Here is a 144,179-nt window from a genome sequence, read left to right on the forward strand (position 1 = left end):
TGAAGGCAGCTAGTTAACAAATGCTGTTTTTTAGTGACAGTACACTAGCATAATGCTTGTAGTATATTTGAAGGAACATCAGTATATGCCATACACATACTGTGCATAGTACTATGCCCATTTTCAGTATAGATTTTATACCTGGATGACATACTGTATACATATGCCAAAATCTGAAATACTGTTTCCTACAAGCCAGTGCATCTTTCTCTGACCTTCCATTTCAGCTTTTAAAACATTGGGGACATCTGGGGATGCGGCAGCAGTTTGCGGGTAACAATAATATTTAATTTCATAAATTATTTAAAAAACGTATTACAGTATTTACTTAAATTGAAGACAACTACTATTTTTAGCTGGATGTTGTTACTGTGAGTGCATTTTAAACACCAAGCTTAGCGATAATTCTTTCTCAACCTTACACAAGGGAAAGATCACTTCATCCTCAAGTGTTTTATGCTCATTTCTAAAATCAAATGATGTTTTTAAATCTGTTAATGGGCTTTACTTTGAAAGAAACTAAATTTGATAGCCCATTTATATTTTTTTAGTAGACAAGACACAATAATAATGTTTTAGTTGCTTTTACGCAGTTCTTGTTAAATGGCAGTCTTTATTTAAACAATTGTGAAATCGATTATTTAAATACCAATATCGATTTTATTTTATTATTAACTTAAAGTTCAGTTTTGGTTGTGTTGATTATTATATCTGTTAAATAAATGGCAATTGAACTGCATAGTTTGGGTCATGTTGTTATTTTTTAAGTGTTCACGTCAAAACCAAAGTATACTTTGGGATTTATTGTTCACTACTTAGGACATGACCATTTCCATCCAATAAATGTATGTTTAAAATAATGACTCAAACAGAACAGAAGACTAATCCAATAACTTTATCATGGATTAGTTATTGTTCAAGTGAGATCACATCAGATCTAAGAGAAGTGATTGGTTCTCAACAAACAAAGCTTTTTAAAAAAAGCCAACTAGTGTGCACACAACTTCTCCAGATCAAGTAAATATTAATGCACTTTTTGGTTTCTCATTTAAGATAGGGAAAGTATTTTGTGCAGTTTGTGAAGTGTTGCAGCTCTTTTGATCATTTGGGATGAAACTTCAAGCATTGATGTCTCTCAGCTGCACAATAGCGTCAAACGTTCACAGGCTTTGGACCATCAAACACCATGAATCTACAAAATATCCGGCAGTAGATCATAATTAATGAAACTGAGTAGAATATATAGAACTGATTGAATATTTCTGACATGAATGCTTGATAAGATATTTTTTTTAAAACCTGTCTGTTATTGACAAAGTTAAATAATAAATGATTGGAGGCCTGGGTATCTCAGAGATTATTGACTCTTGACTATCACCCCTGGAGTCACGAGTTTGAATCCAGGGTGTGCTGAGTGACTGCAACCAGGTCTCCTAAGCAACCAAATTGTCCCGGTTGCTAGGGATGTTAGAGTCACATGAGGTAACCACTTCGTGGTCGTGATTAGTGGTTCTCGCTATTAGTGGGTGCATGGTCATTTGTGCGTGGATCGTGGAGAGTAGCATGAGGCTCCACAAGCTGTGCGTCTCCATGCACAGCGAGCCACGTGATAAGACACACGGATTGACTGACTCAGAAGCGGAGGCAACTGAGACTTGTCCTCTGCCACCCGGATTGAGGCGAGTAACCGCGCCACCATGAGGACCTACTAAGTAGTGGGAATTCGGCATTCCAAAATTGGGGAGAAAAGGGGGATACATTTTTTTTACAGAATTTACACATTAGCCCATACATTACTGCCTTTGATCAACAAAATATCAAAGAACCAAATCCTAACCCTCTAGTTAGGGACAGAATTATACTATACCCCTTAAAAAGATCATTAGTTGATTGCCAATTTACATACATTGCACCCTAGCCACATACATTATATTACTAACTTGTTAAAATAATATTCCGGGACTAATACAAGTACAAACGACAGCGTTTGTGGCATAATGTTGACTACCACAAAAATGTATTTCCACTCGTCCCTGCTTTTCTTTAAAAAGCAAAATCGAGGTTACAGTGAAACACTTACAATGGAAATGAATGTGGCCAATTTTTGCAGCATTTAAATACATTTTTTTTTCAAAAGTATAGCGACAAGATGTAAACAATATGCATATAAACATGATTTTAGTGTAATAAAATAACTTACAAACCACAAAAATTATGATTTCAACAATTTTAGAGCTCAAATAATACACAGTTTTAACAGATTAATTAATGTAAGTGCTTTTACAAAATTATACGCTTCATGTTTCTGCCTTTAAACCCTCCAAAAATTGGCCCCATTCACTTCCATTGTAAGAGTCTCACTGTAACCACCGAAATGATTTATAATGGTGATCAACATTTTGTCATAAATCCTTTCAATTGATCTTAACTTGCATTGAACTTGCAATATTCCTTTAGACAAAGGAACTATTTAATCCTTCATAGGTACTTGATTTATGATCACACTGATACAGTACACATGCAAACTCTCTCTCTCTCTCTCTCTCTCTCTCATACACAAGCACGAACACATACGATTCCGAAAGACTGCAAGAAGCCGAACCTCTCCAGTCCAACAGACACATTAAAACTAGACTGAAGCTCAGCAGAGCCTCTTTCGATCCTGTCTATCCGAAAATAAACCGCAACATTGATTGATTAATGAAGAAGAACCCGATGCAGCTGAATGTGAAAGTGCTGTTGTGGTTGTCCAGAGTTAACTAGAACAGTAAGAGGCTAGAGGTTCACTTTTTTCCTTTGACCACGTCAATCATCGTGCTCGTCCGTGTCTGTCCGCTTGTCTTTGTGACAGCTGAAGATGTGTCGCATCTCCTCCTCATACCTGATGAAGTTCTCGCCGAAGCGCGCCCAGGCTTTCAGAGGCACGGTGATGGTGTTCCTGTAGGGCTGTCGGACCTCACTGATCTTCAGAAACACGCCGAACCTGTTCGAGCCCACGTCGAAGTAAAAGCGCTTATTGTCGACGCGAAACGACGCGGCCTCGGGCAGCTCAGGTGACTCGTCGCGGTTCTGCGCGGCCCGGTCGGGCTCGTCGTCGCCGTAATCGTCGATGAGTTGAGACAGCGCGTCCCTGAACTCGATGAGCCCTTGAGCGGGCAGCACGATCGTCTGCTCGATGCCTTGACCGTAGTAGCCCATGGTACCGTGTCCTCTGGTGACGGTCTGTCTGATGCGCAGGAACCGACCGCGCTGGTTCTCCTTAAGGTCCAGATAGTATTTTCTATTGTCTCTCTCGATGAACTCGCTCTTCAACACCCGGTGGATCTGCTCCTCGGACGCGGCGGAGCCGGTGGATGATGCCGGCTGATCCGGCACTGCTCTCCTGCGGGAGTCCATCACGCGGCCCTGGCCGTTACTCTGCTCCTCCGGCCGCGGCGCCTGCTGGCATCCTCGGAGCCCGATGTGCGCGTAATAATCGATGAAATCCCCCAAGCAGAAGCGCAAATCGGGTGCCATGGACATGGAGAGGGTGAGCTTGCTCTTCCTTATGTTGTCGTGCCGGCCTCGGCCGATCCACACCTCGGCGATCTTCAGGAAGCGACCCCTGGTGCTCTGCTTGACGTCCAGGTAGAAGCGCTTCTTCTGGATGTCCACGCGTTTGGACGCGAGCTCCTGTATGTCTGACGCTTTGTTGCTCACATACTGCTGCTGCGAGTATCCTGATGGCATCCTGCCTCTGCCTCTGTCCATCCCCCTCCGGTGACTATCGGCCATAATCATTCACAGCGATCCGCGCTTCATCGCCGCTCTCCATACACCGTGTGCTGCTGTATTATTCCGTTAACTGAGTTTCCTCGACTGACCTGAAAATGGCAGCGTCGGCTCATCGATTCTCTTTGTCCTGAAGAAAGGTCAAGCGTGGCGCGGAGGCACGTACATTTTGCACATTATTTTAAAAGATCTAGTTTTGCGTTTCACCATCCATCTGATGACACTTTTCTCCTGCCAATTGGAGAGAGATAGAGCGGGTCTCTATGGAGGGCGCTGCTGCTCTAATGCGAATGAGAGACGAATGAACTCGATGACCCATCAACCCCCCTCCCTCCACAGAGCTGCAGCTCAACGCTGCGTACTAAAACACATGGTACAGTACTACTTTAAAGTGTCCTGAAAGTCAGTCGACCAGAATCGTAAAATCATTCATTTAAAATAAAAAAAGAGTTATTATGCTTATCATGCTCAATAAATAAACGTAGAGACAAATCCACATTTTACTTCAGTATATTAAATGTATTACATGTTTTCATACATTCATCTGCTAAATGATGACATGCAATGTTTTAACTCAAACTTGCATCCGATGCTATTCTAATAAGCTGTTCTGAATTAATATGCGCAATATATCAGAGGGAATGAAAGAAAATTTTATATATATGCAAATAGCAAAAAAAAAAAAAAAAAAAAGGAAAAAAAAAAACGTGTATATATATATATATATATGTACGTGCATTTGTGCATGGAACTACATTCTTACACGACCGATCAGAATCTGCTGTTGCTGGTTCAAAACAAATGATGCATCTAAGCATTCGTTAGTAATTCAAAAATGTCACTTCAGAAATAGTATCATGGCTTGTGCTGTTTCGAACAAGTTATTGGATAAACAAGAATGGATGGATATGTGTGTTTAAGATAGAGAGAGAGAGAGAGAGAGAGAGAGCCCGGCCCAGCCCGGCAGACCGAGCTACGCCCAAGCTGTCAGCGGAGGAGCAGACCGAGCTAACGATGAACTCCACAACATCCAACACATGCTGAGTATCATCTGCTCTCACCTACTAACACACAGTGGACAGTGGTAAAAAAAAAAATAAATATTAAAAAAAATATATATATATATATGTATATGTATATATATATATATATATAAATAAAAAACACACCTACCTAATCAATGGTATTAATGTACATTTAATATGGAATTGTTAATGTTTTGAGTTCCTGACATAACTTACTTCCATCATTCATTGTTTTAATTTAATATATTGTAATTTTGCATCATTTCTCTTTTCTCAAGATAGCAAACAAACCATACACATTATTTAAAAAATTTATGATGAAATCACTTAGTTTTTCTACGTGGAATATTCAAGGTCTTAACTCCTCAGTCTTTGGCCTAAAAAGTAGAAATTCTGATTTTATGAAAGAACTTCAAGACCTAGATGTCATTGTCTTACAGGAAACCTGGTGTAGAGGAGATGCGTTCACTGGCTGTCCCTCAGGATACAGAGAGATCATATTACCGTCAGTCAAACTCACATCAGTCACACAAGGGAGAGACTCGGGAGGGATGATAATATGGATCAAATCTGAACTGTCCATAGAATTAATCCAAAGAGAACAGCACCACCTGTGGCTAAAAATACAAAAAGGAATGATATCAGCATCTAAGCCTGTTTTCCTTTGTGCAATTTACATTCCACCCCTCGAGTCTCCGTATTTCCAAGAGGAAACGTTCCAAAACATAGAAAGAGAAATCAGCCATTTCCAGGCCCAGGGAAATGTGCTGCTTATGGGTGATTTAAACGCAAGAACAGGAGAAGAATTAGATTTCTTAGAATCGCACGGTACCAGATTCATCACAGGCAATAACGACCTGTACCCTTCTTACCCCAGCAGACATAACTGCGATGAAACCGTGAATGCTCACGGACGGCAGCTTCTGCAGCTCTGCCGAGGACTGGCTCTGTACATCGTCAACGGAAGACTGCGAGGAGACTCGCTCGGCCGATACACCTACAGCTCAGCTCTTGGTAACAGCACTGTAGACTATACCATCACAGATCTAGACCTTTCCTCTCTGAGAGCATTCACAGTCAAACCCCTAAAACCTTTCTCAGACCACAGCCAAATCATCCTCTATATAAAGCAATCTGAAACATCCCCCAAACCTATTAGGACCCCATATCAAATGAACAAAATAATGTCATTCAAATGGACTGAAAACAGTGCCAGTAATTACAGCACTGCTGTTGAATCTCCAGAAATACAATCCCTCATACATTCATTCCAAATACAGGAATACCCGAAAAATCAATTCGGCATCAATCAAGAAGTACAAGATTTAAACAACATATTCTACAAAACAGCACAAAAAAGTAATTTGTCAATTGTTAAACCAAAGAAAAAATATTTAGATACAGACAAATGGTTTGATTTGGACTGTAAGGCTTTGAGAAAAAACCTCCGAAATTTATCAAACCAAAAACACAGACAACCAGATAATTCGGACCTCCGCCTTCTTTATTGTGAGGCATTAAAACAATACAAAGCCACACTCCGGCGGAAAAAAGCACAGTTTTTGCAAAGCCAGTTTGAAGAAATTGAAAAATCTATAAACTCACACAAATTTTGGGATAAATGGAAATTGTTATACAAACCAAACCAAGAGGTTCTGGCAATTCAAGACGGGGAGAAGTGGAAAAACCACTTCCAAGAATTATACAGCCCAACTGAAATTCAAAATTATAAACAAAATGAAATAATTAATAAACTAGACAACTTGGAAAGATCAATTAAAGAAAATCAAAACCCTTTAGATTTCCCCATAACAATGAAAGAATTGGAAGAAAAATTAGGAGTCCTTGAGCACAAGAAAGCGTGTGGTGTAGACGGCATCCTGAACGAGATGCTGAAACACACAGACCAAAGCTTCAAACTGGCCATGCTGAAACTGTTCAATAATGTTCTGTGTGTAGGGTTCTTCCCTGAGATCTGGAACAAGGGCCTCATCAGCCCCATCCACAAGAACGGAGACAAATTAGACCCCAACAACTACCGAGGCATCTGTGTGAACAGTAACCTGGGGAAGGTTCTCTGCAGCGTCTTAAACTCCAGACTTTTACACTTCCTTATGAAGCACAATGCCTTGAGTAAATGCCAAATTGGCTTTCTTCCAAAATGCCGCACATCCGACCACATTTTTACATTACAAACACTAATTGACAAATACGTACATCAAAACAAAGAACACATTTTTGCTTGTTTCATTGATTTCAAAAAAGCATTTGATTCAATCTGGCACAAAGGATTATACCTGAAGCTTCTCGACAGTGGAATAGGGGGGAAATTCTATGATTTGATCAAATCGATGTACACAGCCAGCCAATGCGCTGTTAAAATTGGAAACCAAAGAACCGAATTTTTCCCCCAGGGGCGTGGAGTGAGACAGGGCTGCAGTTTAAGCCCCACCCTCTTCAACATTTACATCAACCAATTAGCCGATACATTAGAACATGCTCCCTCTCAAGGTCTCACTCTACACGACACCGAGATCAAGTGTCTTCTCTACGCAGATGACCTGGTTCTCCTGTCGCCCACTAAAGAGGGGCTTCAGGACAGCCTGGATCTGCTGGAGGATTACTGTCAGTCCTGGGCCCTGACCGTCAACCTCCAGAAAACTAGAGTCATGATGTTCCAGAAACGCTCCAGATCTCAGGGACCAAAACACACATTCACACTCTCACACAGAACCATTGAGAGCACAAACACATACACTTACCTCGGCCTGAAAATAACTCCAACTGGCAACTTTACTCTGGCTGTGAATGAACTCAAAGAGAAAGCTCAAAGGGCTTTCTATGCCATAAAAAGATCAATCAAAATTGACATCCCAATCCAAATTTGGCTCAAACTTTTCAAATCAATAATTGAACCAATTGTTTTATATGGCAGTGAAGTGTGGGGTCCACCTATCAAATTTGATTTTGCAAATTGGGAAAAACATCCCATTGAAACTCTACATTTAGATTTCTGTAAACGAATTCTCAAAGTCCAAAGAAAAACACCAAACAACGGATGCAGGGCAGAATTAGGCCAATACCCTCTCCTTCTAAACATCCAAAAAAGAGCCATCAAATTCTGGAAACACCTAAAAACAAGCGACCCCAACACATACCATTACAAAGCCCTTAAACACCAAGAGCTGAGCTGGGCGAGGAGTCACCTGTGCCAGCTGGTGCTGAGACTGACTGACCTCACTCCTGCAGAGATCAGCACACCTCAGCACACACACACACATTCGGCCCGCACAAATTATCAACACAGAACAAGACAAGTACATCACCCATTGGACAAACACCATTCAAAACCAACACAAACTGGAATGTTATTCGGCACTAAATCGAGAGTACACTGTTGCGAACTACCTGAGCACAGTGAGTGATGTGAACCTCAGGAAAACCCTGACGATGTACAGACTCAGCGAGCACAGTCTGGCCGTGGAGACGGGCCGGCGCAGACAGACCTGGCTCTCCCGTGAGGACAGGCTCTGCTCGCACTGCATCCTGGGAGTGACGGAGACCGAGCTGCACTTCCTCACAGAATGCCCAAAATATAAACATATCAGAGACCACTATTACCCCAAAATTAATCAAATATTTCCCCAATTTAACACCTGTAATCCGACCCAAAAACTCCGTTTCATTCTTGGCGAAGAAGCCAAATGCTCAAATATAGCTGCAAAATTTGTTGCATCTTGCCACATCCTGAGGGACGACCAGAGACCAGCAAACATCCCATAAACACACACTCACAGCCCAACACACTGCATCAGACCTACACACATGTATATAATGTATATAATGTTCAATTCCAAGTTCAGTGTTCCTTTGTGTTTTTTATATAGATTTCTAAATCCTTTTAATTTTATTTATTAATCTTTGTTTCTTTTATTATTATTGTTTTATGCTATCAGTATTATTATTTTGTGTACTAAATGTTCTAAATCATTTTCTATGTTGTTTTGATGCTTTGGCAATACAAAATGTATTTTTTTGTCATGCCAATAAAGCTTTCTGAATTGAATTGAATTGAATTGAGAGAGTGTGCAATCACCTGTTTGCCACACCCAAGCAGAGATGCTGTCAGCTTTCTGAAGATCAGCTTTCTCAGTGGAAAAATAGCATCCAAGGGGTAATTCTCCCTATTTCGTGGTAGCCGGTGCGCAAGAGTCTTTGTCTATAGAACCTGCAATGTCCTCCGCCATTGTAAACAGTGTGCCCACTCCAATGTGGAAAGTCCGATAAGAGCTAAGCGCCTTCAGTTTGTGTAATCAATCAGTCTGTTCTGTCTCTCAGCTGTGATGAGCCGTAATGGTGAAGTTCATGTAAAGCTATTTTCTAGCTTTAGTAGTAATACGAGCAATCACGGAGTGCTGTATGTAAACACTTCACCTAAATGGCTCATATTAAACAGAAAAATTATCTTTTGCCACCACCTGTTGGCTAACATATATAATGTAAAAAAATACATGTAAAAAAAAAAAAAAGACAAACAGTAGCTCTTAACACATATACACTGCTCTCACACTTTAGTTTAGAACGGGACAAACACAACCGGAGTGATACACACAGTGAAGCGTCCGAGAACTGATGGTGTCAGACCAGTGAGTGAAAGAGATAGTAAGTGATGAGTGAGTGAGTGAATGAGTGAGTGAGTGAAAGATATAGTGAGTGATGAGTGAGTGAAAGATATAGTAAGTGAGGAGTGAGTGAGTGAAACATATAGTGAGTGATGAGTGATTGAGTGAAAGATATAGTGAGAGAGAGTGAGTGAGTGAGTGAGTGAGTGACTGAAAGATATAGTGAGTGAGTGAAAGATATAGTGAGTGCATGAGTGAGTGAAAGATATAGTAAAGGATGAGTGAGTGAAAGATATAGTGAGTGATGAGTGAGTGAGTGAGTGAGTGAGTGAAAGATATAGTAAATGATGAGTGAGTGAGTGAGTGAGTGAGTGAAAGATATAGTAAATGATGAGTGAGTGAGTGAGTGAGTGAGTGACTGAAAGATATAGTGAGTGAGTGAAAGATATAGTGAGTGCATGAGTGAGTGAAAGATATAGTGAGTGAGCAAGTAGTGACTGAAAGAGATAGTAAGTGATGAGTGAGTGAGTGAAAGATATAGTAAGTGATGAGTGAGTGAGTGAGTGAAAGATATAGTAAGTGATGAGTGAGTGAGTGAGTGAAAGGTATTAAGTGATGAGTGACTGAAAGAGATAGTAAGTGATGAATGAGTGAAAGATATAGTGAGTGAAAGATGTAGTAAGTGATGAGTGAGTGAAAGATATAGTAAGTGATGAGTGAGTGAGTGAGTGAAAGGTAGTAAGTGATGAGTGACTGAAAGAGATAGTAAGTGATGAGTGAGTGAGTGAAAGATATAGTAAGTGATGAGTGAGTGAGTGAGTGAGTGAGTGAAAGATATAGTAAGTGATGAGTGAGTGAGTGAAAGATATAGTAAGTGATGAGTGAGTGAGTGAGTGAGTGAAAGATATAGTAAGTGATGAGTGAGTGAGTGAGTGAGTGAAAGGTATTAAGTGATGAGTGAGTGAAAGATATAGTAAGTGATGAATGAGTGAAAGATATAGTGAGTGAAAGATGTAGTAAGTGATGAGTGAGTGAAAGATATAGTAAGTGATGAGTGAGTGAAAGATATAGTAAGTGATGAGTGAGTGAGTGAGTGAAAGGTAGTAAGTGATGAGTGACTGAAAGAGATAGTAAGTGATGAGTGAGTGAGTGAAAGATATAGTAAGTGATGAGTGAGTGAGTGAGTGAGTGAGTGAGTGAGTGAGTGAAAGATATAGTAAGTGATGAGTGAGTGAGTGAGTGAAAGGTATTAAGTGATGAGTGAGTGAAAGATATAGTAAGTGATGAATGAGTGAAAGATATAGTGAGTGAAAGATGTAGTAAGTGATGAGTGAGTGAAAGATATAGTAAGTGATGAGTGAGTGAAAGATATAGTAAGTGATGAGCGAGTGAGTGAAAAATATAGTAAGTGATGAGTGAGTGAAAGATATAGTAAATGATGAGTGAGTGAGTGAAAGATATAGTTAGTGATGAGTGAGGGAAAGATATAGTAAGTGATGAGTGAGTGAGTGAAAGGTATTAAGTGATGAGTGATTGAAAGATATAGTAAGTGATGAGTGAAAGATATAGTGAGTGAGTGAGTGAAAGGTATTAAGTGATGAGTGAGTGAAAGATATAGTAAGTGATGAGTGAAAGATATAGTGAGAGAGTGAGTGAAAGGTATTAAGTGATGAGTGAGTGAAAGATATAGTAAGTGATGAGTGAAAGATATAGTGAGAGAGTGAGTGAGTGACTGAAAGATATAGTGAGTGAGTGAGTGAGTGAGTGAAAGATATAGTGAGTGCATGAGTGAGTGAAAGATATAGTGAGTGAGCAAGTAGTGACTGAAAGAGATAGTAAGTGATGAGTGAGTGAAAGATATAGTAAGTGATGAATGAGTGAAAGATATAGTAAGTGATGAGTGAAAGATATAGTAAGTGATGAGTGAAAGATATAGTGAGAGAGTGAGTGAGTGACTGAAAGATATAGTGAGTGAGTGAGTGAGTGAGTGAGTGACTGAAAGATATAGTGAGTGCATGAGTGAGTGAAAGATATAGTGAGTGAGCAAGTAGTGACTGAAAGAGATAGTAAGTGATGAGTGAGTGAAAGATATAGTAAGTGATGAATGAGTGAAAGATATAGTAAGTGATGAGTGAGTGAGTGAAAGATAAAGTAAGTGATGAGTGAGTGAGTGAGTGAAAGATATAGTAAGTGATGAGTGATTGAGTGAAAGATATAGTGAGTGATGAGTGAGTAAGTGAAAGATATAGTGAGTGATGAGTGAGTGAAAGATATAGTGAGTGATGAGTGAGTGAAAGATGTAGTGAGTGATGAGTGAGTGAGTGAGTGAAAGATATAGTAAATGATGAGTGAGTGAGTGAAAGATATAGTAAGTGATGAGTGAGTGAAAGATATAGTGAGGAGTGAGTGAGTGAAAGATATAGTAAGTGATGAGTGATTGAGTGAAAGATATAGTGAGAGAGTGAGTGAGTGAGTGAGTGACTGAAAGATATAGTGAGTGAGTGAAAGATATAGTGAGTGCATGAGTGAGTGAAAGATATAGTAAAGGATGAGTGAGTGAAAGATGTAGTGAGTGATGAGTGAGTGAGTGAGTGAAAGATATAGTAAATGATGAGTGAGTGAGTGAAAGATATAGTAAGTGATGAGTGATTGAGTGAAAGATATAGTGAGTGATGAGTGAGTGAAAGATATAGTAAGTGATGAGTGAGTGAGTGAAAAATATAGTGAGTGATGAGTGAGTGAAAGATATAGTAAGTGATGAGTGAGTGAAAGATATAGTAAGTGAGGAGTGAGTGAGTGAAAGATATAGTAAGTGATGAGTGATAGAGTGAAAGATATAGTGAGAGAGAGAGTGAGTGAGTGAGTGAGTGAGTGACTGAAAGATATAGTGAGTGAGTGAAAGATATAGTGAGTGCATGAGTGAGTGAAAGATATAGTAAAGGATGAGTGAGTGAAAGATATAGTGAGTGATGAGTGAGTGAGTGAGTGAGTGAAAGATATAGTAAATCAGGGGTCCCCAAACTTTTTTCTATGAGGGCCACATAATTTTTCCTTTCTATAATGGAGGGCCGTAGTCTAACAGAAAATGGCATGGGCCGGATTGATTTATTGTGGAGATTTTATTATGATTTTAAATGGATTTACAGTATTATGCCTCCTAATGCTAGATTAATTTATTATTTATGCACCATACATATCAAGTGATATATAGCCTATTAAAAGAGCATTATTACTATCGTAATGACATTTTTTCATATTCATTGCTATTGAAATCAAATTATTTACTTACTCATGCGTATTAGGCTAATCAGTGTGAACTATGGGCTTGTTTCTGGCTGGTGAGAAGTCCAATGTCAGGTTCCATTCCTGTCACAGCCAGTCTCAAAGACTGATGCAAATGTTCATCAGTGAGTCTTGATCTCATCGGATTTTTCATCAGTTTCATGCGTGAAAAGGTTTGCTCACAGATATACGTACTGCCAAAAAGTGTGGACATCTTCTTTGCATTCCTTCTGATGTTTGGGTAGGTCTCGTTAGGGAGGGCAGTATAGAATTCAATGAGACTGTTGGGCTTAAACGCGTCTTTCAGAACATCACAGTTCTGTAACTCAGCCAACTCAAGAAGGCAGGGCTTCGTCAATGTCAGCAGCAAAAGGGTTCTGAAAAAGGTGGATTTCTTTAGCGTGGACATGTAGCTCACGGAATCGCACATCAAACTCCGCCTTCAGCATTTCCAGCGCTTCCACTGACTTTTCAGCTGGGAATGGGACCACTGGTTTCTCAGCTGAGAGGCTTTGGGTAACAGGGGGATGGGTGAAGTCTTGCTTTTGCACTTGTCCCACAAGCAGTGCTAGTTTCACCTCAAATGCTTTTATGTGGGAATACATGTCACATATTAGTTTCCCCTTGCCTTGGAGCTGCACGTTGAGGCCATTCAACATTCAACACTTCAAAGTTTGAGCTAACTCCACGAAGAAAAATGAGCAGCTGTGCCGTGTCCTGCACGTCATTACTTTCATCCAGCGCTAATGCAAAAAAATCGAATTCTTTCACTTTTTCCTTCAGCTGGGCATATTATACCCCAGTTCTTCAATTCGTCTGGTGATTGTACTTGCGGACAGACTCACCGCATTTAAGACGTCTTTCTTATTGGGGCACACCTCCTCCGCAACAGCATTCATACAGTTCTTACTGAACTCACCATCACTGAATGGCCTACCGCGAGGTTGCAATCAGTTTAGCTACCTGAAAGCTAGCTCGAATGGATGACTGGTTCAACTGGGTTTGCCGTACAAACGTATTTTGCTGAGCAGATAGTCCACTTTTTAGCTTCGACACTTTTGTCTGCCCTCATTTGGCCTTGTAAACTCGCATACTTGTCTCTGTGGCGGGTTTCATAGTGTCGGCGCAGATTGTATTCTTTGAACACGGAGACTGTTTCTTGACAGATGAGGCAAACAGCAATTTCTTTGCATTGAACAAAAAAATAATCACTTGTCCACTTTTGTTTAAATACCCTGCATTCTGAATCAACTTTTCTCTTTCCCAACAATTTGGCCATTTTGTTGTCACTTTAAATTTTCTTGCTGGATCGCGTGCGGCGTGCACCCGCTCGATCACGATGGAACGTTAATCCGGGTGAATCTAACAAATAATTTGGCTACTTTAATAATTATAACTAAGGGAATTTTTTTTTTGAAAGCCAATATGTATTATCAAACACAAATATGATATGATTAAAACATATTTAAAATTAAATTGTAAAAATATTTCTCTGCATGGCATTGTTCAGAGGGCCGGTCCAAATGTGGGGGCGGGCCGTATTCGGCCCGCGGGCCGTAGTTTGGGGACCCCTGTAGTAAATGATGAGTGAGTGAGTGAAAGATATAGTAAGTGATGAGTGAAAGATATACTGAGAGAGTGAGTGAGTGAGTGAAAGATATAGTGAGTGACGAGTGAGTGAGTGAAAGGTATTAATTGATGAGTGAGTGAAAGATATAGTGAGTGATGAGTGAGTGAGTGAAAGGTATTAAGTGATGAGTGAGTTAAAGATATAGTAAGTGATGAGTGAAAGATATAGTGAGAGAGTGAGTGAGTGACTGAAAGATATAGTGAGTGATGAGTGAGTGAAAGGTATTAAGTGATGAGTGAGTGAAAGATATAGTGAGTGATGAGTGACTGAAAGATATAGTGAGTGATGAGTGAGTGAGTGAAAGAGATAGTGAGTGATGAGTGAGTGAGTGAGTGAAAGGTATTAAGTGATGAGTGAGTGAAAGATATAGTGAGAGAGTGAGTGAGTGACTGAAAGATATAGTGAGTGATGAGTGAGTGAGTGAGTGAAAGGTATTAAGTGATGAGTGAATGAGTGAAAGCTATAGTGAGTGATGAGTGAAAGGTATAGTGAGTGATGAGTGAGTGAAAGATATAGTGAGAGAGTGAGTGAGTGACTGAAAGATATAGTGAGTGATGAGTGAGTGAAAGGTATTAAGTGATGAGTGAGTGAAAGATATAGTGAGTGATGAGTGAGTGAAAGATATAGTGAGTGATGAGTGAAAGATATAGTGAGTGATGAGTGAGTGAGTGAAAGGTATTAAGTGATGAGTGAGTGAAAGATATAGTGAGTGATGAGTGAGTGAGTGAGTGAAAGATATAGTGAGTGATGAGTGAGTGAAAGATATAGTGAGAGTGAGTGAGTGAAAGATATAGTGAGTGATGAGTGAGTGAGTGAGTGAAAGATATAGTGAGTGAGTGAAAGGTATTAAGTGATGAGTGAGTGAAAGATATAGTGAGTGATGAGTGAGTGAAAGATATAGTGAGTGATGAGTGAGTGAAAGGTATTAAGTGATGATTGAGTGAAAGATATAGTGAGTGATGAGTGAAAGATATAGTGAGTGATGAGTGAGTGAAAGATATAGTGAGTGATGAGTGAGTGAAAGGTATTAAGTGATGAGTGAGTGAAAGATATAGTGAGTGATGAGTGAAAGATATAGTGAGTGATGAGTGAGTGAAAGATATAGTGAGTGATGAGTGAGTGAGTGAGTGAGTGAACCAAACAGGGATAAGTTAACAGAAAATAAATTGATTAGCCTATATTAGAATCCTTGATTTCACACATCCTCACATTCAAACGGAAAGCAGAACCACCCCATCACGTCACAATAAAACATGTGATGGGGTGGTAAATTTCATCCCAAAATGGCTGCAGATCTCACATGTGGTCAAGTTCCTCACATAGCATAAATGCATTCAATCTGAAATATAATTTTCTTTGCATTAATAATATACAAATGTTATAAAAAACAGTTTTCCTTATCTATTTTGCATGACGGGGGGGGGTTGGTTTGAGCTTGACGGACCCTGCCTAACATGAAAAAGCAACAAATAAACAAAGTAAAAGAATGTCAGTACTTGCCTGCTTTTGTTCGTGGTGGCTATAAGGCTCAAATTATGTCATTTCCACTTTGTGATGTCATTTAAAGCAACGGTACATTATTTATAGATAATACAAGTTAGTGTGACGGGGTGGTAAGTCAAACTGAGGGACACACACAAATCATAAAATATTTACAAAAAAATAAGGTTTATTTTGAATAAATATATCTCATAAATACAGGGACACACATAAAATAATGAAAAAAATAAAAGTTTGAAAAATATATATAAAACTTATATGGTGATATTTTAGATGCAAGTGTCATGTTGGTCAACACGGACATGTGCAATTGGCAATGTACCATTGAAAATTATTACAAATTTTATGTTACTCTTTAAGAAAAGTATTTTTAAGCTTTGGAAACACACTTTGGGACATTTTTTGTGCCTTATGCATCTCATCAAACGTTGCAGACACAAATGGCACCCGTCTCATAGAATGACTCATATACATATATACACACACTGTCATTTTAGTGCATGTGTTCATACATGGTTAAAGCTGTGGACTGCTGATCTTGTTACGAATGGCCATTTTAAATCTGTTACCTGAGAAAAAAGTGTGAAACTTGTACTTGAGCGTCTTCTACTGGGTTTCCGTCTTCACTACATTTAAGACATTTCATTACTTCCTATGATTTTTTTTGTGCTAATTGCAAAACTTTTAAACAGAAATAAATAACATTTTTGTGAAATGTTTAAAATGTTGAACGCTCAAAAAAAGTTTTTATTGTACATATGGTGGTGGGTGCACATCATAAGTGCCGGCATGTTGAGATCATGATCATTAGCCAATATTTGCTCTATCATAATCCCCTGTAATGGACCCTTTTCACACTTCAGGTTTTGGAATGTGAAAGTAAACAATTGCAGGGTAAACTTTGATAGTGGTGAATGGGAGACCATGACAAATAACATTTCTGCTTGCCCATTTGCTCCAGCATTAAAAGGAAAATGGCACTATTGCATTTCCACCACTTTCCAAATGAGAAAAAAAATAAAGAGGCCTGGTTTACAAATGTCAGAAGAGTGAAATGGCCCATTTACGGTCACACTCTCAGGAGATGTATTAGAAACCTCATTGCATCTGTGGTAAATCTTTTTTTTCCCAGGGTAATAAAATATGTTGTTACTGTATAATAAAAAATGGCAAAAATAAAAAAAGTTGCTAGATTTACACTGCTAAGTAAGGCAGAAACGTGTCATCACTGTCTATTAAAAGGGTCCGTTGGATGTTTTCACACGTGGAATAAACTAATCATGGCTGAATGCTAATAGTGCAGTCTACAGTGGCATTGGCAATCGATAATTAAGAATTTCTTTGACTTGTATTCAAACAAAAACAGAATAAAAGACATAGTACATCATGTTTTACGTAATCAGCAGCATTGCTTTTTGAAGATATAAGATTTTTTTGGTTTGTTTTTTTCTCTCTGAATTTGATACCTGTAACACACTGTTGTGAACAGAAGGCAGCGAAGGCAGACGAGGAGACTGGATCTATGCGCAAGCTTACTTTATTTAACAAAATCAAACAAACACAAAGGAAAACCCTCAATGGGGAAATAAACACAACACTGGGAAAACGGGCAGGGAAAACGGGCAGGGAAAACGGGCAGGGATAACACACCGGGCTAACAACATTCAACGAAAGACAAGGACTGAAACAAAAACCAGGATATAAATACATGAACACAGGAACAAGGGACCAATGAACAGACAGAACTCCAACAAGATGACCAGGGAATAAACAGAGGCAAAGGGCAAGTTAACGAGGGACAGGTGAAAACAATGACAGAGAACACCAACGCTGACAAGGAGACTATGGAACAAAACAAGGGACAAAAGTGAAAACTATGGAATGAAAAAAGGGACAAAAAAAGGTAAACAAAGGCAAGGTATATGTAACACACACTACAAAAAACCTTTACCCTTTTGTCTTCCTGTTTCTAATTACATTTTTTTAGCCACTCTGTAATTTTATAATGCCACCTGGTGAAAGTTCCCATTATCTTCTGGAAGTAGAAGACCTTGTAAAATAATTTCCAAAATAGCTACCTTCATATTTTGATGCACTCATTTTTATGTAAAATCTTTGCTGATTTTGATCAAGTAAAATTAACAATAACGTTAATTTTTTTTACTGATATTTCAAAAATTGTATTTATTGAATTCAAGCAACGTGCTTAACATTTATTTGAAAAAAAAAAATAGATATATAATTAAGCTTTTTGTTTTTTATATTAAGGGGCTGTTGAACAAAAAAATTTATTACACTATTCGTTGCTTTAACTGCATGGTTGCCCTACATTACAAAAAATAACTTGGTTTAGGTAGTTGGGAAAAATTTAATATTAATATTTTAATATTTGTGGTTTAAAAGTACTGATTAAACTAGATACAAACTATAGTTGACAACTGTTGGTCTGATAAAACCTTGTCTGAAAGTTTAAATAGTTTTAAATGCTTGAATTTAGAATATTTGTACAGGTTTAACAGTGAGGAAGAAAGAAAGAAAGAAAGAAAGAAAGAAAGAAAGAAAGAAAGAAAGAAAGAAAGAAGAGAGAATCTTAAAGCAGATTAAAGGGCTTGTGTGTAAGTTTTGACATATGAAGTTTGACATCACGAACATTCCAAAACAGACTCGTAGCACATTTCAATATTCTGTCAATGTAATGTATTCTAGGGGATTTTTGGACACTTTGAAAAGGCTTAAATAATGCCTTAGCAGGACTTTTCGATGGAAGAATAATAATGGTAGCCAAGCTGTACGATCAATCAACCTTTTATTGGATTACATGATTACAAATGAATCAGGCAAAGGCAGTAAATTGTTAATAATTTATTCATCTAAAAAAAAATTAATCACCCTCCCATTGATAGATTATTACCTAATAAATGCAATCCTTGAATTGATGTTACTGTTTAGTCATGTAATTGTAATCATTACTGGATTGCAATTCTGAAGTAAACTACCCAGCACTGCACATTATTACCCAACATTGGTTGAGTCAAATCTTTAAAATTGAAGAACACAACAGATTTATGCAGTGATGTGACACACTGGATGCATTTCCAAATGTGTCCTCCAATAGACATGGCTATGATATCCTTATAATTGTTATGAAATATTAGGGTTACATGCTAAATCATGGGCCTGCAATATGCACTATATATCATTAGTTGCATGATGCTCACATGTACCATCTTCTTTATATGGATCTGTGCCACTGGCATTAAACCACTCTGACAGTGAATGTCTGAAATTTTAATGAGCTCCATACTTAACCCTTGTGCGACCTTCGGGATTAACTGTGTTAATGCGAACGGCATACATTTTGACAAAAGTGTGTATTTTTGGGGGAATTTTGGAATTTCAACCATAGTTCCAATAATACATCTATAAAACACTGTGTACACAAAATAGATACACTCAGGACCTTAAGGATAAAAATGTCCCCATTGAAACCCATTCAAAAAAGCAATATTTGATCCCAGTGCCATTAAAGCATAAAATCATGAATTCTATGATATTATGCTTTCATTCTGGAGCCCTGGCTTCAAAATTGTAATTAATATTTTCCACCAGATGGCGCAATTTTTCTCGTGTTTAGCCTTTGGAGGAAATACAAGCTTTTTTCTTATTTTCTGTTTGCTGTATTAGAGCCTGGCATGCCAGTTGAATAAATTATGCAGCTAAATTTGTGTGGGTGTGTTGGTATGGATGTGTGTGTTTTTGATGTGTGCATTGACAAATGTGTGTGTATGTGTGTGTGTGTGTGTGTGTGTGTGTGGGCATGTTTATGTGGTTTACGAGGACAATTTTTTAGGTTACAAACTGGTAATTACAAGGGTATTATGTTATAAATGTTGTTTATGAGGACATTTCTAGTGTTCCCATAATTTAAATAGCTTAAAAAACATATTAAACGTGAAAATAAAAAAATTCGGTTTAGGTTTAGGGGTTGTGTTTTAGGGGATAGAATCTATAGTTTGCAAAGTATAAAAATCATTATGTCTATGGAAAGTCCTCATAATGGTAGGTAGACCAACATGTGTGTGTGTGTGTGTGTGTGTGTGTGTGTGTGTGTGTGTGTGTAAAAAAGTGGTATTATGTAAACATACTGGCATTTAAAGAGTTACAATCCTGATAATGAATTAATATTTGGTAGTTATGATCAGGACTGCTGATGATTAAATAAATTAACTAATTGAAAGTGGAAAATTATATTAATATATACTATTATTATGGCAGTTTTTTGACACGGATATTTTTGTCATCTAAGGACCTCTGAGTAACTTTTAAATTGACGCACAAGGGTTTAACAGCTTTTTTGGACATTAATGCGCATATTCAAAGGCATTTAGCTCGCTAGGTTCGTAAGACGCAGTGATCAAACTGATTTCACTCCAGTCGCACAGGTGGCGCTGTTTCATATAATCACAAACGAGCAAACAAACACAGCGGCGGGAGAGTTTGGCTACAGGAACTCGAGGATTCTCGTATAAATCCAAATGGATATCCAACACAAATAAACACAACGTGAGTTATTAAGCGTTCGGAGGAATATATACAGTGTGGAATAAAATGCAGGCGGCGGAATAATATACATTCACGCAGCGCTGTTAAATGTGGAGTCTGATATTACGGTGTGATTACTGTGTCATTGTAAGTATTAAACAGTATCAACATTATTAATGTTATCACTCCGAAACAACTACCATTTTGAACCGTACTGTTATTATGTTGCCGTACTAACTTGGCTGTTTGCTTTATTTGTAGAGTGAGATTAAATTAAGCTCTAATGGGTGACAGAACTCTACCTGACTGGATGAACAACCATCCCCATGAGGAAAAACACGTGAGCAAACTAAACAACACCAACAAAGACTCATAACAAACATGAACCTTTCACAGTGAACACAAACCTTACAGAAACATTTACCGCACATAAGCCATACATAAAAAAAACCCACACAAATCATACACCGAAAATATAAACCGCACAGTCAAACCTACCTGTTTGATCAAAGTCCTTTCTAATTCTTTCAAGCGCATGACGTCACAGTTGTCATGTTGTGTGCAGTATCTTATCCTCTTGTACCTGTGCTTTCACTAATGTGTGTGTTTTCCATTGGTTGAGGGAGTATAAGCAACTTATTTGCATTTTTTACTGAGGCACCTGCCGCATTATGCTCGTATTCAAATCAAACCAAAGCACTGTTTGCAGGCCAACAGTCAAGAAATACTTGTTTACGTATACCAGCTTATTAAAGATACATCATGTCATAGATGCAATCTTTTTGCCATGTGTTGTGTAGGACAGACATTTAGGAAGATTCAGTTAGGGTGAAAGTTAAGCAACTTTTATGATGTTTTAACATCGCCGCATGTAACTTGTACAGTTTTTGTGATACTTTCAATGTATAGATCAGGTTTGTATCTCGTGACCGAATCGTGCTATACTGATGGTGTGAAATTTGCATACTAGCTTTACCCCTGACAACTGACATACTCATGGTTCTTTGTCAAAGACAGCAAGCAGTCAATCATGGCTTTTGGGCCAGTAAATGTGTAGTTATTCTTTTGTCTAAATATAAATGTTAAGGATGCCCTTATTGAGAAGTATTGTGCAAATTGAAAAAATTACTTATTTTGCTAAGCCAGAAAACAAACTGTAAAATTAGAACATCTTGCACCTGAATGAAAAGCTCTTGGCAGTCCTCCATACCTTTTATGATTGCTTGTTCTGTTTTCCCATTCAACAGTTGCAGGGTCATATATCTGAGAGATAACATTGTCATTGTCACTCTTTAGTTATTATGTATGATTTAAGACTAATGTAAAAACATATTAAAAAAGTAGTTTTTCTAAAATCAATATTACTCAGATTTTCTTATTATTTAAAATATATTGTTTTGTGTTTCCACAGACATCAGGAACCTATAAGAAGAATGAACAGGAAGATCATCTTCCTTATCTGGAGTTTGGTGGAACAGTCATATACAGCCAGGAAAGACATGACTGCTCATTTCTGTCTGAAGATTTGAGGTGATAAATATGAGGAAATCTCAAATCTTTCTTTTTTTTTTTTTTTATATATACTGTATATCATTTTTTTTGTTTTTTTGCATAACGAAAATGAAGCCTGTTTTAAGACCATTGGGATTATTTAGGCTACGTTGTAATATTATTTTCCTAACAATTTAAGACTTCTCTTAATCTTCCCTCTTAAAGTTCTTCTCATCTTTTGAGTTTGCTTGTATATCCTATCAAGTCAAGTTGCGCTTTTTACAACACATATTTTTTCAAAGCAGTTTTACAGAAAATGATGCTGTAATGTCTTAAGTCCTCATTGTGCAGTTTAAATGTATAACTCGATTGAAAATCATGCCTTAAAAATGATTGTCTTTAGGCCCCCAATGAGCCAAAGGTGACTGTGGCAAGAAGCACAAAACTCCATAAGATGTTAGTTTATGGAGAAACACAATCTTGGGAGAAACCAGGCTTAGCTGGGGGAGCCAGATCCCCTCAGGCTGTATAGCATTAATACTGTATACTGTCAATATTAGTTATCCATGTGTATTACAAGTCTTGTTTTATGTTTGAAAACTGAGTAGATGTTGGTGGGTAATATTTAATACTAAATTATTGTGTATGAACTGTAAGATGATTAAGTGCATTCTATTATTCTTTATGGTTTCTTATTACCATTTTTTATTTATTTTAAAAAGCATAAATTAAAGGCAGGTCATTGAAACTGGTTTCATTTTCTTCATGCAAAATATTTGTTTTGCTTTTGCGGTGAATTATGACCTGCCTGGACATGTTTATGGCATGTTTCATAAGATCCTCTTTTACACCATCTCCTTTGACATGACTATCTGGCCTAATGCTGAAGGATCTGTACAGACAGTCCTGTGAGGGTTTGACCTAAATACACAGTAACTGAAGTACACTTTAGCACTTAAAGGAATAGTTAACCCCAAAATTAAAATTCTCTCATCATTTATTCATTATGCCATCCAAGATATGTTTGAGTTTCTTTATTCTTCTGAACACAAACTAATATGTTTAGAAGGATATCTCAGCTCTGTAGGTCCTCACAATGCAAATTAATGGGTACCAACATTTTAAAGCTACAAAAGCAAATTTTTTTTTTTGCCGATTTGTATTTTTTGTGTATATTGCCACCCACTAGGCAGGTAGGAGAATTTATATTAAAAAAGGACTTAAATATTGATGTTTATGATCCCCTTTGAGGTCCTTAAAATACTGAATGTCCCATCCATTTTGGAATAAAGGCTCTAAATAATAGTAACGTTTGGATTTAAAATGTAAATTTTTTAATAGTAAATTCAACATATATAAATGTATTTATATAAATAACAGGGATTGATCACACTTCACATATTCTTTGCCACAAATTAGATTTCTGTAGTGCCCAAAAAGGAAATCACCTAATAGCCTAAATATGACAAAAACGGAGAAATGTATGTATTGCAATAGAGAAATAAATCTGTTAATAACTAAAATGTTATTAATATTGTACACCCTAGATCAGTGGTTGCCAAACTCTGTAACCTCTTTTAGAATATCATTTATTGGGGGGGAGGGGGGCATATATGATTGTTAGGGTCCCCCTCAATGCCTATATTGGTTACGGCCCTGAGGGAAGGTATCTGATAACCCTCTCTCTTGTCTGTCACATACAGATGTTGTCTGGCGTCAGGCTCCGCAGTGGGGTTTGACCTGGAATGGCCGCCCAGTTTTATAAAAGGAAAGACAAAGAAAGTAGCTGTAGTGCAGCTGTGTGCGTCAGAGGAGAAATGCTATCTGTTCCACATCTCCTGTATGTCAGGTAGGCTACCTGTTCCACATCTCTCTGTTGGGTGGGATATCTGTTCCACATCTCTTTGTCAGGTGGGCTATCTGTTTCACATCTCTTTCAGGTGGGCTATCTGTTCCACAACTTTGTCTGGTGGGCTTTTTGTCCTACATATCTCTGTCAGGTGGGCTGTCCGTTACACATCTCTATGTCAGGTGTGCTATCTGTTCCACATATCTCTGTCAAGTGAGAAATATGTTCCATATCTCTGTCAAGTGAGCTGTCTGTTCCACATCTCTATGTCTGATGAGCTATCTGTTCCACATCTCTGTCAAGTGAGCTGTCTGTTCCACATCTCTATGTCAGGTGGGATGTCTGTTCCACATCTCTATGTCACGTGGGGTGTCTGTTCCACATCTCTCTGTCAGGTGGGATGTCTGTTCCACATCTCTATGTCAGGTGGGATGTCTGTTCCACATCTCTATGTCAGGTGGGATGTCTTTTCCACATCTCTATGTCAGGAGGGATGTCTGTCCCACATCTCTATGTCAGCTGGGCTATTTCTTCCACATCTCTTTGTCAGGTGGGATATCTGTTCCACATCTTTTTGTAAGGTGGGCTATATGTTACACCTCTCTTTGTCAGGTAGGCTATCTGTTCCACATCTCTTTGTCAGGTGGGCTATCTGTTTCACATCTCTTTCAGGTGGGCTATCTGTTCCACAACTTTGTCTGGTGGGCTTTTTGTCCTACATATCTCTGTCAGGTGGGCTGTCCGTTACACATCTCTATGTCAGGTGTGCTATCTGTTCCACATATCTCTGTCAAGTGAGAAATATGTTCCATATCTCTGTCAAGTGAGCTGTCTGTTACACATCTCTATGTCTGATGAGCTATCTGTTCCACATCTCTGTCAAGTGAGCTGTCTGTTCCACATCTCTATGTCAGGTGGGATGTCTGTTCCACATCTCTATGTCACGTGGGGTGTCTGTTCCACATCTCTATGTCAGGTGGGATGTCTGTTCCACATCTCTCTGTCAGGTGGGATGTCTGTTCCACATCTCTATGTCAGGTGGGATGTCTGTTCCACATCTCTATGTCAGGTGGGATGTCTGTTCCACATCTCTATGTCAGATGGGATGTCTTTTCCACATCTCTATGTCAGGTGGGATGTCTGTCCCACATCTCTATGTCAGCTGGGCTATTTCTTCCACATCTCTTTGTCAGGTGGGATATCTGTTCCACATCTTTTTGTAAGGTGGGCTATATGTTACACCTCTCTTTGTCAGGTAGGCTATCTGTTCCAGATCTCTTTGTCAGGTCGGATATCTGTTCCAGATCTCTTTGGCAGGTCGGATATCTGTTCCACATATCTCTGTCAGGTGGGCTATCTGTTTCACATCTCTGTCGGGTGGGCTATCTGTTCCACAGATCTCTGTCAGGTGGGCTATCTGTTCCACATATCTCTGTCAGGTGAGAAATATGTTCCACACCTCTGTCTGGTGTGCTCTCTGTTACACATCTCTATCTCAGGTGGGCTGTCTGTTCCACTTCTTTGTCAGGTAGGATATCTTTTCCACATCTTTACGTTAGGTGGGGTTTCTGTTCCACATCTCTTTGTCAGGTCGGATATCTGTTCCACATCTCTTTGTCAGGTCGATATCTGTTCCGGATCTTTGTCAGTTGGGCTATCCTGTTCCTTATATCTGTGTCAGATTGGCTATCTGTTCCACATCTCTTTGTCAGGTGGGCTATCTGTTCCATATCTCTGTCAGGTGGGCTATCTGTTCTACATCTCTATATCAGGTGGGCTATCTGTTCCATATCTTTCAGGTGGGATATCTGTTCCTGATCTTTCTATAAGGTGGGCTGTGTTTCACATCTCTCTGTCAGTGGGGATATCTGTTCCACATCTGTCAGGTGGGCTACAGTGGATATAAAAAGTCTACACACCCCTGTTAAAAGTCCAGGTTTTTGTGATATAAAAGAATGAGACAAAGATAAATCATGTCAGAACTTTTACCACTTTTAATGTGACCTATAATGTGAACAATTCAATTGAAAAACAAACTGAAATCTTCGTGGGGGAAAAATTGATGAAATGAAAAAACTTACAATAACCTGGTTGCATAAGTGTGCACACCCACTTATAACTGGGGATGTGGCTGTGTTCAGAATTAACCAATCACATTCAAACTCACCTGCCATCATTTAAAGTGACTCTGATTAATCACAAATAAAGTTCAGCTGTTCTAGTAGGATTTTCCTGACATTTTCTTAGTTGCATCTCAGAGCAAAAGCCATGGTCCGCAGAGAGCTTCCAAAGCATCAGAGGGATCTCATTGTTGAAAGATATCAGTCAGAAGAAGGGTACAAAAGAATTAAGCAAAGCATTAGATATACCATGGAACACAGTGAAGACTGTCATCATCAAGTGGAGAAAATATGGCACAACAGAGACATTACCAAGAACTGGACGTCCCTCCAAAATTGATGAAAAGACGAGAAGAAAACTGGTCAGGGAGGCTTCCAAGAGACCTACAGCAATATTAAAGGAACTGCAGGAATTTCTGGCATGTACTGACTGTGTGCTACATGTGACAACAATCTCCCGTATTCGTCATATGAATGGGCTATGGGGTAGGGTGGCAAGACGGATGCCTTTTCTTACAAAGAAAAACATCCAAGCCCGGCTGAAGTTTGCAAAAACAAATATCAAGTCTCCCAAAAGCATGTGGGAAAATGTGTTACGGTCTGATGAAACCAAGGTTGAACGTTTTGGCCATAATTCCAAAAGGTATGTTTGGCAACACTGCACATTACCCAAAGAACACCATACCCACAGTGAAGCATGGTGGTGGCAGCATCATGCTTTGGGGCTGTTTTTCTTCAGCTGGAACCTGGGCCTTAGTCAGGGTGGAGGTAATTATGAACAGTTCCAAATACCAGGCACTTTTGGCACAAAACCTTCAGGCGTCCATTAGAAAGCTGAAGATGAAGAGGAAGTTCATCTTTCAGCACAACAACCCAAAGCACACATCCAAATCCACTAAAGCATGGCTTCACCAGAAGAAGATTAACGTTTTGGAATGGCCCAGCCAGAGCCCAGACCTGAATCCAATTGAACATCTATGGGGTGATCTGAAGAGGGCTGTGCACAGGAGATGTCCTCGCAATCTGACAGATTTGGAGCGCTTTTGCAAAGAAGAGTGGGCAAATATTGCCACGTCAAGATGTGCCATGCTAATAGACTACTACCCAAAAAAAGAGTGCTGTAATAAAATCAAAAGGTGCTTTAACAAAGTATTAGTTTATGGGTGTGCACACTTATGCAACCAGGTTATTGTGATTATCTTTTGTATTTTTTTTTTCTCCCTCAAAGATTTCAGTTTGTTTTTCAATTGAATTGTTCACGTTATAGGTCACATTAAAGGTGGAAAAAGTTCTGACATGATTTATCTTTGTCTCATTCTTTTACATCACAAGAACCTGGCATTTTAACAGGGGTGTGTGCACTTTTTATATGCACTGTATATGTTCCAGATATCTCCGTCAGGTGGGCTACCTGTTCCACATCTCTCTTGTAAGGTGGGCTTTCTGGTCCACGTCTCCTCTCTGTTAGGTGAGCTCAAACACATGCAGTCTGTCTGTCACTAAGAATTCAGTTTTAAATCATTATCTGCTTGTGTGTCTCATCATGTCTCAGGATTTCCTCCTGGCCTGAAGATGTTTCTGGAAGATGAGAACATCATGAAAGTTGGTGTGGGGATCGAGGGAGACAAGTGGAAGCTTTTATCTGATTATGACATCAAACTTAAGAATATTGTTGAGCTGTCTGATCTGGCAAATGAAACGGTAAGTTATCTTAATATTTATAGATGTTTAATCACCAATAGTAATATGATACTGGTGTGTGACTCTTTTAGTAATAGTGTTTACTAGGGTTGTCACCATACCGTATTCTTATTGTATGATACTCTACCAGCTAAATTATCACAGTACCAAGTAGCATCACTCTAACACACTATAGTGTTAATTCTTAACACAGTTTGTCATAGTGGTTCTTAGAAACTAGTTATTCCACTTGTTGCTCTGGAAGTGGAGAAAAATATCTGATGGATGAACTGGGTGAAGGCTAAAATAGACAATCTTGTTACCAAATACAATGTTTGTTAGATGTAAAACAAAATAAAGAAAAAATTGCTGCATCAAAACAGCCAGTTCAAATGGTTTTATTTCATTATTTCTGTAATTATTTGAATGTTGGTAACAAAATTAAACTATTTGCAAAATAAAAATATTGTTATATTGAAAAGACTGTTTTTAGGAACTGTTTCATACAACCGCTTCATCCCTTCTCACCTAGTAAACAGCAGCGCTAATGCAGATTACACACACGCTGGTTTGATCGCTCTGTTTTCCTGGTCTCATCAGTCAAAATTCAAAATAATTCCAAATGTTATGTGAATTTAGTTTTTTCTAAATCTTCTCACTCTCCTATTTAAAAAAAAAATAAAATCCATATTATCCAATAGGAGACATGACCACTAAATTAACATGCTGGGATTCAGAAGTGTGTTTGAAGCATAGGTAAAACACACATTAAAAAACTAACAATACCATATAAGGGGCAAATTCTAAAGAGCATTTTGTTCTCTTAAAAGGGCACTGCGTGAAGGGGACGCCACTTGAAAAGACTACATTTATAGGCCTGATTCAACTGAAGGTTTTATGTTTGAACGGTACTACTGTTTAATACAATTCTGTGGAACCGGCAGTATTTTGAAGCTTAAGTATTGCAATACTACCGTAGCACCGATATTCCGTGCAACCCTGGTGTTTTCTAAACTGTTAATTTAACTAAAAAGGAAAATTCCATTAGCATTCACTCACTCATGATGTTTCCAATTCCGTATGAATATTACCCTCAGTCACTATTCACTTTCATAAATTTGTTCCATACCATGATGGAGAATGGTGACTGAAGCTAATATTCTGCCTAATCTCTCCTTTTGTGTTCTACGGAAGAAAGTAAGTCATGTGAGTTTGGAAGAACGTGAGGGTGAGTAATGATGTCTGAGATTAAATTTTTGGGTTAATAATTGAATTATTCCTTAAAGGGGTCATGACATTTTTTATTTGAATAATATGTTCCTTGAGGTTCACTTGTAATATAATATTAGTAAAGTCATATATTTGTAAAACATGATCATTTTCCACCCTCATTCTGACCCTCCGTCAGAAACGCCCTGTTTTTGCGCTTCTTCTCATTTAAGAGTGACAGTAAACGCCCACTGTTCTGATTGGCTCTCTGCTCTTGACTGACCTGCTCTTTCCTTGTGATCTCACTGCTACTGGGCTGGGCTAGGGAAAGAATATGGTAAATATGAGAGTCACGTGACGCCATGCGAGGATCGGATGTGTGAACTGCGAGTTCTGCGCACTTTGCTAGTTTTAACACTTTTAATGATATGAGAGAGATTTTGTGCACTCTGTTCCATAACTGTTCTAGGAGGAAAACATGTCAAAAGTATTCAAAATCCTCGGGCTTTGGAGACATTAAAAAACACTTGCGTGCTCAAGTTGGCGCCCCTGAACAGACGTGAGCCAGGGAGTTGATTTAGTTGGGGAAATGCGGCGATTTCGGCAATGCTGACGAAGGTCATTGCTGACTTGGAGGATCTTGCGGTGATACGTCGATTGATCTCTACCATGGAAGCAAAGTTCACTGAGATGGTTACAAATGTGGGTATGCTGAGAAACCGATTGATTATCTGGAGTGATCGGAGAGGGAAATATCTGCTAATCCGCTAGAGACCAAGTTGGATTTGGAGCATGTCTGGAGAAATTGGAGGACATGGAAAACTGTAGCCGGCAGAGTAACGTCCTTTTCCGTGGAATTCTTGAGGGCGTAGAAGGACAGGATATGGTGAAATTTCTAGATGGGCGTCTTCCAATTCTGCTCAACATAGCAGGCCATACGCTGGATATCGAGTAAGCTCACAGGGTTCTGCCTCGGAGATCGCAGAGGGAGGCAGGCCCTATCAATTCTGGCCAAATTTATGAGATAATCCATTTAAGATCTTGTGTTATGCGAGGCGTAAAGACATGATTTCTTGGAAAAATCACAGTATTTTCTTGTCCCGGACTTTGCGAATTTGACGAGGGAAACGTGATCGATTCAAGGAATGCAAGATAGTTTTTTTTTTTTTTTACTAATATTCCCGGCCAAATTGAGAATAGATGCTAAGTCATCTTGTGGTACTCACTTTGCTGCCGAGTGGACCGGCCCACTGAACATTTTTTCAGCCAGCTTGGCTGTTTGAAGAATATGTGCTCATTTTTTGTGCTGGTTCCGCCTACCGGCTGGAGCTTATTTTGTAGATTAACACACCTTCAGGTTTTATGGATTAATCTACACACTCTTTGTGTATATTCTGCCAATTGGCTGAAGTTTGTTTATAGATTGTCTTTTGCTGTGTGATTCTGTCTCACAAAATGTGTATAGAGACACCAGACTTGAGTAATTCAATGGTAAATTTGTTACAGGGGCTCTTGTAGGCGTGCGTTTTTCCAAAGGAAGCTGAAAAAATTGGAAAGATATGGGGTGGGCATTTTTTTTATAGTGCTGGCTCGAGCAAGAGCGGAGGAGTCATAAAACTGATAAGTAAACATCTATAATTCAAATGTCTCAAACAGAGTAAAGATAAATTAGGAATAGTCATTATTGTTTTAGCTGAAATTCAGGGGCAAAGTCTTATTCTGGTGAATATTTATGCACCTAACGTTTGTGATCAGGGCTTTTTTATAGATCGTGAAGGGATGTCGCAAGCCGCTGGCACCCCTCATGATATAATATTGGGAGACTTTAATCGTTTGATGGACTCAGTCCTTGATCATAGTGAAGCAAAAGTGTGCAAGCCCTCTAAAGCAACATTGACGATTCACAGGATGTGCAAAAATCTTGGTCTTACAGGTATTTGGAGACTTTTGAACCCATCTGGTAGGAACTATAATTTTTTTCATCAGTCCATAAGATTTACTCATAGAATAGATATCATTTTATATATCTAAGTCACTCATTTCATCTGTTGTTGATTGCTCAATTGGAAACATTTTATTCTCAGATCACGCCTTGGTGTTTTTAGAGGTGTTGACACATACAGAGAAAAATAAATCATATAGTTGCCGTTTTAATGTATCCCTTTGCAAAATCCTGATTTCCAACAAATGCTTGAAATCAATGTCTATATGGAGACCAACTGGCCTTCAGGATCCTCTGTGGGCGTGGCTTGGGAGGCACTTAAGGTGGTTCTTAGGGGTCGGATCATACATTATGCCTCATTCTCCAAAAAATCCAAAGCACAAGAACTCGTGGAAATGGAAGGGAATTTTAAAAGCGCATAGACAGAGCTGAATGTTGTCTAATGGCCTCAGGGAATTGACCCGATTGAAATACAGATATAATACTATTTTGTTGCGGAAGGTGGAGTTTTGGCTATTCAGGGCAAGACTCATACTTTGAGTTGGAGGACAAAGCAGGGAAGCTTCTGGCTAGATATATAAAACTTTCTACCATTCCCTCTGTAAAATCTGCTGATGGTGAGATATTTACCTCAGCCATTGATATTAATAATGCTTTTAAATAAATATATCTTGCTCTCTAGTTCCACGTCTTCGTCTACTGATGTGGATATTACAAAGCTGACGACTGAGCAAAGGAATTCTCTTGATTCTGAGATAAACTTGGAGGAACTTGGCGAGGTAATTAAGGCCGTGCCTACAGTCAAGTCTCCGGGGCCTGATGGCTTTGCTGCTGAGTTTTTTAGATTTTATGCTACAGAACTGACTCCACTTTTGCTAGAAGGTTGCTAGGGAGGTGTGGTGCATAAGCTTTTGGTTTACTCTGATTATATTTTATTATTTGTCTCCGACAAAAAGTTCTCAGGATACAGAGTGAATTGGTCTAAATCCGAAGCTTTGACTCTGACAGCATACTGCCTGGTGACGGCTTTTCCCAGAATACTTGACCCTTTTATAAAAAGGTTTTTGAGTGATGTGGGCAGGTAGGCTTCATTACATTTATCTACGATTTGGAAAGTTAATGTTATTAAAATGAATTGTATTCCAAAATTCAACTACCTGCTACAATCTCTCCCAATAGATGTTCCCCTCTCTTATTTCAAGCAATTTGATAGCATAGTGAAGTCCTTCATTTGGAAAGGTAAACATTGCAGATTACTTTTCAGTAAATTATATAGGCTGATTGACAAAGGTGGGCTAGGGCTACCCAAGATTTTGTTTTATAATTATGCATTCGGACTCAGACACTTGGCTCATTGGTCACTCTCACCTGAGGGAGCCCCTTTGCATCTGTTTTTTTCTTGAACAGGAAGTATTCCATCCATCCATCCATCTTCAACCGCTTATCCGAAGTCGGGTCGCGGGGGCAGCTGCTCCAGCAGGGGGCCCCAAACTTCCCTATCCCGAGCCACATTAACCAGCTCTGACTGGGCGACCCCGAGGCGTTCCCAGGCCAGTGTGGAGATGTAATCTCTCCACCTAGTCCTGGGTCTTCCCGAGGCCTCCTCCCAGCTGGACGTGCCTGAAACACCTCCCTAGGGAGGCGGCCAGGGGCATCCTTACCAGATGCCCAAACCACCTCAACTGACTCCTTTCAACGCAAAGGAGCAGCGGCTCTACTCCGAGCTCCTCACGGATGACTGAGCTCCTCACCCTATCTCTAAGGGAGAAGCCCGCCACCCTTCTGAGGAAGCCCATTTCGGCCGCTTGTACTCGCTGACCTAGTTCTTTCGGTCATGACCCAACCTTCATGACCATAGGTGAGGGTAGGAACGAAAATTGACCGGTAGATCGAGAGCTTTGCCTTCGGCTCAGCTCTCTTTTCGTGACAACGGTGCGATAGAGCGAGTGCAATACCGCCCCTGCTGCCCCGATTCTCCGGCCAACCTCCCGCTCCATTGTCCCCTCACTCGTGAACAAGACCCCGAGGTACTTGAACTCCTTCACTTGGGGCAAAACCTCATTCCCTACCTGGAGTACGCACTCCATCGGTTTCCTGCTGAGAACCATGGCCTCAGATTTAGAGGTGCTAATCCTCATCCCAGCTGCTTCACACTCGACTGCCAAGCTGATCCAGTGAGAGCTGAAGGTCACGGACCGATGATGACATGAAGACAACATCATCTGCAAAAAGCAGCGATGAGATCCCCAGCCCACCGAACTGCACACCTTCCCCACCCCGACTACGCCTCGATATCCTGTCCATGAATATCACAAACAGGATTGGTGACAAAGCGCAGCCTTGGCGGAGACCAACCCCACATGGAATGAACTCGACTTTGTGCCGAGGACCCGGACACAGCCCTCGCTTTGGACGTACAGGGATTGGATCGCCCTAAGAAGGACCCCCCACCCCGTACTCCAGCAGCACCTCCCACAGTCTCTCCCGGGGACCCGGTCATACGCCTTCTCCAGATCCACAAAACACATGTAGACCGGATGGGCATACTCCCAGGCCCCCTCCAGGATCCTTGCAGAGTAAAGATCTGGTCCTTCGTTCCACGACCAGGACCGAAAACCGCATTGTTCCTCTTCAATCTGAGGTTCGACAATCGGCCGAACCCTCCTCTCCAGCACCTTGGAGTAAACTTTACCAGGGAGGCTGAGAAGTGTGATACCCCTGTAGTTGGCACACACTCTCTGATCCCCCTTTTGAAGAGGGGAACCACCACCCCGTTCTGCCACTCCTTAGGTACTGTCCCAGATTTCCACGCCAATGTTGAAGAGGCGTGTCATCCATGACACCCCCTCCACATCCAGAGCTTTCAGCATTTCTGGTCGGATCTCATCAATTCCGGGGCTTTGCCACTGCGGAGTTGTTTGACTACCTCAGTGACCTCCCCAGGGAAATAGAATCTGATCCCCATCATCCTCCGGCTCTGCCTCTACCATAGAGGGCGTGTTGGGATTTAGGAGTTCTTCAAAGTGTTCCTTCCACCGCCCAATAACCTCCTCGGTTGAGGTCAACAGCGTCCCATCTTTGCTGTATACAGCTTGAATGGTTCCCCGCTTCCCCTCCTAAGGTGGCGGACGGTTTCCAGAAGCACTTTGGTGCGGACCGAAAGTCCTTCTCCATGGCTTCTCCGAACTTTTCCCACACCCACTGCTTTGCCTCCCTCACGGCCGAGGCCGCAGCACTTCGGGCCCTTCGGTACCTTGCAACTGCCTCCGGAGACCTCCGGGACAACAAATCCGGAAGGCCTCTTTCTTCAGTCGGACGGCTTCCTGACCACCAGTGTCCACCACGGTGTTCGAGGGTTACCACCCCTTGCGGCACCTAAAACCTTGAGGCCGCAGCTCTCCACCGCGGCTCGGCAATGGAAGCTTTGAACATTGCCCACTCCGGTTCAATGTCCCCAACCTCCGCAGGGATGCCTGAAAAGCTCCGCCGGAGGTGTGAGTTGAAGATCTCACGGACAGGGACCTCCTCCAAACGTTCCCAGTTCACCCGCACTACTCGCTTGGGCTTCCCAGGTCTGTGCAGAGTCTTTCCCCACCCCCTGACCCAACTCACCACCAGATGGTGATTGGTTGACAGCTCTGCCCCTCTCTTTACCCGAGTGTCCAAAACATATGGCCTCAGATCCGACGACACAATTACAAAATCGATCATCGACCTTCGGCCTAGGGTGCTCTGGTACCACGTACACTTATGAGCATCCTTATGTTCGAACATGGTGTTTGTTATAGATAATCCATGACTAGCACAGAAATCTAATAACAAACATCCACTTGAGTTCAGATCAGGGAGGCCGTTCCTCCCAATCACGCCTTTCCAGGTGTCCCTGTCATTTCCCACGTGTGTGTTGAAGTCACCCAGCATCACTATGGAGTCCCCTACTGGGGCCCTATTCAGGACTCCATTCAGGGTCTCCAAGAAGGCCGAATACTCTGAACTGCTGTTCGGTGCATATGCACAGACAACAGTCAGAGTTTTCCCCACAACCCGTGAGGCGTAGGGAGGCTGACCCTCTCATCCACCGGGGTAAACTCCAACGTAGTGGCTCAGCCGGGGACTCGTGAGTATCCCCACACCGCCCGTCGCCTCACACCCTGGGAAACTCCAGAGAAGAATAGAGTCCATCCCCTATCCAGGAGTACGGATCCAGAGCCAAAACTGTGCGTCGATGTAAGCCCCACCAGATCCAACTGGTAACGCTCCACCTCCCTCACTAGTTCCGGCTCCTTCCCCCAGTGAGGTGACATTCCACGTCCCCAGAGCAAGCCTTTGCTGCCCGGGTCTGGTCCGTCGAGGCCCACGGCCTTCACTGCCGCCCATATGGCAGCGCACCCGACTCCTGCGGTTCCTCCAATGGGTGGTGGGCCCAAGGGATGTAGAGGGGGTTCCACGTTGCTTCTTCGGGCTGTGCCCGGCCGGGCTCCGTGACAAACCCGGCCACCAGGCGCTCGCCGACGAGCCCTCCATCTGGGCCTGGCTCCAGACAGGGGCCCCGGGCTTCCTCCGGGCAGGGTAACTCCTCCTCTTGCTGTTTTTTCCATGAGTCATTTTTGAACCATTCTTAGTCTGGCCCCTCACCTGAGACCACTTTGCCTTGGGAGACCCTACCAGGAGCACATGGCTCCAGACAACACAACCCTCAGGATCATAAGGGCACACAAACCTCTCCACCACGATAAGGTGCTGGTTCCCGGAGAGGTACAGGAAGTACTTGTCCCTGTTTTGCCATTACAAAGCCTTTCTATCAAACTAACCGTAGAAGATAAGTTGCACCCCGTTATCTCGCATTTGCACTCTGTATAGACAAAAGTGTCCAGAGTGTTTAATTCAGACATTTATTTAAATGTTGCCTCGATCATATGGCTTCACCCAAAATTATGTATTAATAAGTCCCCTTTCTGCTGGACAGAGTGGCTTGTGAGGGAGGTTAATATGCTCAGTGACCTATATGAAAGTGGAGTGTTGAGATCCTTTGAAAATATGGTTCAACATTTTTGGATTCCCATGTCTCACTTCATTAGGTATTTCCAGCCATGCCACCTGCTCTGTTCTGTTTTTGGGAGTAGCATACACCCCCCTAAATCGGCCGATCCTCTGGGAGTGGTGATTACTGCTTTTGGAAAAGGTCACAAGGCATTAGTGTATTACTTCCTGCTAATTCATAGTCGGGGGTATGGAGCTTCGGCTTCTCAAGAGATTATAGGAGAACAATTTCAACTTGGTATTGGAGGAGGGAGTGTGGGCTAGGATTCTAAAAACGTCAAGTCTACATCTAGAGGATTTTACATTCATTCTATTGGATTGTAAAGGCTTGATCTTAAAGACACACCCACCTGCTGGCAATGCCAATCAGAAGATGTTTTTTGGTGGTGTGTTAAGATTCAAGTATTTTGGCTCAGAGTTATATGTGTGACGTATTGGGCACTCAAATTTAATTTGGCCCCAGACTCTGTATTTTAGGTGATTGGGCAGTCATTAATATAAGGGATAAGTTCATAAAGAATTGGGTCCTGGCCAGTGTTATGATCGGCAGTCGGGTTATTCTCAGGGGATGGAAGTCGGCTGGAGCACCCACATTTCGAGAGTGGTGCATGAAGTTTGGCAGGGTAGAGGCATTTGAGGATATGTTGTATAAAATGTTGGGCAATCTGGGGTTATTTGATAGGAAATGGGGCAGATATTTGGCCTTTTTGGAAGGCTCTTGGGGAGGGGTAAGGGAGAGGAATCTCTAGTTTTAAATGTGTGTGCAATTTGTTTAATGTTTCTATATATTTATGACTACTGTGGTGCATGTTTGTGTCGGGTGGGGGATGTTCGGGGGGAAGGGTTTAATTTTATATAATTTGATTCAACATTTTTGTTATGTTTATTTAATTTGTTGAATGGAATCAATAAAAATAGTTAATAATAGAAAAAATAAGGTGAAGTAGGTGTTTGAGGCAGTCAGATTCAAAAGTCTATCACCGTGTGACATCAAAATGTGGAGGAAGTAGAGAAAGAGTTATTTTGGCAGCTTCAGGGCTCCAGACTGCAAATATTACGAAGGCCTAAACTGAAACATTAAGGTGCGAAATGGCTGTTTTTATTCACCAAATCACAGAATTGCTTAATTTAGATAGAAAGCGGAAGAAACACAGTTGATAACCCATTAATCTGAGGTTTAATAAACAGTATACAGTATATATTTGAGAAGATAAGTTTGCATTCCCTTTTGTGTCATAAATGTTCACACCCCTTTCATAATGTATACAAATATAAGAGATAATACTGCTCTTCAGAATCTACTATACAGATAATTACATAGTGTAATAAGCACATAGTAGTTTTGTAACGATTTGGGTGAAGTGAGGAGAAGGCAGACGGGTGATGCGGATCCAAATGCGGTCTTTTATTGAAAAAACATCAATTAATTAACAAAACACAGGAACAAATGAAAAGTCCACGATGGGAATAAACTCAAACACAAAATAACACACAGTAGGTGGGACAAACAGCGAACAGCGAACATCCACGAAGGGCTGGGGAATCCTTGAATGAACTAGGGGAACAGAGAGAACAGCAAGAGGTCATAGAAATAAACGTGAACCGTGAAGACGGACAAGAAACGTCAACGATCGACGGGAAGGAGAAAACAGCGGGGTTTAAATGGACAGACACGGTGATAACGAAATGAAGAACAGGTGCGGACAATAAAGCTGTGACAGCGCCGGGAAAGACAGGAAGTGAAGTTTACACATGGACAGTGAGGCTCAGGGCGGACAACAGGGAAAACGTGACATGGAACGGGATCAGTGCTGGGTGAAACAGAAAACACGGTGCGGACGACACGAAACACGGTGCGCACGACACGAGACCGTGACATAATCGTGATTAGTGAAACAGACAGACCAGTGGGGAGAACAAGGGGCACAAAGACATTTCACGGGGGTGCAAGGGGTGCTGAGACAGGTCAAGGGGGTAATTAGGCAGCCCACGGGAGGCAGGCAGACCAGGGAGGCCGAGAGGGTAGACAGGCAGACCAGGGAGGCCGAGAGGGCAGGCAAGCAGTCTATGGGGGTGTGCGAAGGGGGCCGGGTCCGGTGGCCAGGGCGGACAACAGGGAAAACGTGACATGGAACGGGATCAGTGCTGGGTGAAACACGAAACACGGTGCGGACGACACGAAACACGGTGCGCACGACACGAGAACGTAACAAGTTTGTTGTCTTCTTGAGCATCAATTAATGTTTTCACCTTGTGTAATAGTTGTGAACAAGTCCCTCAGTTGTCCTAAGTGTCAAAGCTTGATCTCATATATATATATATATATATATATATATATAAGGGCTGTCAATCGATACAAGTTTTTAATCAAATTAATTACATGGTTTCCCTGATTAATTAATCGCATATACAAATATTTGCTGAGAAAGCCCCTCATATAACAATATTTAAATATATAATGATGAAATACTGATACATGGTTATCTTTAAATATAAAAAAAAATTAAATGCATTACATTCTTGTAGCAGAAGAGTTCATCATTGATAAGACAATACAAAAAGCTGCTTTAGAATACAATGTATTGTTTAATACCATATTATTGATCATAAGTCAATCATTGTCACACAGTTCACAGCACTCCATTTCACAAGTGAATTTGTCAATCAGTTGTAGATTTATTATGAGGGCTTGTTTAAGAGCCTGTCAATCTACACCTGTGTCAGACATGCTTGTGTAGCGTCTCGGGTGCGTCGCATCATAAACATAAAAATTTTGGGTCACTGTGTCAAGTTAAATATAGTTTAATACTTGGAACACATCTTGAGATCTCCTAGATCGGATTTGCGCTCCAAGTGTTTTGAACACAAGAACGTAATGCATGTCTGTGTTGTTCTGCTGCTGGATGATTGTTTTCTTCACTGTATAAACTGTGCGTTACCTCACAGCTGAAGTTTCACTTACTGCCCTCTGGAGTTAACAGGTGGTACTAAAAGCTTGCATTTCTCAGGAATCTTCCATATTACAATCCGGAGGCATTGCGATTAATTGCGTAAATTATTTTTATCGCGTTATTTTTAATACAATTATTCACACTGAATTAACGCATTAATTCGACTGCCCTAATAAATATATATATATATATATATATATATATCAGTATATAAATTGTTTTACAATATTGCCTTAGTCTTTTACTGTTACCAGATGGCCCAGACACAGACTACAAGAGTGCAAATTAAAATAAATCCCAAATGCAGTTTATTGTGCTACTCCAATCCCAGTCAATAATTACCAGGAGAAAAAAAAGTGGTACACAATACGGGACTTTTCATTGTAAAGAAGCCCGAAATACACATGGGACTCTTATTTTGAAATGTCTGCATGGCTGAGAAAGTTAATCTGATTCAAATTAATCTTAGCTCCTGAGTTCAAACCCTCAGTTCTTGTCAGGTTATTCATGAAAATGATCCGATTCAAAAGAGTAATTTGTTCACGACTCTCTCGCGCTGGTTGTGTTGCGTGCGGTGCAGCGAGCTGAGCTCATCAAAACAGAACGGGTGAAAAGAGGTGCGAGACACTGGTGCATGCTCAAAAGATGTATTCAATTACTCACAAGATGATAGCTGACGAAACCGCATATGAACGCACACAAACCGACTGTCGCCAAGGGTGACTAGAGTTTTAATTATTGTTGCAATAAATAATTTTTGGTACCATTTGCGACACCGTGCCCGTCCACTTTGTTTTTAGCCGTCTTAGTTCTGGAAGTGTTTTCCTCATTAATCTCTTCCATTAGGAATTGATCAAATCCTTCATAGAAAAGTTTTAAACAATGAACCAAAACTGCAAGCTCAGAGTTAAATCACAACCTAAAAGTTTAAATTTGAAGTAAAAATAGTGTTTGAAAATCAGACAAAAACACTAAGATACAAGACTGCATTTAACGTCTCTCATGAGGGAATGAACTACAATCCCATGAAGCATTGCGAATGACGTAAATGTAAGAACCTTCATGTAAGACAACAAACTTGATTCAGCAGTTATGAACAATGCTGTGTGTGAGGTGTGACGAATATTAAATGCTTGTTTATATGGTGTTTTACACACAACACTGCAAAGTTAAAGTGGCGCATCCTGTGAAGCTGCCTTTTTTTTTGACTGTGGCCTCTCGGTCTTCGCCGGGCATAGACATCATAATAATAATACAAATTACAAGATGAGGTATTATTCAAACATCTTTATTGAGAAACGCACAAGCAAACAGCATTAATAGTAGCGCATGTTCAGTCCCCAGACATGCTCTCACATGAGAGTGTGTGTTAACCACTGAGTGGTGGTGGCGTAGTGGCTAAAGCACATAGCTGTTAATCAGAAGGTCACAGGTTCTAACCCAGCCACCACCATTGTGTCCTTGAGCAAGGCACTTAACTCCAGGTTGTTCCAGGGGGATTGTCCCTGTAATAATTGCACTGTAAGTCGCTTTGGATAAAAGCGTCTGCCAAATGCATAAATGTAAATGTAAAATGTAAATGTGTTACCCGTAAAGCTCCAGCGGGAACAAGTGAAAGCTAACTTTCACTTGAAAACTAATATTACCAACATGTAACAAAATGTGAAGGCAGGGAGCATGTTTATAAATATGAACATTTATATAGCATATTTACATACTTCTGCTATAAGTTTAATTACACCAATGGGTTGTCAGTCTAACTTCAATTTGTCATTCTAATGAAGAGAATATTTAGTGTAAGTCATGTTATAACTTGTTTTTAAGGAATATTGAAAAACATAAAAAAATATATATTTTTGTGTTTTTTTTTTTGGAGTTTGAATTAACACGCCTACAGTATTTTTTCCAGCAAAAACAAGGCAACAGCTACGATATTACCAGCAGGAAAATGTAATTATCCGTGACAGTGAGCAGAAAGCTTACAAATGACCCATTATTATAGAGTTCCTGATAAAAAGGTTAAATGATCTGAATAGTTTTTGGCTGATCAAATGACAAAAATAAATAGATAATTCTGATTGATTGATACAAAATTCTGATAGGGGCATCCCTAATGGGTTGTGTAGTTCTTAGCCAGAAATTCTGTTAAGTTGAATTTTTGTGGACCGATGGTTTCAAGAGAAAAACATATACCATCCCTTAACAACTGTGGAGCTCACGGAAGGTCTGTCTTTATAGGTTAATTCGCTAAAGTTAAAATTAAATTCCCCTATAGATAGCATGAATGCGACTTCTGGCATTGTTGTTCTCTATTGCTCATAGTGATTTGAACAAACCTCTAACCCTAAGAATTACATTTAAGCATCCTGCGCCAATTGTGCTACAGACATGAATGATACCTCAATTTATGTGGGTTGTTGAGGAGAGGTGCGCTATATCACCATTTCTCTCTTACTGTTTCTAAAAGTTTTTTTAATTTCAGTTCAGATACTGCACTATATTTTTAATGCTTGTGTGAAATGTCATGAAACATTACATACAACTTGATTTAATGACCTTCCAAATAAAATCAATGTGGCAGCGGGGGCGTGGTCAAGCGCCCGTCCGGGAGAGAAAAGCGGTTAGGGCGCTCACACCTGAGCTAAATTATGTCTAACACCTGTCTCTAATTGCAGTAGCGTGAGGAGAGCGGATAAAAAGCCAGCAGCCACAGAGCATGGGGAGAGAGCCTGACACAAAGCAAAGAATAGTTGTAAACTAAATTAAGTAAATTAACTGTAATAATAAAGCTTACCCCTTAAGCTGACATCTGTTTCCGTCCCTTCCTTGGTCCACTTCACACTGGTGCCGAAACCGGGACTAGAAGGAACATCTTTTTCCCAAGTTATGGAGCAGAGTCAGCCCCATAGAGTCCTCCCAGCTGGCGGAAGTCCTCCAGTCCCTTGCTACTCTCCATCAGGGACACCAACAGGCTCTGGTGGAGCTCCGACAGGACCAGGATCGCCGGTTCTTTGAAATAATCGCGGGCTCAAGCAGAAGACCGGCTTGCCATCCGGAGCCTCCTCAGCCAGGAGGCTGCTCCAGACGCAGCCGCGACCCCGGACCCCAGCGCCACACTGCCCCCACCCTCGCTACAGAATATGGGGCCGGCAGATGATCCAGAGGCGTTCCTGGACCTCTTTGAGCGCACGGCGGAAATTTGGGGTTGGCCACGCGACCAGTGGGCAGCCCGCCTCGTCCCTCTCTTGTCCGGGGAAGCACAGCTCGCGGCTCAACAGCTTCCGGCAGCAAGCCTCCTGGCTTATACCGACCTGAGGAGAGCCATCCTGCAACGGGTTGGTCGGAGTCCGGAAGAAAGTCGCCAGCTCTTCCGGGCCTTGAAACTGGATAAATCCGACCGCCCGTTTGCGTTCGCCCAGCGGCTCCAAGATGCCTGTCGGAGGTGGCTGTTTGCGGAGGACCGCGACGTCGAGGAGCTGGTCGATCAGGTGGTACTGGAGCAGTTTGTCCAGCGCTTGCCCCGGAAAACGGCGGAGTGGGTCCAGTGCCACCGCCCGGCGTCGCTGGAGGAAGCCGTACGGCTCGCGGAGGACCACATGGCGGCGATTCCCAGGGCGGATGAGCCCTCTCTCTCTCTCTCCCCTTCCCCTGTGTCTTCCCCTGTTTTTCTTCCCTCCCCTCTTCCCTCTCGTTCTGCTCTCTCCCCAGGGTCCGTTCCTGCCCCCCGCAGGCGCTGAGGATTCACGAGACCAGCTTCCCGGCCGTGGGAAAACCCGCCTACCCCTTCCCGTCCTTCAGCCGCTCTCCTCCTCAGGTGGGAGCCCGCCAGCTGCAGGTGCGGCCGTGGCGCCTGGGCGGTCTGCTTGAGGTGCGGAGACCCGGACCACTTCCGGGATCAGTGTCCGCTGATGGAAATAGGGGCGGTGGTGCGGTCTCCGACTTCCCGCAGGCTGCCCCGATCGGGCTGGAGCGTGCCGTGTTCGGTAAGGATCCAGGGGGTACATACCAAGCATTGTTGGATACCGGCTGTAACCAGACCACCATCCACCAACGCTTGGTTCAACCCGAGGCTTTGGGTGTAGCTAAACTGGTGAGGGTGAGGTGTGTGCATGGGGATGTTCACAAGTATCCCATGGTGACCTTGGCGATTAAATTCAGGGAAAAACCATAGTGTGGAGGCAGCGGTTAGTCCTCGCCTCACCCATCCGCTAATCTTGGGTACCGATTGGCGAATTTTAAAGATATTTTAGAGGGTATTTGTGCGGATGGGTCCTGCATAAAGAGGTGTCGCGGTGTCGCGATGCTTTGGCAGGGGAGGCGGAGCGGGGCCGTCCTCGGCTGCTCTGAATGACGAGGGAAGAGGCGAGGTGGCGCCCCTCCTCTCAGGGAATTCCCTGAGGGGACTTTCCTCTGGAGCAGTCGCGGGACCGAATCCCTTAAACATGCTCTTGACCAAGTGAGAGTAATTGATGGTCAACAGCTCTGGCCGGGCATCGCCATTTCATACCCATATTTTGCCATGATTAGAGATCGGTTATATAGAGTGGCGCAGTGCAGCTCAAACAAAGGAGGAAATAACGCAATTGTTGATTCCACGGAGCCGCCGGAAATGGTCTTCCAGGCGGCTCACTATAATCCTATGGCCGGTCACCTAGGGGAGCGGAAAACACTTCTTCGTCTAATAGCCCGTTTCTATTGGCCGGGCATTGGTGGTGGCGTCCGCAGGTGGTGTGCGGCGTGCCGTGAATGTCAGCTGGTAAACCCACCGGCCACCCCAAAAGCGCCATTGCGCCCTCTACCATTAATCGAGGTCCCCTTCGAAAGAATTGGGATGGACCTCGTCGGGCCATTAGAGCGGTCAGCACGCGGACATCAGCTTTGTGTTAGTCCTAGTGGATTACGCGACGCGATATCCGGAAGCAGTGCCTCTGAGCAACATCTCAGCACGTAGTGTTGCAGGGGCACTCTTCAAGATAATCTCCGGTGGGGATTCTGAAAGAAATCCTCACCGATCAAGGCACGACTTTTATGTCCACGAACACTTCGCGAACTTTACGAGCTCTTGGGCATTAAATCGATTCAGCACTAGCGTTTACCACCCGCAGACTGATGGCCTAGTGGAGCGATTTAATAAAGCGCTCAAGAACATGATTCAGTAAATTGCGTACACGATGATGCTAGAAATTGGGATAAGTGGCTAGACCCCTGTTGTTTGCGATGCGAGAGGTCCCACAAGCCTCCACAGGGTTCTCCCCGTTTGAGCTACTGTACGGGCGGCGCCCGCGGTGTACTTGACGTCATCCACGAGCGTGGGAGGAGGGACCTTCTAATAGCAAAAATGAAATTCAGTTAGTTCTCAATCTTAGAGCAAAACTCCACACACTGGGGCTGACTAACACAGGAGAATTTGCTCCAAGCTCAAGAACGCCAACGCCGGCTGTATGACAGGGGTGCTCGGCTATGGGAATTTGCACCGGAGATAAGGTACTCGTATTACTCCCAACATCGAGCTCTAAATTACTACGCCAAGTGGCAAGGACCCTTTGAGGTCACACGACGGGTAGGGGATCTCGATTATGAAGTTAAGCGTACCGATAGAGGGGGCGCACGTCAAATTTATCACCTCAACCTCCTGAAATTATGGAGGAGGCGGCCTCTGTGACGTTGGCCACGGTAGTTCCGGAGAGGGCGGAGCTCGGACAGGAGGTAAACAAAAACTACAATCTTAACACTCCGGTTACTTGTGGAGACCAACTCTCACCGCGGCAACTCACAGAGGTTTCTGGATTACAAAAGGAATTTGCGGATGTGTTTTCCCCTCTACCGGGCCGTATAACCATCATACAGCACCACATCGAGACCGAGCCGGACGCGGTGGTGCGTTGCCGCCTTTCAGCTATCCGAACATAAAAAGAAAATAGTACGGGAGGAATTAGATGCAATGCTTGATATGGGCGTAATAGAGGAATCCCACAGTGATTGGTCCAGCCCGGTTGTTCTTGTTCCCAAGAGTGATGGGTCTGTTCGATTCTGTGTGGATTACAGAAAAGTCAACGCGGTGTCTAAATTTGACGCGTACCCAATGCCCCGTGTTGATGAACTGCTTGATCGGTTAGGTACTGCTCGATTTTATTCGACCTTGGATTTAACAAAGGGTTATTGGCAGATCCCCTTGACACCAATGTCCCGTGAGAAAACAGAATTCACTACGCCGTTTGGATTACACCAATTTGTGACGCTTCCTTTCGGTTTGTTTGGGGCCCGGCCACGCTTTCAGCGACTCATGGATCGAATCCTCAGACCGCGACACCGCGTACGCCGCTGCCTATTTGGATGATATTATCATTTATAGCAATGATTGGCAGCGGCACATGCAACATCTGAGGGCCGTCCTGAGATCGCTGCGTGCGGCGGGCTCACAGCAAACCCTAAGAAGTCGCTGATTGGCGTGTGGAGGTACGGTATCTGGGGTTCCACTTGGGTCATGGCCAGGTGCGTCCCCAAATTGATAAGACCGCGGCGATTGCGACTTGCCCTAGACCTAAGACCAAAAAGGGGGTGAGGCAGTTCCTGGGGCTGGCTGGCTATTACAGAAGATTTGTGCCTAATTATTCGGACGTCACCAGACCGCTGACTGACCTCACTAAAAAGGGGGCTCCAGATCCGGTCCAATGGTCAGAGCAGTGCCAACAGGCGTTTACACAGATTAAAGCTGCACTTTGTGGGGGGCCGCTTTTGCATGCACCTGACTTCTCTCTCCCTTTTGTTTTGCAGACGGATGCTTCAGACAGAGGGCTGGGGGCCGTACTCGCAGGTGGTGGAGGGAGAGGAGCCCGGTGCTGTACATTAGCCGGAAGCTCTCCTTAAGGGAGACTAAGTACAGCACCGTAGAGAAGGAGTGTCTGGCCATCAAGTGGGCGGTCCTCACCCTCCGATACTACCTGCTGGGGCGGGCCTTCACCCTCTGCTCGGATCATGCCCCACTGCAGTGGCTCCACCGCATGAAAGATACGAACGCCTGAATCACCCGTTGGTATCTGGCCCTCCAGCCTTTTAAGTTCAAGGTGGTCCACAGACCGGGGGTGCAGATGGCTGCCGCTGACTTCCTCTCCAGAAATGGGGGGGGAGTGGTAGGCAGGCCGGATGACGCCCTGGCCTGAGTCGGGCGGTGGGGGTATGTGTCAGCGGGGGCGTGGTCAAGCGCCCGTCCGGGAGAGAAAAGCGGTAAGGGCGCTCACACCTGAGCTAAATTATGTCTAACACCTGTCTCTAATTGCGGTAGCGTGAGGAGAGCGGATAAAAAGCCAGCAGCCACAGAGCATGGGGAGAGAGCCTGACACGAAGCAAAGAATAGTTGTAAACTAAATTAAGTAAATTAACTGTAATAATAAAGCTTACCCCTTAAGCTGACATCTGTTTCCGTCCCTTCCTTGGTCCACTTCACACTCAAATATTTGCTTCCTTTATGATTAGTCAGTGATGCACATCATCCTCAAATATTCAAACAAATAAAATAAAAAAACTAACGTTTTTTTTTAAGCACGGTCTGAAACGTCTTACCCTATTAGAGTTCTAATGATAAAATCCCATTCTACAAACATGTAATGTGACCATTTGGATCATGTTTGTGTTCTCAGCTGAGATGTAGTGAGAAGTGGAGTTTGGATGGACTGGTGAAGAACTTGTTAAAGAAGCAGCTGTTTAAAGACAAACTCGTGCGCTGCAGTAACTGGGAGGAGTTTAATTTGACAGAAGAGCAGAAGAGATATGCTGCCACAGATGCTTACGTGAGTCTAAATAAAAGATTTCACATATCAGGACATTATCTATGTTTGCTACATTCAGATATTCCATTATATTTCCTAACAGGCTGGAATGCTCATTTATCAGAAACTACAGGAAATCATGATGTCTGGTGAGATCAGTTATTTTCTTGTTTGCATGGTTTATTGTTCTGGTAGTGGAATTTACTTATGTTTATACCACGGGTCTGTCGAATGCTTGATTCTTATTGATTTAAACTTTCATCTTTTTGCTGCCAGGTCCAGGTCCATTCACAGAACATGATTGCTAACTTTATTGTATGTAACAAGAAAAAAATAAAAACATCTGTGTGAAATGTTATATTTTAACCTCAGTGGATCCATCCATTGGTTTAAAGAACTTGTAATAAGTACTCTATCCAGTACTGGTGATGATTTTGAGTAATCTCAATGATACAATCCTTTTAATCTGTGGACCAAAAAGATTTGTTCAAATTTGTTCATTGATTCGTTCATTGTACATTTTTGCAAATTATGCTTTTGTGCCAATAGATGGTCCCGAATGACCATTTTGTACGCATTGAACGAGGAAAAAGCGATCAGAATAAGTCTATCATTTATTAAAATTTGCGTCTCAACAATTCTACTAAGAGACTTGAGCAGTGTTTAAACATCATAAGCATTTCCCCACAAATGTCAACAAAGCATATCTATTGCACTGAACTGCTGAGCATGACTTTTTATCAATCTATTCAAAAATAGGCAATACTAGCTTAAAAAAATAATTCTGAGTTCCAATAAAGTCTGTATGCCATTGTAATAACTTATTTATCACTCCATTTAATTCATAATTTATCCTGTCCATTTTCTTGTTGAACGAGATTGGCAAATTAAACAAACGACTTGCCTTCCCTTGTTTAGTTTTTCAGCTGATATTAATGATGACTGATTCATGCTTTTGTTCATGAACAAGTGTACCAGTGCATTCTGTTCCTTCATGAATGATAAGTCTCATCTCATTCAGACTCAAACACAGACTCTTACTTTAGTGAAGGTGCGTATTTGTTCAGCGGGTGAAGCCAATGATATGCTCCTTAACAGCCTGCACTGGAATGCTATTGGCTCACAGGCATGAACAGCCACCGAAGCAGTCTCGGGCTTCCAGTGCGAGCTGGTCAAATCATGTGACAGGCATGGTTCCATGGGCCATATTATTGTGCAATAATTTTCCAGTAAATGCACGGCTATGAAGTAGTTCCAGGTCTTGACCTCTTAATGGTTCCATGTAACTTTGCCAAATTATTTCTGTTATATCATAGAGCTGTATAGGTTACCACTGCAAAAAAATGAAGTAAAACAAAGACATTGACATGAAGAATGACAAACACTGTCTTTAATATCCTACATTTATTTCAATTTTGGCTTAAAAGTGCCTTTACTAAATAGCATCAAAAATACCCCAGTACTTTCCTAAACAGCCGTTTGTCACTATACACTGGAAAATGTTCCTGTTCTATGAGATCTTTGCATGTAATGTCTAAAGGCCGAAACATAATACATGCAAGTATGCAGACGCGAGCTCTTGGCTCATTTCCAACGCTGTAAAGCAGTTCAATGGAAAGGAGGAGGCAAGAACCAGCCTGGCGATATAAACAGTACTTTAATGATTAACTTAAACACACACATGATGGACATGTCCGTAAACAATCTCTCTCGTTGCACCACTGTCCGCAATCGGCCTTTATCCCTCTCGGAGGCTTAATGAGCCTGATAAGGGACCGGGTGTGTATAATCACGACCCGGCCCCGCCCTCCGCCCTGTCACAAACGCGTAGTCCCATTGTACATACATTACTTGTACATAGCAATGTGTTTCTGTGTTCACGTAATTGCGTAGAGTATGTTTGGGCCTTAAAGTTTGATTTTGTTTTTTTTAGATGTTGAATATTGATGTTGCTAATGAATATCCTGGAAATTATCACATTTATTTTGAGACGAAATACTTATTTATTATTTTCAGTTTTGTTTAAGGTAATTCAGTTACTGTCAATAACTGTCCAGTAAGTGAAAGGATAGTATTTGGGCTAAAGGCCCCTATTAAACACATTGCTTTTCTTAAGTGGGGGGGAACAGATTTGTTCTGAAGAATGTTCAAAGTGACTCATCCAATCATAATAGAGATTAGTTTGTTTATAGAATTCTTGAGATGTAATAAAATGCCAAATGTGTTTGAAATTAACAGGAAATGGTTGAATTTCTCTGAATTAATTATTTAGAGTAAGCATTATCTTCATTTGTTACTCAAAAAAGCATCTTGTCTCGAAATTATTTATATTAGTTGACAGTGAGGGTATTCAATCAAATATATTCAATATTCAATAAATATATATATATTTCTTACCTCGATACATTTTGTGACCAGAAAAAAGCTCAATTTCCTTAAGGGTTGCCTTTAGCCACATTGTACCCAATAATTAAATTACTTCTTGGCAATTTGAAGTGATGTTACTGCTGATGAGCGCTGCATCAAATACATGTAATCAGTCAGTTTCTCTCGCTCGCAAACACACACGCACACAACATTGTTACTCCAGTAAGTGCTTCAGTAATACAGCGCAATCCTCCGTTGCTAGTTCTAAAGTGACGTTTTCGAAGTAGCAATGAAAGCTCGGACTGTATCAAAGCAAGATGCTGAATCTGTGGCAAAAGAAAGTATTTGGACTCACAAGAGCTTTTAAGGGACTAAAAAGCTCTTGTGAGTCCAAATACTTCATTATTTCTTACGTGAAATGGTCAAATCATGTTTTGGCACTTTTTAACTGCTTGACTACTTCTGTTTTTATATCTGTTGCTGTCTCTGATATTATGTTATATATTATATGTTATTTGTTTGTAGGTCGCTCAGGATGCTCAGCACGTGATTTGAAGCAGAGAGTCTTTCAGATTGCTGGTGATCTTAAAGAACTTGCTAATGGTATTCATGATGAACTCCGCTGCACAGACAGGTCAGTGATTCAGTGTCAGTTAAATGTTTTACACTAGTTAGTGAATGTCACAGTGGACTTACCGTTCAGCTCACATTATTTAATCTGGGTCTTATTTTTTTATAGTCAAATTCCCCTGAAGTGATGTTGATGAAGGGTATCTTTTGCGCAAAACCAGTCATTTAGTTTTTTCATGACCATTTTCCACCCACCCTGAACCTTATAATTAGTTTACTGACCATTTTTTGCTGATGTGCCTTTAAAGGGTTAGCTCACCCCAAAATGAAAATTCTCTCATCATTTACTCACCCTCATGCCATCCCAGATGTGTATGACTTTTTCTTCTGCAGAACACAAATTGTGATTTTTAGAAGAATATTTCTGCTCTGTAGGTCAATACAATGCAAGTGAATGCTGATGAGATGAGAGAATTTTTATTTTTGGGTGAACTATTCCTTTAAGACTTCAATGTAAATGCCCTCTTCACATGTGCAATGAGTAACATTGCTTAGATGTGCTGTGGGTTTGCTGTCAAGCCCAATATAGTTGGCCATGCATATAACTTTTATTGTTAGGATGTGTATATACAGTACTGTGCAAAAGTTGTTGACATAAATAGTTTTCATTTATCACTTAACATCATACAAAATCCTGTAAACATATAAAAAGCTAAATCAATATTTGGTGTGACCACCTTTGCCTTTAAAACATCACCAATTACTCTAGGTGCACCTGGATGTCCCAAGTTTCTTGAAAAATTCACCACAGTTCTTCTATCTATTTAGGATGTCTCAATTGCTTCTGTCTTTATATGTAATCCCAGACTGACTCGATGTACAGTGGGGGACTCTGAGGGGGCAATGTCATCTGTTGCAGGGCTCACTGTTCTTCTATTTTCAAAAGGGATGTTTGGGAGTCAAAAATGTATATTTCCTTTTGACACTCTAAAGCTGAAGATATAAATAACCATCTTGAGACAAAAATAATGTGAAACATCTTAAGTGCCTAAAACTTTTGCACAGTACTGTGTGTGTGTGTATTCTGCTCAGGTGTCTAAAGGTTTTGCCCAATAGAAATAGGATTTGCTCAGCAAGAACAAAGGTTAGAGGGGTATTTGGATGTGACCCATTTAACGTATTTGCTTAATGTTGATGCAAAAAAAGTTGTCAATTCAATATTACAAAGCTTATGGTTTAATTTCACAAATCTACATTCAGTGGTAGATCATTCCCTCAATGCATGATTCGTTTAAATAATAATGTAAGTTGTGTTGAATTCTAAATTGATTTTGTCTTTTGCAGTGTTGTGAATCTTGTAGATGATCTGTCTCACACTCTTGCATCTCTAAGATGCTTGTTGTTGAACCGTAACAAAACAGCTGAAATATCAATAGAAGAACAGCCATCTTTAAAGCACAACCTCCAGGATACTAAAACCAAGAGAGATCATGAAGCACTTTCCACATCATCTGAGAAGCAGTGTGTGGAAGACTCCAGCAAACACACTGATGTCCATCCTGAGTGCCTGATGTCTCTGGATATCTCTGAGTATGAGCTGCAGATGATGGAGCAGCAGGCCAGACAGGAGCAGCTGGAGGAGGAGTGCATTCTCGCTTTCCAGGTGGACATCACTTACATATGGCACTTTCCATTAATGGGGTAAAAAATAGGTCATTTTTTTCCGATTTGGAAGGTCGATCGATTTGGGCTTTTTAATAGCCAAAGTCAATATCTAGAGAGCGGGGTGGCTGATATATTATATCACACAATATAATATTATAGGAATTGACATGTATTAAATTAACTATTATTTGGTCTTTACATTAGAAAAAAAAAGTAAAAAATCTTTAAAAATAAACAATTATTATTCTATTGTTTTTAGGGATTTTTTAGTTTAGCTCCTAGTAGCTTCTCCTGTTTTAGTAATTTGTTTGTATGTGGAAAAAAGTTCAACATTAATAAAATTTAAAAAGAACGGTAGACACAGGAGTCCAGTAACAACAAACAAATTAAACTAATTTAGCATAAACTGCACAATCATTATGACATTAATAGTAGGGATGCACCGTTCCGATACCTGGATCGGTATCGGCTCCGATACTACTGAAGCTTTAGATGGATCGGTTATATGTTCGTTACTGTCAAGCTCCAAAAATTATATTAAAAAAACAACATAAAAACACAATTAAAATAGTTCATATGACTCATGCATTTTATTCAAAGCCACTTAAAGACGTGTGATAGCTCTGTGAATCACATAAGGCTGTGTTTAATATGTAAATATATAGTATGCGTAGCACCAGCGCGTCAGTGAATGGCGCTGCTCTGTTGACACAAACTCACGCACAGGCTGGTGATGCACACGTGGCTATTTTTAGCCTTCACAGCGGCGCACAATATTTGAGTGCTACTCAAGAACAGCATCTCAGATGTAGATGCTCATAGTTTGATTCACTTATAATATGCAATTAGAACCGAACATTTGACCAGTATTTGAACAAGCAAATAAACTACTGTGATCTCACCTACATACACTTAAATACCACTTACAGGACTTCCTGGAGAGTTCAGAATGTAACAATAAAAGCCCAAAGGTTTTAAAGTTAAAGGTGCATGATTGAATATATTACTGTTGTATTTGAAATTCTAAGTCAATGATGATAATAATAATGTATTGTTATAATCATTAATATTGGTTTACAAATTATAACAATATTTAAGTTGAATGGGTTCCAAAAAATAACTATGGACATGAAAAGTGAACTGATATCTTACAACTAAATTAAACAAAAAACTGATCTGAATCCTTTAAAGTCTAAATACAAGTTGAAAAATGTTTCCAAAGAATACTGGCTTCTTTTCTACTGAAGACATAGCCTGGAATTCCTGTTAACTACTACATTATCCAGTAAACTAGTTAACAATAAAGGGTTTCTTAATATGTTACTGCATGCGTTTATGTTGAAATAAATAAATAAAGTGTAGTTTGAGGTTTGTGTTTCTTTTCATATTACAGAGTATCTCCAATTAGTTCACACAATAATGCAAAGATATTCCAAACTGATTATGCAAAAAGAAAACAACAACAACACTGTTTTAATTAATAGTAGGCAATTGCACACAGAGCACCTGAAGCACTTTGAAATGAAAGTTCTTCTCTTGTGCGAATACATCGTCCGAACAGTAAATGAAAAAAATAATTTCTAACACATGGTCAGTGAGGTGCTAAACCTTCACAAAATGTGATCGTCAAGCTCTTGAGGTCAAACTAAGCATTTTATGAGCTGTTTTATTTTACTTATATTAAACTTAAGGTTTAGAAATGTGCAACCATGTCAACAAAATTTGGGGCATGTCATTTTAAACCCCTAAATGAAACTGTTGGGGAATACAGCATACCCAGTAAAGAGACCACTATGAACACTGACCCAGAGTCGAGGTTATAATCAATTGACTGAGTTTACTGCAGCCAACGTTTTTTCCATTCTCCACAATTCCAGTGCCAACCAACAGAAAGACAGGTTACAGATGAGTTCAGGGAGCGAACTAACCTAAAATACAGAAATAAGGATTTATATGCAAATGCAAAATTGGTTTAATGGGTATGGACTCAATGCACGAACTGTAGCCTACAGATATCCGGTAAAATCACAGGGCCATAACGAATTTCTGGTATCGTATTCAACTAATGTGAAATTGTTGAGTTGAAGCTAAAGTTAGCATTATTTAACAACAGCAAAAGCTCCGTGTCTCAATGTGCAATGGATAATTGTCCAAGGTCATCTGCAGAAACTCGTGAAAAGTAATTTTCTCCAAAGTCATCTTGACAGCGTAGAGAAATAGTGTTCGGCACTGCGCCGGAAGTAAGTGATATGCCATTCTTAAAAGCGATTCAAAGCCATCATTAACTAAGGTTATTGATTAGATGGAGCTGGGATCAATTTTAGAGTTAGGAGCAACAGAAATACACAAAAGCATCAGTAGTTGGTATCTTTCCAAACATTTCTAATCCTAATAAAAGTATCATAAATTAGGCTTTTTTAAAGATACATTACAGTAGCTGTCATTTCAAAATGTTGTAAAATGATAACCTGTAATTGTTATCTTACTTAAGGACCTATTTCTACTTGATTAAACCCTTAATATTTGTTTTCTGTTTTAGCCTAATGTAATCAGTTTTATTCAGTGATGTTAAATCATATTTTTGACTTGAATAAAACCGTTCATTTAGATGTTACCACAAAGCACATTTTCTAAGTTAACATTTTTTTATTCAGGGAGGATTATGGGGTGGCCTGGATGAGACTCCTGGCCTGAAATTTTACCCCAGTCTGGCCCAGGCTACAGTAGAGAAAACAAGATTTATTTTTAATGGGGGAAAATCAAGCAATAACGGTGTTCCACGGAAAAATGTCAGACACCACTAAATGTGATGTTTTTTGTTTTTTCTACAATTAATTTGATAGCAGTTCAATTGTATGTTTTTGTTTTTATTATTTATATTGGAGACAGTGGAGAAGGTCAAGACCACACAATTGTTAGGGTTGAAAGGATACAGATATTCGAGGTGATCAAAACGGGCTACTTTTCGTGATGTGTTAATTGTATGTTAAGTAATAGTTTGAGATCTATTCAGTTTTACAACAAAAAACATGAGCTCAAAATGTAATGGGACACCAAAATGAATTGGATTTGTAGAAGGTGCCATCTGTTTCCCGCTCTTGTGTGATTTACTGATGTTTTTATGATTGTCCTGGTTTCATCAGACACAGGAGAACTCTCATGATGTTCAGAGTGATGAGGATCTTGATGATGAAATGATGAAGGTGAGCGCAACATTTATTTCACAGTTGATGATAAAGCCAGTTCCTATAAAACACATTTGATAGTTTTAGCCTTGAGAAGCAAAAGTCTCCCATTACATCTGTTTAAAAATATACTGCAGCTAAATTGTACAGATTATATTAGCATTCCCATTTCTGCAATCGTGTTGTCATATTGTCTCTGTGTTAAGAAGACACAAATGATGTTACTTGTTTGAATTCAATAATCTTGACTCTTGTCATGTTTTCAGTTGGCTGATGATGTAGAGAGATTAAAGGATGGAGATGATCATGAGAAACGTGTCCCTCGGACTGCTACTGAAGATGAAGATGAGGAGGTTGCGGAAGATGAGGATGAGGAGTTTGGTAAGTGTTTTGTTCATTTTAGATTAACTAACTGTGTGCCATAAACATGAGTAGTCTTCTCAGAGTCATGTGCAGTATTTTAAAATACAGTAATATAGTTTTGTGATCACACAGTCATCTTTGACTGATTCCTGTTCATGATTCCTATTCAATGTATTCAAATAAACATGATACATCATGTTGTTAATAAGTCAGGTTTCATGTTGTATTTAAGCAGCAGTGGTGAATTTGAACAAACTCTTTTGCACCTTTTGCACCATGCATAGATTCAAGTCTCCCGCAACCAACTCCTGAACAAATTAAATATCTGAAAATGTATTTTGGACATCACAGCTTCAAACCGTAAGTTTTCAAACACAAGCAGTAGTTGGTATTGTGCTGTTTCACTGTTGACCTGATGTCTATTTCTGACACCGGTTTAAGTGCTTGTTTTATGTGTGATCTGTCATATGATGCTCATGACTCTGTTTTCAGGGTTCAGTGGAAAGTGATTCAATCTGTTCTTGCTGAGAGGAGGGATAACCTGGTTGTCATGGCAACTGGTATACATTCTCTCCTTTATAGTATAGTAATACGCTTATAGTGTTTATATTTAATTTTCACACCTTTGTGTAACTGAGGGCATTTTCACAGCTAGTAACGTGTATATGTGAACAACTCATGTGGTCTCAGACCCCCAAACCCCCCCACAAAGGACCCAGAAGCGAAACCTTCTGGAGGTGGTTTAAATATAGTTGGATCGTTTGATTTGTGCGATGCGAAAGCGAAGATGTACCAGTCTGCTTTGCATTTAATAATACAAGTGCCTCTTGGATACAAGTGAGGATTTTTATAGTTTAATTAAAATTTTATCAATAGCAAATGTTCTTGGCTCATACATACAATGTAAATGACACACACAGGAGGAGACGCTTGCTTGCTCCATTACTATTTTCCCTTTTACTCTTTTACAAGGTAAAAGGGAAAGGAGGCTGCGAGAACTGGCTTAACAACATAAATAATCATTTAATGATCAGCTTTAACAAAAAGACAAACACATGCCACCTCCAGTCACCTTTATCCCTCCCGTGGGCTTGATTAGCCTGATTAGGGGCCGGGTGTGGACCCGCCCTCCTCCCTGCCACACTCCTGCCTCCTTTCCTTCAGGCTGGGGAGCCCCCGGCATAAGATACCCCACCCCTCCCCACCCCTTTCCGGCCAAATTTCATAATCGTGAAAGCCCTATCCGCAATGGGGTCTGAGTTCTTAAGGAGCTGTTGTGTGAACAACAAGGGGTCTGAGACCCCATTAATGTGAAGAGGACCAAAAAAGAAACTGGGTCCTCTTTTAGGCCCACTTACATTGTGAACACCAAAAGCACTGAGGTCATTTGCCTATGGTTCCCTTTGTGGTTCACTTAAACCGAACTGGGTTTAGTTCACTTAAAAGGTTCTATATGTGAAACCACCCTGAATCAATTTCAAATGTGGTTTAAATGCACAAGTGCCATAGAGTTCAGTCAGTGCATTTATTTACACAACCATTAGAGTATAGATTAAATAATTAATCACAAAAAGAATATGGATTGGATGAATTCAACTTGTAATTACGATTGCTTTTAATTGTGCTAAATCTTCCTGCATTTTAAATCAGAACATTAATACTGTAAAGGTATTTACCCATGCATTTATGTGATAAATAATTGAATCTCAGAATTGAATGCATGTTTGTGTTGTCAGGTTACGGGAAGAGTTTGTGTTTTCAGTTTCCTCCAGTGTACTGTCAGAACATCAGTGTGGTCATCTCGCCTCTCATTGCTCTGATGGAGGATCAGGTGCTGCAGCTACAGTACGTCAGTGGCATCAGTTTGACTTAAATGATCATCTTCAGCACATTATTAGCATTATTATTATTTTATTACAATTTAAATTCAAATGTGCCCATTATCCAGTCTTTATCCTTCTGTAATCAGTAATCAGGATGTAAATGTAAAAATTTCACCTAATGAGAACTCAATACCTTTCTTTCTGTCCGCGTTACAGGATGTCAAACATTACTGCTTGTTTTCTTGGATCTGCTCAGACCAGAAATCTGTTTGAGGAGGTGAAGAGGTGAGGAGAGCTTCAGATCATAGGATTCACATTGGGATTCTACACTGATGTGACACTGCGTTTGCTCTCTCTGCTCTTCAGGGGTCATTTCAGAGTGGTGTATATGACGCCTGAATTCTGCTCGGGGAATATTCCTCTGCTAGTGCAGCTCAACAGGACACTCGGTACGTGGAACTGAATGTAATAAAATCGCACTATATATTGATATAAAATGGTTGTTTAATATTAAATGAGTGCATATGTCTTTGCCATGTGTTTGTAGGTCTGTCTCTGGTTGCCGTGGATGAGGCTCATTGTATCTCTCAGTGGGGTCATGATTTCAGGAGTGCTTATCGTGACCTGGGCAAACTCAAGAAAAACCTCCCTGGTGTGAGTTATTATTATGATCATACAACTGATCGAAATCTCTTAAGAATTCATTTTCAACACTCAAATGATTTCATTTATATTATTCATATTTTTTTCAGGTTCCTATTTTGGCGCTCACGGCCACTGCGAGTCCGTCTATCCGTGATGACATCGTTAAGAGTCTTCACCTGAGCAATACCATGATCACCTGCACCTCGTTTGACCGGCCCAACCTCTACCTGGATGTCAATCGCAAGAGCGGCGATGTTATGCAAGACATCAAACAATTTCTCATTAAAAAGAAAGGGTAGGCCATGATGATTACCTTTAAAAAGGATTGCTTCCCAAAACCATTTTGGCTCTGCAATGTATAAAGACCAGTATTTATGACCGTTTTAATCGATAAAGTAGTGTCAATATTTCATCAATTCATGTACATTCGTTTTAGTCATATAATTTTAGTCGATGGAAATAACATTTGATGAAACATGTATCAAACTGTAACATACAATAATCCTTTTATAAACCGTATAAGCATTTTATTATTCAAACATAACACATCTGTGATGGGTGTCTCCTGGCTGATGACCCCTTAGCTGGACGACTGAAGGCACAGGCAGAGGTGCAACAGGCAATAATGCCCAGCCGGTTTAGACCGCTACCTGTCCATCTGAAAGATTAATATGTTTAATACATCAAATTAAACAATGTGAGAAAGCTGTGCTCCGGAAATAAACACATATAATGAATTTAAGGAAGTATGAGCTACTTTTAGAAGTTACTCTGTTGTGAATTCCTCACATTTAGATATTGAGTTACGTGTAGCATGATTTTAAGCACTGGCCTACAGTGCCATTGTTTTCCTCTGTGTCTCTGACTCAGTGTGTTGTTTTGTAGTGGCGATTATGAGTTTGAAGGATCAGCTATCGTGTACTGTCCCTCTAAGAAGGAGGCGGAGCGTGTGACTGCGACTCTGTGCAAACTGGGCATCACGTGTGGAGTTTATCATGCTGGTCTGAGTATCAAACAGAGGAGAGAGACACAGCACCAATTCATGAGAGATGACATTCAGGTAAACGACACGCTGCTTTTAACCCTGGATCAAGTGATGTTTCACACTTAACCCTGGGTTATCAAACGGTGCTCCGCTGTTTCGGTGCCAAAGATGTACTGTGTGAAACGATGCGGTGTTAGAATGTTACACAGAGTTGTTTAGCAACAGACAACCAATCAAAAAAGGCTCACTGATTACCTCATTAAATATTGCACGGTTTGTATAGTTGCAGAAACATTCACGTGCTATTTACGTTTTCCGTCTGAGGGAACTGGTGAAAAGTGATGGCAAACGCAATAAGTGATGAAGAGACAATATTCCTGTTTCAGAAGACTAAAGACAAACAGCTGATTTGCTTCATGATATTTGCCCAGAAGAGCAGCTCCATTGACCGGTTTCATGTCCATCGCAAGCTTAAATCATCCTATCATGGTTATTAACTCTGCAAATATTTAAATAAGAACATTAATCCAGGGTCAAGTATGAACACTGTGAAATATGAAATTATGCCAGATTTCATTTACCCATGTGTAGAATGATCGTTTGTCAACAATTTCAAATGTGAAATGTGCTTTAAAGTCCACTTTTTGTGTTCGACACGATAATATGCACCAAAAATGTCACTGGTTGACACTGCAGTTTCATTAAATGGTCTTTTATTACTAGAGAGTAGTTTTTATAGTTACAGTATGTTGTTAAAGTGAAATCTCTTATTTCCAAAGATCAAGCAAAATCCCAATTAAATCAAACCCTTCAATGACACATGTTTAAATTGTACCAGTATTGCTGATATGGCAGATGAGGTCATGTTTGTCACAGTATTGTTTTCATTGGCAGTGTGTGGTGGCCACCGTGGCATTCGGGATGGGCATTAATAAATCTGATATCAGGAAGGTGATTCATTATGGAGCTCCTAAAGAGATGGAGTCCTACTATCAGGAGATCGGCAGAGCTGGCAGAGACGGGCTGCCTAGTGCCTGTCACGTCTTATGGACGCCAAGTGATATGGCACTGAACCGGTGACCACCTGTCCTCATTTCATTCATCATTTACACTAGTTTTACTTACATTTATTTATTACACTTACACTTATTTAAAATTTATTTTTTTTTTGCTAAAGATTTCTTCTAAACCAATCCAAATCTGAGCGCTTCAGAGATTACAGGATGAGTATGATGGCTAAAATGGAGAAGTATCTGAATTCTACAAAGTGCAGACGAAAGTAGGTGAATCTCACAAAACCTGTGAAGATGATGTCTGGTCATGTTCCATTCCAAAATCAAAAGATATAAACAGTTATACTTTCCATAACAACAATAAAGCCTATTTTCTTAGGACCATTACGATTATTATTCAATTATTATAAAAAAAATGTAATTGTGTGAAATGTTCATGTCAATTATACACTCCCAACACACGTGTGCACACACACACACACACCGATCAGCCACAATATTAATATCTAATATAAAAAAACAGCTCTGACCCGTCAAGGCATGGACTCCACAAGACCTCTGAAGGTGTTCTGTGGTATCTGGCACCAAGACGTTAGCATCAGATCCTTCAAGTCCTGGAAGTTACGAGGTGGGGCCTCCATGGATCTGACTTGTTGGTCCAGCACATCCCATAGATGCTCAGTCAATTTGAGATCTGGCGAATTCAACACTTTGAATTCTTTGTCATGTTCCTCAAACCGTTCATGAACAATTTTTTTGCAGTGTAGCAGGGCACATTATCCTGCTGAAAGAAGCCACTGCCATCAGAGAATACCGCTGCCATGAAGAGGTTTACGTGGTTTGCAACATTCTTTAGTTAGGTGGTACATTTCCCCAGGTATACGATGCACACGCACCCGGCTGTCCACATGATCTAAAAGAAAATCATCGTACCAGGCCACCTTCTTTCATTGCTCCATTGTCCAGTTATGACGCTCACGTGCCCAATTCATGTGCTTTCAGCATGAGCACACTGACCAGTCTGCGGCTATGCAGCCTCATGTGCAGTAAGCTACAATGCACTGACATCTTTCTATCATGTTATGCATTATGTTTTTCAGCAATTTGTGCTACTGTAGCTCTTCTGTGGGATCAGACCAGACGGGCTAGCCTTTGCTCCCCACATGCATCAATGAGCCTTGGTCACAGTTTGCACATCAGGAAAACTACACAAGACCTTCCATTTTGGAGATGCTCTGACCCAGTCATCTAGCATCACAATTTGGCCCTTGTCAAAGTCACTCAGATCCTTACGCTTGTCCATTTTTCCCGCTTCCAACACATGAAATTCAAGAACTGACTGTTTACTTGCTGCCTAATATATTCCACCCCTTGACAGGTGTCACAGTAATGTATATACAGTATATATATATGTATATATATATATAAATAAATAACTCAGCAAAAAAAAAAAGAAACGTCCCTTTTCTGGACATTGTATTTTAAAGATTATTTTGTAAAAATACCAGTAACTTTACAGATCTTTATTGTAAAAGGCTTAAACAATATTGTACATGCTTGTTCAATGAACCATAAACAATTAATGAACATGCACCTGAGGAACGGTCGTTAAGCAACTAACAGCTTACAGACGGTAGGCAATTAAGGTCACAGTTATAAAAACTTAGGACTGTAAAGAGACCTTTCTACTGTCTCTGAAAAACACAAAAAGAAAGATGCCCAGGGTCCCTGCTCATCTGCGTGAACGTGCCATTGGCATGCTGCATGGAGGCATGAGGACTGCAGATGTAGCCAGGGCAATAAATTGCAATGTCCGTACTGTGAAACGCCTAAGACAGCACTACAGCGAGACAGGAAGGACAGCTGATCGGCCTCGCAGTGGCAGACCACGTGTAACAACACCTGCACAGGATCGGTATATCCGAATATTACACCTGCGGGACAGGTACAGAATGGCAACATCAAATGCACAAGTTACACCAGGAACGCACAATCTCTCCATCAGTGATCAAACTGTATAGGCTGAGAGAGGCTGGACTGAGGGCTTGTAGGCCTGTTTTAAGGCAAGTCTTACCAGACATCACCGGCAACAACGTTGCCTATGGGCACAAACCCACCTTCGCTGGACAGGACTGGCTAAAAGTGCTCTTCACTGACGAGTCGCAGTTTTGTCTCATCAGGGGTGATGGTCGGACTGGCGTTTATCATTGAAGGAAAGAGCTTTACACTGAGGCTTGTACTCTGGAGCAGGATCGATTTGGAGGCAGAGGGTCCGTCATGGTCTGGGGCGGTGTGTCACAACATCATCTGACTGAGCTTGTTGTCAATGCAGGTAATCTCAATGCTATGTGTTACAGGGAAGATATCCTCCTCCCTCATGCGGTACCCTTCCTGCAGGCTATTCCTGACATGATCCTCCAGAATTACAATGCCACTAGCCATACTGCTTGTTCTGTGTGTGATTTCCTGCAAGACAGGAATGTCAGTGTTCTGCTATGGCCAGTGAAGAGCCCGGATCTCAATCCTATTGAGCACGTCTTTGACCTGTTGGATCGGAGGGTGAGGGCTAGGGCCATTCCCCCCCAGAAATGTCCGGGAACTTTCAAGTGCCTTGGTGGAAGTGTGGGGTGACAGTAAGATCTGGCAAATCTGCTGCAGTCCATGAGGAGGAGATGCACTGCAGTACTTAATACAGCTGGTGGCCACACCAGATACTGACTGTTACTTTTCATTTTGACACCCCTTTGTTCAGAGACAGATTATTCCATTTCTGTTAGTCTCATGTCTGTGAAACTTGTTCAGTTTATGTCTTAGTTGCTGAATGTTTTTATGTTCATAAAAATATTTACACATGTTAAGTTTGCTGAAAATAAAAGTAGTTGAAATATCTTCTTTTTTTTTTTTTTTTAAGTTTTTATATATATATCTTTTTTTTTTTTTATGACTTTGCAAATTTATTAAATAGAAAAAACTTAAATATCACTTTGACATACAAAATTATTAGCCTCCTTTGAAATATTTAGTTATTTTTAAAACAATTCCCAAGTGCGGTTTAATGGAGCATATATTTTTTCAACATAGCATACTAAACGTTTATTTAGGCAACTTAGAGTGTTTATAATACAAATAGAAACAAAATTATAACCAAGCATTAAAAAATCTACTGGTCAAAATTATTAGCCCTCTGGTGTTAATAGTCAATAGTGTATCCCTTTTGCTTGATAACAGCCTTTAGTCATTTGTTGTAGTTCTCAACAAGTTTTAGGCATTTCTCATGAGGAGTCGCAGCCAATTCCTCCTTAGCAAATCTCTCAAGCTCATCCAGATTTGTTGGTCTCCTGGCACTGACTCTAGTCTTCAGTGTCGCCCACAGATTTTCTATGGGATTCAAGTCTGGGCTTTGTGCAGGCCAGTCAAGGACATTCACTTGGCTCATTTGGAGGTAGTTCTTCACCAGAAGTGAGGTATGCTTTGGGTCATTATCATGCTGGAAAATGAAATGTCGACCCGAACCACGTTTTGTTGCAGATTGCCTGAGGTTGTATTTCAAAATCTTCTCGTAGTCTTCCTTTTTCATGATTCCTTCAACCCTGATGAGATTCCCAGTTACAGATGCACTGAAACATCCCCACAGCATTATACTCCCACCGCCATGTTTCACTGTGGGAACGGTGTTCTTTGGGTTGAGCGCCTCTCCCTTCTTTCTCCAAACATAGGCAACATCTCTATGGCCAAAGAGCTCTAGTTTTGTCTCATCTACGTTTCCAGTATGCATAATTTTTCTCTAGGTTGTCCTTGGCAAACTTCAGTCTAGCTTGGAGGTGTCTCTTCTTCAGAAGTGGAGTTTTTCTTGGTCTGCAACCTTGCAGTCCATTCCTGTGCAGGGCTCTAGTGACTGTCTTCGTTGAGACATCAATCCTTGGTTATATCATTCACTAGTGACTTGGCAGTTGTTCTTGGGTCTTTAGAAACCTCTCTCACCAGTTCTTTCCAAGGTTTTTGAAATCTTTCGCTTCCTGCCTCTGCCAGTCTTGTTCGCCACTGTGTGGGTCTCTTCAAACTTCTTGATAATACTTCTCACGGCAGTTCTTGACACCTGAAAACGCTTTGATAAACGTGTATATCCTTCTCCTGCTTTGTGAGCATTAACAATTATTTTTCTCAAGTCTAAACATATTTCTTTTGTCTTTCACATGATGACAGTTTTATATTACTTCACTAGTTGTTTTGCATGAACTAATCCTCAATTTGAAGTGCAACTTAAAGGCTTGGGGGATTAATTAGGCAAGTTATGTTAATTAGGCAAGTCATTGGATAACAGTGGTTGGTTCCGTAGCCAATCAAACAGATCATTTCTTAAAGGGGCTAATAATATTGACCTTAGCAGTTTTTAAAGTTTTTTTTATATTTTTTTATTCCAGGCAAATTGAAATAAATAAGGCTTTCTCCAGAGGAAAAATATGATAACACATATTGTGTTAAAATCCCCTTGCTCTGTTAAACACCACTTTGGAAATATTTGAAAAAGAATTGAAATTTCATATGGGGGCTAATAATTTTGTCTTCAATCTCATTTTTCTTTATCATCTTTGAGATGTTTCTACACTGATTGGAATCCACCTGTGGCAAATTCAATTGATTGGACATGATTTGGAAAGGCGCACACCTGCCTATATAATGTTCCCAAGACCACAGTGGCCTCCGTTATTCTTAAATGGAAGAAGTTTGGAACAACCAGGACTCTTCCTAAAGCTGGTCACCTGGCCAAACTGAGCACTCGATAGAGAAAGGACTTGGTAAGAGAGATGACCATGAACCAAATGGTCACTCTGATTGAGCTCCAGAGATCATGTGTGGAGGTGGGAGAAAATTGTAGAAAGACAATCCTCCCTGCAACACTTCACCGATCTGGGCTTTATGGCTGAGTGGCCAGACTGAAGCCCCTCAGTGCAAGACACATAAAAAAGCACCTTAATGACTCCCACACTGTGAGAAACAAAATTCTCTGGTCTGATGAAACGAAGATTGAACTGTTTGGCCTCAATTCCAAGCGTCATATTTAGAGGAAGCCAGGCACTACTCATTACCTGTGCAATACCATGCCAACGGTGAAGCATGGTGGTGGTAGCGTCATGTTGTGGGGGTGTTTTTCAGTGGCAGGGACTGGGGGACTGGTCAGTGTTGAAGTAAAGCTGAACACAGCAAAATACAGAGATATCCTTAATGAAAACTTGGTCCAGAGCACTCAAGACTTCAGAGTGGGCCAAACGTTCACCTTCCAACAGGACAACAACCCTAAGCACACAGCCAAGATAACAAAGGAATGGCTACGGGACAACTCTGTGAATGTCCTTGAGTGGCCCAGCCAGAGCCCAGACTTGAACCCGATTGAACATCTCTGGAGAGATCTGAAAATGACTGTGCACCGACGCTCCCCATCCAACCTGATGGAGCTTGAGGGGTCCTGTAAAGAAGAATAGATGGTGTGCCAAGCTTGTAGCATCATATGCAAAAAGACTTGAGGCTGTAATTGGTGCCAAAGGTGCTTCAACAAAGTATTGAGCAAAGGCTGTGAATACTTATGTACATATTTTTAATACATTTGCAAAGATTTCAAACAAACTTCTTTCACGTTGTCATTATGGGGTATTGTTTGTAGAATTTTGAGGAAAATAATGCTGTAATAAAATGTGGAAAAAGTGAAGTGCTGCCAATACTTTCCAGATGCACTGTGTGTGTGTGTGTGTGTGTGTGTGTGTGTGTGTGTGTGTGTGTGTGTGTGTATATGTGTGTGTGTATAGTGTATATATGTATATATATATATATATATATATATATATGTTATTACAAAAATAAAAAGTTACATTTAAAGGTAAAATAAGGCGTGTAAGAATGACATTTTTTTGCATCCCAGTAATCAGATTTGGACGGAAAATGTTCTTAGTTGTCCTTATAGTGTCAGTGTTCGCTTTCATTTTCACCAAATTATTACTTCTATCTTTTGATTCTGGTGTGAGATGTTTATTTTTACAAACATTCACAATCCTCTGTTAGACAACATTTCTGTCATGTCCATTGAGGTGTTAATGCTAATGATGCTAATCATGGTGAATTGTGTTGATTTGTGCAGGTTGATTTTATCTCATTTTGAAGACAAGCGTCTGAGGAAAGTGACTGCTGGTATTCTGGGCAGCAGTCAGTGTTGTGATAACTGCAGATCTGGGTGAGTTCAGCTGCTCTCATATGGAGTTCTGAAAAGGGCTTTGCCTAAATGTTACCATGGAAGTTCACTCTGGTCATCTAAAATCATGTGAAATATATGAATCATTGACAAATAAGGTTGTTTGAGGTGATAAAAATTTAAAATCGTTGAAAACAAATCTAGTTTTAAACACATATAAATGTAATCTTTGTGTCTGTGTTGGTTTCACACATTTTTGAAAAATATTTTGTAAAGCAAATAATGGATTTAATGATGAAAAAATATCAAGTTAAAGATGTTCAATACTCTACTTGCACCTTGAATACACATATGGTTGTATTTTCAGGCAGGCCCAAAAAATATAGAAATGGTCAGCCGTTGAGATTCCACATTGCCTCCAACAAAAGCCCTGGCTCTGTGAAAAGAATCACAATAGATTTTTCCTGTGCCTTGCATATCTCTGTCCATTCTTCTTCTGTTATTTGGGAGTTTGACTCTTTCTCCCATTTTTGTTTAATGTACTTTGTCGAGTGATTCTTAGAGGCTTTTACTTCCATATAGTCTTGAAACCAACTTTTTGTTGTCTTCTATTTTGTATGCATTAGATAATATAGTGATCAAGTTGTTGTCATTTGTTTCTATGCTTTTTACTTTTTTGTTGAAATAATCCCTTATTAGCAAATACCTTTAGAAATCTGTCTTTTCTAGTGCAGATGTGTCTGATATGACCTGATAGCTCTGTAGTTCTCCATTTAAGGTGACTTAACAGTAAGACATAATACCTCTCCCAACCCACTGTTTGAATCTTTTGTCCTTCTTAGCAGGCCCAAATCCTGGGTTATATGCTACCCAGCTCAAGACCCCAGCCTGTTTCTCCAATTGCAATTTCCTCAAGACCCTGAACCACAACTACTGAGATACTATTCTTCTCACCACAATTGTACAGAGCAGTTATCATAGACTTTGTCAGTTCGAACCAGTCTGGCCATTCTCTTTTGACCTCTCTTTTCAACAAGGCACTTCGGTCCACAGAACTGCCGCTCACTAGACGTTTTTTGTTTTTTGCACCATTCTGAGTCAATTCTAGAGACTGTTACATTTATTGACCCAGCCCATTAGGTACCAACAATCATCCATACGATTATCTAATCAGCCAATCGTGTGGCAGCAGGAAAGTGCATAAAATCAAGCAGATACGGGTCAGGAGCTTCAGTTAATGTTCATATTAGCCATCAGAATTGGGGAAAAATGGGATCTCAGTGATTTGAATCGTGGCATGATTGTTGGTGCCAGATGGGCTGGTTTGAGTATTTCTGTAACTGCTGATCTCCTGTCTCCACACATCAGTCATTCCCAATTCTTTAAGCATTCATTGAGCCATTGTGGTATTTGGATTTTTCTTTTTGGATGGGTTAGTTGTATTGAGTTTAGGTTGTAGTTGGACATTTAAATATCCATCACATATTATAAGGGTTCCATATGATTCCATGCTATTAAATCAACTATTTTCTTAAATAATGTTTTGTTGCCCCCTGGTGGAGCATACACATTAAGTAATATTACTTCCTTATTATCTCATTTGCTCTTAACCAAGACATTCAGTTGAAGTCAGAAAATGACATACACTTAGGCTGAAGTCCACAGATTGAATATTTGCAAATATTTTTCCAACAATTGTTTGCAGACCGATTTACATACAAGTTAACTGTGCCTTTAAGCAGCTTGGAAAATTCCAGAAAATGATGATCAAGCCTTTATAAAATTAGCCAATTAGCTTCTGATAGTGGGTGTTTTTTAAGTCCTACCTTCAAACTCAGTGCCTCTTTGTTTGACATTATGGGAAAATCTGCCAATACTTCAGAAAAAAATTTGTGGACCTCCACATGTCTGGCTCATCCTTGGGAGCAATTTCCAAATGCCTGAAGGTACCATGTTCATCTCTACAAACAATAGTACGCAAGTATAAACACCATGGGACCACGCAGCCATCATACCGCTCAGGAAGGAGACACACTCTGTCTCCTAGCCATGAATGTAGTCTGGTGCAAATCAATCCCAGAAAAACAGCAAAGGACCTTGTGAGACCTGCTGGAGGAAACAGGTAAACATGTATCCATATCCACATTAAAACGAGTCGTATATCGACATAACCTTAAAGGCTGCTCAGCCACTGCTCCAAAACCACCATAAAAATGCCAGACTATAGTTTGCAAGTGCACATGGGGACAAAGACATTACATTTTGGAGAAATGTCCTCTGGTCTGATGAAAGAAAAATATAACTGTTTGGCCATAATGACCATTGTTATGTTTGGAGGAAAAAGGGAGACGCTTGCAAGTCGAAGAACACCATCCCAACCGTGAAGCCTAGTGGTGGCAGCATCATGTTGTGGGGGTGCTTTGCTGCAGGAGGGGGACTGGTACACTTCACAAAATAGATGGCATCATGAAGAAGGAAATTTATGTGGATATATTGAATTAACATCTCAAGACATCAACCAGGAAGTTAAAGCTTGGTCGCAAATGGGTCTTCCAAATGGACAATGCCCCCAAGCATACCTCCAAAATGGCTTAAGGGCAACAAAGTCAAGGTATTGGAGTGGCCATCACAAATCCCTGACCTCAATCCGATTTGTGGGCAGAACTGAAAAAGCGTGTGCGAGCAAGGAGGTCTACAAACCTGACTCTGTTACACCAGTTCTGTCTGGAGTAATGGGCAAAATTCCCATTTTGCATATGTTTGTTTCAACTCGCGTATACGTATGTAACATTACCCATGACAACCTAGTAAACATAGTAAACAGTGTAAATAGTCTTAATAAAATGAACACATTCCATAATGAAGAAAAAAAAGAAACTTCCAAGTGCAAAGTTTAAATAAAACCTCAAATTGAGAGGAAATCCTCACGTCCGTCGAAGGCCTCCCATCAGTGCTAATGTAAATACTGTCTCGGGTCACAGTATTATCCCCTGTAACTAAACAATATCACATCCACTCTGTTCTTCAGCCAAGTGTTATCACTGTACCATGTATCGTTGGCGTGCCGTTTGCCATAGCTAACATTTAACTTGCTCAAAACTAGCCGGTTTAATAAAGTTTCAGGATCTGCACTCATTGGGTTGACCCAATGTAGAGACATATGGCTCCAGCCACTTACCTCTCGATCACACTAGAGACAATTAGCCTCTGATGTTTCACTCATCAGTACCAGATTGTCTCGGGGGATATGATGAAAGCTCCGTAGCCTCTCCCGTATCTGTTCTTGATCCACTACTTGTCGATGACAAACGGCACCTGCCTTCACCCATGTTGCTAGTCTACGCTGCTTCGGCTCTGTAGAGTCAGGCTCTTTGTAATTTTCTAATGAGAATCCTTTCTTCTTCAAACCTTTAACTGCTTCTGCCTTGCTCTCTTAGATTTGAGTACCGCTGTCGAAGAACACCTTCAATTAGCTGAAAGTGGCATTTGGAACCGAATCCCCTTGGTTTTGAGCTACTTCAGTATCCCCACGTATGCCTTTCTTTTCTTCAATATCTCGGGAGTATTATCTTGATCGGAATAAATCTTCCCTTCATAGTGGACTTATTTCTTTTTCCACGCTGTTTGCAGCACCTGTTCTTTCACTCCATTGATCTGTGCGGTGCAACACGGGAGGTTTTTGAGCGAGTGCTCTGTGGCAGCGCTGTATTCCGAGGTCCACGTACATCAGCGCTGGGCCAAGCTCAGACTTTATAAGCCTCGTTTCAAACTCCATTTAGTTACTTCCTTCGGATCCCTCAGGGACTCCGTAAACACAAATGTTGTTCCATCATGAGCGAGCTTCTAAATCGGTTTACTTTGCCTGCAAACATTTTTGATTATCCAGCACTTGAATGAGTGCATCACTTGCCCCCATGTCCCATTTTTCGATATTGGCTATGCGTTGTTCTGCCTCCGTCACTTTGACTTTGGTGGTTTGCAGATCGCTTGTATATTCTTTAAATTGATTTCTTTCCTAAACATGTTCAGCTCCTTCTTCATGCCATCGCGAAAAGAGAGTCAAAATTCTCCCATATACCATATAACATCTGCTCTGAGCGCTTGGATCTCATTGTGGATAGCCCACATACCTGAGTTAGCTACTACTTCCTTAGCATTCCCCGCCCTCGCCATTATTCTCACCTCCCTCTTCACCATCATCAATGTCTTCAACTGTTTCTCCTTTTTCATGCTTGGAGCCTGTTTTGCGGATTCAGTCATTGTTGTTCAACTTTAACATTTTCCATGTGACGTAAAGTAATCAGCATGTTAAAGTTTCTGTTGCTGTTCAAAATGCATGAGTGTTTAAACTAGTAAACACAGAGGCAGTTTGGGATTTGTTGTTTGTTGTTAAAACGTTCGTGCACCACATAGTTTCACACTGTATACCTCTGGTCAACGCAAATCTGGGTTAATGCCACAAAACCGGTGATATCATGCCTCAGGGTTAAAAAGTGGCAGTAACGTCACTTTAAAAGACGATAACAGATATTTAAAATCACTGTAGATGTAGTATATTATGTAGATGGAGTTATTGTGTTTCATGTTCAGTGTGTACAGGGAGGATCCAGAGACTGTCCTGCAGGATTTTGGCTCGTGTGCGTTTCAGCTCATGAAGGCCGTCAGCACCATGGATGAGAGGTTTGGCATCACAGCACCCATACTCTTCCTGAGGGGATCTGTAAGTCAACCAGTCCTTTTACACATCTGATTTATTTGTTCTATACAACACTTGACTAGTGGATCAGTCAGTGGGATTTACGGCTCTGAGTTTTGTTTATAGAATTCCCAGCGGGTTCCGGATCGCTTTAGGAAGCACTCTCTCTTTGGCATCGGGCGGGAAATCTCAGAGTCATGGTGGAAAGCTTTGGGCCGAGAACTTGTTTCTGAAAAATATCTGATGGAAGCCACCGGTCACAACAAATTCACCACACTCTGCAAACTCACTCCCAAGGTACCGATGCCACTTTTATCAATTTAACTTTGTTCCTCTGTCTGAAGAAATTTGAATATAATTAAACATCTGAACATATTGGTGTAAATCTGCACATATTTTTGTAAATGATGAGGCTTTTTGATTGACTCCTTTAGATTTCTATATTAAAGAAGTACACCTTTGTATGCTTGATTTAATGTTGTTTGACATGATGGAAAATATTGAGGGCAGAGAACTGGTGTATTCTTTAGCTGTAAAAAAGCTGGCTATACTTTGGAAGTTACCTCAAGTTTAAGGACCCCTTTGACTTCCAATCTATTGCTGCTCTGTTACACTGGCCCCAGCCCATCAGGCCATCATTATTGGTGAGTCCTGGGTTGGTTTCGGTTACCCTAAATTAAGACAAATAAATGTATAAATGATGTCACAGACAGTAACAACCATTATAAAAGTGGCCCAAGTCTGCAGAAATATTGCATATGCACAAATTGAGGAGAAAAGGTTTGAAATATTATGGAAAGTAGTGATTGTGTGGGATTGAATGTTGTGATTGAATGTTTTTCTTAGGGCAGAACATGGATGATTAAAGCTGAAGATCAGGCACAAAGAAAACTGCTGCTGCAGCCCAATAAAGAACTCTTCAGCCGAGTGTCTGTACCACGGTAAGACACATACACACAGATACGTACTGTATGGATACTTATGTATGGATATCCATGCAGGTACAGACATTATTTTTTTTTTGGAGGCCAGTAACATGTAATAGATCTACAAATGTTGTGTAATTACTCTCATTCCAGTAATCCAGTAAATGTAGTTCACAGGGGGTTGTATCTAGGGCTGAAAAATTTAATCAGTAAAATGAATAATAGTCTGTTACTAAAAAATTAAACGGCTAATTTAATTATTGATTCGTTGGATGTGCGCTGAGGCACTGAGAACATGGTCCGGTTGCCATGTCTCATGCTGACAGGCTGCTTGTGCTGTTAATGCACATCAAAGGTGTTTCCTCCGTGCATCATTTACATTCTACTGACATATTATATACTGTGTAAATGTTATGACTTTAAAGTCAAGCGTGTATGTACATTTTTCTGCGAGTCTTCTTTAAACATTTAACTTCAAACGTTTAACCGCATCAAGCAAAGGAAGCACAGCAGAGAAAGGGAGTGGAATTATTAAAAAAACTCTATTTCTTTATTTATTAATATTTGTTGTTAGAAATCAAATTTAAGTTGAACCATATTTAATTAAAATGCAAAATGTACTGCAAGAAATAATATTTTGACAGGAACAGTAACTAATGGCATAATAACAATGAGCCCCTCATATTTATAGAATTAAGACCGTACCATGTTCAGTGGAGGGAATGTGTTTGACCCTAAAACTGTCCTGAGTTTAAATTGTTTGACTGCTTCAATCTGTGGACAAATAGTTGTTGAAGTAATACATATGAAAAGCTTTATGGAATTTGTTTGGCAACATAAAAAAAATAAATACAATAAAATATATATGTATATAAATATATATTATGTGTATTCAATAAAACAATCAATACAGGAGGTAAATGTAGATATTTAATCTGATTAATTGGTTATTCAAATGAATCTATTTACAGATTAATAAGTGAATTAATGAATTAATAACCTAATTGTATCTGTTCAGAATACAATGCATTTTCTTTTTCTACAGCTGCCCAGAATTTTGTGCATTTTTAATCACTTTAAATTTATTAAACAGTTGCCTGTGTTTTTTGACGATATATGATTAAAATGTTGTTTGTTTTATTTTATTTTTTTATTACACTTAGGTCTTGGATACTGTTCATTAAAGGTCAACATATTTACTGTTTTGAGTCAAAATTCATTATATTAAACTTTTGCATTTTACCTGGAATATGATGGTATTTAAACTTAATGAGATTTTTTTATATACTGTATATATTTAATTGTAAAACAATATATATATATATAATATAAAGTAAACACATTGTAAATTAATTTAACTTAAAACGTCAAAACAGCAACGCATAAACATTATGAATATGACCAATTAAGAAAATATCAGATTTTTTGATCAGGCTTTTGGAGCACATGCTGCCATCTGGTGAAGAAAAAATACATGACATGAAATAACGCTTAAAAGCCAGAAGGTGGGCTACTGTGATCCATTGATTTAGATGGGTCTTGTCTCTGTAGAGCAGGCGCATCTAAATCAATTGATCATTATTTTGCAATCATCAAAATTCAAATCAGTGACACAAACAGCAATTATGTGTGGTCAGACTCTGACTTTGATCTGTAGCTGCGCGTATGTGTGTGTGTTTGTGTGTGTGTTTGTGTGTGTGTGTGTGTGTGTGTGTGTGTGTGTGTGTGTGTGTGTGTGTGTGTGTGTGTGTGTTCTGCGTTGTTATTGCTAAAAGTCTTACCCAATCATTTCTGTGTGAGTGTATTACACATTGTGGCTGTTTGGTTTTATTTGATAAAAAAATGCTCTTTGTTACAGGCAACCATTTATGCTGTGTTTGACACAAAGTCAGATTTGTTTTACTTGCACGTGACAGATGGGATATTGTTGCTCACATGTAAATAGAAAAACCCACACCAAATTAGATGTTTTTGAATCCTATCTGAGCCACTTCCAAATGTGGTTTAAAATCAGATGCATATCTGATATCAGGACATCTGATCTACATCCAAACACGTATATACAATTCCCTCTGGCAGTGTGTTCAGGGATAGCTTTTGTTAAAGTTGTGTCCTTATGAAGCAGATGTGAATGTAGGCGCTCGCACAAAAACTCAAAGCTTCACTTGTTGAAGTGGAAATGGTGGACTTTGTCCCACCACTTCTGACTTTTAGGTCTTTGCCACACTTCTCGTCTGACTGAAGTGGAAGTCTTTAAAGCTGTGCTTACCATGGCAGCAGTAAAAAGTTGCTTTGATATTTTTTTCCTAATTAATATTAATTGCGTGCATTTTTGCCTACTTTTGAAAATATGAAAAAGCACAAGGCCATTCAAAACCTGAGAGTGAACCATGGCACTCAAGTGAAAGCTATCAGCAATGGAATCTTGAGTTTGGGCAGGAGATAAATGGAAACACAGAATTTAGAAATGAGTCCTGTCTTCAGTGAATCTAAACTGACAGGACAAAAACAAATCACAATCACTGTAAATATTTTTGATTGTATTCCTGATTTTGTTTTTGCAGGAGAAAGCCAGATGTAGTGCAGATTGAGCTGACTTCTTATAGGAAGCAGTCAGATCAGGTCAGTATGATCATCTGATGATTGCTGATATCTGTTATCCATCGAATCATTTAAAATTACAGGTGGTTTGATTTTTATCATCTCCAAACCCCCTTGCATTTTATCTTAGAGACCAAAGGTCAGTTTGCCAGCTGAAACCCGTCAGATGGTTGACACAACAGATTTATCCTCTAGGTATGGATCAAATCTAAACCCTTTTTATGGTATTATGCCATTTTGTTTTACACTAAATTCACCAACCTAGCTTGGTGTATGTTGTTTAGAGATTTTTACCACTAGCGCATTTATATGTTGATAAGCCTTTTATTGCAAAATCAGCATTTCATTAGTTGCATCAGTCTGTTTGTCTGAAAATGAGCTTTATGAACAGCTATTTCTATATACAGATCAGCTGCCAAGTCGACCCACATTTCTGATGCCAAACCCCAAAAACCAGCAATCTCTGCTAGAGAAATCCAGCTACAGGTACTGAATACTGAATAACTACTGCTGTCTCAGGTAGGGCACAAAGCTGTTATTTATGAATTATTTCATACCTCATGCTGCTCATTATCTGCAGTATACATTTGTCACTCAAGGAGAGTAATTAGATAACATCTGGAATTTAAAACAGCTGTGAATATGTGTTTGTAAACCACCCCTAATGTATATTTTACTCACTGTACTTACTGTTTGGGTTTATTTTTAACAGTCTGAGCTGTATGGTAAACTGGTTTCTGAGCGTCAGAAGTTAGCGAGTCTGAAAGACATCCCACCAGCTATTCTAGCCACCAATAAAATCCTGCTGGACATGGCAAAAATAAGGTAATGTAAAGGTTTTTGATTAGTAGCTAAGCTATTTCTGTTTAATGTGATCATTTTGTAATTTATTTTATCCTGGACCGCAAATGCAAAGGATGCTGTTGACATGCTTTCACTGCTTTAAAGGGATAGTTCCCCCAAAAATAAAAATTATCTCATTATTTATTCACACTCATGATACTCCAGGTGTGTTTGACATACTTTCTTCAGCAGAACACATTTGAAGAATAATAGAAATATATCTCGGCTCAGTAGGTCCTTAAAATGCAAGTGTATGCTGATCAGACTTTGGTGTTGGCGTGTCACGCTAGAACAGGCATGTGTGACATACCCGGAAGAGCAACACTGTTTACAACTGAGTTGGAGGAACGCTGTACAGAAGCATAGTTGGTTTTGGTATAAATTTGTATTTGTATCTGTTTGTTTACCCACAATGGTGCGTTTGTGTGCTTACCATGGATGCATGAACCGAGAGAAAGATGTGAGATTACATCCATGACATGCCAACGCGGATTCGTCACATGAGAGACCACACAAACTCTGCGCTCTCGTGAATGCGTATACTGCTGCTGACCGGAAGCAATTGTTTATAGTTAAAAAGTACTAGGATATGAATCTTTTTTGCACCAAAAGCAATTGTATCACTTTAGAAGACATTAATTTAACCGCTGGAGTCATTATGGATGACGTTTACGATGAATGTTATTTTTGGAGCTTCAAAAAAAACAAATCGCCATTCACTTGCATTTTAAGGACCTACTGAGCTTAGATATTTTTCTATGTATTCTGGTGGAGAAAGTTAGTCATATACATCCCTTTTTAAGAGCTTTTCTTTTGAGAATAAAACGCAAGTTTCAAGTGTGTGTGAGGATGAACTGTCTGTCTTGATCCAGATATGACGTTATGACGATATGACAGATATCAGATAGTTAGTTGTCAAGGTTGATCTTTTTTATGTGGATTTGTGTGACAGGCCGTGTACAGTATCCAGTTTAAAACAGGTGGATGGTGTGTCAGAAGCTAAAGCAGCCATGTTAACACCTCTGATTGACATCATTGTCAGATTCTGTCAGACACACAGTTTACAGGTACAGCACTTTTTTTTTTATAAAACAGTTGTCTCTTGGACACACAAAACATCTCAAAGTTGTGTTCTGGGATAAAATTATGTGGTGATGTATGTTAAACAGGCAAGGCCCAAAATTAATCGCCAAATACCAAACAAGGGTACAGTTTGTCCCGGTGAATTTTGCAGTGTCACAAGCAAATCTGGCTGGTTCAAACATGGTCAGGTTACCGTGTTTCCTTTCTATCAGTGAGCCCGTTTAGATGTACACTAATATGCTGATTACTCCCAAAGATTAGCTTGTTTAAAAAATCAGACAAAGTATTTTGCATTTTTCTAAATTAATAATTTATTTTTCCATTACAAATGATATTATCAGCATAACAGTTTGAGTGAAAATTTTGTGCAAAGATCAAGTTTCACAGAGCATCTTTAGTGCTTTAATGAAAGAAAAGCTGGCCTTTTGTACAAAATGAGTTAATACAGTTAATGTCACAAATTTGCTTATTTGATTACTGATCACAAAATTGAGTGGAATCGTAAAAACTAGCACGCAAGCAACAGTGAGAGAGGAGCAGGCAATTTTATTCATATGATTTTTCTTAACTGCATTCCAATCTACATAGTGATGTAATCCTTCCTCAGCGTGTTTTTTTATCAGCTGAATGTGAGGCTAAACACTATTAAAATGTGACTAGACTCGCGCTGAGAACGCAAGCCATTCGTGCATCACAAGCCGATCAACTTTTCAGCCCTTTTCGGTGAATCGCACCAGCAAAATCCTAAAACTTTATTTCCAGGTTTAATTTATATTTTGAATAGACTTGAAAAGATTTTTAACCCCATGATGTGGGTATATGTTTTCTCTTTTAATGTAATTTTGAGTGTGACCATGGTTTAAGGAGGGTGTATATGGAATGATATTAATTTCATTATTATTAATGAATGCACACACAATTATTCATGTACTAGATACATTTTGTGAATGTATTTTACTAACCACAAACAAATGCCATTTGATTTGAATCTGTGGAATTCGGGATTGAATGATTGTGCAGCGATTTGTACAAATACAGACATGTTTGCAAATAAACATGGTCTGTTCTACATTAATAAATCAAAAATTGCTCATGCAAAAATGAATCCGTGCATTTGTGGATCAGAAGACACGCGTGCATTTATTGACATCTTGTTCGAATCGATCGTGTTCGGTTCATTTGGATTTTGAGACTTCCTTTTCGCAGTTTACAGCATTCCACCCACACACACACACACACACACACACACACACACACACACACACACAACTAACGAACAAGCCAGTGCTATTCATTAACGTGAACACGATTCGTAAATGTGTGTCACTATACAATGAAACAAATGCTTTTCAGCTGGTGTCTGTAGAATTACATAATGTGCAGCAATTTGTACAAATAAAGTCATGTTTGTGAGTATAAATGTTCTGCTTTGTATTAAAGTGTGACAATTTCTGCGTGCAAAAAGGAATCCGTGCATTTGTGGCTCAGGCGACACGCGTGCATTTATTGATTCCTTGTTCGAGTCGATCCTGTTCGGTTCATTTGGATTTCGAGACTTTCTTTCCGCACTTTCAGCATTGAGGATCCACACGCAACTGAAAGGCAAGGCAGGCAGCTACCACTAGATGGCAGTCGCAGAGAATTACCGAGTTGGCCTGCCCTGGTTTGAGAACAGATGATAATGGACATTTTGGCATTCTCCCGAAGAACCTTTAAAACATGGATAATACCATTTTAAACCAACAAGCTGGTTGGGTAAGTAACACTAATCTTTTTTCTTTTTTTCTTTTATTGCATACTGAAAAGAAGGAAAAAAAGTAACTTCCTAAAGACTAGCAAGTTAAAAACAATGTACATTTGATATATTTGACCTATTAATTACATTTTATAAATATTCATTTGATGAGATATTAACAAAACAATGTTGGCTCTTCATTATGTATGTTAGATTATTGTTTAGAGTGCGTGCTGATCAGGGAGGAGAGAATGTTGGCGTGGCTCGTCTGATGTTTTCTGTACTTGGAGAAACTGCAAGAAAAACAAAACTAAGGACACTTGTGACAAATGTCAAAAGGTAGTGTGTGGGAGCTGCACATGGATGGTAGAGAGTACATGTGTCGAGTAATCGATCCACAAGCGTCAGTGAATGATGTGCGGGTTTTCCCCCAAAACAACCAGATGCCTTGTTCAAGTGAGCCCACTTTTAGGAGAATTAGTTCATAATGATTTTACAGCATACTATTTTCATTATAGTTTTACAGAATGATATTTTTGCTCACAGTAAAACAAAAATTGCTTTCTGAATCGATTAGTTTTCCCACAGTTTAGCGAACGTTCATATTCTTTATTAACTGTTTTGGCCATTTTGGGTTTGGCCTATATGTGTTTCATACATGTCTAAGGTTTTTACTGTGCATTGAAATACACATTGGTGATGTTTTTATAAGCTATTGTATTGATTTGTTTTTATTTTACAAAGAGAATAATAGAATATAAATAATCAAAGTTGCATCTGTAATCAGCTACAATAGCAAGTTCTGTGATTTTCGATGAACTAATACATTTTCACATTCATTAGAATTTAAATTTTGTGTCCTGGTGTTTATTATTAATATAACAGATTAATTTATTCATGGATTTCGATTCCAGTGGTGGCTGCATAGGATTGTTTCCAATTCGTGTTGTCCAAACATTTCCAATAACTCCAGAGCATTGTAAAGTCCAAAAGTCAACATGTTTTGAAAAAATATAGATGTAATAATTTCCCAAATTCACAACATGTTTTTATCTAACAAAATATTCCGCCTCAATCCATGTTTGTTGGCGTTTAGACTTTCAAAAACATTTTCACTGTGGTGAAAAAACTTGCTGGACACAAAGCGAGGCACGCACCTTCCGGGGCAGTCTAGCAGCTAATATACATATATTTTTTGTATAGTCTGCACTATTATATTTTACAAAAAAGATTGTATTATATTGGACTATCTACGTTAAGCTTAGCTCCGTGCTCCATTTAATCCATATTATTCTATTTTATTCTAATTGAGGATTTTGTTCGAGGAATTTGACATTTTTTAGGGTGATGACGTCATAAAATATGACGACAGACATTAGAAGCTTCATTCTAAAACCTCAATAGAAGTTTCGAATGTAAATATGACATGACATTTGGTACAGTCTAGTATGAATGGTCAGAATGACCGCTGTGGCCATTCTAGTAGTTATAGAATTTCCACGAGCATCTTCCTAATGGTCGGAGCCCCCGAAGTGACCTGTGCAAAAAAAAAAAAATCTAAGAGACTTTTGCGTGCATGCAGCGTTACAGTTTCGGTGTGTGTATAGCTCTTTTCCGATTACGTCATTGCCATCATTCATTTACTCAAAGAGACTGAGAGCATGGATGCGCATGAATTTATAGAGATATATTTTAAACTTGGCCTTCAAAGACATTACTGTCTATGACATTTGTAATACTGTCATGGCTGAGACACGCTTTGATATTCCAAAGGACACTAATCAAGCAATAGACTTGTACTTGCATTTAACACTAGAACTACCGGAATTCTATAACTACTAGAATGGCCATAGCGGTCATTCTGACCGTTCATACTAGACTATATCAAATGTCATGTCATATTTACATTCGAAACTTCTATTGAGGTTTTAGAATGAAGCTTCTAATGTCTGTCGTCATATTTTATGACGTCATCACCCTAAAAATGTCAAATTCCTCGAACAAAATCCTCAATTAGAATAAAATAGAATAATATGGATTAAATGGAGCACGGAGCTAAGCTGAACGTAGATAGTCCAATATAATACAATCTTTTTTGTAATATATAATAGTGCAGACTATACAAAAAATATATGTATATTAGCTGCTAGACTGCCCCGGAAGGTGCGTGCCTCGCTTTGTGTCCAGCAAGTTTTTTCACCACAGTGAAAATGTTTTTGAAAGTCTAAACGCCAACAAACATGGATTGAGGTGAATATTTCGTTAGATAAAAACATGTTGTGAATTTGGGAAATTATTACATCTATATTTTTTCAAAACATGTTGACTTTTGGACTTTACAATGCTCTGGAGTTATTGGAAATGTTTGGACAACACGTAATTGGAAACAATCCTATGCAGCCACCACTGGAATCGAAATCCATGAATAAATTAATCTGTTATATTAATAATAAACACCAGGACACAAAATTTAAATTCTAATGAATGTGAAAATGTATTAGTTCATCGAAAATCACAGAACTTGCTATTGTAGCTGATTACAGATGCAACTTTGATTATTTATATTAAATTATTTTCTTTGTAAAATAAAAACAAATCAATACAATAGCTTATAAAAACATCACCAATGTGTATTTCAATGCATAGTAAAAACCTTAGACATGTATGAAACACATATAGGCCTACCCCAAAATGGCCAAAACAGTTAATAAAGAATATGAACATTAGCTAAACTGTGGGAAAACTAATCGATTTAGAACGCAAATTTTTGTTTTACTGTGAGCAAAAATATCATTCTGTAAAACTATAATGAAAATAGTATGCTGTAAAATCATTATGAACTAATTCTCCTAAAAGTGGGCTCACTTGAACAAGGCATCTGGTTGTTTTGGGGGAAAACCCGCACATCATTCACTGACGCTTGTGGATCGATTACTCGACACATGTACTCTCTACCATCCATGTGCAGCTCCCACACACTACCTTTTGACATTTGTCACAAGTGTCCTTAGTTTTGTTTTTCTTGCAGTTTCTCCAAGTACAGAAAACATCAGACGAGCCACGCCAACATTCTCTCCTCCCTGATCAGCACGCACTCTAAACAATAATCTAACATACATAATGAAGAGCCAACATTGTTTTGTTAATATCTCATCAAATGAATATTTATAAAATGTAATTAATAGGTCAAATATATCAAATGTACATTGTTTTTAACTTGCTAGTCTTTAGGAAGTTACTTTTTTCTTCTTTTCAGTATGCAATAAAAGAAAAAAAGAAAAAAGATTAGTGTTACTTACCCAACCAGCTTGTTGGTTTAAAATGGTATTATCCATGTTTTAAAGGTTCTTCGGAGAATGCCAAAATGTCCATTATCATCTGTTCTCAAACCAGGGCAGGCCAACTCGGTAATTCTCTGCGACTGCCATCTAGTGGTAGCTGCCTGCCTTGCCTTTCAGTTGCGTGTGGATCCTCAATGCTGAACGTGCGGAAAGAAAGTCTCGAAATCCAAATGAACCGAACAGGATCGACTCGAACAAGGAATCAATAAATGCACGCGTGTCGCCTGATCCACAAATGCACGGATTTCTTTTTGCACGCAGAAATTGTCACACTTTAATACAAAGCAGAACATTTATACTCACAAACATGACTTTATTTGTACAAATTGCTGCACATATGTATTCTACAGACACCGGTTGAAAAGCATTTGTTTCATTGTATAGTGACACACATTTACGAATCGTGTTCACGTTAATGAAGAGCACTGGCTTGTTCGTTAGTTGTGTGTGTGTGTGTGTATGTGTGTGTGTGTGGGTGGAATGCTGTAAACTGCGAAAAGGAAGTCTCAAAATCCAAATGAACCGAACACGATCGATTCGAACAAGATGTCAATAAATGCACGCGTGTCTTCTGATCCACAAATGCACGGATTCATTTTTGCATGAGCAATTTTTGATTTATTAATGTAGAACAGACCATGTTTATTTGCAAACATGTCTGTATTTGTACAAATCGCTGCACAATCAATCAATCCCGAATTCCACAGATTCAAATCAAATGGCATTTGTTTGTGGTTAGTAAAATACATTCACAAAATGTATCTAGTACATGAATAATTGTGTGTGCATTCATTAATAATAATGAGATTAATATCATTCCATAGGTGTACTTGTGTGCTGGGTTTGAAATGTGAAGGATTTATAGTGTTGTTTTCCTCATTACATCACGTGATGTTCTGAATGCAAAAAGAAACAAATGAAACACGGAATTTAGGCCATCATCCACGCTGCCTGACCGGAGCAAAGCGGGTACGTTTACTTGCGCGATTATCTGGAAGTGAAGCAGTGGCGGCTCGTGATGCGTGAATAGCTTGCGTGCTTCGGGATCATGAGAAGCAGTACATCAAGATGTAGATTGGAATGCAGGTGCGGAATTTATAGAAATAAGATAATCTTGTTCTCTCTCGCCGTTGCTGGCGTGCCAGTGATTACCCCTCCGCGTGCCAATGCTGGCAAAGAAATCTCCACTGCTGTAACTATATTGTGTTTTTAACACGATTGGAAAACATCTCGTTTACTCACGATACTTTGGTACCCTGAAGGAGGGATCGAGACGCTGCATCAGAAGCTGACGCTATAGGAGCTCCTCTCAGGGTAGGTGACTTTGAAACCCTTTACCATCACGCCAATTTGATTGGCTGGTGACGCTTCAAGCACCACCTATGCTGACGTATAGTAAGTATTTAAGCAGGAGCCCAGCATCACAACATCAGGACTTCCCGACTGAAGGAGAGCTCATCTCACAGTCCCTTAACAGTGAAAAATCAGTTGCTGTGGCACAGCCACTCAGCGTCTCGTTCTGTCCTTTCGGGGAACCAGGGTTACAAAATTAACTTAATTCCCTTTCAAGAAGGTAACTTTGATGCTGCATCAAAAAATAGGAAGGAATGTGGGAACCATAAACCAATGGCTCGATCTCAAGACCGACACAATTGACGTACCAGATAGAGGAATGGATGGGATGCCATCTTCTGTCATGTTGTCAACAATAGTACAACTATTCATATTTTACTAAATTGGAAAAACTGTCCTTTTACAGAGAAGATGGCACACACTCGTTCCCAGCTTACAATGACAGTAGTGAGTGAAGAAGTGAGTTCTGGCAGCAGGCAATTGATTGACTGCTGCCAGAGCGGTCAGCCCAAGCTATATACAGCGCTCGTACTGAATGGGCAAACTGCTCAATGCAGAGAAAAAAGAGATATGCAAGATATATTCTTTTCAGGAGTGCAATATAAACACACAACAATCCCCAAAGAGTTTTTGAAGATTTGCTTCTTTGCTGGCACACGCAAGGAGAAGAAAAAAAAAAAACGTTCCAGCTAAACAGTGCGAAATGCTCAGCGATGTGTTGGTTTTGGGTCCCTGGAGCATGAGGGATGTCCACGTTGCCCTGAAATAGGAACATTCTGACTGTGTGCCACTGGATTCCAGTGGTGGTGGTGTTGTGGGCAAAAGCACAGAACTGGTAAGCAGAAGGTTGTCGGTTCAATCCCCACAGCCACCACCATTGTGTTCTTGACTAAGACACTTAAATCCAGGTTGCTCCGGGGGGATTGTCCCTCTAATAAGTGCACTGTAAGTCGCTTTGGATATAAGCGTCTGCCAAATGCATAAATGTAAATGTAAAGGGATTCAAGGTCGCTGCCCCTGGGAAGAGCTCCCATAGAGTCAGTTTCTGATACAGCATCAACTTTTCCTTCTTGAAACGGAACTGCCTATACCAAACGCCATCCAGGACCAAATCTATTTTATAATGGATTTTACTGGATCTAGATGCTTCTATCAGTGCAATAAGCTAATTCATTTTTGGATGATTATAAATTGGGTCTATATGATGCTATTCAGTGTACAGTATAACATTGTATGATAATGAATTACTCTCACAATCAGGTGGATGTGTCCAGCTCTGCTCCACTTGTTCAAACACAGTTCTGCAATGATTTAGTTGGAGGTTTAATGAATCCGTCTCTACCAGATAGTGTTTCGGTCTCATACAGACTCTTCCAGATGGAGCACAAGAGCATGGTACCACACTGTTACATTCACCCCAGTATGAATACTCACTCCAAGTACTCAGTGGATGTACAGCATCTATTGTCTTCTTTAGAGGCAGGTAGCAGATGCTCGCTGTTTGCCCATGGCAGTGGTGGAGTCTCACCTGTTACAGGCTCAGAAGATGAACTGTCCTGTGGACACAGACAGAGCTGGACTCACAACACACATCTATAACACCATCAGAAACATCATCACAGCTCCTCCAATCAGCACAGGTTAAATACGCCAACACATTCTATGTTAATGCGGCAAGTTGCCATTTTTCTTTTTAACAGTAAATAACCAAAATCCTTCATGCTGTGCTGAGCAAACACCCCTTAATAACAGTTTATTTCTCAGCTTGTCTTGTTTAAGACACATTGCGCTCTGTATTTGTGCAAATATATCTACCGTAGTGCAAACGGTATAGATGAATCTTTACTGGTTGTGTTTAATTATTAGTAGTGGTATATATTGTCAAATTTATATTTATGGTATATATTGTCAAACCATCCAGCCCTAACATACATCAATCAAACTGAGGGGTTTACATCTTACCAGAAACCAACCAGGGTTTTTTCATTATCTATAATGTCTGATTGTTGAAGTTAATGATTTGATGAATTTGTTTTAAAACTAAAGTGTAATTTCTGTCCCACTAATGTTACCAAACAGAATTGCAAAAATGACCCCCCCCTGTATTTTGTTCATTTATAATATGATTTCTATTTTGGCCTGGTTAGATCTGAGTGATTTTAAAGCGATCCGTTATCGTGTCCCTGAAGATATCGGCAACTTCTTGCTCAGACTTGCGTTGTCTAAACTTCAGAGAGAAGGGTTACCTGCTTCATCCACAGCAAACCAGGAGATCAGCTGGATAGAGCCGCTGGTATGTGGAGCTTTAATCACTATTATCTTGGGTTCAGTGTAGTTACATGTGATTTAACATGATAGAATTCACAGCCCACGGACGGGTCCTTAAATGTACAAAATAAAAGTATGCGATAAACAAAACTGCTGTGTGTTACATTGGTACACATGCCACATATCTTTGGAAAGCTAAATTTCTTGATTTTCTATTGATATAAACCATTTTAAGATACAATCACAACAGCAGGTACAATCTATATCTTTGTCAGACCACCAACATATAAACAACCAATAACAAAATTTAGGCAACTCACCTATGAAGCCTCATAGTAGTCCACTGATCCATAACTTCCCGACAAAAACGGTGTTGTTTCATTGTCAAATGTCCAAATGATCAAATCAAGTAAAATGTTTAGTCCAAATCACATTATTACATCAATAAATATCCACAGACTCTTGTTGCATCATTTCAAAGCACCTGGCAGCTGTACCTAATCTTTCACATATTATCGGTAATAACTTCAGTTCAGATTTAAACATTTCCTATATCCGGTATCAAAATGGAAGCACGCACTCTGACCTTTCGATTGACACCTCATTTGACCCAATAGGAGCTTCCATGTCCTGTCCAAAGCCTTCAATACCCAACCACAGTCTGTGTCAAATGTGAGGGCATACCCACTTTCCTTTGTTTACTGATCAAACCAATTACATCGAAGAGTGGAAATGACTGACGCATCGTATAGCCAATGAAATTCTGAAAACAGTGATATGCAGCTTTAGTGGGAAGATTAGAGCACGGTTCTGTAATGTGTGTAGCAAAATTGCCTTGCCATTACCCAGTTTTTTGTGCGTCTGTGCGTAAAAATATTGGAGAGCTGTTTTGGAACTGTTTACACATTTGGCGATTTAAATATGGTGAAACGGACGCGAAAAACAGGATTTTCACCCCAGGATGTGATATAAGAAGGCATTTACTGTGGAAATGATGAGTTTGGAGATGAAATTTCTGAAAACAATACGGATAATTCAGAGGCAGAGGAAATGTTTATGGAGAGATGAGACATTGCTCTGGACAAGTAAGTGTTTTCTTGTGTTTTATAACATATATTACTGTATATTCCGCATAAATAAGCTTTAGTTTGAATAATGAATACACATTTTGTAATTACCCTTTGTCGTGCGTTTCCTCAGTGAGTGTTTGAACCGTTTGTGCGTGTTTTTTGTATTTGTTTGTGCGTGTGTGAGGTTTTAGTTCATTGTTTGTTTCAGATCTATTGACATGCTATATAGATGTTTTGTATATTTACTGTAAATATGTATTTATATATATATATATATATATATATATATATATATATATATAATGGACATTGAATATATATATATAAATAAATCAATAACTATAAGTTGAAAATAAGAATATATGTTGTGTTTGAGAGTCTATTTGTTACAATGCGGGGAGGTGGGGGAGGTGTAGGCCCATCTATTTGTTACAATGCTGAATTCATGGGGGAGGTGTAGGCCCATCTATTTGTTCCATATTACATTGGCAAAGTATACAGTATTTACAGTAAATATACATACAATAATACATATTTACACAGTCGAAAAGAAAAACTATATATATATATATATATATATATATATATATATATATATATATATATATATATATATATATATATATATATATATAGAATACAGAAAAGATGGAAAAGTTGTGTCTAGCTTTGTAAATTACATTTATTTATTCTCACTGAATCAGATAGCCATTGGGAGCCGGATGCGGCCACATAAAGTGGAGCAGCAGGACAGCACCTCATCAAGAGAGGAGGGCTTTCAGAGAGACCCTTGCTGAGGAGCTGGCAGAGTTGGGGTCTCACTCCACAGCCAGACCCGTATCTCCTGCTCCACGAAGAGCACATCACAGGCCGTTGCACATCACCAAATCTTGCACCGCTGGTGCGTCTGAAGTGCAGGCAGTGTCATGCAAAGACACCAGTGAAGTACTCTTCCTGTGATGTGCCTTTGTGCTTTGTACCCAAATGTGACTGCTACAATGACTGGCATGTTGCTAGAAACATGTACAATTTTATAATGGTTTGTAAATACTTTGTGTAAAAATTCATGTAAATAGTTTGTTGTGTATTTTTTATATAAACAAATTGTCCACCATAGCACTAGTTTTGACTCTTTTATATGCACAACATTTAGTTTCAAGAAGGGAAAAGGCACTCTAATGTGTTTATGCATCAGTTACTCTGTGTCAGCAAAACTAATAGTGGATCTGGATATGGAATATGATAGCTCTAAGTGTCATCTTTCATTAGAGCCCAAAATTATGACTGTACGTTGAAGCGTTCAAAAGTAGTAGCCTTTTTGTCCTAGGTTACCAAAGGGTCCTTTTGGAGTATCCAAAAGGCACTTTTGTAAAACGCCTGGGTGTACCCTTAGAAAAACATGTGTAAAATATTCATTTTTTATGGTATTGTTATAACATTTGAACTTGGACAAGGTAAGGCTTCAGCTGTGATCACATTGTGTTCTCAAGCTAATAGCTACAAGTTATAGTCATCTGCAGGCATCTGTATTCAAAAATACATTTCAGGCGGAAAAACAAACTTCTATTTCATTGTGTTCAAACTTCTATTACTCAAAATCAGTAGCACTTACAGTAATTCTGACTGCTGGGGAAAAAACTTCAGAGTGTCCCCTTTCAAATGTGACCAAAACCATGCATGTACTCCAAATGGTTCAAGAACAGCTTTAAATTTACTTTGGGTATGCCTTGATTAGGCGTTTTAGGCTAATTTTACAGGATTGGGAAAAGGTTAAAGCATTTTGTTGTATTTTACATTCTATTTGACTGAATATTTTCTGGACGTTTAGAGGTTATCACAGGATTGTTAGTGTTTACCATGTTCAGGTTAAAACAATAATAATCTTCTGCTGAAATGAAGATGTTATAAAGCACCAGCAGAGGGCAGCACAGTGCCATCTTGTCCAGAATTCTCTGGAACTATTTGATTTTATAGGGATATAGAGATCTTAAATATTAACAGTGTGCTATGCTTGTGGAATGTAGTAGGCTGCAGGGTAGCATCTGATACATGTGCAAATAAACACCTTTTTATACAGTGGCCCCAAAATAGCATTTGACTCTTAAGTCACTTTTACAAAATGTCTGAATGCCGTGGCATTAAACATAAATGTCAATGCAAGAAGGAATGGACACAAATACACGAGTGACAACAACGCATGATTACAAAAACGCAATAATTTAATTAAAGTAATTGTTTGTTCAAACTTAACAAACTGCCTTCTGTGAAATGATCTTTCTTAAAAATATCTAAATGTTATTGCAGAAAACGAAATGTCAAAGAAAGTGTCATTTATTATAAAGTTAGTGCTACAATACATTTGGGATAACATTAGTACCGTAATTATTTGAAATCTAATAATTAAATCAGTAGCTGTAATGGATGATAATGGTGTGTATTGACACTATCCTGTGTAATAACTCACTGAACAGTGCATTTACTGTATACAGTAGTTAAAGTATTCTTTATGTAAATAGCTCTTGTGTTGAACTCATGGAGTGTCACAGTGTTCTGACGTTGTGAGGAATGGGCTCATATGTCAACATCTGGTGCGTCTGTCAGTCTTATTTTCTTAGTCGACATTGCTACATGTCATTCTCCAGATGTAGGATCATCTCTTTGTGTCTTATTTTCAAAGGGATCTAATGATGTATTCTTCTACTGCTGATGTTTCATAGAATAGGTGTTATAATCATGCAAGAGCTCCATCTGTCACACTTGTCTATTTAATGTAATGTTGGACACTATTAGGTTAATATCTCTGTGAATATACTGTAGGATTCCCCTGAGCTCTTACGATTTCTCATCCTTTTAGGGAATTCCAGTGAGTGCAGAGAGACCTGCTGTTAACACGATATTTGAAGAATCACTGTGTGAATCAGATGTCATGGACAAAAGTGAAGATGAGCTTTTCCTTGATCTTCCCATGCCACAGGTCAAGGCCCATATGTGTTCAAACACAGTTTTGATCAGTGTCAGATTGTTGCTGTACATGTTGAGTGGTATGGCGTGTAAGGAACATCTCTGTTGTTGTGTACAGGATGATGTTTGTCCGAAGTCATTTGAGCCGGTTCCTCAGAGCAGTGGAATGAATCTGGCCTCCTGGAATCAAGAGGCTCTGGATAAAGACACTCAAGATCTCTTCAGTGATTTACCTGTAAAGGTATGCTTTATTCCAGTCATGAACTGCTGAATGACTCACATAAATGCATAGTTATAAGAGTAATATTAACACAGCAAGAGAAAAATGGAATAGAGACTGTATGAAAGAATGCTAACATCTATCATCATCTTGGTCTCTTATTTGTGAAAAATAGGATGATTTCACATTGTATGTATTTATAATGCAAAACATTCAAAGAACACACCAAGTTGTGTGGGAGATTTCTTTGTGATTACATAGAGGTATAGTTGTAGACAGAGCTCCAAAAAGTGGTGGGAGCTCCAAACCGCCAGCAAAGATATAGGGAGCCCCTTACCTATCAAAATCCATTAGATGATGGCGCCTGTGTTCGGCTATGCATCGGTCACCACTCTGCTCTCTCATACACTCGTAATCCTTCTTGTGATTTTCCTTGTGTCAACCCTGTCAACCACTAGTTATGTCTCTGCAATCATACAGTATGATCGGGCTGCGTTGCTCCGCATTAAGGCACATATGCAGGACTTTTGTATTTGTAAAGATTTTCAGAGTTTTTCCCTCCAATGCTGGAGTGCCATGCATCATCGCCGGAATACCTGTTGTTTACCCGGCGCCGCGGTAGGAGAAGGAAGCGAGGATCCAGGGCTGGGGTCCAAGTCTGGAGGAGAAAGTGGCGATCCCGTGGATTTTCATCTGGGCCGAAAGGATCGAGAGCTCCCGGGAGTGAGCGGATGCCATCCATCCCGTCCCAGTCCAGCCCTTGTCACACACGCGCTCTACCAGGATTGCGCTTCTCAATGCGCACTCCATTGCAAGCAAGGCTTTTACCCTGAATGACCATTTCACTAAGGAGAACTTGGATTTTCTATTCATTACGGAGACGTGGCAGCATGACACATTCATCTTAAAGAATTATGCCCCCAGGACTGCTCCGTGTTTGGGACCCCTCGGCTTGCACGTCGTGGAGGTGGCCTTGCGTTGGTCTTCCGGGATTCTTTCTGCTGTAGTTTGATGGACACCGCTTCGTCCGACTCCTTTGAGGTGCAGATGTGTAAGGTTGGGAAAATACACCACTTTTACTGTGTTTTAGTTTACCGACCTCCTGGTTCTGCACGTACATTTCTTGATGATTTCTCTGAGTTTTTAACGTCTATCATCAAACTAGATCGCATTTTAGTCCTTGGAGACTTTAATTTGCATATTGACGATCCCTCTTGTTCGAATGCAGTTGAACTGTTGTCAATTATGGATTCTTTCAATCTTGTACAGCATGTTTCTGGCCCCACGCATAAAAAAGGCCACACGTTGGACTTGGTTTTTTCTTGTGGCCTAAACATTCATAAACTGAGTGTTGAAGATTTTCAGATTAGTGACCATTGTTGTGTCTTTTTTAATTTGTCACTTATCCCGATGCCTGCTGTCCGAAATGTTGTAACACAAAAACTCATCATTAGTGAGACAACACCAAGTGATTTCTCTGCCTCTTTTGAATCTCGCTCCTTTATTGAATGTGATGATGTTGATTCACTTGTACAAAGTTTTAACAACCACTGTCTGTCGGTCTTGGATATGGTAGCACCTGTTAAAAAGATTTCAGGATCACAGAAGAAGGCTCTTCCATGGATAAATGATAATAATTGTAGTTTTAGGAGAAAATGTCGGAAGACAGAGCGTCTGTGGAAAGCCACTAAATTAGAGGTACACAGACTCCATTTAAAAGACATAATGCTAGATCTGAATGAATTGCTAAAGCAGGCTCGCTCAGCTTATTTTTCTAATCTTATATCAGGAAATAAGAAAAATCCAAAAGTCTTGTTTGACACCATTGAAAATCTTACTGCGCCTCCGGCTCCTCTTGTGCCTGTGCACACACGAGGACTGTAACAACTTTTTGACGTTTTTTTTAAACAAAGTACATGACATTAGGGCCAGTGTAAATCCTCCACTTATTCCTGGTTGTTTTAATGAGTTTTCACCGGTGTCCTCTTGGTCGTCCTTCACTCCTGTCAGCCTACAGGATGTGAAGACCATAACAGGAAATATGAAACCGTCCTCGAGCCCCGCTGACATTGTCCCAACAAATCTATTTTTGAAATTGTTTGATATTGTCGGCCCTTGTGTGGTAAAATTAATAAATCTGTCACGTAGATCTGGCTCAGTCCCCAACTACTTCAAACACGCTGTGGTAAATCCGATCCTTAAAAAGCCCAATCTTGACCCTTCAGAACCTAAAAACTATGGGGCCATATCTAAACTTCCATTTATCTCCAAAATTTTGGAAAAAGTAGTGGCATGCCAGCTGACCTCCTTTATGGAGCAGCTCAACCTGTTGGATACTTTTCAATCTGGCTTTCGAAAATTACATTCTACTGAAACAGCCCTTATCAAAGTCTCTAGTGATGTGATGATGGCAGCGGACTCTGGACACTACACTGTACTTGTACTTCTTGATTTGACTTCTGCTTTTGACACTGTGGATCACGGTATACTGATCAATCGGCTTCATAATGAGATGGGACTATCAGGATCTGTCCTTCAGTGGTTCTCTTCCTATATTCATGACAGAACCTTTAATGTTGCTGTGAACAATGTACAGTCTGATGTGACCAATTTGTCCTGTGGAGTGGCACAAGGTTCAGTTTTGGGTCCTATTTTGTTTTTACTGTACATTTTGCCACTTGGTCAAATTATTGGTTGATTCAAGGATGTATCATACCATTTCTATGCTGATGATGTCCAGTTGTATTGTTCTTTTAATGAGTCTGAGTTTCATCGTTTGTCTCTGTTTTTAGAGTGTGTGTCCTCCATCAAAGACTGGCTAGCCACAAACTATTTGCAGATAAACTCAAACAAGACTGAAACTGATTTTTGCCCCAGCCCATAAGATCCCGCTGATCAAACAGCACCTTGGCTCTCTGGGACGCTCTGTCAAATCCAGCCTCAAAACCCTGGGGGTTGTGTTTGACCAGGCCATGACTTTGGAGACACACTCTAAACAGCTCGTCCGAAATGGTTTTTATCATCTTACGAACATCTCTAAAATTCGCAAAATGTTGTCAAAGAAGGATCTGGAAATAATAATTCACATTTTCATATCAACAAGACTTGACTACTGCAACTCTGTTTTTATTTGTCTGAATAAGTCTGCTTTGAACAAATTGCAAATTGTTCAAAATTCTGCTGCTAGACTTTTAACAGGTGCCCCTCGAAGGTCTCGCATAACACCAGTCTTACTGGATCTCCATTGGCTCCCTGTAAAATTCAGGATTGATTTTAAATTTTAGTGCTGACTTTCAGAGCCTTAAATGGTCAGGCCCCACATTACATCCTGGACCTTTTGAAGCTGTATTCCTCTGACCGCACTCTCCGGTCCTCTGGCCAGAACTTGCTTGTAGTCCCTAAGACTCGTTATAAGACCCGAGGGGACATGTCATTTCAGTCTGTAGCTCCCAGACTGTGGAACGCCCTGCCCCTGTCCATGCACCAGACACCATTTCCTCAGAATTTCTTCCTTCAAGACAGCGATTACCTCTTGTCTCGAAGCCCTCTACCTTCGCCGTCGATTCACAATAGTCAGCGGACGGAATCTTCACGGCAGCGAGAAGACTCTCCACTCCCCTGCAGTGCTCCGGCGAACATTTCTCCGCCTCGCCGCTTGACGCTTTGCTGGTGAACGGACCTCAGCATCCTGATTCTCCACAGCGCGTCGGCAGGTGTAGAGTATCCTTTTAAAGCAAAATTGTACTTGTGTGTATAAATGTAAGTTATATAAGTTACGTGTTCACGTCTTTTTCAAGATGTTGTTCCGTAAGTGTTCCTTGTGCGAGAGACACATCCCGCCGTCAGACAAGCATGAGAGCTGCGTTTTCTGTCTGGGCCGCGCCCACGCAGAGTCAGCTCTCATGGAGACAGACTGTCACTGTGAGGACATGAGTCTCAAGTCGCTTCGCTCACGAATCGCCCTCGTTCTGAGGGACGATTCAGCCTCTCGCGCCCTCCCACCAGCCTCTTCTGTGATTCCCGAGGGTTCACACAAGGAGGCACGGCGGGGCCGCGAGGCCGAGCAGGACGAACTTGAGGTGGATTTCGTGCCGGCACACGCCCCACGAGCCCCTCAAGACACAAAGCGCATATATCCCCCATACGCTACGTGCGAGACGAGCTCCGGCCCTCTGATGAGCGTGCAGCCTCGTCTCGTTTGATGGATCTGACGCTGGGGATGATGACGATGTCATGTCTCTCGCCACATCAGGCAAATGGTCAGTGGATAATGCTGCCGCCCCTCCCCCAGCGAGGGCGAGGAACGTGCACGCGCCACTGACAGGGAGATGCTCCGCGTCCTTACAAGGGCAGTCGAAGAGGATCCCCAGAGGAACCGTCTCGCCTCGATGAATGGTTCCAGCAGTGCGGGCGCCGTTAAACGGCAGCATCCCGCACATTTCTTCCCCGAAGTTCATAATGAAAACTATTCAAGTCCTGGCGCGCGACCTTCTATGGCGCGCTCGCGCAGTGACGCCATCCTCTTTAATGTGGATAATTTCTTTGGGAAAGAAAATGTTATATGCCCAATTACCCCCTGTGGAGGAGGCGGTAGCGGCACACCTCTGCCCAGCGAGTAACATGTACATCCTTCCAAACCGTGTCGACAAACGTCCGCACTGGCGGGAAAAGCTTACTCAGCAGCAGAATAAGCTGGATCAGCACTCCACACGATGGTGGCGCTCCAGGGCAGAAATGAGTGATAAAGAAAAAGCCACTCTTTTAGATGCTCTTGTGTCTCCAGCCGGCCTTTTTGGCGGCTCTATGAGTAAGTTTGCTGAGCGTTATGTCGATTCAGCAGCAGTCACAGGCTATGAGACACTTTATGCCCACATGGAGTATATCACAGCCGGTTCGCCCTCGCTCTGTTTCGAGTCAGCGTGCGACTAAAAGCCTCACAGGCACCTGCGTATCATTACGTGCGGCAAATCGCTCCTGACGGGCAATAGCATTTGAAGCGGAAAGCAGAGCCCGCGATTCCCTCCGGGTCTGCTCCAAAAAAGGCTCGATTGGAGAGACACAAAACACTGTTCCCCATCTCCCCACTTTTGTTGGTCGGGAAAGGGATATTGTTATTCAAAATGTTGTTTCTGTGTCTTGCACTCAAATAAATGCAAAAATAAAAATGCAATAAGTGCAAAAGAATACAGCATTCGTTGCAAATGCACGAGATGCTCACACATTCTCAATAAAGAGCCCCCTTTTCCTCTTCAAAGCACATACATTATGCGCAACCGCTTCCCTAGAGTGAGCGTTGCGTCATATCATACAGTGAGCAAACCAAACTGCCCTCTGTCCCACTATGCGGATGCGTGGCGATCCCTAACGGGTATTTCAGAATGGGTGCAAAAACGATAGAACAAGGATATACGATCCTTATTTGCACACCGGCCACCCCGTTTCAACGCCGTTCTGTCTTCCACGGTTTCGTCCGATGACGCGCCAGTGGTACGAGCCGAAATACACCTCTCATCGTGAAAAATGCAATCGAGATTGTGCCAAATTGTCAAGCACAAAATGGTTTTACAGCCGTTATTTTCTTGTTCCAAAGAAAGATTTCGGCCAATCCTGCATCTGAGACATTTTAATCGCGCATTTGTAAGCGCCTATTCAAAATAATTATTCAGAAAAGGATCTTATCGCATGTACGCCCACATGATTGGTTTGCGTTGGTAGATCTGAAGGATGCGTACTATCATATCCAAATTGTACGACATCACAGGATGTTTTTGAGATTCGCGTTCGAGGGAACAGCGTATCAATTCATAGTCCTGCCCTTCGGACAGTCTTTGGCTCCTCGCACATTCACAAAGTGCATTGATGCGGTTGTCGCCCCTCTGAGACTGAGCGGCATGCATCCTAAACTACCTCGACAATTGGCTGTTACTGCCACAATCAGAGGTTTTTTTATGCCAGCACAGTTTTACTGCTTCAGCCATTTTACAGTGTCCATCTCAGTTAAAACTGGGGAGAACATTTCCAATGAAACTTGTTTCAGAAAGCACTGGGATTTGTCCATTAGTTCTCTTACACATGAGACCTCTTGAGTGCTGGCTGAAGCGCCGTGTGGCGCAACGTGCTTAGCGCCGATGACGCATGCGCATCACTATATCCAGCCTCTGTTCAGCACCACGGACAGATCCTCTTGCATTTTACCAGCGAGGTGTCGCGCTGGGGCAAGTGTCACGCGGTGCCTAAAGCCATCGGCTGTATTCCTAGCCTTAAAGGCTTTCAGTCAGAAATATCAAACTGTCATGTCCTGGTTAGCTCAGACAACATGACAGTTGTGGCATATATATAAACCGCCAAGGCAGAATTCAGGAGACTTCACCCTCAAACTGTATTGAGGATTTGGGAAATATCTGGCAAAGCAGAAATCTATCTATTTGCCACAGTGGAGAATATTCACTGTCCCCTCTGGTACTCAAGTCCCAAGTTGTCAGGCGAAAAGAGGTGACCACGGATGCTTCCAACACAGGTTGGGGGGCGGTGTGCAATGGACACCCAACTTTTGGCACCTGGACAGGTGTGAGGAGGGCGTGGCACATCAACCGCTTAGAGCCATTGGCTGTAATTCTAGCCTTAACGGCTTTCAGTCTGAAATAGTGAGCTGTCATGTCCTGGTTTGCTCAGTCAACATGACAGTTGTGGTATATACAACAGCCAAGGCAGAATTCATTCACCGCCACTGTCGAGAATGACGCGTCACCCCCTCCTATGGAGCGAGCATCATCTCTCCCTGAGAGTGACATATGTCCCAGGCTGCCTGAATTACTGTGCATGTCTACTGTTACGCTAAGGGGCGATACCGGGCGAATGGAGACTTCATCCTCAAACTATACTGAGGATTTGGGAAATATTCAGCGAAGCAGAAATCAATCTATTTGCCTTAGTGGAGAATGCCCACTATCCCTCTGTTCTTGAAGTCCCAAGCCCCGCTGGTAGGGATGCAATGGCACACAAATGGCGGTGAAAAACAAATATGCATTTCCTCCAGTATCCCTGATCCACTCTGCCATATGCAAAGTCTGAGAGGACAAGGAAGCGTTCTATTAGTTGCACGAAATGGCCAACCAGCCATGGTTTCTGGAAATGATGGAGATGCTGTACAGCTCACCATAGGAAATACCACTGAGGAGGGATCTCCTCTCTCAGGCACACAATTTGGCATCCCCAGCCCCAGCTGTGGAACCTGCATGTGTGGCTCCTGAATGGAGCATACTAAATGCACCAGAACTGATGTGTTCAGTCATAAACACCATTTTACAAGCCAGAGCACCGTCCACTAGACGCCTCTATGCACTAAAATGGAAGGTGTTCGCTGATTGGTGTCTCTCACACAGCAAGGACCCGGTAAACTGCCCCATAAATTAAATTGTAATATTTCTTCAAGAGCGATTAGACGCAGGACTCACCCCGTCAAAGCTCAAAGTGTATGTGGCAACTAGATCTGCGTATCACGCACATGAAACCGGCGCCTCTGTAGGCAAGTATGATTTAATCATAAAGTTCCTTAAAGGAGCAAGACGATTAAACCCATCTCGGCAGGCTACAGTCCCGACTTGGGATTTAACTTTAGTCCTAAATGCTTGGACTCTGTTGATTTGCGTATGCTCTCTATTAAGACCACACTACTGCTGGCTCTGGACTCAGAAAAACGGGTCGGTGACCTACATGCATTATCAGTCGACAATTCATGTCTGGAGTTTGGCCTGGTCTTTTAAGAGCCACTGTCAAACCCAGGAAAAGCTATTTACCCAAGGTCCTGACCACACCCTTCAAAGCGCAGGTGGTTCATCTTCAGGCCTTCTCCCCTCCTCCATTTAATTCAGATGAGGAAAAATCATTGCATTTGTTATGCCCTGTGCGGGCACTACATACATACGTTGAGCATACTTGCCAGTACAGACTGTCTGATCAGATCTTTGTATGCTATGGAGGATGTGCAAAAGGGATGTCTTCCTCCAAGCAAAGACTTTCTTACCCTGGCTTATGAATCGCAGGTTCAGACTTGTCCAATTGGTGTTAAGCACACTCAAATAGAGGCATGGCCTCCTCATGGGCATGGGCGAATGGTGTGTCCTTACAAGACATATGTTTTGCAGCAGGATGGTCCTCGCAAAACACGTTCGCAAGGTTTTCTTCATCTCTTCCTTCACAAGTCCTTGCTATTCATTGGCCATATACATACATATATATATATATACTTATGCCCCCTTTTAAGTACGGGCTCCACATCATTTACACAACCACCTGCATTCAGGCTGTTATAATGCCATAAATTGCCATCCCATAAGACTGCGCCACCATGTTTCCTCTCTAGGAAGTTATGTTGTGTAGTGCGGCGTGATGGGATTCTGTTCCCCATATGCGTTAGTAACGCAGTGTCAAGTGGACTGAAGTCGTAAGGGAACGTCTTGTTACGTACGGAACCTCGGTTCCCTGAGACGAAGGGAACGAGACATTGCGAACGCTAGCCGCACCACAAGACTCAGAGTTCTTGAGGCACGAGCAATGCGCTCCTTGTTCTCAGTCAGAAATTCTGAGGAAATGGTGTCTGTGCACCTGTTTTATAGCGGTCAGTTTCGCGCCAAAACAGGCTGGCTCAAACACCATAGCCAATATTAGAATATTGGCGTTATTGTAGAGAGGTTTCAAATAGGTCGTGTATGAATGCACTCCCATATGCGTTAGTAACGCAATGTCTCGTTCCCTTCGTCTCAGGGAACCGAGGTTACGTACGTAACCGAGACGTTTTCTGTGATTAATCGTGGTAAATGATACAGTAAAACAAACAATAAAATACACTTGTAAATATTTTTACTTTCTACTAGAAATTGGTGTCATCATTAATTTAAATTATTTAAATATGTACATGTTAAAATGTCAATTTATTTGTGGCTAAAATAATTAGACACATTTTTACAGGTATAAATCTTTTATTTTAGTATATATACATGCCATAAAATCAGAGGGCGTGCTGGCGTTTTGCCAGTGGACCTTATTTAATAATTGGATCAATTATGGAGATTCAACTTGTATTTAGATTTTTTTGGCATTATTAGACACTATACATACAGATATATTGTTTATAATTCAGTAACTTTCGCACATACACTGGTCTCTCTCAATCTGCATGGTTTTGCTTTTGATGCTGGTTCAGATGACAGTAAGTGAGCGTTTTCGGCCTATGCGACACCTGACACACTGCTTGCGGTTGAAGTCTCCATATAGTAAATCAACTCCCATGTTTTTTTATGCCCCGGGCATGCATTGCTTGTAATAAATAACCATGTGATGCTCCAAACATTCAGTTTCTGTGCGAAAATGTGCAGTTAGGTTGAATTTATTTATGCCAATTTTAGACACAGGAAGCCCTATTTTTATTTATTATAATTAATTTTAGCATTAAGTTCAGAAAAATTGAAGAATCACCCATATACAATGGAGCCAAAATGTCTGAGATCAAATTAAAATCTGAGATTTAAAATCCTAACCTGGAAAAAATGATTTTTTTAAGCATTGACATAATACAAAGAAGAAATGATTAAATTCTGTACTATTCCTAGGTGACTAATTAAATGTAAATAAATCAGTGACATTCATCATATGTCAGACAATCAGATGTTCTTGCTTCCTTTGTAACACATGACATCTTTGGAACATTTTGTGTTCATGTAAGCTTGAGTGAATGCTGTCCTTAAAAGTTTAAGATATTGTCAAATTCATGTACATTTTTCAATGTAAATTTTCACTCAAGCTAATAATATACTTTATAATGAAAACAAAAATTTACAAGAAAAGGCAAAACCAAAGCATTTTCACTAGTGGTCTCAGACTTATGGACCCCACTGTAAATAAAAATACTTAACACTGTAACATGGATGCTGTTTTTGATTTGTGTGACTACTAATCCCACGGAGAACAACTATTTTAAAAGCAGGAACATTTTTTCTGCCTTTCTCAATCACAACTGGTAATATTTTGAAGATGTTTTTGGGTGGTGCTCCCAGTTAAATAAGCTTCCGAATTGCACTATGTCTTGTTAGACACATGTAAACAAAGACATATTGGTTCTGTGAAATGTGTTATTTTTTGGGCTGTAATCTGAAGCCTGACCCTTGACTTTGATGTAATCCTGTCTGCTTGACTGGCTGGACATGGGGACGGCCTCCTCTGAAGCGTTGACCGCTGTGCAGTGCTTAAGCCTGAGAGAACTGTCTTTAACCTCTGCTTGACCTTTGACACTCACTATTACCCGACACCTCCCCTTTTAAGCTCAAAGCCATTAAGGTCACAAGGTTGTGACCCATGTCACTGTGATGCACGTCTGATCTTCACAAGAGTCTGGGAGGTGTAGCAGGATGGAGCGATTATATTCTTGGGAGTTTGTAACACACGTGTCACACGTTCCCAAAAACAATAAAGAAAAAGTTGAATATTTTCAAAAGAATAGGCATAAGATATCATCTTTTCCTCCAATGTTCATTTCACAAATCAAGTGTTTTTGATATGTTTTCATATTAATGACTAATAATAATAAAAGATTTTATAATCTTAATACGGTTTGTAAATTCTCACAAAAACTAATATGTATGCTCTTTGTGTCTGTGTGGCATTTATCTTAACATTAACAAACTTAACGAACATTAATGGTGATACAAGGTTTAAAGAGCACATCCATCATTGTTGTTTAGTACTGCAGTGACACAAACCTGAAGATCAATATGAGATCATTAGTGTATGTCTCAAAAAAGCAAACCACCTCCGATATTCCCTCATCCACTCCGGGCTCACTGTGATGATGTCATCAAAAGTTTAGCAGTAATACTGAACAGATTGAAGAGAAGAGCTGAGCTGCTGGAAGGAAATGTGATTTGGCTCCCGAGGAGTTGTGATGGCTGTTAATGGGGTTTTCCTCTGTTGATGCAGCTGTCTGTGTCATGTAAGCTTGAGTGCTGTCCTCTCAGCATGCTCACATCCAGATGTCATTGCTCATCTCATTGCTGTGGTTGGAACCTAAAAACTGAACATTGATGGGATAGATGTTTATTTCTATAACATCATTGCAAATGGCCCTTTTTATATCAGTGCACTGCTGCACAGTTGAGGGGGGAAATCTAGTGTTAGGTGATATCATTTGGATGAATCGTAAAGCTGATCTTTTGAACATGCAAAGTCAACATGGGTAAGCTAATGTTTTGACATTTCTTCAAAACAACATTACAGAAAATCATATTGTAATGTTCTAAAAGTCCCCAGGGAACAGCTTTATAGAAAACCATGCCTTAATCTCTTTAAGCCCCCAGTGAGACAGCCAAAGGTGACTGTGGCAAGGGTTTTTTCCCTATAATGTTATTTAGTGGAGAGAAAAACCTTAAGAGGAGCCAGACTCTGCTTAGGGAGCCCGTCCTCCGCTGGCTTTACAAAAAATGTCTATGCCAATATTATGCGTAATACAAGTCATGTATTTGTTGTTAGGCAATGTTTAAAACGGTAAGGGTAATGATTCTGTGGCTTTATAATCCATCCTTAATTGACTGTAAGGATTCATGCATTGGTCAGTGAAGTGTCCTTTGCTGTCTATCTTGTATTGGCTTTTGTTGACAGTTTATTGTCAGCAAAATCAATCCTAAAACGATGATGCAGTCAGTGGTCAATGAGGTATGTTACCTGCAGTATGGCTGGTAGTTGGAGGTATTTCCTTTGAAGTCCATTCTAGAAGACTAAAAATCCCAGGCACACGTATGAAATTGAAGGATGAATAGGTGGGATGTCATTTAAAAAAAAATCTGGTCAAAACAAAGGTGTTGTTAAGTTAATTCCAGTGGTTCGTAACAGCTCGCCAGGGCAAACTTTTAGGAAAACTTTGTACCGGGTGCTAAACACCCTCCTACTGCCATTGATCCACATCATCAGTAGGCTTGACCTGGAGCTCCATCTACTTTCAAGCAGAGTTAATACCGAGGTGGTGCAAACTTACCTACATCTGTACGATCGTACAAGTAGATATTTTCCAAAAACATGTCATGCAATTAATATTTTTTTTATTTTATTAATCTACAAAAAGGATTACATCTACTCATACTTTTAAGTGTTCATTCACTGTGTTGTTTAATAAGCTACTTTACTCATGTGTCATCTGCAGCCAAAAGCCATTCACACATCAGCCTAAAATGCGATGTGTCTCATAATCATTCTTTTGTCTGTATTACCCATTAACACACTTTTATACACCCACCTATGCAGTAGTATCAGTGCCATCTTAAAATAGTGTAATCGGCGCATATTATGACCGCAAATAGCATGTTTGTGCATTAGCACCATTGAATGTAGTTTGTAAACAAGACAAATTACACATTATATATCTCTACCTGTGTGTGTGTGTGTGTGTGTGTGTGTGTGTGTGTGTTTCTCCTCTATTCCTATGTATTAAGTGTGTGTGTTCTCTCTCTCTGTGTGTGTTTCAACATGTTTTAAATTTCAACTTGCACTTTAACATTTTGTTTTTGCTATTGTCGGTGCATATGAAGAAACTGTCTTTCTATTGGCCTATTGTCTTAAGTTCTATAAGCTGATCCAGTCTTTTTGAAGTTTTTAATATCCAACATGCACTTGGGGGGAAAAATACGATTAATCACAGCAAATTGTTAATTCTTTTTTTTTTTGATTCCCAGCCCTTCTTAAAAAAAAATACAAATACAAATCATTAAAATGTTTTTAACAAAATTAAAAACTACAGGCTTACAAAGACTTTTTTTTCCACAGACTTGCAGTGTCAGTCAGCCTATGAAGAGAAAACTACCTGACTGGGCTGAAGGACCAAACACCTCAGTAACTGCAGCTACTGTAAAGAAGACCAAAAAGAAGAAAGGACTTTTCATTTGAAATTGTGATGTTTTACAAAGCTGTGTCATGCACATTGTGTATTTTGTACAATTAAATATATATATTCTTATTACCTAATTCCATTAGTGTTGCAATATATGTATCAACTAAATAAAAATGAATAAGAGTGGAACCATATAAATACAGATGTAGAACAAAATCTGGTCCAATGTCTAGTGCCACAGTTTTATTTGAAGCAACATAAAATACTGTAGTGAACTACTCCCCCATTAATATAAAAAAGACATCTGTGTCGGTCTTGATGCAAAATAAACATGCAGTGACACAAACAATTTCTGTTAAGTAACGAGCACTAATACAAGTCTGTTGGCAGCTGCTGACTCTTCTTCTTATTGGTTTATACACTATGAGTTTGACCAATCAGAGGCTAGAACACCTACCACAGTTCCTGTACTGTTAGAGAGTACCTATTTTGAGCCTGGTTTCTCCCAAGGTTATTTTTCTTAATAAACCAACATCTCATGGAGTTTTGTGTTCTTTGGCTTGCTCATTGGGGGCCTAAAGACAATCATTTCTAGACATGATGTTCAATCAACTTTTTCGTTTAAACCACACAGAGGACTTTAAGACATTACAGAATAGTTTTCTGTAAATTTGTTGTGAAAAGCACTATACAAATAAAATGACTTGACTTTTTGAGGAGCAGCTAAAACAGTCAAAACGGCAAAAAGGAACTATAGGTTTTTTAATGTGCGATAATTGAGTAGTTCCTGAAACAGGCCTTTAATGGAGAGGACCTCATTAGTGATACGGCCAGGAGTCCACTTGTCTGGTCCAACTCTCAACTGTAAATAAAAACTTTAAAAAATCAGTCATTCCCAGTCTTGGCCCAATCTTGTGTTCAGCTTGTGATTCTTGCTAAGCAAGGGTTGTGTTTCAACCTTCCCACTCCCAGTAGAAGTGCCTCAACCTGACATCTTCTCATCTTCTGGAGACTCCAGGTTGTTTGCATTCTGGGAAATGGTGTTACTGGAATATAAAGGGTTCCTAGCTTTACTTTGCAAGATATTTGCAATTAGTGCCTTTTCTTCTCAACAAAACCAATGTGCCTACTTATTGTGCATGCTTTACATTGTAATTGTAATGAGGCTCGGACAGCAAGAACATCAGTCACTGCAAAGTGCCATCTTCAGAAAAATGGAAAGCAGTGTGTCTAGTTCTTTGTAACTATAGGATACATTTTAGCAATATCCTTGTGATTGCATGTTCCAAAGGCATTATTGCATAGAGATGAGAGAGGTATCAATTTCCTTCTGTTGGAAAGCAAACTGGTTCCTTCACCATGCCTGGATGGTCGAGGGGGTGAAATAAAACATGTCTTCAGTCAAGTGAATGTGTGCTTTTCACATGTGTGCTAATTGCTATTTAAGTGCTAATCAATGTTTGCTTTACAGCAAATATGGCTTGTTTTAATTAACAACAGATATCCTGAATGTGTGAAATGAAAGAGGATTGCCCTACACTAGCAACTCTAACAATTCTTTCACTTATGGCCAAAGGTATAAGGACACCACAACCATGTGGTTGTTAAAAAAAAAAATTCCAAACAAAGGCCATTAATTCCTTCGTTTGGTGCTAAAACAGCTTCTCTTCTTCTTTGAAATACTTTCACTAGATGTTGGAACATTCCTGTGGGGACTGCTCCCAGGAACATCAGTGAGGTCAGGTTCTGATTTTGGGTGATGGGGTCTGGCTTACAGTCAGTGTTCCAATTCATCCCAAAGGTGTTCAGAGTCGCTTGAGCAGGCCAGTCAAGATCTTCCACACCAGATTCAGGAAACCATGTCTTTATGGACCAATTGCTTTGTGTACGGGGCGTTGTCATGCTGGAATAGAAAAGGACCCTCCCCAAACTGTTGCCACAATGTGTTTAAAGCAAAAAACTTGCAAGAATGTCATTGTATGGGGAAGCATTAAGCTTTGTTCTCTGAGAAACGACTGAAATAGCCTAACCCATCAACTAGAATGGCTTGGCCACACACTTTTTTGCCAAATATAGACCTTTTCCACCGAAATGGCGATGATTCTTGTGCCAAGCCTGTGCTTGGCTGGTTCACGGCCGGGGCAGTCTGAAGCCTATCGTAAGATGGCCGTTCTTTTCCACTGACTTCGGGACTGAACAGGGACATAACGGGTTAGGTGGCTACAGAGTAGTTTTATGTGACTACAGCACCTACCCACAAACAAACATGGCGCATCACGGTATTGTGTACAGGTTTTCGAGGACATATTTAAACATACAGTGAAATGAATTCCAACGTTAATACAGGTAAGTCGACAGGTAATGTCGACATGTAGTGTACACTTCCCGTACAGAAGATCCAGAGTTCTGGCAAACTTGCCGCAAATTCGCCACAAATTATTTTCATATCCAAATGAGCATGTTCTTCGTCACAAATGTTTGCCAGAAGTTTGCAGCTTTTCATCGGTAGTGGTGAACCTGCAGCTACCCTTTGGAGACAATGATGAGTTGCCACAAATCTCATTTGCATGTGAAAATGAAAGAGTGCAGAATTTGCTGCTTTTCTATGCACTATAAACTGTAACAGTGGAATCGTTATTAGCACTGGTGTAGCAGATGGCTATATTTAGATTTGTAATATTATGTTTAAGATTTGATTTATAGTCCCACCGGTGTTCTTGATAGATATCTTTGATCTTCCTAACTAAGTGGGTAGTCCCCCTACTGAAAAAATATGAACAAAATAAGATGAGAACAGGAACACTAACAAAGTTGGAAAATATAATACATTTCCAAGATCAGCTACAGAGGACACTGGCGATTCTGTGATTGTCTTGAGCGTTCAATGCCCCTGTTAGTTAGCTGGCTGGTCGGATTCTGATCAATCGTTGCTCCATGCATGGCTGCTATTGTGAGCCTTCTTATGGTCCCTGTTCTCCCTTCATTTTTTTACAATATATATATTTTTTATGATTTGGTCAATCGTCCGAGTGAACCTGGCGTGCATCATTTCATGTCGTAGCTCTTCAGACTTTTTTTGGTTAGTTTTTTTAACCAAAGTTTTTCCCCCCTTTGTGATCTAGTTTATTTTGGATTGCTTTTGAAGCCCGTTTGTTCTGCGTTTCCTTAATTATTTTGATGTCTCATATTTTTGTGGATTTTTTAATGTTGCTATAGAGTAAAGAAGTACTCCTTGCTGCATACAAACTGCTGTTGTTTGGAAAGCTTTACCTGGTGGCGAAACATCATCCCGCCCTTTGATGTATTTGGTTCTATGTTGGGGGAATATGACTAATAGCAGTGCAGTTCCAACCCCTCACTAGCAAAAACTACTAAACCAGAAACTACACTGTCAAAATGAAAAGATATTCAAAGTACCATTTGAGCTTCCTCAGCTTCTACACCTTTGTGTGCTTTGTGGCCACCCAGGTCTAATCCGCTTGATCAGCACCTGAAGTTTGCTGTGAGTTGCATTTGAATCAATCACCTGAGCCGGAAATGCCCACTGGCATGCACGTTTATGGAAACATCTTTATCTGCATTCCTAGTGGCTTATTTAATGTGCGTAAGTGTTGTGCACATGACTGTTTACATGTTGATGTTAAAAGCAGATCTGATAGATTCGAATCTAATGTAAATGCGGAAATTCTTCTGTAGTCAGATTTTTTTAAATTAACTAATTTTGGATAGTTATCGGCATATTGGCGTGCATGTAACCATGCTCTGCATGGGAAGTCTATGAGATCAAAGTGGGGCATTATCTAGACCTGAGGTTCACAATGGGGCGTTCAAAGGATGCCGGGGGGTGCTGAGTGCAAATTAATCAAAAGGGGGGGTGTTTATCAATCATAATAATCAAATCTATCGTCAGCTTCATCTAGACTTGTATTATATCAGTTGGTTCTCAATCATAGAGGTTGGTATGCATTTTTATCGCGGCTCATCTGATTTTGAAGTCTAGCAACGCATCTGAAGTATCTGGTTTAGCAGCATCAAATGGGGTAAGGGAATGAAGTAGGGGGGCGTTGAGAGCCATGGATCTAGACTACAGTTGTTAATGAGGGGCACCAGCAGCTTGAGGTCTGTCACCAGCTTGAACTCCTCTTGACCGCACACAATGTTTTCAGATTTCTCACAGGCCCACTCACTAATAAGACACTTTTTAGATCTGTGCGTGTAGCATTTCTGCTTCCATGAGTTGCCTGGAGCAGTTCACTACTGGCTTCCTCCTGCAGTAGTTGCTGGCATTAGCTGAGACAGCGGTGGTCCAGGTCACAGTAACCCCTTTAGCTTTGCTGCATTTTTTGGCTGACATCTTACATTTTTCACTCAAATTTAAAAGCTCACCTTACTCACATACAGTTGACTTATCACAAAATATTGGTCTCATTAAAAAAAAAAATTTGTTCCAGTATTCATCAATAATATTGTGTATGTTTAGAATCTTATGGTGAACATTATTGAGCGCTTGTAACTCTGGCTCTGTTTGCTCTGTCTTTGATAAAAATGTTAGTTCATTCCACTAGATTGCAGTAAGTACTATGTTAAAGAAATGTCCTTACTGAGACTTGTGCTGCGTCTCAATGTGCACACTATAAATAGTATATGAGATAAGAATTGGTATGGTCTACTATTTATGTTAGATTTGCCAATTTTGAGAGGGAGAAAAACGTTCCCAGACACGCTGTCGCCCAGCCCTCAACTGCTTCTCTGCCCTCTGGTAAACAACAGCTCTCTCCTCCCCTGGCAGACGGCAGCGATCCCTCCGACCCATGGCAGATGAAAACCGCTCCACCACCTTCTCGGGAGACGACAGTGTTTCCTCCGGCTCTTGGCGGCCGGCATTGAGCCCTCTGTCCACAGACAGACGGATGGCAGCGGCGAGGAATCCGTAGCAGCGTATTCTTCCCCCCTCCTAGGTTTCAACACCACTGTAACAGTATGTGGTAGCGGGGGCGTGGTCAAGCGCCCGTCCGGGAGAGAAAAGCGGTAAGGGCGCCCACACCTGAGCTAAAATGATGACTAACACCTGTGTCTAATTTCAGTAACATGAGGAGAGTGGCATAAAAGGGCAGCAGTGACAGAGCATGGGAGCGGAGAACCCGACCAAGGAAAACCCTACAACACTGTCACTATATGACGAGAGAAATAAAAAGCTTACCCCTTAAGCTGACACCTGTTTCCGTCTCTTCCTTTGGCGGCTGTCACATTGGTGCCGAAACCCAGGACATTTTTCTTTTTGTGTTATGGAGCAAGGTGCGTCCCATAGAGTCCTCCCAGCTGGCGGAAATCCTCCAGTCCTCGCTACTCTCCATCAAGGCCACCAACAATCCCTGCTTGAGCTCCGGCAGGATCAAGATCGGCGGTTCTTCGAGATCATGCGGGCTCAGGCAGAGGACCGACTTGCTATCCGGAGCCTCCTCAGCCAGGAGGCTGCGCCGGCCCAGCCGCGACCCGGACATTCACGCTACGCTGCCCCGCCCACGTTACAGAAGATGGGGGTAGCAGATGATCCTGAGGCCTTCATCGATTTGTTTGAGAAGGCGGCTGAAATCTGGAGCTGGCCGCCCGAACAGTGGGCAGCCCGTCTAATTCCTCTCCTGTCCGGGAAAGCACAACTCGCGGCACAACAACTGCCGGCGACTAACCTCCTGGCGTACTCTGACCTAAAGAAGGCCATTTTGCAACGGGTTGGTCGGAGCCGGAGGAGAATCGCCAGCTCTTCCGAGCATGAAGCTTGAGAAGTCCGACCGCCCGTTTGCGTTTGCTCAACGGCTCGGGGCGCCTGTCGCGGTGGCTGCTCGCGGGGGACCGCGACGTCGAGGAGTCATCGATCAGGTGGTACTGGAGCAATTCGCGCAACGACTGCCCAGGAGAATGGCGGAATGGGTCAAGTGCCACCGCCCGGCGTCGCTGGAGGCAGCTGTTCAGCTCACGGAGGACCACTTGGCGGCGATACCGAGGGCGGATGAGCCGTCCCCCTCTCTCTCTCTCTTTCCCCTTCCCTGTGTCTTCCCCTGCTTCTCCCCTGCTCCCTCTCGCTCTGCTCTCTCCCCAGGGCCCGTTCCTGCCCCGCGAGGCGTGGAGGATACACCAGGCCAACTTCCCGGCCGTGGGAGAACCCGTCTAACCCTTCCCGTCCTTCAGCCGCTCTCCTCCTCAGGTGGTGGCGCCCGCCAGCTGCAGGTGCGGCCGTGGCGCCTGGGCGGTCTGCTGGAGGTGCGGAGACCGGACCACTTCTGGGATCAGTGTCCGCTGATGGAGGTGGGGGCGGTGGTGCTGGTCTCCGATGTCCCGCAGGCTGCCCCGGTCGGGCTGGAGCGTGCGGGTCCGGTAAGGATCCAGGGGGTACATACCAAGCATTGATGGATACCGGCTGTAATCAGACCACCATCCACCAGCGCTTGGTTCAACCCGAGGCTTTGGGCACAGCTAAGCGGGTGAGGGTGAGGTGTGTGCATGGGGATATTCACAAGTACCCCTGGTGACTTTAGCGATCAAATTCGGGGAGAAAAACATAGTGTGGAGGCAGCGGTTAGTTCCGCCTCACCCATCCGCTAATCTTGGGTACTGATTGGCGAATTTTAGAAGTGTATTAGAGGGAGTTTGTGCGGATGGGTCCTGCATGAAAATGAAGAGGTGTGTGATGTGCGATGCTTTGGCGGGGAGGCGGGCGGGGCCGTCCTCGGCTGCTCGAGTGGCGAGGCAAGGGGCGAGGGGTCGCCCCTCCTCTCAGGGAGTTCCCTGAGGGGACTTTCCCTTGGAGCAGTCGCGGGATGAAACCCTTAAGCACGCTTTTGACCAAGTGAGAGTAATCGATGGTCAACAACTCCGGCCGGTATCGCCATTTCATATCCGTATTTTTCAGTTATTAAAGATCGGTTGTACAGAGTGGCGCAGGGCGGCTCAAACAAAGGAGGAAGTGACTCAATTATTGATTCCACGGACGCCCGGAAATGGTTTTCCAGGCGGCTCACTATAATCCTATGGCCGGTCACCTAGGGGAAAGAAAGACACTTCTCCGTCTAATAGCCCGTTTCTATTGGCGGGCATTGGCGGTGGCGTCCGCGAGGTGGTGTGCGGCGTGCCGTGAATGTCAGTTGGTAAACCCACCGGCCACCCCAAAAGCGCCTTTGCGCCCCTTCCATTGATCGAGGTCCCCTTCGAAAGAATTGGAATGGACCTCGTCGGGCCATTAGAACGGACAGCACGCGGACATCGCTTTGTGTTAGTCCTAGTGGATTACGCAACGCGATATCCGGAAGCAGTGCCCCTGAGCAACATCTCCGCGCGTAGTGTTGCAGGGGCACTCTTCAAATAATCTCCGGTGGGGATTCGAAAGAAATCCTCACCGATCAGGGCATAACGTTTATGTCACGCATACGCTCGCGAGCTTTACGAACTATTGGGCATTAAGTCGATTCAGCACTAGCGTTTACCATCCGCAGACTGATGGCCTAGTGGAGCGATTTAATAAAACACTAAAAAATATGATTCAGTAAGTTCGGTACCGAAGGCGCTAGGAATTGGGGTAGGTGGCTCGACCCCTGTTATTACGCAGTGCGGGAGGTCCCACAAGCCTCCACGGGGTTCTCACCGTTCGAGCTGCTGTACGGGCGACGCCACGCGGGTCCTCGGCGTCATCCGCGAAGCTTGGGAGGAGGGACCTTCTAATAGTAAAAGCGAAATTCAATACGTTCTTGATCTTCGAGCAAAACTCCACACACTGGGGAAATTAACACAAGAGAATTTGCTCCAGGCTCAAGAACGCTAACGCCGGCTGTATGACAGGGGTGCCCAGCTACGGAATTCGCGACCGGAGATAAAGTACTTGTATTACTCCCAACATCGAGGCTCGAAATTACTCGCCAAGTGGCAAGGACCCTTTGAGGTCACCACGACCAGTAGGGGATCTCGATTATGAGGTTAAGCGTACCGATAGAGGGGCGCGTCAAATATATCACCTCAACCTCCTGAAATTGTGGAGAGAAGCGGCCTCCGTGATGTTGGCAACGGTAGTTCGGAGAGGGCGGAGCTCGGGCGGAGGTAAACAAAGCCCGCAATCTCAACACCCGGTTCCGTGTGGAGACCACCTCTCACGCGCCAACTTCGCAGAGGTTTCCGAATTACAAAAGGAGTTTGCAGGCGTGTTCTCTCCTCTACCGGGCCGCACAAACATCATACATCACCATATCGAGACTGAGCGGGCGTGGTGGTTCGTTGCCGCCCTATCGCTTGCCCGAACATAAAAAGAAAGTAGTTTGAGAAGAATTGGACACGATGCTTGAGATGGGAGTAATAGAAGAATCCCACAGCGATTGGTCCAGCCCGGTCGATCCTTGTTCCCAAGAGCGATGGGTCTGTACGTTTCTGTGTGGATTATAGGAAAGTCAACGCGGTGTCTAAATTTGACGCGTACCCAATGCCCCGTGTTGATGAACTGCTCGATCGGTTAGAGTGCGGCTCGATTTTATTCGACCTTGGATCTAACGAAGGGTTATTGGCAGATCCCCTTGACACCGATTTCCCGTGAAAAACGGCCTTCACCACGCCGTTCAGATTACACCAATTCGTGGCGCTTCCTTTCGGTTTGTTCGGGCACCAGCCACGTTTCAGCGCCTCATGGATCGGATCCTCAGACCGCATACTGCTTACGCCGCTGCCTATCTAGACGATATCATCATTTATAGCAATGATTGGCAGCGCACATGCAACATCTGAGGGCCGTCCTGAGATCGCTGCGGCGGGCGGGCTCACGGCAAACCCAAAAAGTGCTTGCGGTTGGGTGTGTGGAGGTACGGTATCTGGGGTTCCACTTGGGTCATGGCCAGGTGCATCCCCAAATTGACAAGACCGCGGCGATTGCGACTTGCCCTAGACCCAAGACCAAAAAGGGGGTGAGGCAGTTCCTGGGGCTGGCTGGCTATTACAGAAGATTTGTGCCTAATTATTCGGATGTCACCAGCCCGCTGACTGACCTCACTAAAAAGGGGGCTCCAGATCCGGTCCAATGGTCGGAGCAGTGCCAACAGGCGTTTATACAGATTAAAGCTGCACTTTGTGGGGGGCCGCTTTTGCATGCACCTGACTTCTCTCTCCCTTTTGTTTTGCAGACGGACGCTTCAGACAGGGGCTGGGGGCCGTACTCTGCAGGTGGTGGAGGAGAGGAACGCCCGGTGCTGTACATTAGCCGGAAGCTCTCTTTGAGGGAAACTAAGTACAGCACCGTAGAGAAGGAGTGTCTGGCCATCAAGTGGGCGGTCCTCACCCTCCAATACTACCTGCTGGGGCGGGCCTTCACCCTCTGCTCGGATCACGCCCCACTCCAGTGGCTCCACCGCATGAAGGATACTAACGCCCGGATCACCTGTTGGTATCTGGCTCTCCAGCCCTTTAAATTCAAGGTGGTCCACAGACCGGGGGTGCAAATGGCTGCCGCTGACTTCCTCTCCATTAATGGGGGGGGGAGTGGTAGGCAGGCCGGATGACGCCCCGGCCTGAGTCGGGCGGTGGGGGTATGTGGCAGCGGGGGCGTGGTCAAGCTGTCCGGGAGAGAAAGCGGTAAGAGCCCACACCTGAGCTAAAATGATGACTAACACCTGTGTCTAATTTCAGTAACATGAGGAGAGCGGCATAAAAGGGCAGCAGTGACAGAGCATGGGAGCGGAGAACCCGACCAAGGAAAACCCTACAACACTGTCACTATATGACGAGAGAAATAAAAAGCTTACCCCTTAAGCTGACACCTGTTTCCGTCTCTTCCTTTGGCGGCTGTCACACAGTATAAGGACGGGCAAGGAGGAGGCAGGAACTGGCTGAACAGTCAATGTAAATTTAATCTCAAAACTCAAACTTAAAACAACATAAAACATAAAGACACACATGCAGCACGGCCATGTGCGGCTCTCTCTCCCGAACTGGCGTCTCCCACTTCCCATTTGTCTCGCTCTCGCTGATCATCTGATTCAGCGCCGTCCATGCACCATCATGGCCCGGCCACGCCCTCCTCCTCGTCACAGCGAGCTTTCATTTGACATGCGACTTGTCTCATTTAGTGCTATTTGAAAAACGTTTACATTAGTTTGCAAGCCTTACCGTTTTATGTAACAAATGCTTTTTAACGCAAATGCTGAGTTTTGTAAAAAAGTTCAAATTCTTAGCTTTCAAATTGTACCACATATTTATGCATTCAGGTATCATCATTTAAACACATTTTATGTTCCCAGTCAAAAAAGACAGACCCACTAAGATTGTTTAAAAATCTCTCATATTGCATATATTATCACAAGATTTTGCATTAGATATTTTTTTATTAACTTATTGTTTAGTAATTATGACAGGTTTTGTACTTTTTTAACATATTTAGTCACGACAGCAAAAGTGCACGTTTTGGACATCAGGCTTGTGGAGAACTCTGCAAGCTTCCAGATGTAATATACTGTAATACATAATACAAAATTAATGTAATGTAAATTACCCAGATTTACAAATCCAGAGTGCACATTGGTATGTTGTTTATATTTTCACAGGAAGTTTTACCATGCCTGTTCTTTAAGTAACCTACAGTCTCAGCTGGCACCACTGGCGGAACTGAAATTATACTTTGAATATATTTGCTCATTTATTTTTCCCCCCCCAGATTATTATTTTCTTCAGGCACACTACACAGAATGAGTAAAATGTATGCCCAGCTCTCCTACAAACATTGTAGGCCTATCCTAAGAAATTTATAAAATTTACCATCTGACGTATGCTGTTTCTCAATACAGTAGCAATTATATAGAATCGTGACTACTGTACAGTATGTAATCATGAGGTGGGAGCCCTACATACAGCAGGTATGAAATAAACTTGCCAAGTGCAAATGAATTGTGTTACTCTGACCATACAGCTGTCTTGAAAGTATTGATAAATTGTGCCATTATTTTAACCAGTTCTTAGTGAATCATTTGGCATTAAAATAGCTACACTAGCTAAAAAAAGGTGTGGTTGCAAGAAGTCCCTTAGGCTAAGAAAACCCTTACTGACAATAGGCTTAAAATGACTCTTGCGGCCAAAAGTTTGGAATGTGCAGATTTTGCTCTTATGGAAATAAATGTGTACTTTTATTCACCAAAGTTGCATTCAATTGATCACAATATATAGTCAGGACATAAATAAAATTTGGAAAAAAAAGAAAAATGTTCAGAACTTCTTAAACTACTTCAAAGAATTCTCATCAACGTCCTCCATGTGCAGCAATGACAGCTTTACAGATCCTTGTTATTCTAGTGGTCAGTTTGTCCAGATACTCAGGTGACATTTCACCACACACTTCCTGTAGCTCTTGCCATAGATGTGGCTGTCTTGTTGGGCACTTCTCACACACCTTACAGTCTAACTGATCCCACAAAATCACAATGAGGCTAAGATCCATAACACTCGTTTCCAATTATCTGTTGTCCAATGTGTTTCTTTGCCCACTCTGACCTTTTCTTTTTGTTTTTCTGTTTCAAAAGTGTCTTTTTCTGTGCAATTCTTCTCTTTACTGTTGTACATGAAACTGGTGTTGAGCGAGTAGAATTCAATGAAGCTGTCAGCGGAGGACATTTGAGGCGTCTATTTCTCAGACTAGAGACTCTGATGTACTTATCCTCTTGTTTAGTTGTACATCTGGCATTACACATCTCTTTCTGTCCTTGTTAGAATCAGTTGTCCTTTGTCTTTGAAGACAATTGATGACACCTTTGTATGAAATCTTCAGTTTTTCTGCAATTTCTAGTATTGTATAGCCTTCATTCCTCAAAAAAAAAAAAAAAAAAAAGCTTCTAGAGAAAGCTGTTTCTTTTTTGCCATTTTTGACCTGATATTGACCTTAAGACATGCCAGTCTATACTGTGGCAACTGAATAACAAACAAAGACAATGTTGAGCTTCATTTAACAAACCAAATATCTTTCAGCTGTGTTTGATATAATGACAAGTGATTTTCTACGACCAAATTAGCAATTTACCATGTTTACTCAAGGATAAGGTGTTGAGTGATGGCTGCTGGAAATGGGGCTTGTCTAGATTTGATCAAAAATGACATTTTTCAAATAATGATGGTGCTGTTTTTTTACATCAGTAATGTCCTGATTATACTTTGTGATCAGGTAAATGCCACTTAAAGTATCAATTTCCTTCCGAAACAGCAAAATCTGTACATTAATACAAACTTTTGGCCACCAATGTATATCTAAGAGTTAAACTTAAAAGGCTTTGAAAATGTAAAATTCTCTCATGGAGTTTGATGGATTATGTTTATGCTGACTTGATCTACTTTTTGGAGCTTCAAAGTTCTGGCCAACATTTACTTGCATTGTATGGACCTACATAGCTGAAATATTCTTTTAAAACTCTTAATTTGTGTTCAGCAGAAGAAATAAAATAGGGATGTGCGCGGATATTCGAAATGTGGTTAACCATTCTATGCGACACTATTCGGATATCAAAATCACTATTCGGTTATTCTACAAGTGCAATACAGGTCTTCAACATGAACCGAGCTTGTCGAGTTCTGACCAACAGTAATGTTTTCTGGCCGAGTTTTGGTCAGATTTTCAAGGATAGGGCGAGTTAAGCTGTTCAAAAATTACATTGCATCTGTACTGTTATATAATAGATCAGTGATACTGACATGCTGAATCACACTTTTCCTTTGAGGGCCTCGTGCAGGAGTTTATAGACACGAGTTAGTTACAAATACTTGAATTTTTTTTTAAATGCATCTCTAAACCCAAGCATTGTGTTTCATTCATTGTGCTGTGTTCTGAAGAATAGAACTTTAAGTGACTGTTACACCATTAAACATGATTCCAGTTTGTTTTTCACAAAGTTTCAATGCTGAGTGAACGGTAAGACAGTGCTTTTCCCTTTTGCTAAGGTGTGCATATTTAGTACAATATTTCAGCGTAATTTGATTGTAATCCACTTATGTGGTGTAAACCTGTCTGTGCAGAGCGCATATACCGTCAATGACCGTGAGATTTTTTCATTTGAATATGTATGTATTGTGATATTTAGGCTCATAGATCACTCTGCACTTTATTTGCTGCTTTTTTTTTAGGAAATTAAATTACAATAAACATTCTTTATTCCCGTGTCCCAACTCCAGACCAAAAAAAAACAACCCCAAAACGATTAACTGTTCATGATACCTCATGGTTAACCGAATACAGTGACGTGCACAGACCTTAGCAGGGTAAGGGACCGTCTGTAAAGTCCACACATTGTGCTAAAACGTGCTAATACTGTGGAGGGCGTGATATGGGACTTGCTTAAAAATAATAAATAAATACATAAATAAATGTAATAATAAGAAAATATATAAAGGAATAAATTATTATTACATTTATTTATTTATTATTTTTGCAAGTTTGGGCCTCCATACTTGCTTGACTAAATGAAGAAAATGACTAGACTTGACTTTGACTTGAGAACCAGCAACTCGAGACTTGAAATGACTTGAATGTTTTTTTTTTAATTATTATTTTCAATAACTTATTATAAACAGTCATTAACTGTGTTTAAAAAATATTGCGACATCAATTAATTAATATGCAAAAATGTGTGTGTCTTTTCTAAACCTTCTCAATAGTCAATACCATAACCATTGTTTGGCCATATAAAAACATAACAGGCAGATTTGCAGACACAACACTTTAATTAAAACGTGACAAGTAGTATAAAATATACATAATATATATATATATATATATATATATATATATATATATATATATATATATATATATATATATATATATATATATATTGTATAACACATTACTGTTTTACAATTCATATAAGAATGAATGTAAAAAATATGTATATAAGTTCATCTTTTCAGAGCAAAAATAAATATTTATTTAAAAAATGATCCTCTATTTATTTTAGAAAGATGGCTTGACTTGACTTGAAACTCATCAGGACTCAACTTGACTTGCTTGATTTGTCTGCACTGCACTTCAGACTTGATGGTAAAGACTTGAGACTTGAACATGTGTGACTTGCTCCCAACTATATAAACGTTCAATAAGATCAAACAATCAATGAATACAATCATAAAGACAATTACAGATGAAGGAAAAATAAACAAATAAATAAATATAAAATAAAAAAAAGATATATATATATATATATGTATAAACCATCCAAAATGTATACATAAATAAGATAAAGAAGACAAATAATAATAATAATAATAATAATAATATATATATATATATATATATATTTTTTTTTAACATATAAATGATGTATTTTTTTTTGTAAGTCATGGGTCAGGAAAGTTCTCATTTTAGCATATAAGAAAGTATATAATTTATTTTTATTAATAACGCATATTAACCCCCCCTTAAAGTGTCCCTTATTCAAAAGTGGCAACCCTAGCCATGACAGTATCATGAAATCATTTTAACCTTAGCGGTTACCAAAGCGCTTTACACTGTGACTCATTCACCCATTCACACACCAATGACGGCAGAGCTGCCATTCAAGGCGCTAGCCTGCCATTGGGAGCATCTTGGGGTTCAGTGTCTTTCCCAAGGACACTTCGGCATGTGGAGTCATGTGGCCGGAAATCGAACCACCAACCCTGTGATTAGTGGCTGACCTGCTCTACCACCTGAGCCACAGCCGCCCCAGCCACCCCTAAGGGCAGGGTATGATGGTACCCCCCTATGGAGTTGGTGCCCTATTTAGACTGCATAATATGCAGGAGCTGAGGTACTGTGGAAGCCTAATGGTATTTTTCTGAAAGTGATTAGTCTAATGGGTTATTCGTTTCAACAAAACCAAACTGGCTTTGGCTGAATCTGACAGTTCCTTCAGTTTATGTCAATATTCTAACACTGAAATTAATAATAAATCTGTCGACACTAGTGGTATGTGTTGTCGGAAATGCAGTAGCAATCGAGTATTATTTTTTTACAACACAATACATGGAGTGTACTTTTTATCTGACCTGTTACTCATCTGAGGTAACGGCACTTAAATTTTCCAGGGTGAATTCAAAACTGCATTTTTGCTATCTTGAAGGGCACTACTGCGGGAGGGTAAGCCACTCAAAAGTTTGTTCAAAACGAAAGTGAGAAAACTGATCTTCCACAAGACTGTTAGCGAAGGGTTCATTCATACAGTAATGCTATGTTTGCCTCAGAGTACCCACTTCAAGTGCCTTGCACTTCGGAGTGAGTATAGGGCATAGGGAGGATCAGTAGGGCGTGGCCAGGCCCGACCGGCACTGAATTGTCCTAATCAACCAGAAGGGGGATAAAGACGAGCCGGGGAGAGAGAGAGAGAGAGAGAGACACACATGGCCGTTTTGTGTGTGTGTGTGTTTTATGTTATGTTAATTTTATTTATGTATTTAAAGTTATGTTGACTGTTCTGCTAGTTCCCGCCTCCTCGCCACCCATCCTGAACCTGTTACCTTATGTTATTGTGAGATTATGAAGAGATTTTAATTTTGTTTTATTTAACTATTTTAATTTAATTATAAAATGTATTTTTCTGGATGACCAAAAAGGGTAAATGAAGACTAAAATAATGAAAATAATTAACTGCCATGATTTGATGATTTTGGAGATTCACATTTTTCATGCATATCGCCCCCTACTGGACAGGAAGAAGAATTTCAAGCAAAAAAGGACTTACATATTGATGTGTTACTTACCCACACCTATAATATCACACACTGAAAATATGGATTAAAACACTGGAGTCGCATTTTTAAAATGTTGGCACACATTCACTTACACTGTATGGACTTACAGAGCTGAAATATTCTTCTAAAAATCTTCATTTGTATTCTGCAGAAGAAAGTAAGTCATACACATCAGGGATATCATGAGGGTGAGTAAATGATGAGAGAATTGTCATTTTTGGGTTTTATCCAAAAATGACAATTGGGAATTTTATTGGGAATTATCCCTTTAAGTAGGAATATAGGAAGTCATTTATGAATGAGGTTTAATTTATATTTTTGTATAATTCATATTAATTTATATTACACTGTATATATAAGAAATGTACATGTTTTAAGTCATCTTGTTTGCATAATGTGTTCCACAATGATTACTCACTCTTCATAAATCAAGGAAACACCTGACAGATTACAGAACAATTATTAGAGCTTTTAAAGTTTTAAAATCATCTGGCAGTATTCAGAATTATTCAAATTTGGAAATTCACCAGCCAAGGTCAGTTAGAGTTCAGAGCAGGTAAAAGTATCAGACTTACTGGGCCACATCCAAATACCTTGGAGAATACTCTCAAAAATGAAGGGGCAGAAGATGAGAAGAACTTGAGGGGTGTTCAACTTTTCTCTAGCAGTGGTTTTGTATTTGGCTGTCAAAAACCTTTATTCATTTTTATTATAATTCTTTTATCATTTCTAAACTATTCTCTTATTATAGCTGTTGGGTAAGTGTAGCCTACTCAAAACCACACTTCATACATTCAGACAATTATCGTTGTTCTCAGGACAAGAGTATATTTCAGATCTAACAAATCAGGATAACATGTTTTAACGTATTCATTTTATCTAATTTATCCATTATTATTTTTGGTGGCTAAAACAATGGTTTAATATTTTGTATCTGGTTGTTATGGTTTTGTTGCAGTTGGCATTGTAAATGTTACTGGAAAGACATATTAACCCTACGTTTTAATTTCATATACAGGATGTTGAAAATGTCTTTAAATGTGTCATATTTCAAACCTTTATTAAAGACCATCAAGAGGGCTCCCGTTCAACTCACCGCAGGCGACAGTGTGACTGGCGTGGCGTGGCGTGACGCGTCGCGTGGCGTCGCTCGCTCGCTCGCTGTGTCGTTGGGGAAATCCTCCTCACACATGTCTCTCACTCCGCCTCCTCTGTAATACGATCAATTGAACGCCAAACATATTTCACTCTCTCCTTCGGTCAACCCGCGCGTTTCATCTTGTCCCGTTTAATTAATCCAGTTGAAACAATCAATCCACCTCAGGATGCGTGTGATTCCATCAGAAGCAGGAAGGACTTCATTCACTGTCTCTGTTCTCTGTGGACTTCTTGTCTGTTGGTCGCGTGTGGTCCGGTGCGGGAGCTTCAGCTGTTCCCCGCCTCCTCCGCCCGAGGCGTCCGTGCAGGAGCTGGCGCGCCGCTCCGGGGTCGTGTTTGAGGGGAAGCTCCAGGAGGAAGAACGGTCCAAAGTGAACCGGACAGAAGCGCAAAGTGAGTCGGTGTTGAACGCGTCGCGGTTCGGACAGGTGCGGGTCAGGGTGCAGCAGGTGTGGCAGCTGAAGACGGGTGGGCTCCTGAAGGACTCTGTGGTTTCGCTCATCTGGTTCGTCGGTGGCAGATGTTTCCAGCTCAGCACCGGTACACGCTACATGTTCTTCATGGACGCCACCAACGACACCTCCGTGTTCACGGCCGTTTTCCCGCCGGTGGAGACCAAACGCACCGTGAGGAAGGACGTCATTAAAGTGCTCTGTCAGGACTGTGGTAAGACACTTTAACACTCAGCAAGAGTTTGACACATTAGAAAACATGAGTTTGTTTGACACATTAGAAAACATGAGTTTGTTTGAGACTGAGTGCAGTCAAACTCTACTTTCACCAGTTGATCTTGTGCTGATGTTGAGGGAACTCTCTCTGGTGCTGAATCCACGACTGCTGTTTAGACAACGAAGTACTGTGATAGTATCACTTTGCATTGATATTGATATACCACATTCATATAGTATGATATTTTCTCAGCAAACACAGAACATTGCCTAAATGCGAGCGTATGGCAGGGATGTGACGGTATACAATTTTCATATCACGATAATTACTGACGTATTTATCACGATATACGGTATTATCACGGTATTGCATTGCATTATAAAACGGGTTGAAAGATCAATCGATATTGTTGTTGTTCAGTACTTTACTTTTTAAGTTCAAAGATCATAAATAAAGTAACTTTGCAAGGATCAAAACAAATAAGATTGAAAGAGACATGGAGTCCAATGCTTCTATTTCACATTTATCTTATTTATTACGGTTTATTTTCATTGCAAATGAACAAGTAACAACAATGGTAACAGTGTTTAATTGAACAGAAACATGAATTTTAGAGTTTCCTAGTAATTTGGTATGTCTTCATGGTACCGTATAGAGTTAAGAGTGTTAGCAATGTTGATTTATTGATGAAAATGCTATAGTGCATTCAGAAAAAAATGAAACAATTTGGTTAATAGGTCATCTAGAACATTTTATGGTATTGCTTACTATAACAATATTGTGCATGTTAATGATCACTGTATACCTTATTATTGAATATCAGCAAATTTCTAGTGTTTGGTTCCCATTTGGATATTTATTGAGGGAACTATTCCAAGAGAGCACACGCACATCTCCAAGATGAGTGTTTCATCTGAAAGCATCTCATTCTAATTTTTGAATACAATATCTTAAAAGAGCCGATTTACATAAATATACAGACCTCTCAAAGACATCAGCTGAATGTCCTATTGACATCTGAGAGGAAATGTCTTCTCAACGTATTGCAGATGAGTAAACAATCTAAAAATAGAAATCTTCATGATGTAAACACATCAAATATATGTCTCGCTGGGAGATGTAGCTGTGCTATATGGCATAAAATTCTAGAAACTTTTTATTTTTAACCACAAACATTTCCAGAACGTTGCAGGGGGATTTCTTTTAATAAGATCTTATACAGAATGTTCTCTTGTGTTTATATTTATGTTGTATTTTTCATCATAATCTACTTATAGTATAAATGGTAGTCATAGGTAGGAAAAGTGGTTTTGTGTTGGTACCATGGCACTTTTGGAACATACGCTTTGTTAGTGGAGCGTCCAGTTACTCACAGCATGTTTGAGTTAAATCCTCTTACATTTAGGATCTAGATTTGTCTTTTTGTTTTTTTTAAATCACATATAGTTATCAGACTATTTATGATGACATCCTCTGAAAAATCTATAATCTGATGCCATCCAAAGGAATCAAATTCAGCTCATGTCAAGCAGAGACTAAGTCAGAAGCTTATTATTTTTGGCACTCTTGTGGCCAGTTAATGTGGGTTTGAAGGCTCAAGCTCATGTCATGTCACCGAATTATTCTAATTTCGAACTGTCATTGACTTCAATCTGTGTTTTTGGCAGGATTTCCGCAGAGATTTTTGGCTGTAATGCCATCATATTCTCTTGGATTACACAAATTCCTCCTCAAATCCACAAACCTAAACTCAATAGTTTCATGATTTTTTAGGCTTGATGGGACAGTCATCCATGTGTACATAATGCACTTTTAGAACATGAGATGCAGTGTAAACTTTGCTGCCAAATATTTTGCTTTAAGAATGTGGTGTTATGGGAGGCTAAACAAGTTGCTGAATGCTGAAATTCAGCATGCATTTATTCTTTCTCTAATTACATGGTATCATTTTGTAATTTATAAGCTGGAATAGTTATTACACAAAAACATAAACAGTTTTTTTTTGGTGAAAGCAAAGGTTTAGGTTAGATAATGTATATTTTGGCTTTGTGATTGAGCTGCCTTTGTTTGAAATTGGCATCAGTTGCCATTGCAAGATCCAATCCTCCAATTCCAAGTATTGCTTCATCGACTTTGTGTGCACCAGTATGCAGTAAGAAGCTTTGAGATGTTCATGAGCTCAGTGGGGTTTTGTGTTTTGCTCACTCAAAACTAGTAAAATAGATTCAATAGCTTCAGCGATGCCATTGTCTTCAGTTTGGCATTCATGTGCTGTTGGAACTTACACCAAGACTGCACACAAATGACTGTAGAATGTGTACAATAAACACTGGGCTGTTCGTGTTGGTATTTGATGAGGTTAGTGGAGGTCATTAGTGCAGTGAAATGCCTCGCCGAAATTCAGATGTGTCTGACATCATTTATTCTCAGTATTTGACTCCAATTGATTCCAATCCTTAACTCATAAAGCCATTGGAAGTGCTTCTCACCTTCTGACCTGAGAAAGACATCTGTCCACCTTTTGTTTTGCCTTTTGGTATTGTAAAAATGTTAAGCTCTAAATGGATTCTAAAAAGCTCCTTCTGGACATTAAATAAAAGAAGAAAAGTGTCTCTGGTCACTGCAAGTTTTTCTTTTGGTTTTTGAAGATGAACAAAAAGCATACATCAAAGTAATATTTCATAATTGTTTGATTTCAACACTTATCTATGTGACATCATAATAACATTCTGCCTTGACTTATTTTGTATTAAGTGTACTGTATCTACCTTTTTCCTACATCCTATGATGCTTTCCGTGAAATATGGGCTTTAAGGCGTGGTCAATATCTTTGCACAGTGAAATTCCTCGGGCAAAAAAGGCATGTGATTCCTTTTATTGCTGCACATTATACTCTAGGAGAGTGAAGTTAAAAAGAAACTTTGTCAAAAAATCTTTGTCAGTTGTGAATATTCAGTGTACAAAGCACCACACACAGAGGCAACTTCCGGTTGGCCAACATGGGAAATTTTAGAGGTCGACCGATTAATCGGCCGATTTATTTGCATTTTTTAACATAATCGACATCGGCCGATATCCAAGTATATCAAGGCCGATTATTAGGCAGGCGCATCTGTGGGCAGCCTAGTGTTGTTGTGGAACACGTGTTCGACGCATGCTGCCCCTAGAGTCATTTGTGAGCAGACCTCATCCAGAGCCTAAGGAAGGAGCCAAGTTCCTTGGAGAAAACGGTAAGGATTAAATTTGTATAACTTCTTTATATTTAATTAAAAACTTTTGATATGTTACAGCCAACTTTGAGAAAAAATGCGACATGACGTTCGGCTACTTTGGATATTGATAGAGTAGTTGAAGTTGCATTATCACAGCAGAAGGGTTGCTATCATGTCACAATAAGTAAACAAGACTTTTGTGAATCTGAGACTTTTATTTGTTCTGTTTGTGTGTCTTATATTTGAGAGGGTTGTCACTCAATGCAGAGAAATAAGTAATAAAAAAAGATACCAACGCACTATATGCTATTGAAGGACTGGCTTTGTAAGCTCGGACATTATCGGTTCTGCTGTCAGTACTGGAGAAATTAAGAAAATACATGTATTCTTGCTATAAAGAGAAAGTTATTTTATCTCGCCAGCCATTTCTATGTATAATAATTCTATGAAACCATTTGCCCGTGATGCAATTTAGCTATTCGCAGTCAGAGAGAGAGAGAGAGAGAGAGAGAGAGAGAGAGAGAGAGAGAGAGAGAGAGAGAGAGAGAGAGAGAGAGAGAGAGAGAGATCTGAGCGAGAGAGACAGACTCAGACAGCAGCAAAACACCGAGCCCTGCTTAATGAGTGACAGAACGAAACATTCAAACGTAGCCTGGTTTAGATCTGTGATTATTAGTCTGATTTTATTTTAAATTTCGCCTTCCAAAGATTATAAAAAGAATATTTATACATAAGCCGCATTCTGTCTAGCACAACTTCCTTCCCTTCACAGCAGTGCGCTGACATTTCTCCCTAAAACTCAAACTTAACATCAGAATCAGCACGATCGGTGATTGTTGTAAAATGCAGTCTAGCTACTGTTGCTAAATTGCGGACGCCGTATAATAATAAAAAGAGCGCAAGAGATACCGCTCCCAAGGTGGTGCGCGCTCGAAACAGACCTCAACGAGACAAGCAAAGTATAGACTACTTTGGGTTTCATGTGCTGCCTAAACGATCAAATATACACAAAAATATGTCAAAACAACCGGCTTGGAGATTCACTTAAACACAGTTTATGTCTTAAATGGACGTAGTTATGGAAATCGTTGGGAGAAAATATGGTGCATCAGGAGCCTATTAGACTCGGTCTTAAAGGGGAAGCTGTCTAATCAACATGCTGACGATTGAGCCATTACTGCGAATCAAACAACAAAAGGCAAAGAGAAAATCACTTACAGCTCTTGAATGAATAACTTCTGCATTAATAAGCATTAATCTATCTATGATAAACTATGCAGTGTTATTTTACAATTGATTACTTTATTAGATTTATTTTAAGACCACACCTGAACAGTAATGTTAGTAGACCTTCCTGAAATTAAATCACTGTGCCTATATAACGCTTATCTTAAAAAGAACCGTTAAGAATACAGTTGAAGTACCGGATCGATAAGCAGTATCGGTAAGATAGTAATACCATTAAAACCTTAACGATACCCATCCCTAGTTATGCCTGTGCTTCTCTTGGATGCTCTGAATATTGGATTACGTGTCTGGATTGCCGCTTAATTAAAGCTGCATTTGGATCTCAACCGTCGTGTCTCGGAGCAGTTCAGTAACACCTGCTTTGTTTATTTAATATATTTGTTATACATTATTTATATAATATGTTTTTACATTATACATTTTTAATTTAAGTGTCAAGTGTTCAATAAATGTATTTGTTGAGGAATTTTGTCTATCTTAAGTAATTATTTGTGTTACATTTTATCTTTCAAATAAAAGGTTCAAATAAGAGGTTAAAAACAAGCACATATCAGCCAAAATATCGGACAAAATAAATCGGCATTGTACAAATCTTTTACAATGTATGATAAAAGTAGACTAGGGTAAAACACAAAATGTATATTAAAATGTAATTTAACATAGATTTTGTGTTTTCCCCTAGTCTTTCATATCACAGTACTGACTTGTATTCATATTGATTTGGCATTCAATGGAAACTGCTTTATTGTGATTTAAAGTGTTTGCATGTTATAAGGTCATCACTGTTCATTAATTTGGGAAATTTTGACATTACCTGTTTTGACTAAGAACCCATGTTGTTTCACATTGTAATGCGATTTAACATGGCAGTCGCTGCTGTTGTGAATTTTGCTTAATAATGTTTCCATTGTTTTACAGCAGTGAATAATATCAGTCACAAAAAAAGTTCATAGTTCAAAGAAAAACATGCATCACATCATAGGTTTCTACACACAAACAAATGTTTATTTCTAATATTTTTGTTAGAATTAAAACCCTATTACATAAACAAGTCATAAAGAATACCAGAGAAGTTAATTTGCTGTTTTTTGACTGTATGCTAATGATAATTGAAATGAAAGACTGCACATGAGCTGGATATAAGACAAATTAATATGAAAGCTGAAGTTAAGTCAGGGCACATGTATTACAGAGATAGCCCAGTCATAATCCCATGTCCTTTCATAGATTATCCCATAATCCCATCTTTATTCTGCATTCAAATGGCCCACATTTGACATGATCTCCCACATTTAACATGAGTTTTGGGATGTTATTTGCTATATAATTGCAAATACGAGTGTTCTGCTGGAATGGTACAAGTTAGTGTAAGAATATAAAATGAACTAATGCATTGATTTTCCTGTAGGTCTGTGTGTCATTTTTGTAGTGCCACTTTCAGTTGCTTTAATACAAGTGCAGGGCTTAAAGTATTCCGGCCGGGGGCCGGATTTCCGGCTTGAGGGCAGGTCCGGCCTCCGGCGCAGGCAAAATTTATTAATCAGGCTGCAAATTACAGTTGGACGCACTTTCGGAGCGGACGCGCTTGGAAAAAACGAGTGCGCCGCTTCCATTATGAGCGTGGCTGCATTTGAAACTGGGAACTTGAATGCGGTTTAATATTTTCGAGTCAATTGATTTCACCTACCAATCATATGAGAGGAGCGCAGCTCTAACTAACGTCACAAGCCTATCAGAAGCAGAGCAGGGCGGGTCCTGGCAACAGTGTGATTGAGATCCATACCTCACGTTAGCGTCGTCGGTGAAAGCATGGAGCGCAGAACTCCAGAAACAACATTAGGTGACTTAATGTCATCATGGATGAAAAGAAAGGTGATGTGAGTTGGTTGATTTCGTAAATTAGCTCAGGTCAGCATAATCATATTTTCTGTCTACACCTTTTGATGTTAGCCTTACGTTGACTGAGCTAACATTAACATACACTTCTGCTAGGTAACTTTAGACTGTTAGTTAAATATTTAATGTAGAACATTCTGTGTAGCTTACTAAAAAAAAACATTATGTGTAGGCCTACCATGAAAACGAGTCCACTTTAAACCGCTTTATTTTCTGTCAGTAATGTATGACAAGTAACGTTGCAGTGTGTACGCACCTTTAGTGCTGTCAACGTTAACGTATGCGATTTGTTTTTTTTTTGTCCAGCTTTAATGTTTTAAAATATTTAACACAATTAACGCTGCATCCGTTCTTTGTCATTCTTTAGCTCTTATTAGTTATTAGTTTGTCCACCAAATGCTTTAAACCATTAATGTGCGACAAGACAAAAGAGAACGCACTTCAGTAAATGTCCTCACACACACACACACACACACACACACACACACACACACACACACACACACACACACACACACACACACACACACGAGGCACAAAAAGTTGCGAACCAGTATCGAATTCTCTTTCGTGCTTGAACGAACAATAACACACACATTTATGCCAAAATGTCCGTTTTGTCGAGTATCCTCACAAGAATCAATCATTATTAACTTTAAATGAGTTAAATAAAATCTTAAATGGAAGTAAAGAGTAGTGAGAGAATGAGACGCGTGAGATCCTGTCACCAGCTGTAGATCTTAAAGTGACAGTAGCCACTAATTCTGTCTGTCAGTAAAGTTAACCAAAGAACAAAGGGAACAGAGAAAACTACTAACTACTCTTTGACTAAAGAACGCTTGTAGCTTTAATAAGGATTAATCGAATTTAATTTATAATTTATGCATTGCGGACTATTTTATAACCCTAAAATTTAGTATACTAAATAAAATATCAGTGATACTGGCCTTCATTAATAAAAAGATGCCATTAAGATACAGCCGTAATACTTAAAAATAAATGGTTCCATTTGAAGATAAGTCCGTCTCTGCAAAAGCAATTTTTTTCACTTTAAACCCTGCAAGTGTATTAATCATTTGCAAATATCACATTATTACAACTATTGTATTTTAATATAACTGAAGAGCTTGTTGTTTGGATTTCATTAATATTATGAAAAGATCTTACAGCAAGAAGGGTTAAAATCACCTAAAGGTTCATAATGGCTTTTCGGAATGAGACAAACTTTGAAACTACTTACGCCAATAAAAGTAATCCAATTTGGAGATTTCAGTAAACCCATGATGCCACATATTGGTGCCATAGTCCGTTTGTTCGAACAGTGCATCGTATTAAGCAGTAGTAAAATATTCTTAATAAGTAAAACTCTGTGATTTAATTTTTGGAGATTATTGATGTCAGGACACCTAGACTTTTTGTAATGCCTAGATCGACATTAACACAATATCAACAGTAACTGTTGCTGACATTTTGGCTTTGGATGCATACTTGCATTCAAAAACAACTGGACACAACACAGAGGAATGGAATACAACACTAGGGGTCTGGAGACAAATTTTTAAAAGTTTAATTCTTTTAACTTTGCATTAGGGCTGGGCGATAAAATGATATCAATATTTATCACGATAAAAAAATTAAATCGACGATAATCTTTTAGTAATTTTTGATATTTAGACTGTGTTCTACATCTAGACATGTGTGTTGCTAAAAATGCTAGCAGTTTGGCTTTCTTATCGTATGTTTCCACTGGCGCGTAGTGAGCGAATGTGAGCGAGCGTTTTCAATTCCTTCCTATGGAAGCTGAGCGTCAAGCTCGCGAGGTGGATTGTAATTTTGTCAGCAACACGGGGCAAGCAGTTCCCTAGCGTTTGGAGTGGCTTTGTGCGGATTTCTTCCGCATCAGTGGAAACGAAGCCTCAGATTGTATGAAGTTGCTATGACCCACTACGCAGGTCACCGTAGTTTTTTCCAAAAAAAAATATATATATATATATATATATATATATATATATATATATATATATATATATATATATATATATATATATATATATATATACCTTCATTATGATTCAGAATGAACAGATCATCTTCTAACATTCATATCCAACTGCACTCAATTGATAAACTCTATAAAATATTGTAATATAATTTCCAGATATCTGGGATAAGTCATTGTGGCAGCGGGGGCATGGTCAAGTACAAATCCCTCCCCCGCCCACCATTTGGCAAATCAGACCACTCTCCCGTTCTGCTTCTGCCCGCTTACAGGCAGAAACTGAAACGGGAAGCACCCACCCTCAGAATGATCCAGTGCTGGTCGGACCAATCAGACTCTGCGCTACAAGACTGTTTTGATCACGTGGACTGGGAGATGTTCCGGTCCGCCTCTGATGACGACATCAAGGTTTACAGTGATAGTGTAACGTGTTTCATCAGGAAGTGCGTAGAGGACGTTGTGCCAACCAAAACAATACGGATCTACCACAACCAGAAACCATGGTTTAACGGCGATGTTCATGCGGCACTTAATGCACGGACCTCCGCTTTTAATTCCGGGAACACGGAGGAGCATAAACAAGCCAGTTATGCCCTCCGTAACTCTATCAGTGCAGCTAAATGCCAGTACAGGGACAAAATTGAAGGACAGTTCAACACCACCGACTCTAGAAGTATGTGGCAGGGAATTAACATCATCACGGACTACAAAGGGAATAAAAACTCTGCCTTGAACACCGCTGCCTCTCTCCTGGATGAGCTTAATCCATTTTATGCTCATTTCGAGGACACAACACCGCCCTCGTGGAGAGAGCACTCACGGTTGGTTCACTCTCCGTCTCTGTGGCGGATGTAACCAGATCCTTTTGACGGGTGAACATCCGTAAATCCGCGGGTCCAGATGGCATTCCGGGGCGCGTCATCAGAGCGTGCACAAACCAACTGGCTGGTGTTTTACAGACATTTTCAACCTGGCCCTCTACCTGTCTGTAGTCCCCACATGCTTCAAAACGTCAACCATTGTGCCTGTACCGAAGCAAGCAAATATCACTTGTTTAAATGACTGGCGTCCTGTTGCTCTGACCCCCATCATCAGCAAATGCTTTGAGAGATTAATCAGAGATCACATCTGCTCTGTGCTGCCCACCTCTCTGGACCCATTGCAGTTTGCCTACCGCAACAACCGCTCCACTGATGACTCATATGTAAAAATGCTGTTTGTAAACTACAGCTCAGCATTCAACACCATAGTGCCCTCCAAGCTTGATGAGAAACTCTGGGCACTGGGCTTAAACAGCTCGCTGTGCAGCTGGATCCTGAACTTCCTGTCAGGCAGATGTCAGGTGGTTAGAATGGGCAGCATTGACCCTCAACACTGGAGCCCCGGAGGGCTGTGTTCTCAGCCCACTCCTGTATTCCCTATACACACATGACTGTGTGGCAACACATAGCTCCAATGCCATAATTAAGTTTGCTGATGATACAACGGTGGTAGGTCTGATCACTGGCAATGATGAAACTGGTGTCACGCTGGTGTCAGGGGCACAACCTCTCCCTCAATGTCAGTAAGACCAAGGAGCTTGTAGTGGACTTCAGGAGAAAAGACAGAGAACACAGCCCCATCACCATTAATGGAGCACCGGTTGAGAGAGTCAGCAGTTTCAAGTTCCTCTGTGTCCACATTACTGAGGAACTCACATGGTCCGTCCACACTGAGGCCGTTGTGAAGAAGGCTCACCAGCGCCTCTTCTTACTGAGACGGCTGAGGAAGTTTGGAATGAACCACCACATTCTCACACTGTTCTACACCAGTACTGTAGAGAGCATCCTGACTGGCTGCATCACTGCCTGGTACGGCAATCGCAACGCCCACAACTGCAAAGACCTGCAAAGTGTGGTGCGAACTGCCAGACACATCATCGGAGGTGAGCTTCCCTCCCTCCAGGACATCTATAACAGGCGGTTTGTGAAAAAAGCTTGGAGTATCATCAGAGACTCCAGCCACCTGAGTCATGGTCTGTTCTCACTGCTACCACCAGGCAGGCGGTATCGCAGCATCTGGACCCGCATCAGCCAATTACATGACAGCTTCTTCCCCCAAGCAATCAGACTTTTGAACACAATCAGCACTGCACTTTATTAATATTATTATCTCACACTGGACTGTCATAATTATATTCTCCACAATATAACTACTGTATATATATTTTTTATATACTCTTATTTATTTATTTTTATTGTATGTGTATTCTATATTGTGTGTATTGTTTTGTACATTGTATATTATTATTGTGTTGTGTAATTATGTGTACATTTGATATGTAAACTGTGTCATGTAAATATGATGTTTATTGTAATTGGTAGGGATGCACCGGAATTTCGGCCGCTGAAAATGTTCGGCCGAAAATTGCACTTTCGGTTTTTGGCCGAAAGAGAAAAAAGGCCGAAAATATATACCTCCTCGCCCCCGCACCTCAGTGCTCAGATTTCACTCAGGATCGATCTAGCCCTTATCACAGCGCTACCCAACAAAGGCCGATCATGTCAGCGGTGTGGAAATTCTTCAAAGTTTCTGATAAGGACATCAAATTTGCGATCTGCAGTGTTTGCTCAGCAGAGGGGGTACGGAGACGAAGAACTTTTCCACTACAGGTTTGATACACCACCTAAAAACACAACATCCAATTCAATACACAGAGTACAGCAAGAGATTCTTCAGGAAAGTGCCCCGATCCACAGCAGTGCCACAACTAGCCAGCTACACCACAACTTGAGACGTATTTAACTGAACTACCCATTGCCAGAAGCGACAATCCCCTTGACTACTAGCGCATAAACAAAGACCGCTTTCCTTTGCTTGCGCGGATTGCGCACAGGTATTTATCTGCCCAAGCACCAGCACAGAGAGTGAGAGACTGTTCAGTGCAGCATCTCATGTTCTTGATGAGCTTTCTGACAGGAGAGACTGTCAGAAAGTTTAGCAACTTTTGTTCTTGAAGAGAAACCTGTCACTTGTACTTAAATAGAAAGCGGTCCAATTTGATGTGTATAGCAATTACATTACACTTGTTCTTCACTTGAGGATACATCTGTCGTTTACAGTTGCCTTTGGATTTAGTTCAATTACTGCTGTTTTGCACTGTTGTTTTGCACAATCATTTTCACTTACAGTGTACATACGTTTACATAAACAGAATAGAGCACTGATCTATATAATTATATATTATAGTTATATATAGATCAGTGAAATAGAGGCCCTCTGTCATTATGTGTTCTGCCTTTTGTTTTAATAAAAATTACTGTTGCATATTAAACTTTTTGAAAGAAGCTAGCCTTTTGAAAGATACTAGCTAAGTTCATTACTTGACTGTTGTTTTGCATATAATAGTTTTCTAAAACTTTACATTATTTGGATAATTGTTAATAAAATCTGTAAAATTAGATTTTTACAGAACTGAATGAAGAATAATATTTAATATTGTTTTAATATATTTTTTGTCCAATTTTGGTGAGTTACTTTCAATAAAAGTGTTTTTATTGATTTGTAGTTTTTCAATTCAAATTCATTAAATTCATGAAATTAATGAAAAAGTACAATATTAATACAATTATACACCAAAAATGTTTTTTAAATGGCTAAAAAAAACAAAAAAAACAAAAGTACATTTCGGTTTCGGTTTTCGGCCAAGTGCATCCTGGATTTTCGGTTTCGGTTTTAGCCCAGAATTTTAATTTTGGTGCATCCCTAGTAATTGGTATATGTCTCGTCCCTGTCATGACTGCCATGTTGCTCGGAACTGCACACAAGTCTTTCACCTACTGTTGCACATATGTACATGGTAGTGTGACAATAAAGTGATTTGATTTGATTTGAACTCTTCTAACTCATTAATGTATCCAATCACTTGGAAACAAAGAACTATTAAGACTGAATCTACAAAAGGTCTGTTGGCCCTCTATTGAAAATTGTTACAGTCAATAAAAGGTTCAAGACTTGCACAAGCCAAGTTTGCCAGGTTATTTGCAGAGCAACTTAAACCACATAAACCCAGACTTTAATGGTCTCATCTCATGTGTGCAATAGCCAGTCTTCAAGGAGATTGGCCATTTCCTTCCATCTTATTGTAGTCATTTTTGACATGACTGGAATTGACGGGATTACCTCTAGCCTGGTCAGAGAGTGTGACTCTTCACTTGGCCTCTAAAGGTGCCTTCTCAGCCCCAGATACATGCATCGTCATAATCAAGTGAACCCCATTTCTGCTAGAGGTCTAGATAATATTAGTATAGAATGAGTTTGTGAAAGAATAATTCCATTTGGCGCAAGCCCTGTCCTACGATTCAGTGAGAGGATTCTTGCTCGAACCGTCAGATCCTGCCAGAATGCGATGATGGTAGGGTAGAGGATCTTACGCCTTACAGCAGGACGGTACCTAAACTAGTGCTGTTGGGGTGGTGTGGTGGGGGTGGTGTTAGGAGCAAAACTGCATAATGAGCAATAAGGACAGCTGCGTTGGCTTATAAAGAAGTTGCTAGATTGTGATTAGATGAGAGGTCTGGTGTGAAAAAAAGAATGATGTAGTGCTAACTAGCAGTCTTCTGCCAGAACTGTCACATAGGCTTCCAATTCCTAGACGTTATAACTAACTCCTAACTACCGACTCTCTCCCATTGCCATCTTATCAGGTATTATCTGTGGTTGGCTTGCATCAAGTGACACAGGATGAATCATCTAGTCGATATGATTCTGAGGAATGATTGTGGCTTCCAAAGAATATTAGTTTGGAGCTTTCACAAATATCTGAATTCCATCAGATCCATCCAATCACAAGGCAAACCACACAGTAACACTAACATGGAATAAGGAGTTGTCAGATCCACCTCAGCAACTCCCCATCAGAGGTGTCATCTCCTTCAGCAACTGATTACATACAGTAGTTACCATAGTGTACAGGTGAAACTCAAAAAATTAGAATATCGTGCAAAAGTTCATTAGTAATTCAACTTAAAAGGTGAAACTAATATATTATATAGACTCATTACAAGCAAAGTAAGATATTTCAAGCCTTTATTTGATAAAATTTTGATGATTATGGCTTACAGCTTATGAAAACCCCAAATTCAGAATCTCAGAAAATTAGAATATTACATGAAATCAATAAAAAAAAGGATTTTAAATACAGAAATGTCGGCCCTCTGAAAAGTATAATCATGCATATGTACTCAGTACTTGGTTTGGGCCCCTTTTGCATTAATTACTGCCTCAATGCGGCGTGGCATGGATGCTATCAGCCTGTGGCACTGCTGAGGTGTTATGGAAGACTAAGATGCTTCAATAGCGGCCTTCAGCTCTTCTGCATTGTTTGGTCTCATGTCTCTCATCTTTCTCTTAGTAATGCCCCATAGATTCTCTATGGGGTTCAGGTCAGGCGAGTTTGCTGGCCAATCAAGCACAGTAATACCATGGTCATTGAACCAGGTTTTGGTACTTTTGGCAGTGTGGGCAGGTGCCAAGTCCTGCTGGAAAATGAAGTCAGCATCTCCATAAAGCTTGTCTGCTGAAGGAAGCATGAAGTGCTCTAAAATGTCCCGGTAGACGGCTGCGTTGACTCTGGACTTAATAAAGCACAGTGGACCAACACCAGCCGATGACATGGCTCCCCAAACCAACACAGACTGTGGAAACTTCACACTGGACTTCAAGCATCTTGGATTGTGTGCCTCTCCATTCTTCCTCCAGACTCTGGGACCTTGGTTTCCAAATGAGATGCAAAATTTGCTCTCATCAGAAATGAGGACTTTGGACCACTGAGCAACAGACCAGTTATTTTTTTCTTTAGCCCAGGTAAGACGTTTGACATTTGAAGCCCATGTCCAGGACCCGTCTGTGTGTGGTGGCTCTTGATGCAGTAACTCCAGCCTCAGTCCACTCCTTGTGAAGCTCCCCACACATTTGAATGGCCTTTTCCTGACAATCCTCTCCAGGCTACGGTCATCCCTGCTGCTTGTGCACCTTTTTCTTCCACACTTTTCCCTTCCACTTAACTTTCTATTAATGTGCTTTGATACAGCACTTTGAGAACATCCAACTTCTTTTGCAATTACCTTTTGAGGCTTTCCCTCCTTGTGGAGGGTGTCAATGATGGTTTTCTGCACAACTGTCAGGTCAGCAGTCTTCCCCATGATTGTGAATTCAACTGAACCAGACTGAGAGACCATTTAAAGGCTCAGGAGCCCTTTGCAGGTGTTTAGCTGATTAGAGTGTGACACTTTGAGCCTACAATACTGAACCTTTTCACTATATTCTAATTTTCTGAGATTCTGAATTTGGGGTTTTCATAAGCTGTAAGCCATAATCATCAAAATTATATCAAATAAAGGCTTGAAATATCTTACTTTGCTTGTAATGAGTCTATATAATATATTAGTTTCACCTTTTAAGTTGAATTACTGAAATTAATGATCTTTTGCACGATATTCTAATTTTTCAAGTTTCACCTGTATTCTTGCTAGGGCTGGGCGATTAATCAAATTATTTGATCAATTATGATTTTGGCTTCCAACGATTATTGTGCCGCATTTCGTTTTGCAATGAAGCACCCTGGTATTATAGTTTTAAATTATCCTTTATTAAAGCTCAAATAATAAGGAAGTGGGTTAAAAAAATAAACTCTAAAACTAGCATTTCTCTGTGTGATTAGTGCCTCATCTATGAGTTGCGGGAAGAGATTGAATTCCTTCTCCGGCTGATGCACTCTAGCATGGGTACGCTCACGCGGGGATACTCTTGCCCGTTTGCTGCAGCTATATTATAATGTGATGTCTCGCAACGTAGTGAATCATAATATATGGGTCACGTTCACTTATCATGAAGAAAATTGGCAATACGCAGCTCTATTAAGAAGAGAAAGTTGTTTTTTGGTGAGTTAAAGATGGATTGAAGTGAACTTAAAGGTGAGTGAAGTCATAGCCCATTATTCACACTGGAACAAAATACGTTTTTGATTAAACGTTTTTGGCGTGTTTTCCAAAATTATATCTAAAACTCTTTTACTGCAGAAGCTATACTGCAGAAGAAAAAATTGTTATCGGAGAATGTTGAATACAATATTTAATCAGGGCTCGACATTAACACTTGTCCGTGTAATAGTTCAAAGATGGGCAAGGAGGAGGCGGGAACCAGCTGAACAGTAAACGTAAGGTTTAATGTTAAACTCAACTTAAAACAACATAAGACAAACAGACACACACACGTGCGTCTCACTCTCTAACCGGCATCTCCGACTGCGCCTTATCTCGCTCTCCCAATGATCAGCTGATTCAGTGCCAGCCGTCCTCCATCACACCCTCCTCCTCGTTACATACATCCCCCTGCCCAATTCAGGCCGGGGGCGCCACCGGTCTGACTCCTGCCCCCTCCCCCCCTCACTGGAGGGGAGACACTACCCTTCCGGCTATTCTGTCAGCCACTGGCCCACCCTGCCGCAGCTTGCTCCTCCCCCAGTGGACGGCAGAGAGTCCTCCAGCCCCTGACGGATGGAATTGCTCCTCCCCTTCTTGGCAGATGGCTTCGGTTCCTCTGGCTCTCGGCAACCAGCAGCGATCCCTCCGTCCCCAGGCAGATGGCCACAGCTGATACCCTGGCGGATAGCAGCAGCGAAGACTCTGCTACAGTGCATCCCTCCTCCCTCCCAGGTTTCGGCACCACTTTAACACATAAAGAACGGGCAAAGAGGAGGCGGGAGGCGTGCAGCACAGCCAGGTGCATCTCTCTCTCTCTTGAACCGGCATCTCTGGCTGCCCTTTTATCTCACTCTCCCGCTGATCAGCTGATTCAGCACCGGCCATCACGGCCCAGCCAAGCCCTCCTCCTCATCACAGTATGGTTGTCTGGGACAAGTGGATTTTTTAAGGGGCAAGTGAAATAAATTTTACTTGCTCGACCAGACAAGCAGACTGATTAAAACTTCAATAATGGAAAAATAACCGGCTGTATTTGTGATAGCCTAGGCCTATGTCACTTATTAGAAAGTTAATATTCTTATTCTGCTGTTGAAAGTAATCCAGAACACGTAATTTTATAATTCGTTAGCGATCTAGTAACGGCTGCACACTGATTGATTGACAGGCGGCGAATGCTCGTGTTTCCAAAAATGCTTGTGCTAATGCGCACCTGAACGGTCAAATACATTTAAAATTTCAGCCAAAATGTCTGTCTTGGTGAGGTATTCATGTAAACACAGAGAGTGATGTCTAAAGTGAACTTAAACAGTGGAGAAAATTGTATTAAAAATGTTGGAAATTAAAACTGCTGCTGTCTAGTGAGTCATTTTAATGATGAAACAACCATAACAAGAAAACAAGAAAACACTCACTGCTCTTGACTTATTATAATCATACAGTGAAGACCTGTAGTAGTTTTATGTTACATTTCATTCTGAATGTTTACTTGAATACTTGATCACCTATTGCTGTTAAAAACTTTAAAAGCTGTTAAAAGCATTACATTTTCTTAATTTGTTTTTTTTGGTCTATTATTTTTTATCTATTTCTATTCATTGCTGTTGAATAATAACTTAATAACTTGAAACCATTCTTCCATAATTAAAATATTAGTTCCTGTTATTATTTGTTGTGGTTTTGAATCTGGTATTGAGAATCGTCAAATTTCACTACCAACTGCTGAAATTTTGGTATTGTGATAATGTATAGCCTTAATTGTACATAGTTGATCTTGCTGCAATAACGTGATGAAAAAGTACATAGAAGTGTGACCACCCCTGCTGTAAATTATGGAGATGGAGGCTTTCCTTTATTTGACAACCATATGTAACATAAAATAATTATCACATGACAATAGCCTCCTCCCCTACCCAGTGCAGTTTACATTTCAAGTTCAAGGAAATCCACCGTTAAAAAGACAAGTTTTTGTTTTATTTTTTAAGTTCAATAAATGCATGATGTTTCCAAAGTCATATCTTGTTAGAGTGGTTACTTTAAGTTAAACTCTTTAAGTGACTTTGTAGCAGGGCGGAGGGCGGGGCCGGGTCATGATCATACACACCCGGTCCTGTATTAGGCTAATCAAGCCTCCCTAGAGGGATAAAGGTCAACTGCAGAGGATTGTTCGGGAGAGAGAGCTCGTTTACGTGTGTTTATGTTGTCTTTTAAGTTTATCATTAAATTATTATTTATGTTGAAAAGCCGGTTCTCACCTCCTCCTTTCCATTGATCCCTTTACACTGGTGCCGAAGCCCGGGAAGGAGGAGGGATACGGCGTAGTAGAGTTCTCGCCACTACCGTCCACCCCAACAGAGCAGCCGACCGCGAGGGGAGAAGGGGCTCCTAACCGACCGCCTGGAGTGGTCAGGGCCGCTGCCAGGGGCGGAGGAGTTCCCTACCAGCCGCTGAAACGCGGCGGGGTTTGAGACCGCCGAGCGGGGAGGGGCTCGCTGCTGACAGCCTGGAGCGGGAGAACCGCTGCCAGGGGCGGGGGAGACCCCTACTGTTCCCCGAGAACGCGGCGGGGCGTTCCGTCCGCCAGGGGCTGGAGGTCTGCCTCTGATCCGCCCGGAGAGGCGTGGCTGTCGTCCGATAGAGGGTGGAGGAGTGGCCGAGGAACAAGCTACGCCGTATCGGAGAACTGGCGAATAAGAGGTTTTTTTTTTTTCATCTCTCTCTCTCTCTCACTGCCGCTCTGCGTTGGCCTTTTCCCTCTCTTTTAAATTTTACAGTGTTTTTTTGGGGGGTACTACACTGTTACAGGAAGTACCCCCCCAGTTTAATTATTTCGGTTTCCCTCCCCTTGTCCCCTCCCTCGTCCAGGTAGATGGGGTTGACCTGCCAGCAGACGGGGCTTAGGGCACGCCCTCCCCAGGGAAAGGGGCTCCCCAGCCTGAGAGAACGAGGGAGGAATGTGGCAGGGCAGAGGGCGGGGCCGGGTCATGATCATATTAGGCTAATCAAGCCTCCCGAGAGGGATAAAGGTCGACTGCAGAGGATCGTGCGGGAGAGAGAGATTGTTTATGGACATGTCCGTCATGTGTGTGTTTAAGTTGTCTTTTAAGTTTATCATTAAACTGTTATCTATGTTGAAAAGCCGGTTCTCGCCTCCTCCTTTCCATTGATCCCTTTACAGACTTTTTCATATTTGTTCTGTGAAAACTGTTTCCCAGCCCTTTTCCTGGAGGCACACTAACAGAAAACATTTGGAATATCTCCCTGATCAGATGCATCCATTTCAGGTCTTGGGGAAGTCTACTAACAAGCTGATGATTTGAATTAGGTGTGTAAGATTTAGAAGACATCGAAAGAATGTACTGTTAGTGTGCCTGGGAAACGCTGGTGAAAAAGTTAAGTGATTGTGATACATGTCTTGAGGGAAAGAAAGATTTATCTGCTTAATGTGTTACACTTGCTATCGTGTTGGCAATTCAGTAATATATTAAAAGGAGTTTCTGCCTGTCAAGAGTTTAAGTCAAATCTTGAAGGATGAAAGGGGACAATGTCCTCTTGCCAGGCCATCATTTAAAAAAAATATATTTTTTATAACATGTTCCTTAAGCACACATCTGCTCCAGGAACTGCCGGTTGAAATCTAGGCTTTGAATGACTGGAGATAAAGAAAGTTAGGACCTCAGGATTGAGAAGACATCTTGAGTCCTTTGAGCAGCCCATGAGCAAGACACTGAACCCCATGATATTCTAGGGGGATTTCCCCTGTAATAAGTGTACTGTAAGCCACTATGGATAAAAGCTTTTGGTAAATTACTTTTTGCTTAGATGGTGGTCAGATATCAAAGCTGCAGTATAGACACAAACAGTGCATTAAATTGCTGACACCAACAGAGAATACCACACTAATAGCTCTTCTAAATAGGGCTGGGTATTGATACAGATTGATACAATATAATGACTTAGGCCAATACAAATAATAGAGCGATTTACATAAATCCTAATTATTTAATAAGTTTCCTTTTACAGTAAGGAATTGTTCTCAGATGCAGTGTTGATGTTTTCAAGTTTGTATTAGTTTGGTCTGTCAGAAATCAAACTTTGTATAAATAAAGCTTTCATGAAAAAAAGAACATAGGCATCTTGTGTTTTGTTTTGTTTTGTTTTGTTTTAAGGTGTACTCCACTTACAGTTTATTATTGTTATTGTTAATGATTAATCGATTTTCATTTATTTACTTTAACGATCGTCGATTAAGGACATTTCTTAAAATTTGCTACCCTAAAATGTATTGTTCACATGCATAATTTGTACCTTTTTTAAGTATATACATTCATTTGTACAAGTGACCAAATGGTTCTGTCTCTTAGTGGCAGTTCAGCGAGCGCCACAGAAGTGTTTCGGTTGAGCACATTAACGAGAGCTTCTTTATTGCATCTGTGCGATGTGTCATTAGAAACTGATTGTAAAGAACAGAAAGGATATTAAAAGAGATATTATTCAATGAAAAATGGATTGCATGGATCTCATCTTTGGCCCATACCTGCCAACACTCCAGAATTTATCAGGTTTCTCACATTTTTCCACCCCTCCTCCCGCTGTACCCCCGATTTACAATTTATCCCGATAAACTTGATTTTTTCACATGGCTTTTTGCTCATGAGAATATATTAGACCTCCAGCCAGGGTTGCCACCCGTCCCGTAAAATACAGGATCGTCCCGTATCGTTTAAATATGAAACGATGCATCCCGTCACGAATCACTGTGAGACGCGATTTGTCCTGGAGGCTGGTCAGATGCCGCCATGGCGAAATCGTTCGAGATAGTTAATTTAACATTAATATAAGTTGGACAATTTTCATACGTTGGGTAACTGGTTGTCTGAAAAGTCCATACATTGCACTGAAATGTGCTAATACTGTGGAGGGTGTAGTATGGGACCATCTGAAAAGTCCACAAATTGTGCTAAAACTGTGGATTTAAAAAAAAAGTTTCAATAAAAATGTTCAATAAGATGTACAAAATTACACTGATCCAACAATGTATGAATACAATCACTGAGTCATAAAAACAAGAAGTACAGGTGAAGGAAAAAAAAAAATTATAAAAAAAGGTGGTACCACTTGCGTGATAAGCATTTCCATGGGAACACTGATCGTTCCCGGGGGAGGCGCTGATCACGGCAATGATTTATTCGCCTGTTTCACATTCTTCTCTGATTGCACTCCCTAATTATTCCTTTTGTTTCTTCTCTTTCTTTGGCAGTTTATTGTTTGCTGTCATGTGTTAACCGTGCTCCGTTGTTTAGTTGGTGCTTGCTCATGTGTCTTTTGGTTGCCTGTCTCTAGAGGTATGGTTACTTCCCGTTTGCTGTCGCCTTCACCTGTACTGTTGTCCAATTCCTGTGGAGGATTCCTCAGTCTCTGGCTGCGTCTCGGGGGAGAATCTCGTCTGGGCTTTGCTTCGCACCACACCAGCTTCAACAGACTCTCTTCAGATTGCTCCTGACATCCACAACGCTCACACTCATCATACTAACACACACTTTCCTTAGCCCAAAGAGCGGCTTATTTTAAACTCTGCTCTCTGCAGCCGGTGCCTGTTTTTTTGAGTGACTGTCATTAATAAATGAATTGAACTGTTTCCCTCTGCATTTGGGTCCCTTTGTCTCCCCTCACCCTCTGACATAAAGTAAATAAAAAAAAAATTTAAAATATAAACCAAGTCATGGGTCAGGAAAGTTCTCGGCAAAGAAGAATGGATATTATCAAATAAAAATATGCTTTTATTATCAAAAAGCAGTAATTGCTAAAAATTTGAAAGATGGTAAGGGACCATCTGAATACATTTCTTGGTATTATTAACCTTCAATGTAGGATTACTGACCGGTACTGCCGCTCCCTATATATTACACAATCTGCGTAGTGCACCTACTCCCTACAGGGGCACCATCTTACCCTACACCCCCTCACCCCACCAAGAAAAAAATACATTTCCCTTTCACAATCCGATGTTGGCAGGTATGCTTTGGCCACAGTTCCACTCAATCACTGCTGAGTCAAATCTGAAGATTTAACTGCCACTGGCTAGTCACAGACATTTTAAAGCACATAGCATGAAGTTTGGGTGCATATGTGAGTGATTTACTCACATTGTAGGGGTTTGCTGCTAAAGCATTTAAGAATCTATATTAAAATCGCTCAAATGAAGATTGCGATGCATCGGAAAAATCTGTATTTTAACCCAGCTCTACTTAAAAAATGTACACTAGCGGACAAGTTGTTATGTTGCTCAAACGATTTTTATTTATTAATTTTTTTAAGTTTAAAGCTGTACGTTTTGATGTAAATATTCTTTCTTGTATCCCAGCTGAAGATGCAAAGACAACTAGATATTTGTTGGTTGATTTCACCTTAAATTGTAACATTTACATGCTCAGTTATAATCAAGCTACAATGCTATTTTTTGTAGTAAAGCTGCAGCAAGCGCATTATACAGAGGCCAATTGTGGTTTGATTAATGTGTATACATGCTGATAATAAGCTACAATGCTATTATCTAGGTCTGATAGTCCGACTTTGCAAAAATAGGACTGCTTTTACATGAGATTTTAGAAAACGAATGATTTTTTTTAGTCCAACTGAAACCAGACTTTTAAAGCGTATGCAAACATACTGACTGTGACATCATAGTGCTATTAAAACATTCCCCTGTTTGTGTGAGTGGCTGTTGTTTTATTTCAAGAAGCTTTGATTGTAGAAAACATTTAGTGATATTGTGTGAAATGTTAACCAAACTTTCTTTCTTTAGATTGTTATACCTGAAATATGTATACATGATACATGCAGATATACTGTATACAATAGTACATTCCTTATTTAAATGTAAAGGTTTCATATTTTTGTTGTTTGAATAGAGAACTCACTAAAAGCATTGTGTTTATGTCTCTAAATATGTAATTGATAATTATAGACTTGGTGCTTGAAATGAGGCTTTCTGTAAATATTGGACTTGCATGCAGAATCAATGAAGCTTATGCTGGTCTACAGTTCTGTCTCTGATTAGAGCTGTTTGGAGCACATACATTACACACACCTGTCTTGCTCTGGCTTGTGCCCACTAAATACCTCCCAAAACACATTTGCTCAGCTGCTGAAGACAACTGCAGGAATTTCAGATCAGGCTTCCTCTTGCAAAATCATAAGAAGTCCATTGTTGCAACCATATTCAAATTTCAGGGATAAAATGCCAAGACATTTATAAAGCAGTTGATTAATCCTAGAGCCCTATTGCCTGCATTTTCATTGTAATAAAGCTTTTCTGAGAATAAATCCTGAAATAATATATGGTAATAGTGGAGAGATTTGTGAAGTTTAATGTTTCACAAGCTTTCTGTTCTAAGAAGTTCAATGAAATTTGGTGATGATTGTGAATTGTTAAAGCCACGGTGATATTTAGAAGGAATGTAATCAGCCTGGCAGTCTTTGAAACATGACTGGATTTATCCAGCATTGACCCTTTGCCTTATACATTCTTCTAGTTAGTGCCAGTCTGAGGTGGGCACTAACTGAAGAAATAATAATTCTAGTTGAAGTAAAAGTCATGATAGCCTGCCAATAATGTTTTGAGGACGTTTACGACAGTATCCAGTGAAAAGACTTATTGAGGTGGAATTGTTTTGTGCTGAAATGTGAAAAAGCTTTTCGAGACTTGGCACCATTTCTGAGTAAATGAAACTTAAAACATATATTGTAATAAAATGCAGTGATGAAGTAGCAAGAGAAATGTTGCCTAAAGTAACAAAGTGCATCCAAATTGGAAGTTTACTCACATTATCTCAGTAACCCCCTGTTATTGGACATTTTTACTTAAGGAGTTAATCATTCATGGCATTTCATCAATGGCATTAGAACTGTAAACTGTTGCCTGTGAATGATGCTGCATCCATGGCTCTTTATGTCAGTATACTGCAAGTCAAAGGCAAGTGCCATATGAGTCATGAGTGCAATATAGGCCTAAGCAAAACATTACTGAGTGCACCTTTAAAAGTGTTCTTTTTTTTTTGTTTTGTTAAGTAAATGTAGCACGCTATTACCCATCTCTGTTTGAGACTAAAGTTGAAACTTACATGTTAAAATGTCAGTTTATATAAGGTAATGAATTCCATCACTGGATTGAGCTGTGTTTAGAAACTTCTTTTACAAGAGTGCTTAAGTGACCACCCACTTTTTCATCCATCTTTGTCCAGGAAGATTTTTTTTTTCCGATGATGATAATATTAATGAATTACAATCCCATGAAGCACTGTGAATGATGAACTCAAATAAAAATTTATTAACAGCGATTAACAGTTTTTATTGATTCTTAATTTATTACGTAAATTGCAATATACATGATTAGAATCAAACAGTTATCCCCTTTTAACCCCCAATATCCACCATCCCCCTACCAATTCCAAACCCCACCCCAACCCTCAATAACATCCCGTGGTCAAGATTGAGTCACACACGTATATACACACACAAGATAAATAAAGAATTGAAAAATAAAAATAGAAAAATCCGCAAATAAAGAGAGAAAAGGACAAAATAAAAATTCCACACAGGATACGATTTACAGTTTCAACCATAAACATGTTTCTCTACACATGGTCCTCACTGAGAGCCCTCCAGAAAGGTAATGTATTTGTCACATTTCTTCCCATACATGTCAAGTCTGCCAAGCTGTTTATAAGACATCTTTTCAAATGCCACCACCCTGCCCAATTCAGTGAACCATTCTTGAAATGAGGGAGTGCCTTTTGGCTTCTGTCCTCTAAGAATAATCAGTCTGACAATGACTACACTAATTTGGACCCAGTTTTGAATATATTTGTCACCTACTATAAGAACCACACAATCACCCAATATACATAGTCTAGGGCAGAATGAAATTTGAGGATCCAGTGCCTGACGGATAAAATCCTTGACTCTTACCCAGAATTCTTGTACTTGGCGCATCCACAAAGCATGAGCTATGTCTCTATTCTCCAACTGATATCGTCAGCAGATTGGTGTGTCTTTTAAACCAGTCTAAACAATCTAGAGGGTGTCCAGTGGAAATTATGCAAAATCTTAAACTGAATAAGATGTACCCTTGCATCCCTAGACATAAATCCCAAATTGCTTAGTTATATTTTCAAATGATCTCAAAGCTCCATTTTCATAAAGGTCACCAAGTGTAGCAAAACCCCTCTCAATCCATTCTTTCCAGTAAATGGGGGTCTTGTTAATACATCATTTGGGGTTTAGCCATATACTTGAGGAAACATTTAGGTAAGTATAAGAATTGAACATGCGAGAAACCTTTGTCCATACTGAATGTAAATGTGAAATAATAGGATATACTTTTGCTTCTCTAGGCAATTTAATAGAAAGACTTTGCAGTGGTGAGATTGGGGCAAGGACTGCTTGTTCAATGTTGTACCAGGGAGGGGCTCTCTCTGGTGGAAGAGACACATGGACCAGGTGTCTAAGATTAAAAGCATAGTAATATAAAATTTTTTTGGGGAGACCTAAACCTCCTTTGTCAATTGGTCTATGTAACTTACTGAAATGCAACCGGCATTTCCTCATCTCGGCTGGAGGGACAGGCTCAATCGCGTCCTTGCGCAGAAGGGTCGCAATATCCGACCGTAGGGTGGTGGCGCTCTCGTCCTGCACCGAGGAGAAGTGGACGCCGCTGAACCAGGGCGGGTGCCTGGCGAATTAAATCACGTAGCCGAGTGGGATGGTCCTGGCCAGCCACCGCGACGGGTTGGAAAGCACTAGCCACGTGTCCAAGCTCCGGGTGAGGGGCACTAAGGGGGCGATCGCGTCTGACGTACCTGGGGTGGGGTCTTGCAGTAGGGGATAGCAGGCAATGGCGCGTCGAAGAGCGTTGCTTTGACACGAGGCGGCTGCGCTGAGGGGAACCTCAAAGCACGTTCCGCTCCGCGTGCACGGTTAGCCTCTTGGGCAGTCCTCGAGACACATCATAACTGGCCATAAACAAAGATTATGTGACCCAAGGAGTGAGGAAACTGCTCTTTTTGACAATGTGGGTACCGCAGCCCGTTCGGTATGCGGTGAACACAAAACAAAAGGAAACAAAG

The 144,179-nt window shown here is 40.5% G+C and overlaps 2 protein-coding genes across 3 annotated transcripts; one reads left to right on the forward strand and one right to left on the reverse strand.

The window, feature by feature from the left end:
• Nucleotides 1-2,667: 2,667 nt before the first annotated feature.
• On the reverse strand, nucleotides 2,668-4,138 carry purg (purine-rich element binding protein G). Its single transcript, XM_052115534.1, has one exon. The coding sequence runs from the start codon at nucleotides 3,778-3,780 to the stop codon at nucleotides 2,806-2,808; it is 975 nt and encodes a 324-aa protein (XP_051971494.1). The 5' UTR covers nucleotides 3,781-4,138; the 3' UTR covers nucleotides 2,668-2,805.
• A 16,171-nt stretch (nucleotides 4,139-20,309) lies between these two features.
• wrn (WRN RecQ like helicase) lies at nucleotides 20,310-102,542 on the forward strand. Of its 2 annotated transcripts, XM_052115521.1 has the most exons (36): nucleotides 20,310-20,519; nucleotides 20,634-20,712; nucleotides 21,784-21,902; nucleotides 23,567-23,712; nucleotides 27,385-27,533; nucleotides 46,292-46,441; nucleotides 46,524-46,569; nucleotides 49,313-49,421; nucleotides 50,702-51,020; nucleotides 54,166-54,225; nucleotides 54,474-54,588; nucleotides 54,855-54,930; nucleotides 55,063-55,130; nucleotides 56,307-56,415; nucleotides 56,610-56,678; nucleotides 56,760-56,842; nucleotides 56,941-57,047; nucleotides 57,146-57,333; nucleotides 57,924-58,098; nucleotides 58,918-59,099; nucleotides 59,201-59,302; nucleotides 65,167-65,259; nucleotides 69,808-69,937; nucleotides 70,040-70,210; nucleotides 70,760-70,854; nucleotides 73,404-73,461; nucleotides 73,571-73,635; nucleotides 73,848-73,926; nucleotides 74,153-74,265; nucleotides 75,236-75,350; nucleotides 83,056-83,190; nucleotides 83,273-83,435; nucleotides 83,943-84,088; nucleotides 87,988-88,107; nucleotides 88,213-88,335; nucleotides 101,122-102,542. In XM_052115521.1, the coding sequence occupies exons 2-36, from the start codon at nucleotides 20,656-20,658 to the stop codon at nucleotides 101,239-101,241; spliced, it is 4,155 nt and encodes a 1,384-aa protein (XP_051971481.1). In that variant the 5' UTR covers nucleotides 20,310-20,519; nucleotides 20,634-20,655; the 3' UTR covers nucleotides 101,242-102,542. The 2 variants fall into 2 exon arrangements, with proteins under 2 accessions (XP_051971481.1, XP_051971483.1); XM_052115523.1 differs by lacking the exons at nucleotides 20,310-20,519; nucleotides 20,634-20,712; nucleotides 21,784-21,902; nucleotides 23,567-23,712; nucleotides 27,385-27,533 and adding an exon at nucleotides 45,564-45,878 and having other exon boundaries at nucleotides 101,122-102,541.
• Nucleotides 102,543-144,179: the final 41,637 nt, after the last annotated feature.

The sequence above is a fragment of the Xyrauchen texanus genome, chromosome 43 (assembly GCF_025860055.1).
Source record: "Xyrauchen texanus isolate HMW12.3.18 chromosome 43, RBS_HiC_50CHRs, whole genome shotgun sequence".
Lineage (NCBI taxonomy): Eukaryota > Metazoa > Chordata > Actinopteri > Cypriniformes > Catostomidae > Xyrauchen > Xyrauchen texanus.

Bases quoted from the DNA above. Each gene is read 5' to 3' on its own strand.
- purg (XM_052115534.1), bottom strand. From the start codon at position 3,780: ATGATTATGGCCGATAGTCACCGGAGGGGGATGGACAGAGGCAGAGGC.
- wrn (XM_052115521.1), top strand. From the start codon at position 20,656: ATGGGTGACAGAACTCTACCTGACTGGATGAACAACCATCCCCATGAG. The intron at 23,713-27,384 runs GTAGGCTACCTG...ATCATGTCTCAG, and splicing joins CCACATCTCCTGTATGTCAG to GATTTCCTCCTGGCCTGAAG. The intron at 83,436-83,942 runs GTTAAATACGCC...TGGCCTGGTTAG, and splicing joins AGCTCCTCCAATCAGCACAG to ATCTGAGTGATTTTAAAGCG.